A 109,255-nucleotide genomic window follows, 5' to 3' on the forward strand; every position below is an offset into this window, starting at 1 on the left:
TGCTTCCTAACATGTATCCAATTAGCATTAACTGAACACCTACTGTGTACAAGGCATTCTGCTAAGCACTGTCAGGGAGTCAGTATAAGGCACGGTCCCTGCTTCATGGCACCTGTAGTTGTGGAGGGAGATGGCATACGTGAAAATGACAACATGAGATGTGTCGACAACACAGCAGAAGAGGAAATATAGGAAAGCTGAAAAATTCAGAAATGTTTTTTCAATAAGTTCTGAAAATTCCATCTCTTCCAGGAAGCAATGAATGATTAAAGTCCTTTTTCTTTTTTTTGCTCCTATGTGAACTTCAGCCAACTGAGTCCCTACTCTGCCTGGACTCTCTCATTTTTCACTGTCCATGTTTTAAGAGAAAATATTCTTCAGCCTCTAAGTGAGATAGTAAGCAACGTTGTTTTTTTTGTTGTTGTTAGTTAACTGAACCATGTTTTTTCTATTCTTGGACCTATGAGGTGTCACCACCCAGCTATCCCACTGGCGTTTGGGGAGCAGCGGGCCACTGAAGGATCAGAGATCATTTAAAACAATACAAAGGATTTAAGTGGGGGAGGTGCCTATTGAGGGGCCTAAACCTACAAGCCAGACAATAATAGCCTTCAGCATGTTTCCACCCAGGAGTCAATTCTTCTGATCCTCTCTTTACAAAAACAGTTATTCTAATCCTGCTCTATGACCTTTTCTTTCAAAGATTTGGAAGAAATGTAATGGGTTTTCCTGCTCTAATGCACTGATTGCCAGTTAGTTTCCTATTTTGGAGCTAATTACCAAACTGCTTAAAAATGTATAGCACAGTCAAAAGTTACTGACAAGCTTTCCATTTATCACCACAGTGTCTGAGAAAGTGGCCCTTAGCTGAGAACAGAAGCTTCTCTTCTGTCCCAAGACAGCCTATTCCTTGTCAGTGTGGCCCTGCCAGATGGTTTCTTAGCCTTCATCAACCAAGTTGCTATCTCCAGCCTTTTAAGAGCTGGGAACAACTTCCAGGGTCAATGCTGCATAGAACAAAACTATAAACTGCTCATTCTTCTGTCTGAGGGTTTTTATGATGAAGAAAGCTTTAATTCATGATCATCTGGAGAGAGCCTTTTGCTCCAACATTGTTGGTGGCTTTCTCAGCTAATTGGTTCCTCATTTTGTTTTTTTCTCTCACATTTTTGTTTGGAAATAGTGCAGATGAATTTTTGTTTTGTTTTAGTGGCTAATGAACTTGGAAAATGGTTGTGTTGCTAAAAAGTATCTGTTAGCATAAGTGATGGAGTTAAGTCTTCCCAAAAGCAGTGGAGAATCCAGTTTTATTTATCAGCTTTGAAAAGTGAACAGTATTGCTTATAACAAGCATAGTAGGGGGTGGTATGTTAAATGACCTAACAAAATACATGCTATTTATCACAGTTGCTCAAGCTGAACCTGGAGCGTCTTCTCCCTTCACCCAGGCCTGCTATAGAACAGAATGTGAACAGTGCCCCCTGGAGTTGTGCAGCCAGCAAACCTACACCCCCCTCCCTGCTACTTTATATTAAAGAGCCTCTTTTTCTCATTTGGAATTTCTTATAATCCCAATTTTTACTGAAAACATGTATCATATATATGCATGAAAAAAGAACAGGAATAAACAAAAATATTAATAGCTGAATCTCCAAAAAGATGTGTATTCAACACTTTTCCTCATTTTCCAAATTTTCCACAATAAGCATATAGTATCTAATGAAGAAAAAGTCAGAAATATTGTTTCAGTAAGTTCTGAAAATTCCATCATCTCCAGGAAGCAATGAATGATTAAAGTCCTTTTTATTTGCTCCTATGTGAACTTCAGTCAACTGAGTCCCTATCTGTGCCTGGACTGAGAATTCTCTCTCATCTTTCACTTTCCATGTTTTAAGAGGCCTAGACAGAACAGATGATTCTTTGAGAGGGCACAGCAATGGCAAGTAGAGACAAAAGACGCTCACTGGAAAGGCTTGTGGAGAGAGTTATTTTAAGAGGAGACACAATGCCCAGGATGATAAGGGAGGAAGATCCCAAGAGAGCAGCAGTACCGCTGGCCTAGAGATCAACCAGGATAGCCTGGCACAGATCAAAGGACTCTCGGAGCGATTTCTTCCTTTCCTTCCTTTTTCTGGCTGCACCACATGGCTTGTGGGATCTTAGTTCTCAGAACAGGGATCAAACCCAGAACCCCAGCATTGAGAGCACTGAGTTCTAACCCTTGGACAGCCAGGGAATTCCCTAGGAGAGACTTCTTGAAGAAGATAAATTTAGCTAAACACCCAGTTGAATCTGATCACACTGAGATGAGAATTATGCACCTGGGCACCTGGGAAAGAATTTAGGAATAAATTAGTGATAAGCACCATGGAAGACAGATATAGTTATTAACTCCAGGGAAAACAAAAAAAGTTGTACAAGAAAGGAAAAGGCATCACAGTACATTACATGACTCAGTTACCAACAGCATTTAAATGATCATATTAAAATATACATGGAGCATCGATCTAATCAAAATGTTGATATAACTAGTCTGAAAGAGACAACACGAAAACAGAAAGCGTGTATATGTATGTGAACAGTAGGGAAAGGGAGGCAGATGAAACAGAGACAAATCCTCATCTTCTAACTGGGAAATCAACTGACAATGCCTAACAGGAAAAGTGAAAGTAGCATGTCATTTGGAAATAGGGAGCTGGATCTAGACAGTGAGTGAAAGTGCTTTTCTCTGGGGAGCATGAAATGAGGGTGAAAATCAGGAGACTGTCTCTTTTGCCTTGTTTTCTCTTTGTAATAAGTACTATTTTTAAATATTTATTTGGCTGTGCCAGGTCTTAGTTTCAGCATGCAGGATCTTTAGCTGTGGCACTCAGACTCTTGGCTGCAACATGTGGGATCTAGTTCCTGACCAGGGATCAAACTGGGGTCCCTGCATTGGGAGCAAAGAGTCTTGGACCACCAGAGACATTCCTGTAATAAGTACAGCTTGACGCAAATCGAGTTTATAATTTTGGTAAAAATACAGACATTTAATCAAGGAAGCAGCACCTCTATGTTTTCTCTCTCACTTGCTGCCTTGTCTGAGACAAGCCCAGGGCAAGACAGGACATATGGCAGTTTGTAATTGTGCGTTTACAGGATCACTGTTGCTTCACTAGCAGACTGTAAGCTCTTAAGGGCACCCAGCAGACTGCCTTGCTTATCACAGTCTCATCTGCACCAAGCACTCAGCAGGCACTGGGTGAGGCAGATTAAGAAGTTAGCACTCTCATCTTTATAAAAGATACGCATGACTCAAGTGTTCACAGGGGAAAGGGTCCAATGTCTGGGACTTGCCTTAAAATACTCCCAGAAAAGAAGCCATGTGGAAAAAAAGATGAAACAAGATTAACAAAATGTTTGTAAGAAGTGATGGAGACACAAGAGTTCATACTAATCTCTAGTTTTGTGGTTACTAAATTCCTTTAAAAAAAAATAACAACAAAGTTTGTACAGAAAGTGGATTATAAGGGGCAGACTCATGGCATAAATTTATTAAATTCAGAATTTGGTAGCTGGGAAGGTTTATGTAACGAGGAATATGTAAATAAAAATAGGGGTCAGAGAAGAAAAAAAAATGGTATCAAAGGCAAACCTTGTACCCAGCCCATTAGCTCAAGAAGCTAAATAAATGCTGAAAGAAGGGGTAGGAATACTTACTGAAGACATGGAAAGGGAAAGTTGCATTAAGTACAGGAGTTACTGAGAAATTTAGTATTTTATCCTCCAAATATATAGTACTTGTAGGAAGAGAACTGAATGTCCTCAGTTCAAAAGGCTCATACTACAGTAGTGAATAAGCCAGGCTCTGGAATCAGACAAGCCTGGATCTGAATCCCAGCCCCACATGGACTAGCTGTGTGATATGGACAAACTGCTTACCCTCTCTAAGCCTTAGTTTTCTAACTGTAAAACAGGGACAGTATTAGCACCAATGAGATACAGTTACGGGAAGTTTAAAAGAAATAAGTCTTTACCATGCCTGACTTAAATAAATGGTTACCCAGTGGTGGTCATTATATACTTTGCCAAGAGACTGCCTAAAGAACAAAGATCTTAGCAATTAAGTTAAAAAGGGACAATTTTACCAGGAAACCAACTGCACCCTCTACAGTCCTGCCCTGTTCCTCAGATCTAGGAAACCTCCCAGAGGCACTGACCCCTACACAAAGGTCAAGCCTTCCACAGGGACTGCCAGCAGGTCTGTGGGACCAGGCACCATGCTGGGTGATAGGGACCGCTGGTCTGGGAGCTCTGGCAGCTCTCAGTTGGGGAGAGATACAAGTCCCGGCCACCAAAGCAAAGAAGGACAACCCAAGATTCACATTTTCTCTATGAGAAAAGCAGGCCCATCTCTCAGGAGAAGTGACACTCTTCCTGACCCAGAGGTCTGAGGATTTTCATAAAGGTAGATAGAGACTTGGAGAAGGGAATGGCAACCCACTCCAGTACTCTTGCCTGGAAAATCCCATGGACAGAGGAGACTGGTAGGCTACAGTCCATGGGGTCTCAAAGAGTCCGACACAACTGAGCGACTTTACTTTCACTGCTGCTGCTGCTGCTGCTGCTAAGTCGCTTTAGTCATGTCCGACTCTGTGCGACCCCACAGACGGCAGCCCACCAGGCTCCCCTGTCCCTGGGATTCTCCAGGCAAGAACACTGGAGGGGTTGCCATTTCCTTCTACAGAGACTATAGCAAGGGGGCAGGGGCAGGGGCAGGTGGAGGGGGGAGCGCTTGGAAGAGAATAAGGAAAAAGTGAGTGACAGTTAGTATACATGTCTCACATGTACACACTACAGCCAGAGCGCAATGAGGGGCCACTGTGAAGGCTTTCTTTCCATCCAGGAGATGGGCTCTGCAGAAATGTGCTAAGTGGAGAGAGAGATGTCTGGAGAACAGGAAGACGAGTGAGTCATCCAGGCAGCAGGGAGCCAGGGCTCAATTTAAGGCATCAGATAAGAAGTTAGAGCCGAGATATGTGAAAAGGCAGGAAGGTTCAGCAAGACAAGGTAAAAAACGAGATACGTGAGGTGAGGAGGAAGTCAAGGTGACTCCCAGATGTTCAGCTTAACTCATAGCCAGGTAGAAGCAAGATGCTAACTCCCTCGATCTTCCCTTGCACTCAGGTGCATTCAGGTCAGAATCCCTGGCTTCCCCTTTGACTGACTCTTCTTTCTCTCACACTCCACGTTCCTGCCCAGGCAGCATTCTTTTGACAAACATTCACTGAATGCCAGGCAGTGTTTTAGGTACAGGGAAGACAACAGTGAGCAAACCAGACCAAAAACCTGCCCTTATGAAACTGTATCCTCTAAAGGGGAGAAACAGGCAATAAACAAGATTAATAAGCAAAACATATTGTACGTTAGATTATGTATGGTAAGTATTAGGAGTAAAAGCAGAGAAAAGTAACAGAACTATAAAGAGTAATAGAAGTATAGAGAGGAAAGAGTTGGGATTTCAGCAATTCCTATCTACTCTCTTCAAAACAAATCCAGAAATATAGCCTTCACACAACTTCCACTGCCATCAGCATGGTCCAGGCCACCATCATCTCTCAACAGCCTCCTGCTACTGAATAGCCTCCTAACTCTTCTGTTTACTTCCATCCTTGCTCCCCTACAATCGATTTTCAGCCAAGCAACCCATGATTCCATTAAAGCATAAGCCAGATGACATCACTCCTTAGTTCCAAACCCTCCAAAGGAGGAAGAGAAATGGACGAGAAATTCAGAACGCAGGGTCACAGAACACTGAGGGTCTAGCAGGGGTTGGAAACTCTAGGTTTACGGTGGAGCTAAGCAACATGGTGCTTGGGGGCTTAGGCGCAGCTACAGTGAACACTGCTGGTTCAGGTGACAGAGAATGAAAATGAACAGATCACACAAAACAGAAAGGGCCAAGGGGCTAGGGGAAATGGGACCGAGCTGGACTCACCCAGAGATCCCTGAGGCAGGATTCAAATACTTCCATTACTGTGAAGACTGGGCACAACGGCCAGTCTGTCTCTACAGCAGGCAGCCAAGAACAGGGGGCCAAGGAGTTGGCCTTTGTGCTGAGCACAGAGGGAAGCGGTGCTGAGCACTGAGGTGAAACAGAGTGCATTCTGGAGGGTGACTAGCAACTGCCCAGTGAAGAGGCTCAAAGGAGATGAAGCTGCAGGCAGGGAGGTGGGAAAGGAGAGGCTTCAGTCTGGGGATGTAGACATGGAGTGAAATGGGCATGTGTAGGAGACTCGGAGGAAAAGAGAAACTAAAGACTTGGGGAGGGAGGTGCTGGGAGAGACACCTCTGAAATGTACACTGAAATGACACAATGTTTATGAAATAAACCAATAGGAGCCTGAAAGGGCTTAGCAACCTTGCCTGAAGTATAGTTACAAGTACCTTGAGAGGTACTCAAAGCCTTAATAAAGGATTAACTGTACAATTATTCCAATTTGAAGGATTAGAAAGATTATATCTAAATCAACTGGGATTTGGTAATTCTGTGAAGCCTACTTTAGTACGTTTCAGTTTCCTTCATCAGATTCTCAGAAGACTGAAAGTTTGATATATGTATGAATTTATTGACATCAATTTCCTTAAGCTATTATTCCAACACAGAGAAGGTACTGAAGAGCCGAAGACAATGATAATAAACCACAAGATCTGGAGTTTTCAAGGCCCAGTCCCTCCAGAACAGAGAAAGAGAGACAGAGAGAATGAATAAGTCTTCAAAAGGAATTGGAGACTGTTTTCAATTATAGTGAGAAGTAATGACAGTTTGACAATGTAAGCATTTTATCCAGAAACATATATCTATTCCATAGATACCAAATTGATTACCATATCATAGAGTTTGAAAATATACAAAATATTTGTTGTTCTTACATACTGAAATTAAAACCTAATTTTAAAAAGTGCACAGTAAAAACAGCATAAGGAAACCTACAATATCCACGATATGTGTATTGTTTTCCATTTTACTGTCAACATCAAATTCTGTATTTGCCTTACTGATTACAAATATATTTTAAATATTTCAAGGCCATTTACAACACTGACTACTTCACTAGGCCCAACAACACTCCAGCTTCCTGAAGGCGGCCAGCACTGGACGTGGAGGGTCGGCCCCGCAGCTCCGCTCAGCAGTAGCAGCTCTGGAAAGAAGTCGCCAACCCGCTATCCGTAAACTATCGACTCTTGTTCTTTTTAGAATTTCCCTGTGCAAAGAAAAATATCAACAATAAGAATGCCAACTTCTAGAAAAATCATCCACACAGTTTAGAGACCAAGCTGTCTGGAAGCCATAGTTCACTGTGGACAACTTTAGCTTCCAAGAAGGAGAAGAGCTGATAACCTTCCATCGCTAACTTTTATTTAGGAATCACAGAGCAGTTTGTTACTTTTCACTCTCCCCACTTTTCTCCATCTACCTTATTTCCCTGGTGTCTGAGCACAGGTAATAAAGAAAAGAAAGCATATCTTGGATTTATCAAATCTCATATATTCATTTTGTTTCAAAGACAAGGTACTTTATGATTTCATAAAGCTGAATAAAATATTTTAGCCTAAACTTGTTCCTTTGCTGTTAAAATGAACACCTTTTAAAAGGTCTTAATAAGAACTTATTTTTAATATGTGCCAACTAACATCTCAGTGGCAAAGATAATCTCAGGATAAAAGGAAGCTCAGATACCAGCTGAGAGCAACTTGGAAAATGTCTTAACTTAATTCCCGATTCCCTCATATACAGAGATTTGGACTTTCCAGTTTTATGTAACTTTTCTTTTTTCTGGAGAAGTTCACTTTTAGGGAAAGCATTCTAATTTAATTCCTGCATTTAACTATTGCATATAAATGTGGGAAATGGTTACAAAACACAGACATTCAGAGCAAGATAACAGCAAACAAATGGCTTCAGGATGTTTACTTGGTATCCAATGGAGACCACGTCAACTCAGCTGTCTGATGCTATAGCAATTTAAATGACTAATAAATGGGGGGTGGTGTGGGGGGGACAAAATATAGGGACCACAGAAAGATCAAAGAAAGGTTAACAACAGAAACTAGAAAGTAAAGAAGGATCGCTAACTCTATGCTTTATTAATCACAGATATTCTAAGGACTAGATTAAAAATTTCCAAGAGGGCTTAAAAATTTCCTCACTTCCAAAGTGACTGCAATACAATTAATTACCTTTGGGACAATGAGCTTTGCTAGCTCACCAAGCTCCTCTGTCATTGGAATTCTCCAGACAAGAATACTGGAGTGGGTTGCCATTCACTTCTCCAGGGGATCTTCCAGACCCAGGGATCGAACCCAGGTCTCCTGATTGCCACCAGGGAAGCGCCTATCCCCAACATTAACCCTCCTCAATTCAGAACCAAATGCCCTCTGCAGCTCTGAGGTCTGAAAACTTTCCCTATAATGACTGCTACTTTTCTTCAAATGTTAGGTGCTAGAAGCAGGCTTTCTCCTGCTACTCCCACTAACGCATGTGCTTTCTACATGAGTCAGCTATTGCCCTGATGGAATACCAAGAGGCCAAAAGGGTTAAGGAGGCATTCTTCAAAAGGACCAATACCCTACCCTCTACCTACAAGCCCAAGTTTCCCCAAGCACCAGTAACCAGAGAACCCTAATCAGCACCACATAGGCCAGTCACAACCATCACAAAATGTCCCAGAAAAGCATCACATTCTCCGAAGCAGCCAGAGGCCAATCAATACCACCAAACTACACTGAGAAACAAAATTCTGTAAGGCAAATTCTAGTGCATTAACATGATACACTTCCAAGGAGACATCAACTGAGCGGGATGCAGCTCTGCACCACCACTGGCAGATGCGAAAATGAAGCTATGGTCTGTTCATCTCTATGTCCTTCCCAGGGCCAGCACGCAACAGGAACTCAGCACATGCCTGCAAGATCAGTGAGGGGCAGCGTGGACTGTAAAGAGCACAGGCTGGACACAGCAGATCCAAGCTGCTGGTGGCAGGGTGTTGTCTGAGTTATCAAAATATGCCAAGCATCTGAGATCATGCATGAAACCAGCTCTCTGGCCTCTTGAAGCCTACCTCTCATGGTAAGAGTGTGTGTGTGTGTGTGTGTATAATGATACAACAAAGATACATGATACATGGATATGCCCTTCAACACAAAAACACTACCCATATCTACTGACCCCAGCCTGGACAAGCAGAGGCTTTATTGGAAATGAAATTTAAGAAGTCTTTGGAATTAAAAGGACAAAATAGCCCTTGGTTATATGGATATGTTATGAGAATAAATTTGCTAAGAAGGTTACTTTTCAATGAGACCGTTTTAGATTCATATAAATAAAAGAGTAATCCCCATCATAAACCCTCTTAAGAGTGCTCCTAACTAACACAACAGTAGCAGAATTGCCCCAAATACCAAAAAGCAAGCAACACAGAGTTAGGACCTGGAGGTCAGACCTTCTCTCAACTTGTAACTCAATCAAACAATCTTCATTTTACTTTCGGATAAGAGGACAAGTGAAATGATTTATAAACACTTCAAATCTCTTAATCCTTTGCTCCTGAAACACTCAACAATGAAGTACCTTACATGAAACACATTAAATATTAACTATTACTCCTCAGAGAGGCCCGTCCCTCCCCTACCTTACTGGACATCTTTAGTGTGTCAATCTCCTCTCTTTGTTTAGATAGCGTCTCGTTCATGCTGCACAGGTGGTCGCTCATCATACTTAACTGATCCTCGTAACTCCTCTTGGTAGTTGTCAGCTCATCCTGAATGGCCAGGGAAAAAAGAAAAGAGAAAGCAAAACTCCACCAGTTATACCACTTGAAAGTTCTTTTAATTTAAGAAAAAAAAAAATGTTGGAAAAGCAACCTATCAAGATGACCTATCTGATCAATTAAGAAGCAGGTTAAGCCACAGGTCTAACAAGAGAACAAGTACAAATGGGGAAGAAGTTTTTCTCAACCTTCAAAATGGGTTCTGAATTTCTTTGCAGAAATGAGTTTCCTTCTATGCCAGGTATAAAAGTGTAACAACAACAACAAAAAAAAAACAAGAGGGCTTCATGCTCTTTCCCTCAGGTTTTCCTGAGCCTCTGGTGAGGCGGAGAAGGTGGTCTCTAGCACATTCCCACCATCCCACACTCGATGGGGATCCCACAGCCCTCTGGGCATGACTCTCCCTAGAAAAAGCACCTTCCTCTCTCCTCTCATCTCTCAGGCTCTCTTTGGCCTTTTAACATCTAATCTTGTGATTCTAGAAAATCTATATATGAATCTGAAACCAGAAGGAAGTGTGTATTGCTGTTAATGAGTTATTTCTTTGCCTGTAGCATGTTTATATTTACTAAAGGCTTCTGGAAACAAGGCTTTAAAACAAAGCAGTGAGTAAGAAGGAATATTATGAAGCCCTATCTTTCAGTTTATGTCAGTTTTATGAATCAATAAAGAGAAGGAATTGAGTCATATGAAGAAAATAAACTTCCGGCCAGCCATGACAGGGATTATCAACTGGGAGGAAGAGAAAAAGGAAGGACTATGGATAAATAAGTATTATTTAAAGAAATGCTGACTACAAAACTATTTATAATTAAAATCAAACTAGAGAAACAAATAATACAACCACTTCTTGCCTGCCATAAATGAGCTGTAACTTGAAAATGAGCTAGAAATAAAATGGTAAGAAAAGTATTATATCTAGAGGTCAAATGTCACCATTTTAGAAGGGAAATGCTGATTTTTCAGCCTAAGAACTTTCAATGAAAAAACACACTGAGTAGGTAACGTGAAACTCACCTGAAGTCGGCTAATGCTCTGACTGGCTACTTTCATCTCTTCTGTCAGTGCCTCTTTAGACTTTTCAGCCAAGGCCAGCCTTTTAGAGAGTGCTCGGCACTGCGAAATCAGAAAACACACCATAATCTCAGGAAGCATTTCCCCAGACCGAATTTACTTCAGGGAAGGTAACTAGAAAACAATCCCCAGGACCACACTTCCTCCCTTCATCCCACAAACATCTGCTGAATCTCCATCCATAGGCCCTCTGCCACACCCTGGAGCACACGTAAGAAATGTGAGTGGGCCTCACTCACGTCAGTTTAATGAGGGAAAAACATCTACTAACCCAAGTTCATCAGTATTTCTTTCCAAACTCTAGCCTGATGACCACAGGTTACAAAAAGTATAAGAAGTTTTCTACATTTACCCAAGATTCATGTTCACTGGATGAGAAAGGAAGTGGTTATTTCAAAAGCGATCAATGGCGTCAAGCAGTATGAATTCTAAGATACTTTTCTTCTTGTGTTTTAAGCCCTTTATTGGAGACCATATCATAGGAACAAAAAGATCTTTACAGCCTCACTCTGTCGATGAGGGGAAAAAAAAGTGAGAGCAGTTTAAAGACCCCAGTTGGCTTTTATTTTTTGGGGGGCGCGGGGGCGGGGGGGGCGGTCTACTAAACCGAGGCTATCTGGAGACAGTACATGAAGAAGAAAAAAGAAAAATTCTATTTCATGCTATTGTTAAAAGAAGGCGTGCCATTAAAAGGATCACTAAATTTTCTGATAAACCACGAGGTTGACACGGAGAATCTGTTGAGACACATTTGAATGCTGTGTCAACATCAAATGCTCAGACTGACCATTCCAGTAAAGTCATATTGAGGGTCACCACTTCCTGTTTACAGACAAGGAAAAACTAGAACAATTTTAAAATTCCTGTATCACAATTGTGCTAAAAGAATTTACTAAGATAAGCAAATCTCTTGGAAATCCTCAGAAATTCCCCAGTTACTTATTTCATTCCTCATAAGAGAATTTCAGGCAAGTTCAGCCAACCAAATCAACCACTCTCTATTAATTACACATTTATGTGCTCAGCCATTGAACCAGAGAAAGAGGGAGAGAGCTCTGCAAAACACAGGCCCTTGTGAGGAGGACAATCAACTCTGGGAGAGTAACTCAGAAGGTAGTTAGGGATCCAAAGCAGGACAAGATGATGTTCTGTGCCACATGGTTCAAACAGTAGGGTACTACAGCATCCAACTTGCTGTCCTCATTTTTCTACAATCCAACAGTTATCACTACTGATCATCTTCTCAAACAGGTATGCAACACTAAGCTATGCATATCATTTATTTCAGCAAGAAGAGAGAAGCAAAGCCTCTCTTAACTTCTAGCACCTGGCTTCCTATCAACCTCCCTGTCTCTGCAGAACAGGAGAAAATCACAAAGTCACATTCTAGTAAAGGGTTTGATCTTTCCTTTGTCAATTTCCTTAACAGTTTAAAGGATTATACATCTCTGTCTGACATCTACAACTAACCTTTTAAGAAAAAGTTTCTAATCAGAGACCTTACATGTATCCTTATATGTTGAGCAATTTCCATTCTATTTATAATTTGTTTCTCACTTCTTGGTATCTGTAATTTCTTCTTTCATTTTCTCCTCTTCATCAAGGAATTTGTATAATTTTATTATCTTGCATAACCTTTTTCTAATCCCCTTAAGAAAATGAATTATATGGTGATGGAAGAATAAAATGTAACAAAAAGCAACATTTTATATTTTTTAAAAGTTGAAAAAGGTTACATTTTGCATTTTATCATTTATAAAAACTCATTACCACAAGTTGTCATTTAGTAACTAAAGAGTATACTAAAGAGAAACAAAGACATACTTTGCTTTGAATTCCCCTAAACGAAAATTCCTTCACCTATGAATGTTACCAGCTTATAACTCTCTAAAACAAGGAATCTATAATAATAATGTTCAAAACATGTTATATAACCCTAAGAAAGTCTACCGATAAAGATTTTTGGTTGGTGTGTGGACCAACCTACATGAACTCTAACCAAATCCACACTGCAGACACACTGACTCTGATCTCTCTTTTGTGGTGAACAGCAGGAGGAAATGGCAACCCACTCCAGTGTTCTTGCCTGGAGAATCCCAGGGATGGGGGAGCCTGGTGGGCTGCCATCTCTGGGGTCGCACAGAGTCGGACACGACTGAAGCGACTTAGCAGCAGCAGCAGCAGGAGGCCAAGACAGTGACCTAATTGCTGAAGAGGTTAGGAAAATCCACCTGATCCGATTGACTCTCCACTCACCTCAGCATAAAAGTGCACTGACTTGCTGTCAGCTAGCTGCAGCTGAGACGTCAGTTCCACTATCCTTGTCATGTAGTGATTTCTGATTAAGTCTTCCCGAGACTCCACATCTGGAGCCTAAAGAGAGCACACGTAACTGAGTGAATAAATGCCAGTGGGATGAAGCCGTTCTGAGAGGGAAAAAAAAAAGATTACTATCACTTTAGCCAAATAAAAAGAAGACGACATTTCCTACATTTTCATTTGAAATTTGATGGGAAATCATAGTTTTCCCACCTTTTGGGAAAACTTTAAACAAGACAGAAGCTTTTATTCAGCTCCCTGCCCATCTCACAGTGAAGGTGTGGCTTCAAGAGAAGAAAGCAGAAGTGAAGTCTTGGGAGGCCCCCCAGCCATGAGGCCATGTCTCTCAGTTAGGTGCCACATATCTAACTTTCAAAATCTCTATCTGCCTGTCTCCTATGTCTTCCACTAACTAGAGAACAGGGAGAAGGGGAGCATTTATTGGCATTCCTAAAAATATGAACATTCTTTTCCCCCATATTATCTTAAGATAGCTCTAATGCTTCTAAACATACTAACGAATTAAACTATTTCTATAATGAACAATTTATGGCCCTTGTCCCAGACTAGTTTTCTAATTACACTAGCATTGGCACCTACTCAGTTGAGTTTAGAAATATATGCATAAGTTCAAGATTACCTGAAGTATAAGGCCAATAAGGAAACCAAAGAATCTACCAACCTACTTGAACTATGTTTGCCAGTTCACCATTCTGACTGTTAGGCTGAATGACTTCAGTGTTCTTTTAATGATTATTTGTAAGTTTACACTTGCAGTATTTCAAAACGAAAAGGTGCAAACCTATTTGACAGGCCAAATCTGACCTGGAGCCAGTCACTTGAGGGCTGGAAAGAACTACAAGCCCATTGATGGTCAAGCCCCTGAAAAGCCCTGCTCTGCCAGCTGGCCCACTGGAAGGTAATGGCTCGCAGCCTCCAGCCACATACCAGCAAGCTGATGGCCAAGCTCATGCCACACCCTGTCAAACTGCCAAGTCAAGTCATTCAAGAAGACAATTACAGAAACAGGCTGTGATTTGTTGGTGACAGTTAACACTGACCCAAGAGAAAAGCAACATGGATCCACATTGACTAGAATTGTCAGAAATGTATTAGATGAAGCTGACTTTTGCTGGACTTTGTCAACAAACATGTGGCCAGATATTTACTAACAAACAACTTGATGTTAAGCACATATTACCTCACTGTCAGATGTCCTGGTTAAAATTCCAATCTAGAACACAAGGGAGAAAAAGCTTTAGAACAGACTGTTTATACTTTAAACACAACAGCTTAAACCCTTGTAATATTTTTTTCTCTTCTCATTGTTCACATTGTTCACATTGTTTGAAAGCACACTAAGGAGAATTCCTTGGTGGGCCAGTGGTTAGGACTTGGTGTTTTCACTGCTGTGGGCCCAGTTTCAATCCCTGGTTGAGGAACTAACATCTCATAAGCCCTGTGGTGTTGCCAAAAAATAAAATGAAACAAGCAACATTGAAATAAATAAAACAAAAGCACACTAGCAGTGGAATTCTGGAAGATCACCCTCAAATCAATCATTTTTTGATACAAATCATCTTTCAACACAAGCTGGCCCTTCAGATATATAACCACATTCATGATTTCTGTCATACGGCAATAATGGATATGACCATCACTATCTCCTCTATCCAAACGCTGTTAGCCATTTTTACTGAAACCCAACAAATGGTCTGAGAAGAAAGACAGGGAGAACAGATTTTAACTCTGAGTCATTTCTACGCTTATTTCCAAAGCAGGCAAGAAGACCTAAAGATAGTTTCATGGTTTCATGGTGACCCTAATAACTAAACATTTTCTCACTGCTGTGGGCATTTTCTCATATGCTGCTGATAAAGAGTATAAACTAATACAGCCCTTTAGAAAATAATTTAGCAATAAAGATCATGAAAACATTCAGTCTGATCTGATCAATGAGACAGACTCTGAAGGGAAGTCCACAGATAAGTACTGGCAATGTTGCACTTCCCCAAACGGTACCTAAACTGATGCCAGAATTCTGTTCTGTTGGTGAAATGTCCTGCTAGGCAGCCACCCTCCCTGTCAGGGGCAGAGGGCAACACCTGCGGCTAGGATTCAACCTCGTCATCGGGCTTCTAGGATCCTCCAGTGAGCATACTGGCCGTTCAGCTCACTGCTCTGGGAAGTTTGGTGTGCTTTCCACTTTTCTAAGAATTTTAATTCTTTTTTCCTCTCCTATATTTTATGAAAATAGGTAAATACATAGTAAATTTGGGCAAAAAAGGATAATAAACACCTGTGCACCCACAATGTATTAATACATTTATACATTTATCGACGTATTATCAATACAATTATCAATACATTGATACATTTGATAATGAACAATGTTACATTTACTTTATTTACCTGTGTGTGTACATTTTCTGAAGTATCTGAAAGTAAGCTGCAAATATGATGATATCTTACTCTAAGTACTTTGGCATTTACCTCCAAAAAATAAAGATATTCTCCTAAATAATCAAAATATCATTATCACATCTAAGAAAACTAACAATAATTCCAGGTTTCTGACACTGTTAAGGTGCAGTGAGGTCTGTATACATCTTGAAAATAAAAGTTAACTTGTATATGTTACTATTAAGTATGCTCTGAATCAGACAGAAGGTAGATGTGAAAGGGACCATGACTTGCTCTTCAATAGCATCAGAAGCTATAAGGGGAATCGCAAGCCTTAGGACAGGGCCATCAGCAAGTACCACGGCTCCCCTCAAGTTTCTCAAGAAAAAATGCTTACAAAAATACATTTAATGAGTTCCTTCTAATTTGAGGGTCTTTTTTCCCTTCCTTTCCTGATTTCTCATTTTTCTAGATTTTTAGTTATTTGTTTACGGTGGGCAAAATACTATAATCAGAAATTTTTTCTCCATATAACTCTGAATTCTGTAATTCCAGTAGAGATGTTTCCTTACCTTCTAAATCACTGCAATTAAATATAAGAAATACAAAACTGCAAAATAACTTGTCACTATATTGCCTTAGGAAGTCTAACTGTATTAATATGTAAATCATAAAGCTTTATATTACCTAGGAATATACCATATTATTGGTTTTAAAACGTATTTATGGTCATTTCTATAAAAAGTTAGGCATTTACTCCTTTGTCAGAAACATAAGCCCCATATCACAAACATTTCAATGGAAAAACAGAATCATCGTAACTTGACTTAGTGTATCTTCACCAGAAACACAGCCCTTACCATGGGGAACTGTAGCAGGTAAAATCAAAGAGAATTGAATAAAGTTGTGTTTTGAAGGGAGCATCCTGCTCACCAACCTGAGTTTTCCAGAGCACATGGATTCCTGTTATAAATTCCTGTAATTTACATGGTAAACTCCGAACACTCAGGTGGATCCCCACTAGTTACCATTATAAAAAAAAAAGACACTTACCTCACTGGCGCTGTGGACGGGTTCTGGCACAGCCTTAGCGGACGCTTCTTCCTGGCCCGTAGCAGTCGCCACAGCAGCCTTTTCCTGGGCCACCCCTACCACCTGCCCACTACTTGTACTCTTCAGTTTATCTGCAATTCGCTGGTTTTCTTTCTCCAGCTTGATTTTAGCTAACTGTGCTTCCAACATCCAATGTTCCTTTTCCTGCTCCAGTTTAGAAATCTTCTCCAAACTCTGCTGAACCTTGAAAGCAACAGAGAATTCTGAACCTTAGAGGATGATGTGGACAAAAACTTAGTGGCCAAAAAAACACTTTATGAAATGCAAACCAAAACTACTTCACAGGTGTGAGAACAAAACCACTTGATACAGGAAAATTTTTATTTTTCAGTTTTAGAAGATGCAAAAGGCACAACCATAAATTGAGAAATTCAACAAGAATAAAATTTTTTAAAAATTTTATTCATCACAAGGTATAAATAAAGAGTAAAAAGAAGCATGTATCCAAAGGAGGACTAATATCCAGAAAATATAAAGAACTTCTGTAAATCAATGACAAAAAGACAGACAACCCAACAGAGAAACAGCAGAAAAAAAGACTTGAATATGCACTTGAATAATACCATAAACATAAAAAAGAAGGTATTCAATGTCACTATTTATCAAAGAAAAGCAATTTAAGACCACCCAAATGACTAAAATGAAAGACAGGAAATACAAAGACGGACATATTTATGGAGCAATTGGAACTATCACACAGTGCCAGGAGAGGTGGAATTCGGGATGAACACTTTGAAAACAGTTTGGCAGGATTTTTGAAAATTGAACTTATATCCTGTGCATCATGCTAAGTTGCCTCAGCTGTGTCCGACTCTTTTCAACCCTATGGACTGTAGACCACCAGGCTCCTCCATCCATGGGATTCTCCAGGCAAGAATACTGGAGTGGGTTGACATGCCCTCCTCTAGAGGATCTTCCTGACCCAGGCATCGAATCTGAGTCTCTTCTGTCTCCTGCAATGGCAGGTGGGTTCTTTACCAGTAGCACCATGTGGACTCAGCAATTCCACTTCTAAATATATGCCCAACAGAAAAATATGCATGTTTATCAAAAGACAGGTATATGATGCCCATAGCAGCCCTATGATAACTAAATACTTGAAAATACTCATAAGCTATTGTTGTTCAGTCACTCAGTCATGCTGCGACCCCATGGACTGCAGCATGCCAGGCTTCCTCGTCCATCACCATCTCCCAGAGCTTGCTCAAACTCATGTCCATTGAGTCAGTGATGCCATCCAACCATCTCATCCTCTGTTGTCCCCTTTTCCTCCTGCCTTCTATCTTTCCCAGCATTAGGGACTTAGTCTGCTCTTTGCATCAGGTAGCCAAAGTATTGGAGCTTCAGTTTCAATCAGTCCCTCCAATGAATATTCAGGACTGATTTCCTTTAGGATGGACTGGCTGGATCTCCTTACAGTCCAAGGGACTCTCAAGAGTCTCCCCTAACACCACAGTTCAAAAGCATCAATTCTTCGGCACTCAGCTTTCTTTATGGTCCAACTTTTACATCCATACATGACTACTGGAAAAACCAAAGCTTTGATGAGACAGACCTTTGTTGACAAAGAAATGTCTCTGCTTTTTAATATGCTGTCTAGGTTGGTCATACCTCTCTTTCCAAGGAGTAAGCATCTTTTAATTTCATGGCTGCAGTCACCATCTACAGTGATTTTGGAGCCCCCCAAAAAATAAAGTCTGACACTGTTTCCCCATCTATTTGCCACGAAGTGATGGGACCAGATGCCATGATCTTAGTTTTCTGAATGATGAGTTTTAAACCAACTTTTTCACTCTCCTCTTTCACTTTCATCAAGAGGCTCTTTAGTTCTTCGCCTTCTGCCGTAAGAGTGTTGTCATCTGCATATCTAAGGTTATTGATACTTCTCCCGGCAATCTTGATTCCAGCTTGTGCTACATCCAGCCCAGCATTTTTCATGATGTACTCTGCATAGAAGTTAAATAAGCAGGGTGACAATATACAATCTTGACACAGTCCTTTCCCAATTTGGTACTAGTCTGTTGTTCCATGTTCTAACTGCTGCTTCCTGTCCTGCATACAGGTTTCTCAGGAGGCAGGTAAGGTGGCTTCATATTCCTATCTCTTTAAATATTTTCCACAGTTTGCTGTGATCCACATTCAAAGGCTTTGGCATAGTCAATGAAGCAGAAGTAGATGCTTTTCTGGAATTCTCTTGCTTTTTCTATGACCTAATGTATGTTGGCAGTTTGATATCTGGTTCCTCTGCCTTTTCTAGAACCAACTTGAACATGTGGAAGTTCTCAGTTCACGTACCATTGAAGCCTGGCTTGGAGAATTTTGACCATTACTTTGCTAGCGTGTGAAATGAGTGCAATTGTACGGTAGTTTGAACATTCTCTGGCATTGTCTTTCTTTGGGACTGGAATAAAAACGGACCTTTTCCATAAGCTATAAGAATGGATAAATTATGTAATTCACACAGTAGAATACTCAACATGAATGAAAATGGACCAAACACAACAACATGTAACATGGATGGCATATCACATACATAATGTTGAACAAAAGAAGCCAGATCTGAAAGAGATGCAGCATAGTTCTCTTTTAATATAAAGTTCAGTATCATGTAACAAAACAAAGAATGCAGGATTATAGTTATCTTTGGAAAAGAGGAGAGCAGCAACTGGAGAGGGGCATGAGGGAGGTTTCTGGGGTCCCAGCAATATTTTTTTAAATACATTTCTTCATGTAAGATTATATCTTTTCCAAAACTTTCATCTAGCTACTGGTTAAAGTGTTTACTTGTGAAAATTCACTGGAATATATTAATAATTTATATACTTTTCTTTATGTTGTACTTAAATAAGGAGTTTTTAAAAAGCTAATTCTCAAGGCAAATGAAAGCTTGAGAATTAAATAAAAATAAAAGCGATCTTTCAGTGAATTCCAAATGCTTTACCAAATGATTGAGCAATTACCACGTAGCAGACACTGTTCATATATTTTCCTGCCAGTATCCCACGGAAGCCTCCTAACAGTCCTACAATTCTCACTTTTGAAAGAGGAGACCTGAAGTTCCAGGAGCTGAATCCTTGCTAAGCTAAAGGCTGAGCCAGGATTGGGGACCTCACATGTCTGGTTCATTTGTCTGATTCTTTTCACCATGTTACACTGCCTCCTACTGGCTCAATTCAATTAATCCTTATGAGACCCTACAAGGTAGATCAGATCAGATCAGATCAGTCCCTCAGTCGTGTCCGACTATTTGCGACCCCATGAATCAACCCCATGAATCGCAGCACGCCAGGCCTCCCTGTCCATCACCAACTCCCGGAGTTCACTCAGACTCACGTCCATCGAGTCAGTGATGCCATCCAGTCATCTCATCCTCTGTCGTCCCCTTCTCCTCTTGCCCCCAATCCCTCCCAGCATCAGAGTCTTTTCCAATGAGTCAATTCTTCGCATGAGGTGGCCAAAGTACTGGAGTTTCAGCTTTAGCATCATTCCTTCCAAAGAAATCCCAGGGCTGATCTCCTTCAGAATGGACTGGTTGGATCTCCTTGCAGTCTAAGGGACTCTCAAGAGTCTTCTCCAATACCACACTTCAAAAGCATCAATTCTTCGGCGCTCAGCCTTCTTCACAATCCAACTCTCACATCCATATATAACCACAGGAAAAACCATAGCCTTGACTAGACGAACCTTTGTTGGCAAAGGAATGTCTCTGCTTTTGAATATGCTATCTAGGTTGGTCATAACTTTCCTTCCAAGGAGTAAGCGTCTTTTAATTTCATGGCTGCAGTCACCATCCGCAGTGATTTTGGAGCCCAGAAAAATAAAGTCTGACACTGTTTCCACTGTTTCCCCATCTATTTCCCATGAAGTGATGGGACCGGATGCCATGATCTTCGTTTTCTGAATGTTGAGCTTTAAGCCAACTTTTTCACTCTCTACTTTCACTTTCATCAAGAGACTTTTTAGTTCCTCTTCACTTTCTGCCATGAGGGTGGTGTCATCTGCATATCTGAGATTATTGATATTTCTCCCAGCAATCTTGATTCCAGTTTGTGTTTCTTCCAGTCCAGCATTTCTCATGATGTACTCTGCATAGAAGTTAAATAAACAGGGTGACAATATACAGCCTTGACGTACTCCCTTTCCTATCTGGAACCAGCCTGTTGTTCCATGTCCAGTTCTAACTGTTGCTTCCTGACCTGCATACAAATTTCTCAAGAGGCAGATCAGGTGGTCTGGTATTCCCATCTCTTTCAGAATTTTCCACAGTTTATTGTGATCCACACAGTCAAAGGCTTTGGCATAGTCAATAAAGCAGAAATAGATGTTTTTCTGGAACTCTCTTGCTTTTTCCATGATCCAGCAGATGTTGGCAATTTGATCTCTGGTTCCTCTGCCTTTTCTAAAACCAGCTTGAACATCAGGAAGTTCATGGTTCACATATTGTTGAAGCCTGGCTTGGAGAATTTTAAGCGTTACCTTACTAGCGTGTGAGATGAGTGCAATTGTGTGGTAGTTTGAGCATTCTTTGGCATTGCCTTTCTTTGGGATTGGAATGAAAACTGATCTTTTCCAGTCCTGTGGCCACTGCTGAGTTTTCCAAATTTGCTGGCATATTGAGTGCAGCACTTTCACAGCATCATCTTTCAGGACCTGGAACAGCTCCACTGGAATTCCATCACCTCCACTAGCTTTGTTCGTAGTGATGCTTTCTAAGGCCCACTTGACTTCACGTTCCAGGATGTCTGGCTCTACGTCAGTGATCACACCATCGTGATTATCTGGGTCATGAAAATCTTTTTTGTACAGTTCTTCTGTGTATTCTTGCCACCTCTTCTTAATATCTTCTGCTTCTGTTAGGTCCATACCATTTCTGTCCTTTATCGAGCCCATCTTTGTATGAAATGTTCCTTTGGTATCTCTGGTTTTCTTGAAGAGATTCCCTAGTCTTTCCCATTCTGTTGCTTTCCTCTATTTCTTTGCATTGATCGCTGAAGAAGGCTTTCTTATCTCTTCTTGCTATTCTTTGGAACTCTGCATTCAGAACTCTGCATTCAGATGCTTGTATCTTTCCTTTTCTCCTCTGCTTTTCACTTCTCTTCTTTTCACAGCTATTTGTAAGGCCTCCCCAGACAGCCATTTGGCTTTTTTGCACTTCTTTTCCTCGGGGATGGTCTTGATCCCTGTCTCCTGTACAATGTCACAAACCTCATTCCATAGTTCATCAGGCACTCTATCTATCAGATCTAGGCCCTTAAATCTATTTCTCACTTCCACAGTATAATCATAAGGGATTTGATTTAGGTCATACCTGAATGGTCTAGTGGTTTTCCCTACTTTCTTCAATTTAAGTCTGAATTTGGCAATAAGGAGTTCATGGTCTGAGCCACAGTCAGCTCCTGGTCTTGTTTTTGCTGACTGTATAGAGCTTCTCCATCTTTGGCTGCAAAGAATATAATCAGTCTGATTTCGGTGTTGACCATCTGGTGATGTCCATGTATAGAGTCTTCTCTTGTGTTGTTCGAAGAGGGTGTTTATTATGACGAGTGCATTTTCTTGGCAAAACTCTATTAGTCTTTGCCCTGCTTCATTCTGTATTTCAAGGCCAAATTTGCCTGTTACCCCAGGTGTTTCTTGACTTCCTACTTTTGCATTCCAGTCCCCTATAATGAAAAGGACATCTTTTTTGGGTGTTAGTTCTAAAAGGTCTTGTAGGTCTTCATAGAACCGTTCAACTTCAGCTTCTTCAGCATTACTGGTTGGGGCATAGACTTGGATTACTGTGATATTGAATGGTTTGCCTTGGAAACGAACAGAGATCATTCTGTCGTTTTTGAGATTGCATCCAAGTACCGCATTTAGGACCCTTTTGTTCTCAATTTAGACAGGCAGGTGTGAGACTGGAGTTCTTATCAGATTAGCCTGCAGCTGGTCTGTGCCAGAGTGGGAAAAGCAATAGCTCTGATGTCAGACCATTCTGCCACTTATTAGTTATTAATCTTTTGGATAAAAACTTCTTAATTGCTTCAAGCCTTAACCTTCCTCACATAAAATAAGACAAAAATCCAAAATAAATTAAGATACTCCACATTTCACTGTCTCAGGAATTTTGTTTTTTAGGAATTATTATGTGGATTAAATTTTCAGTTTCAACATCCTCTCGGATTAATGTTGAAAAGATAAGTGATACATATCCAAAAATGAAAACAAGGTCAGCTTAGGCAAAACACTCTCACATAAATCTGTGCCCTCTTTAAAAGAAATATTTCTAAAACTAAAAGCAAGCCAGGTAAAGTAAATAAATTTAAAGTAAATAAACTGCTGGCAAATGCTAAACTGGTGTCAGATTGTACCAACTTCTGAAAAAACCAGTACTGCCTACCTCCACCTACCTCCAAATTCAACTGACCAATAGAGTACTGGAAATTTTTCATTCCTGCTCCTTTAAGAAATAAAAATAACTCACTGACTCTCTAGCCTTCTCCCCTTTTTGCCTTATTACTTCAGACATTTAAATCTAGCCTAAATTATTAATCAGCATGGCAAAAGTATGCTGATATTTCTTTATTGGCAATTTTAACACCAACTGAATCAAGATGACTTAGAGTATCAACAAGTGTTTTTCAATGAATTACGCTTATGGTACATGTTTTAATTTTAGATGTTTACTTACATAGCCTTTTAAATCTCTCAATGTATGTTAAAAACCTTCCACAGGGGATTTAACGTTCATCATCTTTAGCAAGCATCATGATTTTCCCAACGCCATACCTGTTGCGCAAGGCCTTCTCGACTTTCAGTAGAGCTGAGAAGGACCCGGCGGTTTGCCAGAGCTTCTTCATAAGGCACAGATTCCAAGAGGGGCTATGGAGAAAGCATCATAAGAATTAAAGAAAAAAGCTGCATGATTTCCCTGACCTTACAAATAAAAGTGCTAAATGAAGTTTAATAATAAAATTCAGGTGTGTGTCTATACAGACTAGTTCCTTTAATACATGTGAAAAAGAAACTTAAAAAAACAAAGAATGAAGGGGAACATGTCATACCAGTTATAAGCAACACTGTCTAAAATCATAGGACTTGCACCAAAATAGACAGATAAAAGAATGACACAGAAAATCTAGAAACAGATAAAAGCACATACAAAAATGTATTATGTGACAAATGTTGCATTTTTACATCAATTGAGAAAAGATAAACTGGATAAATCATGCAAGGACAACCAGCTAATAATTCAGAAAATTTAGACCCTGATTTCATACTGTACATCAAAATAAATAAATTCAAGATGGGTTGAAGATTTCAATCTAAAAAGTTTAGACCACAGAAATACTGGAAGAAAAAAACAGGTGCCCTGGAGTAGGAAATGACAACCCACCCCAGTATTCTAGCCTGGAAAATTCCATGGACAGAGAAGCCTGGCGGGCTACAGGGCACAGCGTCATAAAGAGCTGGACACGACTGAATCACTGAGCACACACACACGTGTGCATATAAAATATTCAAGAGTGATCAAAATGATTAATATAATTTATGTTTATGTCTAAAGAAAACTCTTTTGGTAATTATAAAATAAAAAATCTAAATATTAAAGAAAAAAAAAAAATACAGGTGAACACATCTATAATGTTGAAAAGTACCCTGACTTTCCAAGATTGCCCTGAGAATCATCACCATAAAGGAAAAAGAATGGCTTGATGATAAAAAAAATTGAAACTTCTAAACTTTGAAAAATTACTGCAGCAAACTGAGGGGAAAATATTTCCAACATAAACAAAGGACTAGAATCCTTAACACAAAGAGAGCTCTTTTCAAACCTAATTAGGAACATTTATTTAAAAATAGGTGAACAATTTAAGCAGGAATTGATAGAATAATATAAACAGTAATTTATGAAAGGACGTTCCATTTCAATAATAAGCAGAGAAATGCAAGTTAAAACAATAACAAGAAAGCTCTTATCTCTGAGATTGACAAATGAAATTTACGGGTTAGATTTATACCTCTATTGCTGGTAAATTATAAACAGGTAACCTTCTCGAAGTGTAGACAGGAAAAAAACATCAAAATGTGAAACATTTACACACTCTGAACAAACAATTCCATCTTTAGGAATTAATAATTAAAACATTTAGGTCACCTTATACGTTACTAGGAGTATACAACTGCCCTTAAAGGTAATCTGGCAGTAAATATTAAAATTTAAAATAGGCAAATCACATCATCAGAATGTTCCACCTCTCAGTATTCTACACATACGCCCAAGGAGGCTGTAAGTTATCCACTGAAGTATAATTCTAACAGTGAAAAACTGGAATCAATCTAAATGCCCTCCCAAAGGAGAATACCTAAATGAACCATGGAACGTTTACATTATAGAATTCCATGCTGTGTTTAAAATGAATATAGTAGCCATCATATGTATTGATATAGATCTCTAAAACTTACTTTAAATGAAGAAAGCTACACAATGAAACATGCATACAAGTTTTTTCTAAAAAAACAAATTTAGAAAAGTCTTTATATTATGTATAGTTCAAAATTTATACAGATGAGTATAAATATTCCAAAAGAGTCTGGAAAGTTACACATCAAACTGATAACTACAACTACCACTGAAAAGGAACTGGAATTAGGAATTGTAATTTACCTATAATGTTCTCATGTAATTTTATGCATTATGTGTAACTAAAAGTTAAAAAGAAATGAGAAGGTAAAAACAAATACACAAAGTTCCATGTGCAAGAATATGCCATGTAGTGTTGCATACAACAGTGAAAAATAGGAAGCAACCTAAAACTCCATGAGCAATGATGGCTTGGCTTAATTAAATTATTACACATTTACAGAGTGAAATACTATATATAAAATACTAGATGCATTAAAATGATAGCAATTTATAAGTATAGATACATATTTTTGATACATAAAAATATCCACAATGCATTAAAAGGAAAAAAAACAATTCTGAAACAGTGTATGTATCCAGAATTACTGCTTTTATAGTGTGTGTGCACATGCATGAATGTATATACTTTAAAATTTTAGGGAGCTAGAGATATACTGTAACAAAGTTAACAGTAGCTACCTTTGGATGGTGAAATTTGATGTACCATAATTTTCTTCTTGTACAGAAATATTTCTTCTGATTTCTTTTTGTAATGATCATGTATTTGCATTATATTGAGAAAAAATTATAAATGTACTTCAATTTTTTTGTTTTTTCTACAAACTTAAGATTTCCTGAAGTTTGACGCTTATTGGCTGCCTGGCTGTCTCACCCTAAACTCTGTCAGGCGCTGGAAACGGAAATCTAACACAGCCTAAGAGGTGAGGTTTGGGTCTCCGTCATATCCTACTTTCCAAAGTCCTCCCACCCTTGTAACACCCACCAAGCACCTGCTCCTCAAAATTGAATAAAGCATAAATATCAACTGTGGGGAAACTACTTCCATTCTCTGGAATTATTTCAGATTTTCCCTCTGATTCAAATGTTAACAGGAGCTCACAAACCTTTCTCAAAGCCTTCATATAGGCAGCAGCTTTTTTCTTATACTGCAGCATGCATTCGGCTGAAAGAGGACTGATGAATCCACTCCCTGTCTTGGGCCCATAGCTCAGGGAAGCAACGAAGTAGTCCACGTTGTTGCTGAAGAAAGATGCAATCTAAACCAAGCGTGACAAGAAGATCGATTTTGTTTTCCAATAATATATTTAAAATATATATCTAACAGTTTTCAGAGTAAAGTTAAGGATACTGAGAATGCAAATGAAAGTTCAACACATGCTCAAAAGCCCACATTTACTTATTTGAAAAGAATACTTAGGCAATGATTTATAATAAACACAACATCAGTTTAAATTTTCAGTCCAGACTGGTGACGTGTGTATTCTACTGTTTCTGAAAACCAAGGCTGATTCTGATTTATTCTGTAGACAATGTTTATGAGCTGTTTATCTCACCAAATCTGCGCCTGTGCTCCAAACATGTATGTTTGGGTTTATACATTCCATTTGCATCTTAACTTTGACTGTTTCATACTCCAACACAAGAAATGACACAAGCATCTTGAATATATAATTTCTACTTAAATTTCACTCTGTAAATCTCAATCTGTGCATTACAAATAAAATAGGAAAGAAATTGACTGAAAATTCAGTACACCCTTGTCATTTACAGATTTAACACTTGCTTACAACAACAAAGATCCATGACTGTATTTTTTCTGAGCCATGATTTTGAATCTACAGTCTATACAAAATGGTGTTATAAATTAAAATGTCTAAGAAAGTTATTAGCCAGAAAAATTAAAGTCTTGGATACATTCAAGAGTATTCAATTTCAATAAATAAGAATAAGTGACTTGTGAAACAAGAGTTATTTTACCTTGGCAAACACTGCTCAAAAAGTAAGCACTCACTAATGGTCTAAAAGGTTATCTTTTTCATCAATATTTTACTATATCAAATGAAATTCTATGTTAGGTAGTATTTAGAAAAATCAAAACTCTAAAAATCTTGAGTTGTATATTCCATTTACATGACATAGACGAGACATACCTAGAAGCTGCATTTAGGTCGTGGCAGTATATAGTAAAGTTTACTTTCTTTCCTCTCTAGTATTTCTGTATTCCCCAGGTGTTCTTTAATATGCATATGTTATACCTTCCTAGCGGGTTTTTTAAAAATTACAAATGATAAAATTTAGTTTAATCAAATCACATTAGCTAAGTATTCAGCTGCCACCAACTAATACTTAATTCAGATAATTATTTTAGTTAAAAACCATTTTAATAAAAATTTCTGAGTGAAGATCAAAACCTTTCCTTGAGACAACTGTTAAGGTTTCAGGCAAAGTAAATCTAAAATAAACTATGAAGTATTCAGGAATTTAACATTCCAGAGTTCTCATTAAAAAGTGACAAATACAAAGACTCCTGTAAAATGTCAATATTCTCTTTTTTTCAGAATTTTCCTTAATTGAATCAAAGTTAAAATCATCATCAGAAAGTTTCCAGAATGCGTGTAGATGAAAGTGTTACAGAGGAGGCAGTAAGGATAATCTGGCTAAGGAGTCCTGTAGGCACTGATATGAGTTGACAGAATCTCATAACACCCTTTAACTACAGCCCTAAACAAGAGCAAACTGTCACGAAGATCAGTCTGACTTTGGGAAAGATAACACTGAATATCTAATATAATCTATGATCATTTCTGATTAACTTAAACCACTTGAAAAAAGTATGCTCCCTCCTACTAAGGTCAACCTGTCAGAAAAATAATGGTATATAACACAGATAGAGATTAGCATTTTCTTGAGAAATTATGTTGGATCTGTTGAAATAAATGGGCTAAGATAGTCCTGAATACAGCCCTTTCAGTTTTATATGTATGGGTAGTTCTCATAGAAATCTTAGTCACTAAAGGCTTTGATGACAGGCACATGAACATGTCTTCCCTGAGAACTCAGTTGGTAAAGAATCTGCCTGCAATGCAGGAGGCCCCAGTATGATTCCTGGGTTGGGAAGATCCACTGGAGAAGGGATAGGCTACCCACTCCAGTATTCTTGGGCTTCTCTTATGGCTCAGCTGGTAAAGAATCCGCCTGCAACCCTCTTACACAGTTGGTGGGAATGCAAACTAGTAGAGCCACTACAGAGAACAGTATGGAGATTCCTTAAAAAACTGGAAATAGAACTGCCATATGACCCAGCAATCCCACTGCTGGGCACACACACCGAGGAAACCAGAATTGAAAGAGACACTTGTTACCCCAGTGTTCATTGCAGCACTGTTTATAATAGCCAGGACATGGAAGCAACCTAGATGTCCATCAGCAGATGAATAGATAAGAAAGCTGTGGTACATATACACAATGGAGTATTACTCGGCCATTAAAAAGAATACATTTGAATCAGTTCTAAGGAGGTGGATGAAACTGGAGCCTATTATACAGAGTGAAGTAAGCCAGAAAGAAAAACACCAATACAGTAATACTAAGGCATATATATGGAATTTAGAAAGATGGTAATGATAACCCTATATGCGAGACAGCAAAAGAGACACAGATGTATAGAACAGTCTTTTAGACTCTGTGGGAGAGGGTGAGGGTGGGATGATATGGGAGAATGGCATTGAAACATGTAAATTATCACATGTGAAATGAATCGCCAGTCCGGGTTCGATGCATGATACAGGGTGCTCGGGGCTGGTGCACTGGGATGACCCAGAGGAATGGGATGGGGAGGGAGGTGGGAGGGGGGTTCAGGAGGGGGAACACATGTACACCCATGGCAGATTCATGTCAATGTATGGCAAAACCAATACAATATTTAAAGTAAAAAAATAAATAAATTAAAAAAAAAAAAAAAAAAAGAATCAACACCAAAAAAAAAAAAAAAAGAATCCACCTGCAATGTGGGAGACTCGGGTTCGATCCCTGGGTTGGGAAGATCCCCTGGAGAAGGGAAAGGCTACCCCACTCTAGAATTCTGGCCTGGAGAATTCCATGGACTATATATAGTTCATGGGGTCACAAAGAGTCAGAAACAACTAAGCAACTTTGACTTACATTAACGTGCAATTAGAATATGACATCTACTGAAAGCAGTTAGCCCACATAGAACAATTTTTAACGAAACTGCACTCCGGTCAGTTTATGACAATAATTAAGTACTTAATGATCCAAATGATCATTATCTAATATTAAGAATTCAATGAGAAGACATGTGTTGAAGTCACCTTAAAAGTACGAATTAAGGTACAAAACCACAAAGGTACAAACAAAAATCTTGGTGGAGAAAAAACAAAATATAATAAAAGTCTTATAAATCTTTTTCTATACCCCAATTTCTGTACAGCAGACCTTGAATATACATCAGGATCTATAGTGAGACCACCTGGTATCTAAAACATCAACAGTGAGTGACCCACTTACTCATCACAAACATTTAACAGCATTCCGTATTGTGTCACATATTAGGTAGGAAGGAGGAAAAGGGAGACAACTTTATTTTACAAAAAAGGCTGATAATCTAAAATCGTTTTACAGATTAATTTTTCTACTATGTCAATCAAGAAAAAAAAAAAAAGAGATGCCAGTCCAGGATCGATGCACGATACTGGATGCTTGGGGCTAGAGCACTGGGACGACCCAGAGGGATGGTATGGGGAGGGAGGAGGGAGGAGGGTTCAGGATGGGGAACACATGTATACCTGTGGCGGATTCATTTTGATATTTGGCAAAACTAATACAATTATGTAAAGTTTAAAAATAAAATAAAATTTAAAAAAAATAAATAAAATCTAGAATTAAAAAAAAGAAAAGAATTTAATTTAACATCAATATAAACCAGAGAAAAATTACCTTTCCTGCTCCATTTGTCAATGCCACTACTGATGACAGGATGCAGTCATTAGTTGTTATGAGCTTCTGGGTTGTTGTTGGAAGTTCAAGCTCTATTGTAGCCTTTTGACTATAATGTTTGGAAATATCTATGAATCCAATTAAATGAAAACTCATCAGTATCTATATACAAGTTGGATACAGTCAACCAACCCGTTGACCTCTCATTTCTATGCTTACAAATTTACAAAACAAGTCTGACAAAAGACGGTCCCAAATATCATAATTGGACTGAATCTCAATTAGGTTTCAAGTCCACATGCAAAGAATAGAGAGTAGTGAGGGTCTCTTAACACCATCCTGGGGTCACTATTATAGCGTAGAGCATGTTGGTCTCAGTCTCTTTCATTTGAGAGTCAGTCCTTATTCTTGTGCTGTGTAAATGACCCTAACCAGTATTTACCAGTTAAAAACTTTGTTTTGACAGTCTAGTAGGCACAAATGAGAATTTTTATTGTGCTTATATAAACAAACCATGAGGCTGGAAAAGAACAGCCAACATAGGCATGGTGATCCACAGTCCTTATTGGATCTTAACCAGTTTGCCAGAACATACTTTAACAATAAGAAAGGTCTGCACAGCCAAATAAGGATTGAACACTGCAATGTCTGGCTTCACATTCTACTGCCTCCAGTCCAAGAAAATTACAACAAAGGCCTGTGGTTCTAAAAGCATAGAAGAGAGGCTTAGACAGAAACATGTAGAGAGAAACAGCAGTAGGTAAAACTCGCCAAACAGCTAAACTTGGGGTTTTCTGGGTCTCTGAGAAATAAAATAATTTCATCCTGAAAATAAGGGGGAACAGAATTAGCAAGACAACATTGATTTGTGAGGAAGGACAACTATATTTGTAAATAATAAAGAGCTTACAATACAGCCTCCTCTGAATTTTTATTTCTTTATTTTTTTGAATTTTTAGACTACTTCAGTTACAACAGCATTATCACTACCAACAAAGCGAAAAATAGATCACAAGACATGGAAATTAATTGTTATAGCAGGCATGTATACGAAGACCTTCATTTATTCAGAATCAAGAAATTTAGTTGATTTTAGACTATAGATAAATAAGAGGAAATAAGACTATTTAGAAATAAGAGATTTAACGTGGTATAACCATGATATTTCAGCACAATTTAAATTTATTTATTAAAGACTAGAAAGATTTAACGTGGTATGATCATAATATTTTTAGCATAAAATCACTGTTTTATGAAATTTCTTTTTCTAAAATTTAAAGCTAAGAAATTGTGTTATTTATATACATTGTATGTATATATACAAATATATGTAAACTGTTACATACAAAAGCTTTTAGGATAGGCTTAGATTTATAAAAAATTTACAGAGTTTCCAGATACCCTTAGCCAGTTTTCACTACGGTTAACATCCTATGTTAATATGGTACAGCTGTCACAGTGAAGAAACCAACTAATTGGTACATTACTATTATGTCTAATATATTTTAAAAAATAAATGATTATCTTCTATAAATTCATAAGACAGCCAAGTGAATAAAAATTCAGTTGGAATGCTGGACATTTTTGGTATACTGAACTTGCTAGCTCCCAAAGCAGACATCATCTTTCTACACACCACAGAAAGTTTTACTCAATATTTTACTGTCTGTATACAATGCTATAATACAACTGGGCTGGCAGGCAATCTTGGCTGACTGTATAGGTAATTAAAATACTTATAAAAGATGTATAATACTAAGAACCCTCCCATGGCTTCTAGTGGATCAAAGCTACTGTAGTTTGACTATAATAATTCTCCCCATTCAACTGTTTACTCTTTATTTATTGAATCTAAATATTTTAATTATTTAGGGTGTTCCTTGACGTTAAATTTTAACTTCAAAAAGAACAAGGAAATCATGTGACCTAGACTAGAGATTTATTTTTGTTTAATGTTTCCTATCAGTCTACCTGCTTTAGACTTGAGACTAAAGATCAAACAATTCTCACTTGTTAAAAGATTAATTCACTCCCATTTTAATTCCTTGTAGGACACACATTTTTATAAATCTCTCTCTCTCACTTTTTATATTAAGACCAGCCTGCCTGCTTGCTTGCCTGCCTTCCTTCCTTTTTCCCAACTTGGACCAAGCAATTATGCAAGGCAAAGGATCAAGGGAAAAGATTTGAAATAAGAGCTCTCTTAAAAACAAAGTTTATTCTGTTAATGCCAGTTAATGCTGACTCTGAGAGATATGAGAGATACACAACACTCTTCCAACTAGGTAAGAAGACAGATTTGAACTGTAAACCTATCAGCAAGAGCCCATAATCTGCTTGCCAACCATTCTTCATGTTTCCCAATATTTTAAATTTATATTATGTACACTTTCAAGAACAGAAACAAGCAGAGGCACAAAGAGGGCTTAGGGGGCCTCCGATCCTCCCAAAATCTCCACCAGCTCTTGACAAATGGTAACAGCAGCATCCTTTGATTTGGACCACTCAGCATCTAATGCCACATATGAACAAAAGCACCTTCAGAAAACTTAGAAACACATTATTATTATTTATAGAAATATAAATAAAATCAACATTTTTCAATGTAAATAAAGCTTTAAGATCCTTCTCAATGGATAGCCCCCCTCCATGGCTCTAGCCCCTCCTTTATCAAAATTCTAGAGAAAATACTAGTAGGAACAAATCATAATATTAGCACAGGAAAACTTAGGAAACAAAACCAAAGAATCTGTAGTCACAGAGCAGTTTGTGGTTTCAATGGCCTAGTTCTGGAATAGAAGACTGTGGTTAAGTCTGAGCTCCCCAAATCAAAAGCTGCACAGGAAAAAAGTTCTAGTCCCTTGGGCTTTCTATGGACCAGACTAGGTTCTGCAGCGTTGGGACTCATTATCGTTACCTGCCACCAAATCTGTCTATGCAAGCTGTGATTTCTGCAACCAGAGCTAGCTCCAGAAGTACAGCGACTTCTACAGTTCCTTATAATTGAAGACAAGCCTCAAAAAGGACCATTCTCAAGACTAAGGTGGTATTAGGTAATACTACTGGGACTAAGATAGATTCCCAGCAACACAGGTTATGTGTCAGTTTATAGAAGGGCCCCCAATATACACATTTTATACATGCAATCCGACAAAATCTTAAGTTTTTAAAATATATTTTCTGTGAAACCATTAATTGGTCACTAACCATACATTAAATACCACAGTGAAAAATCTAGGTACCTGGGCTACTTCCAAAGGTGGTGGTTTAGTCACTACGTCATGTCTGTCTCTTGCGACCCCATGGACTGTACCCTGCCAGGCTCCTCTGTCCATGGGATTCTCCAGGCAAGAATACTGGAGTGGGTTGCCATTTCCTTCTCCAGGGGATCTCCCCAAAACAGGAATCGAACCCAGGTCTCTTGCATTGCAAGTGGATTCTTTACGTACTGAGCTACAAGGGAAGCCCTACTTCCAATAGTCCTTAATAACTGCTCTGCCCTCTCTTTCTGCTCCTACTCCAATAGCCACCAAAAGGAAAAGAGAGAGGGGAAAGAAATCACAAGCCATGCAGAGATACAAATTAAAAAGTCAGGACTCAGAATCATATGCTAAGAAGCAAAAGAAATGCCTTTCGACAAGCGTATTCTTAGGAGCACACGGCAAGCGAAAACTGACGAAAGTTTAAAAACAGACCTTCAGTCTGTAAGTTTCTCCTGAACAAAACAGGATTTATTAATGGGTACTCTCAACAAAAAAATGCACAGGAGGGTGGAAAACCAGTACATTATTTCCAGGAACTTTACACCTTTGTTTCCTCAGTCCCTTCATGCTTGGGCTCTAACAAGTGCGGTATTTTGCTAAATGCCTCTGAATAGCATGTCTGACTTGATAAAATTCATACACCTCCCTTAAATCAGTATAATGTATTTTTGGCTAAAGTTCTGCACACAAGGGTTTCTCATCAGTACTTTGTTTACCTTCAGGAAAGAAGCAGATGGAAAAAGCAGAAGGCAGTAAGCTGTGTACTTTAACGTAAGCCAAATGCTACTAAGCCTTTATCTAGGGTCTATTAGCCTTGGCAGTATTTGTTTAAATCTCATTCAGGCAGATCTCAGAAAAGGGACGAAGCTTATTTATGTTCTTTTTCAAGTCTCACCTTTCATGACATCATGGAATCCATGCAGAGCAGCACCAACATTTGTTAACACACAACTGTAGTTTGTCCGAAGGAGTCCATCTGGCTCTGTACCTAGGAAACCAAGATCACAGACCTAAGCACTGTCCCAGAGGACTTCACCCAAAACACTGAGCCCACCATCTTCTCTCCACCCTTGGGAAGAGAATCAGTATCACTTGTGACATGTTGAACATAATGGCTCTCAAAATTCCTGCAGACACATGCAGACAGAATGGTGATGATTACAGACACCTAAACTGATCTGGAGCGACAGCGGTGCAGCACTGGAGCGACTGTGAGGAGATACTTCACGTCCAGGGGCAGAGATATAATGGCCATCGGAGGTAAATCCATCCATCCCAGTCCATTTTAGTTCGCTGATTCCTAAAATGTCGACGTTCACTCTTGCCATCTCCTACTTGACCACTTCCAATTTGCCTTGATTCACGGACCTCACAAAGAAGATCCCTATGCAATATTGCTCTTTACAGCATTGGACTTTGCTTCTACCACCAGTCACATCCACAACTGGGTGTTGCTGTGGTTCCGTCTCTTCATTCTTTCTGGAGTTATTTCTCCACTAATCTCCAGCAGCATATTGGGCACCTACTGACGTGGGGAGTTCATCTATCAGTGTCCTATCTTTTTGCCTTTTCATACTGTTTATGGGGTTCTCTAGGCAAGAATACTGGAGAAGGCGATGGCACCCCACTCCAGTACTCTTGCCTGGAAAATCCCATGGACGGAGGAGCCTGGTGGGCTGCAGTCCATGAGGTTGCTAAGAGTTGGACATGACTGAGGGGCTTCACTTTCACTTTTCACTTTCATGCATTGGAGAAGGAAATGGCAACCCACTCCAGTGTTCTTGCCTGGAGAATCCCAGGGATGGGGGAGCCTGGTGGGCTGCAGTCTGTGGGGTCGCACAGAGTTGGACATGACTGAAGCGACTTAGCAGCAGCAGGCAAGAATACTGGAGTGGTTTGCCATTCCCTTCTCCAGTGACCCACATTTTGTCAGAATTCTCCACCACGACCCATACATGGCATAGTTTCATAGTTTCATTGATTCAGACAAGACTGTGGTCCATGTGATCAGATTGGTTAGTTTTCTATGATTGTGGTTTTCAGTCTGTCTGCCCTCTGATAGAGAAGGATAAGAGGCTTATGGAAGCTTCCTGATAGGAGAGACTGACTGAGGGGGAAACTGGGTCCTGTTCTGATGGGCAGGGCCATGCTCAGTAAATCTTTAATCCAATCTTCTGTTGATGGGTGGGGCTGTGTTCCCTCCCTGTTATTTACCTGGGTACAAACTATGTTAGAGGTAATGAAGATAATGGTGACCTCTTTCAAAAGGTCCTTTGCAGGAACTGCTACACTCAGTGCCCCTAACCCTGCAGCAGGCACCGCCAACCACTGCCGACCCATGCCTTCACCAGAGACTCTTGGATTCTCCTGGGCAAGTCTGGGTCAGTCTCTTGTGGGGTCACTGCTCCTTTCTCGTTGGTCCTGGTGCACACAAGGTTTTGTTTGTGCCCTCCAAGAGTCTATTTCCCAGTCCTGTGTAAGTTCTGGCAGCTCTATGGTGGGGTTAATGGTGACATCCTCCAAGAGGGCTTATGCCATACCCAAGTCTGCTGCACCCAGAGCTCCTGCCCCTGTGGCAGTCCACTGCTGATCTGTACCTCCACAGGAGACGCAGCACAAACACAGTTCTGCCTCAGTCTCTGTGTGGTTTCTGGGTCCTGGTGCACACAAGGCTTGTTTGAGCCCTCTGAGCATCTCTGGCGGGAATGGGGTTTGATTGTAAATGTGAACTCACCCCTCCTACCGTCTTGCCGGGGCTTCCCCTTTGCTCTTGTACGTGGGGTATCTTCTCACAGCTGCTCCAATGCTGTGCAGCCGCAGCTCCAGCACCTACTGTCTTGCTGAGGCTTCTCTGACCTTGGACGTGGAGTATCTCATGAGTGAGAGTGAAAAAGTTGGCTTAAAGCTCAACATTCAGAAAACTAAGATCATGACATCTGGTCCCATCACTTCATGGCCAGTGGATGGGGAAACAATGCAAACAGTGACAGACTTTATTTTTTGGGCTCCCAAATTAATGCAAATGGTGACTGAAGTCATGAAATTAAAAGACACTTACTCCTTGGAAGAAAAGTTATGACCAAACTAGACAGAATATTAAAAAGCAGGGACATTACTTTGCCAACAGAAGTCCATCTAGTCAAAGCTATGGTTTTTCCAATAATCATGTATGGATGCAAGAGTTGGACTATAAAGAAAGCTGAGCTCCAACTGAACTCCAAAGAATTGATGCTTTTGAACTGTGGTGTTGGAGAAGACTCTTGAGAATCCCCTGGACTGCAAGGAGATCCAACCAGTCAATCCTAAAGGAAATCAGTCCTGAATATTCATTGGAAGGACTGATGCTGAAGCTGAAACTCCAATACTCTGGCCACCTGATGTGAAGAATTGACTCACTGGAAAAGACTCTGATGCTGGGAAAGATTGAAGGCGGGAGGAGAAGGGGACGACAGAGGAAGAGATGGATGAATGGCATCACCAACTCAATGGACGTGAGTTTAAGTAAACTCTGGGAGTTGTTGATAGACAGGAAGGCCTGGCATGCTGTGGTCCATGGGATCGCAAAGAGTTGGACACAACTGAGTGACTGAACTAAAGGGCAGAGAAGCCCCAGCAAGATGGTAGGAGGGGCGAAATCGTGTTTAGAATCAAACCCCATACCTGCCAGAGATGCTCAGAGGGTTCAAATAAGCCCTGTGCATACCAGGACACAGAGACCACACAGAGACTGAGACAGAACTGTGTTTGAATGTCCCCTGAGGAGGTACGGGGTCAGCACTGGACTGCTACAGGGGCAGAGGTTCTGGGTGCAGCAGACTTGGGTATGGCATAAGCCCTCTTGGAGGAGGTCGCCATTAACCATAGAGCTGCCAGAACTTACACAGGACTGGGAAATAGACTCTTGGAGGGCACAAACAGAACCTTGTGTGCACCAGGACCAAGGAGAAAGGAGCAGTGACCCCACAAGAGACTGACCCAGACTTCCCCGGGGATGTCCAGGGGTCTCCAGCGGAGGTGTGGATCAGTGGTGGCCTGCTGCAGGGTTAGGGGCACTGAGTGCAGCAGTGCCTGCATGGGACCTTTTGAAGGAGGTCACCATTATCTTCATTACCTCCACCAGAGTTTGGCATCAGGTTAAACAACAGGGAGGGAACACAGCCCCACTCATAAACAGAAAATTGGATTAAAGATTTACTGAGCGTGGCCCTGCCCATCAGAACAAGACCCAGTTTCTTCCTCAGTCTCTCCCATCAGGAAGATTCCACAAGCCTCATATCCCTTCTCTATCAGAGGGCAGACAGACTGAAAACCACAATCACAGAAAACTAACCAATCTGATAACATGGACCACAGTCTTGTCTAAATCAATGAAACTATGAGCCATGGTGTCTAGGGCCACCCAAGATGGACGGGTCATAGTGGAGAGTTCTGACAAAATGTGGGTCACTGGAGAAGAGAATGGCAAACTACTTCAGTATTCTTGCCTAGAGAACCCCATAAACAGTATGAAAAGGCAAAAAGACAGGACACTGAAAGATGAACTCCCCAGGTTGTTTGATGCCCAATATGCTACTGGAGATCAGTGGAGAAATAACTCCAGAAAGAAGAAAGAGACGGAGCCAAAGCAAAAACGACACCCAGTTGTGGATGTGACTGGTGGTAGAAGCAAAGTCCAATGCTGTAAAGAGCAATATTGCATAGGAATATAGAATGTTAGGTCCATAGAGTTAGTGTTAGTTGCTCAGTGGTGTCCGACTCATTGTGACCCCATGGACTATAGCCCACCAGTCTCCTCTGTCCATGGGATTTTCCAGGCAAGAATACTGGAGTGGATTGCCATCCCCTTCTCCAGAGGATCTTCCTGACCCAGGAATCAAACCATGGTCTCCTGCATTGCAGGAGAACTCTTAACCCTTTGAGCTACAGGGAAGATCTGTTAGGTCCATGAATCAAGGCAAATTGGAAGTGGTTAAAGAGGAGATGGCAAGAGTGAACATTAACATTTTAGGAAACAGCAAACTAAAATGGACTGGAATGGATGAATTTAATTCAGATGACCATTATATCTACTACTGTGGGCAAGAATCCCTCAGAGGAAATGGAGTAGCCATCATAGTCAACAAAAGAGTGTGAAATGCAGTTCTTGGATGCAATCTAAAAAATGACAGAATGATCTCTGTTCGTTTCTAAGGCAAACCATTCAATATCACAGTAATCCAAGTTTACACCCCAACCAGTAATGCTGAAGAAGTTGAAGTTGAACAGTTCTACAAAGACCAAGAAAACCTTCTAGAACTAACATCCAAAAAAGATGTCCTTTTCATAGGAACTGGAATTCAAAAGTAAGAGTGAAGAAATACCTGGAGTAACAGGCCAATTTGGCCTTGGAGTACAGAATGAAGCAGGGCAAAGTCTAATAGAGCTTTGTCAAGAGAATGCACTGGTCATAGTAAACACTTTTCCAACAACACAAGAGAAGACTCTACACATGGACATCACCAGATGGTCAATACCGAAATCAGACTGATTATATTCTTTGCAGCCAAAGATGGAGAAGCTCTATACGGTCAACAAAAACAAGACCAAGAGATGACTGTGGCTCAGATCATGAACTCCTTATTGCCAAATTCAAACTTAGATTGAAGAAAGTAGGGAAAACCACTAGACCATTCAGGTATAACCTAAATCAAATCCCTTACGATTATACAGTGGAAGTGACAAATAGATTCAAGGGATTAGATCTGATAGGCAGAGTGCCTGAAGAACTATGGATGGAGGTTCATGACATTGTGCAAGAGGCAGTGATCAAGACCATTACCAAGAAAAAGAAATGCAAAATGGCAAAATGGTCATCTGAGGACAACCAAATAGCTGTGAAAAGAAGAGAAGCCAAAGGCAAAGGAGAAAAGGAAAGATATACCCATTTGAATGCAGTTCCAAATAACAGCAAGGAGAGATAAGAAAGCCTTCCTCACTGATCAATGCAAAGAAATAGAGGAAAACAATAGAATGGGAAAGACTAGAAATCTCTTCAAGAAAATCAGAGATACCAAGAGAACATTTCATGCAAAGGTGTGCACAATAAAGGACAGAAATGGTATGGACCTAACAGAAGCAGAAGATATTAAGAACAGGTGGCAAGAATACACAGAACTCCTCGTACAAAAAAGATCTTCATGACCCAGATAATCACGATGGTGTGACCACTCACCTAGAGCCAGACACCCTGGAATGCAAAGTCAAGTGCGCAAAGCTAGTGGGGGTGATGGAATTCTAATTGAGCTATTTCAAATCCTAAAAGATGATGCTGTAAAAGTGCTGCAGTCAATATGTCAGCAAATTGGAAAACTCAGTAGTGGCCACAGGACTGGAAAAGGTCAGTTTTCATTCCAGTCCCAAAGAAAGGCAATGCCAAAGAATGCTCAAAGTACTGCACAACTGCACTCATCTTACATTCTAGCAAAGTAATGCTCAAAATCCTCCAAGCCAGGCTTCAACAGTACATGAACTGTGAACTTCCAGGGATTTAGAAAACGCAGAGGAACCAGAGATCAAATTGCCCACATCTGTTGGATCACTGAAAAAGCAAAAGAGTTCCAGAAAAACATCTGCTTTATTGACTACACCAAAGCCTTTGACTGTGTGGATCACAACAAACTGTGGAAAATTCTTAAAGAGATGGGAATCAGGCACCACCTGATGTGCCTCTTGAGAAATCTGTATGCAGGTCAAGAAGCAATGGTTAGAACTGGACATGGAACAACAGACTAGTTCCAAATCAGGAAAGGAGTATGTCCAGGCTGCATATTGTCATCCTACTTATTTAACTTCCATGCAGAGTACAGCATGAGAAATACTGGACTGTATAAAGCATGAGCTGGAATCAAGATTGCTGAGAGAAATATCAATAATCTCAGATATGCAGATGACACCACCCTTATGGCAGAAAGCAAAGAAGAACTAAGAGCCTCTTGATGAAAGTCAAAGAGGAGAGTAAAGTTGGCTTAAAACTCAACATTCAGAAAACTAAGATCATGGCATCTGATCCCATCACTTCATGGCAGATAGATGGGGAAACAATGGAAACAGTGACAAACTTTATTTTGGGGGCTCAAAAAGCACTGAATATCCTGATTGCAGCCATGAAATTAAAAGACGCTTGCTCCTTGGAAGAAAAGTTATGACCAACCTAGATAGCATATTAGAAAGCAGAGACATTATTTTGCCAACAAAGGTCTGTCTCGTCAAAGCTTTGGTTTTTCCAGTAGTCATGTATGGATGTGAGAGTTGGACTATATAGAAACCTGAATATCAAAGAACTGATGCTTCTGAACTGTAGTTTTGGAGAAGACTCTTGAGAGTCCCCTGGACAGCAAAGGGATCCAACCAGTCCATCTTAAAGGAAATCCATCCTGAATATTCACTGGAAGGACTGATGCTGAAGCTGAAACTCCAATACTCTGGCCACCTGATGTGAAGAACTGACTCATTTGAAAAGACCCTGATGCTGGGAAAGATTGAAGGTGGGAGGAGAAGGAGACAACAGAGGGCAAGATGGTTGCATGGCATCACCGACTCAATGGACAAAAGTTTGAGTAAGCTCCAGGAATTGGTGATGGACAGGAAGGCCTGGTGTGCTGTAGTCTACGGGGTCGCAAAGTGTCTGACACAACTGAGCGACTGAACTAAACTGAACTGAAATGGATTTGGATCCCCCATGTCCACAGTTAGTAATGGTTAAGAATCAAAATTAAACTGCAGGATTATGTCTTTCATGATCTCTATGAAATGAAAAGTCTTTGTGAATTTCACCTGTTACTACAGAACACATTTCTCATTTCGTTCTTTTCCCTACATATTACTGTTTGCTGAACATCACTAAAAACACTGTTATTCAAACATCATAATTCTAATTCCAGCATGACAGCATAAGCAAGCTCCTCATATCCACTCTCCAGCCCAACTGATGAAAATCATTTAAAAACAACCACTTAAAACTCTGGAAATTATCTTAAGGGCATCCAGTTAATGAAGAAACAGTTACTCAAGAAAATCTGTATCAATTCAGTGACAACAACAACAATCTGTGGTATCTGAACCAGAACCCACTCCCTACCCCTGGCCAGTCAGTGAGCTAGCAATCCCAGTACAGAGAGTGCAGCAAAGAACACCAGACTCTCTCGCCCCTAATTCAGTAGAGAGCCTCATTCCTAATCCTGCTCTCAGCTCCCTGTTGCTGAGGCTAAATTCTAGTTAAGTATGACTCAGGGGTGGGGGTTCTCTTCTTTCACCCAGCCCTGACTTGTGGGATGCTGAGAATCTGTGGCCATGAACACCCTGGCTCCAGCTCAGTAAAAGGAGTTCCTCGCTGAAAGAGGCAAGTAGAAGCGACTGGGGGCTGCTACCCTCTCCACGGAGTACTCCGCTATACCTACAGGGATGTCACTCTAAGAGAAGTATATCATTGTCCTCACCCCCAGCACAGAACTATGGCTCAGAGCTTTAACCCAAGGGAGAAAGAGTTATTTAAACAGAAAACTCTGAATCTCTTCCCAAAGGAATTGACTTTATTCACAACAGACTACGGAGAAGTTCAAGCCCAGGGGTACCCTCAAAAATAATGGCACCTGTGCTGAAGGTAATTAGGAGGAAATTGGTAGGTTCATTAGAGATATAGGGTAAACAGACAAGGATGATCAATCAATTCTTAACAAGGGTGCCGAGACCATTCAATATGGAAGAAACAGTCTTTTCAATAAATGGTACTGAGACAACTGGACAGTCATATGCAAAAGATGAAGCTGGACCTTTACCTCACACTATATACAAAAATTAACTCAAAATGGATCAAAGACCTAATGTAAGAACTAAAAGTATAAAACAAAAGAAAACCTAAGGGTGGGCAAGAATCCCTTAGAAGAAATGGAGTAGCCCTCATGGTCAACAAAAGAGTCCAAAATGCAGTACTTGCATGCAATCTCAAAAATGACAGAATGATCTCAGTTCATTTTCAAGACAAACTATTCAGCATCCCAGTAAACCCATGTCTATGCCCAAACCACTAATGCCAAAGAAGCTGAACGGTTCTATGAAGACCTACAAGACCTTCTAGAACTAACACCAAAAAAAGATGTTCTTTTCTTCATAGAGGACTGGAATGCAAAAGTAAGAAGTCAAGAGACATCTGGAGTAACAAGCCAAGTTTGGCCTTGGAGTACAAAATGATACCTGAAGTAAGAGGCAAACTTGGCCTTGGAATACGGAATGAAGCAGGGCAAAGGCTTAACAGAATTTTGCCAAGAGAATGCACTGGTCATAGCAAACACCCTCTTCCAACAATGCAAGAGAGGACTCTAAACAGGGACATCATCAGATGGTCAATACTAAAATCAGATTGATTATATTCTTTGCAGCCAAACATGGAGAAGATCTATACAGTCAGCAAAAGCAAGACCTAGAGCTGACTATGGCTCAGATCATCAGCTTCTTGTAGTAAAATTCAGGCTTAAATTGAAGAAAGCAGGAAAAACCACCAGGCCATTCAGGTATGACCTAAATCAATACACAGTAGAGATGATGAACAGATTCAAGGGATTAAATCTGGTCAACAGAGTGCCTGAAGAACTATGGAAGGAAGTTTGCAACATTGTACATGAGGTGGTGACCAAAAGGATCCCCAAGAAAAAGAACACAAGCAGGAAAAATGGTTGTCTGAGGAGGCCTTACAAATAGTTGAGAAAAGAAGAGCAAAAAGCAAAGTAGAAAGGGAAAGATATAACCAACTGAGTGCAGAGTTCCAAAGCATAGCAAGGAGATAGAAGAGCCTTCTAAGCAATGGCAAACGTATACACCATATTAAAAACCACAGCTATTACTTTGCCAACAAAGGTCTGTATAGTCAAAGCTATGGTTTTTCCAGTAGTCATGTACAGATGTGAGAGCTGAATCATAAAGAAGGTTCAGCACCAAAGCATTGATGCTTTCGAACCATAGTGCTGGAGAAGACTCTTGAGAGTTCTCTGGACAGCCAGGAGATCAAACCAGTCAATAATAAAGGAAATCAACACTGATTATTCACTGGAAGGACTGATGCTGAAGCTGAACCTCCAATCTGAACCTCCAATACTTTGGCCACCTGATGTGAAGAGCTGACCCCCTGAAAAAGACACTGATGCTGGGCAAGATTGAGGGCAAGAGGAGAAGGGGGAGACCGAGGATAAGACAGTTGGATGGCATCATCGACTCAATGGACATGAGTTTGAGCAACCTCTGGGAGATAGGATAGGGAAGCCTGGCGTGCTGCAGTCCATGGGGTCACAATACGACTGAGTGACTGAACAACAAGTCTTAGTCACTAGACCATCAGGGAAGTCCCTGTACATTCTTAATTTAACTCATTTACCTTCATTTTATAAGTGGGAAAACAGAAGCAGAAAAGTAAAGCGATTTGCCCAAGGCCATAAATGTATAAAGGGCTGCAGGATATGAATCCAAGTTTTTCTGGTCCCAGATCCTAGGTTCTTCTCACTCAAACATGCCAAACCGCCTCCCTTCTCCAACTTCTTGTACTCTAAGTTCTTCACACTGAACCATGAGTAACAAAGACACTTACTTGGCAAGGCAAGAAGGGCAATGTAAGTCTGCAGCTTCTCAAACACAGCTGTCATCTTTTTCATGTCCTGGGACAGCTCTAGATTCCTGGCTCGTAATGCAGACGTGCAAAGGGAAGCTTCACATTCTTCTTCTAGGCTAGGAATGGGCAGAGTTTATAAAAGTGAGCATCCCGAATGATTTTCAATCAGCTATAAGAAACTACCTAAATTGTCAAACATCTATATCCAAAGAGAGAATGAACCAAAAAAAGAAACTTGAGCTCACTGACAAGGTTCCATTTTGTTATATCATCATGTACACACTGGCTTCCTCCAATGCCAATGATGCAAAAGACGACTAAATGGAAGAAAAGCTGCCCACTGTCTTCCATCCTGAGAGCAGCACAAAAATGCTTCCTTCAAAATATTTTCAGGAGAAAAATACTTCATAGGCTGAATTTCTAAAGAGAATTAAATAGGAACTGGGAGAGAGAATCAGTAAGAAACCTTTTTCAGTGAGTTGTTTAGTCACTAACTCATGTCCGACTCTTTGTGACCCCATAAACTGTAGCTCGCTAGGTTCCTCTGTAGTGGGATTTCCCAGGCAAGAATACTGTTGTGGGTTGTCATTTCCTTCTCCAGGGGATCTTCCTGACCCACGGATTGAACCCGTCTCCTGTATTAGCAGGCGGATTCTTTATCACTGAGCCACCAGGGAAGTGTATGTAATTTCAAAAGTCAGACAGATTGGAAAAACCAATCTATAAGCGCAATATAAAAGTAATTCCTTAACATTCATAAAAATATAACCATTTTCCATTTTAAATGGTGCTTGGGAAAACTTAATTATAAGGTTAAAAACTATGTAGACTCTTAAGAGTACTTATTAAAATGTCCAATAATCAAGTAAAATGCTTTTTACACAAAGCTAGAAAAGTTATTAGCACAAGAATGATATGCTTGTGATGTGATATCAAGAATCACATCCATTCCCTTGACCTTGACACTTCTGCTCTATTTATTTATAGCAGACAGCTTCATTCAATACTAAACCCATTTATTACTAATGAACATGTTATCTTGCCAACTAGAGTGGTATTTAAACCAATGGCAAAAAAATTGCCTAAAATACATGAAAATCTGATAAGGTAGGGCTGAAAGCGTATGTGACAGAACATTCCCAAGAATAGGAATCTTAGATCAAGAAAGGACTTACCCAGCGTTTCCAAAAATGTAATAGTGAAAAAATAAATTAAGATAAAATAAAAATGCATTAACTCTTTCAAGTAGTAAACACCACTTTTACAATGGTTCTTACAATCTTTTAAACATAAGCCGAATCAATAAGGTATATTCAATTCAGTGTTAAACTTTCAGAGTCAATTTTCAGAAAAACTTCAATTATACTGAACTAAAACATTTAAGGATCTGAAGGAAACTATAATTCACAATTATGAGCTCATAATTCCCTGAGCCCTAAAATTCTGTCATGTGCACAAATCATAGAATTCAGTTACTAAAATACCTTGTTAGGTTAGAATTAGGAAATAAGATGGTTCTTAACATACATAAATTTTTTAATAACAAAATTTCATATTTTTGAAAACCTAAACCTACTACTTTAGTTTATAAGGACTAAAAAACTACAATTACTTGTATATTTTCAGTATCTATAAGCTTTTCATCTATGTTTTTCCTAAACCTTGTTTTGCAATCTACTATAATACCTATGGGCTTCCCAGGTAGCTCAGCAGTAAAGAATCTGCCTGGCAATGCAGGAGACAGGTTCAATCCCTGGGTCGGGAAGATGCCCTAGAGAAGGAATGGCAACATACTCCAGCATTCTTGCCTAGAGAATCCCCAAGGACTGAGGAGCCTGTCCGGCTACAGTCCACAGGGTTGCAAAAAGTCAGCCATGATTTAGGGAATAAACAACAACAATAATAATACATATCAATAATAGTACATATATGTTCTTATTTCTCTTATTTCCAGTTGCATTATTCTTCGCCTTTTTTAAAGACTAGATCTCAGGATTAAAAGATTTAGATGAATTAGGAGTCTTTGTAGTTTTACATCAAAAGTATCAAAATATACAATCAGTAGTCTCAAATTTCCAGTTATATAAATTATTTTCTCTTGCCTTTTCAGGAATGTTTAAGATGCAATATTTAAGGTTACTAAATGACTCATCCTATGAGAGCTGGAGGATGTACAGTTTTTATTTTATAACTTAAATCACCAATAGTAAAAACAGCATACTATTTAAAAGAAACCTAAGGATTACAGATTCAAATACAGAGGTTAACTATTATTACCCCCATCTAGACATTTTCAGTAAAAGGGTAACAATACCCAAAACTATTTCCTTTAATAAATGTGTCATTCACAATCACTAAAAATACTGGTTCATGTTGCATTACATGGTTATTGCACTGATCACAGTTCAAAACTATTGAAGAAACTCTAGCTGAGAAACTACAATTCAGTTTTCTTAAATATAAGTTTGTGCTGCTCAAGCCATGATTTTCCTTTTTCACAAACATCCAAATCGGTTGTAGTGCAAAAAGGTCAGGCAGAGCTCAAGAGGCACAAGTTGTTACTTTATTAACTCCAGCACAGCTCAGATGACACCTCACAATTCCCCAAGCTCCCTGGCCCAGAACAATAAGTACCTTTTTAATTGATAAGGAAGAATCTTCCTAAGAAAACATATGTAAGAGGTTAAATGCTCTGAAAAAGTTTTCAATTTCACAGTTGTCTCCTGGAAAAGAAAAACAATTTCAAGATTAATAATTTTGTTTGATAAAGAAGCACTCCCACTTCCAGAAGTAAAGCAGTAAATTACCAGGACGGTTACAGTATCCTCAGTAATACTTTCAAATAAATGAAGCATTCCTTCCTCAAGAGGGCGGACGTAAGATGCATTTTCATGAAGATACTGTGAGAACTAAATAGGAGAAGAATTCTGAGTTAAGTCACTGGAAAATAAAGGATATCAAAACATCTGTAAATGGACCCACTGAGTTATAAACCTTAATACTTTTGCAAACTTTTTTTGGGGAAATTTGACTTTTACACAAAGTTCCCTCTAACAATCTCAGATACTAAACCCAAGTGCCCATTCCATGGCAAAGTGACAAACCAGCAGACAGATGATATAATTAACAACTGGGCATGAGGCAAGTGGGGAGGGGATACTATTAACAACACACCACCAATAGGCCTTCTTTCCGAAACAACCACTTCTTCATTAGGGATGCAAGTTAATATTAAAAAAAAAAAGATTTGATATTTGAGTCAAAACTGTAGGACAGATTTTTGCATTTACATAAATCGCTGTAGATGGTGATTGCAGCCGTGAAATTAAAAGACGCTTACTCCTTGGAAGGAAAGTTATGACCAACCTAGATAGCATATTTAAAAGCAGAGACATTACTTTACCAACAAAGGTCCGTCTAGTCAAGGCTATGGTTTTTCCAGTGGTCATGTATGGATGCGAGAGTTGAACTGTAAAGAAAGCTGAGCGCTGAAGAATTGATGCTTTTGAACTGTGGTGTTGGAGAAGACTCTTGAGAGTCCCTTGGACTGCAAGGAGATCCAACCAGTCCATTCTAAAGCAGATCAGTCCTGGGTATTCTTTGGAAGGACTGATGTTAAAGCTGAAACTCCAGTACTTTGGCCACCTCATGAGAAGAGTTGACTCATTGGAAAAGACTCTGATGCTGGGAGGGATTGGGGGCAAGAGGAGAAGGGGACGACAGAGGATGAGATGGCTTGATGGCATCACCGACTCGATGGGCGTGAGTTTGAGTGAACTCCGGGAGTTGGTGATGGACAGGGAGGCCTGGCGTGCTGCAATTCATGGGGTTGCAAAGAGTTGGACACGACTGAGCAACTGAACTGAACTGACCTCATTTTTTAAAAACAAGACTTTTGAGTACAGCTTATATTCATTGCATAAAATGTTCAAGGTTAACACATTCTAGGAATGTAGCTATCATCAAAATGAGACTATAAAAACTTTTATAACTGTCATGGATACTGTAATACTTATGAAGAACTAATTCAGTATGAAGAACAGATTCAGAAAAAGATCCCCCAAGCTTTGAGACAATTGAGAAACAAGAAGTTAATTTTTCACATGTGAAATATCTCAGCTTTTTAAATATTGTATAATGGCTCAAATTTTGAGTTCTGTGTATACAAATGTAAAGTCTCATTTTGCAGAAATGTGATTCAACTAGTCCAACTGCAAGCTACACAGACATATGGCCCTGGGAAACTCAGTCTCTCTGGGCTATAAAATAAGTTGAACTCTAAGCTCAGGTATAAAAGTCTACTTTATGATTTTATGAACAAGTCTAAATGCTTTGGTCATCTTTTAACAAATGGTTACTGAATCTTCAATAATAGAGGCTTAACGGAAAAGTCACAGAGGGTCTCTCAGAGATAAAAGTACCAAAGGTAAAATACTGAGAAAAATATGAATTCTTCAGAGTAATGAAATATTTCCATTATGATTAACATATTTGATTCTCACCATGTGAGCATAACATGGTAACAAGCTAAGTAAAATAATGGTGGGAATTCCCTGGCAGTCCAGTGGTTAAAACGCAATGCTTTCACTGCTGGGGCCCAGGTTCAATTCCTAGTTGGGAAACTAAGATCCCACATGCTGCATGGTATGGCCAAAAAAGGCCCCAAAAACAAAAAAATAAAAATAAAATAATGGACAAAGAACCAGGGCGGGGAAAATGCTTTTATATTATAGGAAGCGTAAAAGAAAATATAACTGCCTTAAAATGCTACAGGTCCATTTTCCTTACCCAAGTCATCTGAAAGCTTTTTCCCATGGTGATATTAAAGAGCATTTCAAACTTTAATTTTTATGAACTTCAAAAGGTTTGTGGTGAAAAGTTTTATAGGGAAAAAACACCTACCCCACTTCTCTCCTCCTATGCAAACCATGCTCATTTTTCAAAGCCCAGTCAAATCACCAGAGTCTTCCAGACACTACCACCAACAGCAGTCTCCCCTCCTTGATGACGTCATATTCACTTACTGCCCTGACCACTTATTCACACTTAGGTCTTCTAACATATCCCTCACTATTCCATTTCATAAGAATCTCCATGTTTACCCTGTTTCTTGACGATAAAGACTATGACTTAGAGTTTCTCCCCACGTCCTCTATAGTACTTGGCTGAAATACAGAACTAGTCTAATAAGTAGCAAGTCTCCAGATTTGTTCAGGGCAGACAAAAGGTATCCTGAGTTAAACGTACCTTCTGATTCAATGGAGATATTGTGTCAATGGCAGAATCAATAGGAAAAATCTGAATCCTCTGTTCTGTATAGGTGTGAAAGTTCAGAAGAGCCTTGACAAGATCTTGAACAAAAGCCAGGGCCTGCCCAGCGATATCCCGCATCTTCAGCTTTAAAATGAAAAAGATACAGTTAAAGTCAACTATCAGGTTATTACGCCCAAACAACTTTATTAAGTCTGCTTTTGGAGAAAACATTTGAACTCTAAAATAATTATGCCTTAAATTCATTTGTTCCCACTTATATTTTAATACTACCATCTAAGTAAAGTAGAAAGCCATCCATATTGGCTAATATACCTCTTCTACTTAACCTTAAGTGCAAAGCCCACCAACCTAAAAGAAACATATGACAAAAATCAGTGCATCCCACAATTCAGTTTTAATGTTATAAGACAAGAGACAGCAAAAATCTGTATTATTTACAAATTCAAAAAATAGCGTGTTCCACAATTCTTTCAAATGTATGAGAAAAGAAAGTAAGAGTTAAATGCAATGATTTGGTGCACTAAACAGAGACCCAAACAACTAACTGGTGTTTCTGAAAAGTTTGACATATACATTACTGAAAATAAAAACTTCATCTTTACCTGATGTCTCCTATTGTGGACTGGAACATTCAGAGCATTATACTGGCTATATTCTACAAAACAAAAATGGATGTACATTAAGTCACTTTTACATTTACAGAAAAAGAGCTTAACTAAGAAATAATAAATGCTCACCCATTTGCCAGCTCGTCTCCACTCAGCCCCTTCCCTTCCTGACCACTGGGGTGCACTCTGCACAGGCCTCTTTGTACTCTATAACCCTCATTCCCAACAGAGGGGCTCATCCATCCCAACTGGGTCAACATCAGCTTCTCTCCCCAGCTCTAGACTTTTATTTACAAATGTGCACACCAGCAGGTAAAGAGATGCACACCAATCGGTTAGACTATTAAGCCACATCCAAGTTAACCTCCTCCTCTCTCCCATAAACCTGCTCCCCATCTGCCTCTCTGATCTCTGTCAACCGCACCACGTCTTTTCCCCACACTGCCTGCTCTCTCTGCCTTGCCTCCTTGCGTCTCCTGACATCTCAGGCTCCAGCCCCCATCCCAGCACACCAGGACTATCACCACAACAGCATCAGTCTCCTTCTCCCATTCCAGTGTAGTCTATACTCTGTTGCCAGATTAACCAAGTGAGTGCACAAATCTCATCAAGACATTTCCAGGGCTTCCCTGGTGGCTCAGTGGTAAAGAATCCGCCTGCCAATGCAGGAGACACAGGTTCGATCCCTAATCCGGAAGAATCCCACGTGCCTTGGAGCTACTGAGCCTGTGCTCTACAGCCTGGGAGAAGCAACTAAGCCCGTGTGCCGCAGCTACTGCAGCCTGTGCACCCTAGAGCCTGTGGTCTGCAACAAGAGAAGCCCCTGCAATGAGAAGCCCTCATAGCGCAACTAGAGAGTAGCCCCCACTTGCCACAACTAGAGAAAAGCACACGCAGCAGTAAAGACCGAGCACAGCCAAATATAAATAAATAATTTTGTTTAAAAAGGGACGTTTCTAAAATCTTCTCCAACAACCTACTGCCTTGTGAATGAAATCCCAAGTCCTCTGCCCAGAACTTGAGGGTCCAGTCCCACCCACCCTTTCAAAACTTACCTATCATTGGCTTCCACATCCCATCCACTCTAGCCTCCAGTCATACTTAACTAATTACTACCGCCAGGCCCTGACAGCACCTTTATCCTACATACCACACTCAATACAATTCCCTGGCTGGTTCTCCCTCACCTCTCTGACCAATAAAACCTACTTTCACATCCTGGCCCAGCCCAAAGCACACTTCTTCCAGAAGGTTTCCCCAAACAATCCCACCAGCAATAATCACCCTTCCTCTGAAACCCCAAGAAGTTCTTCATGGAATAACTTAGCTTATATTTCATATATTTCTCTATCTTATTCTCCCCCTACTGGACTATAAATTCCTTGAGGGTAGAGATTTTTGTCTTATACATTTTTGCATATCCTATGCAAAATTTAGATCTTCAGCAAATAATCTCTAAATATTTCAGAACTAAAAGTAGTAACTCTACTTGTGAAATGATAAAGACCTAAAATAGGGTGACAACTAGTACTGGAAAAGAAAGGATAAACCCAAAGAGATTCAGACGGAAATGATTAGAATGTGATGACTAAGGATTAAGGAGCAAATGAAACGTCAAGGATTCAAGTCTAGTGGATCAAAGTATGCTGATACTATTTACATTAATGTAGAAAGCAGTAACAGGTGTTGTTTTCAGAGGAATTTAGGTTTTTCATATGATAATGACATATGCTGATTTCAGTTTTAGAACAAACTGCTATTTTTGTCTTTTCTTCCCTCTTTTTTTAGGTCTTTCCTAAGAAAAATTGAGAAGTCAAAAATTAATTTCAATCATATAATTGTAAAAAAGAAAATGTATACCACATTGAATTTAAGTTTCAAACCGTTTTCTTTGTCTTTAAGATTTTGACTTAATACTTGGGCTTCCCTGGTAGTTCAGAAAGTAAGAATCTGCTTGTAGTGCAGGAGACCTGGGTTTGATCCCTGGGTCAGGAAGATTACCCTGGAGAAGGGAATGGCTACCCTCTCCAGTATTCTTGCCTGGTGAGTTCAATGGACAGAGGAGCCTGGTGGGCTACAGTCCATGGGGTTGAAAAGAGTCGAACACGACAAAGTGACTAACACTTTCAAACACATACACAGAAGTCAATTTTCTTTTAAAGTTCTCTTTGGTGCTCTTGGTTATGTAAATTACCAGAGCCTTCCCAGGATGAGGGGGAAGCAGGCATACCCAAGTCAGCTCTGGAACTAGCGCTGCGCATTGTCCAAAGGGCAGGAGATATCTGACAGAGAAGATTCACCTCCCACCCATCCCCTTACTCCTCTTCCACCTTGCCGTCCATTGTGATCAGCATTTCTTGTACAAGTATTCAGGTACTTTATGTGCACAGGCTGGTTTTCACGTTGGGATATGTTAAATACATGCAATTGAAAAATGTAGCTTTGGGCTTTTTCCAAGAAGACTAGCTTCAGAATAGTTATGTGACAACTTAAAATCTCCCTATGAGACATGAGGGTGAAAGCTGATCAAAAGGACAAAAAGAAAGCAACCCTCTGTTGGGCGAGAGAGGTTTTCAGCCAAGTACATTAGAAACTATTTTAATAAGATGGCTATCCTAAAGAAGTTCAGAGTTGCAAATAATGGAAAACTATACATAATACCTACTTGTATCATTAAAAGGTACTTTCTCACTGATGATTGATAAAGATTCTTCTAATCTACTTGACAAATCTTCATGAAGATTCTTTAACTGTAACTGACTGAAAGAAAAAATACAAAACCATATGATCAACATTTGCATGTTACCTCAATAGCTGGTATCAGGCTTTCAGACTGACAGGCTTATCTGACATCTGTATACCCTTGGTAGTAGAGAGTTGTTTAAAAAAAAAATGAAGATAAGAAAAATACTAAGTCTTGATTTTAAAGCCCTTGAGACTCCTGCTGAATAACTGGAAGTTGCAAAGAATTTATCACAGTCCCACTATCTTATACAATTTTAAGTTTATTTCCCCAAGCTCAAAATCATCTTAGAGCCATTTCAAACTTATAGATTTTTCTCTTTATAACACAAGTATTTGTTCAAGTATAACAGTAAAATTTTTTAAAGTATTATAGCAGATTTTTACCTTGAGCTCAAAATCTGATCATTTTTGGTTTTGATTCAATTAAGAGTATAGGTACATCATGCATTTTCAGTACAACTAAATTGAAGAAGTTCACTTGATTGATCCTATCAAAACCTAAAATATGTCATTTATCAAATAAATGTTGGCACATGCTCTTACCATCCAGAGATAAGTAATATTTTAACAAGTAAATATCTCCACATTAGATTACACAACCTCATTTTATTTAAAAGGTACCATTTTATTAAAATGTTGGGCTTCCCTGGTGGCTCAGCAGTAAAGAATCTGCCTACATGCAGGAGACATAGGACATGTGAGTTCAATCCCTGAGTCAGGAAGATCCCCTGGAGAAGGAAATGGCAAACCACTCCAGTATTCTCACCTGGGAAATCCCATGGATGGAGGAGCCTGGCGAGCTACAGTCCCTGGGGTCTCTAAGAGTCAGACACCACTTAGCAACTAAACATTAAAAGGCTGACACCACGATCAACAGTCAGTTTTCCTGCCTTGGACTATGAGAAGACCGTCTCTTTAGAGCAGTCTGCCCCAGAAAGCACCCAGTCCTCGGTGCAGGCGCCCCAGAATGGTATCTGCCACGCCAGAACATCTGCAGGCTGAGGACTGCTGCACAAGCCACTCTGCCAAGAATTTTTAAGGTCCCAGAGATAAAAGAACTGAAAAGGCCCCTAGAAATGACCTACTTCTGTCTCACTGCAAATGTGAGAAAATTGAGACAGAGAAGCTGCTAAACCAAAATTCAGGTCTTCTGATTCTCACTTCAGGGCCCCTTGGAATTCACATTTCCACATACCATTCTTCTGTCCGAAGTCGACATTCCTTGGCCTCCTTTTCTAGAGTCTGAGATTTTACCTAAATTTTAGAAGGAAAAGAAAAGCATAGCACAGGGAACTCTACTCAATGGTCTGTAATAACTTATATGGGGAAAAAAATCTGAAAAAGAATGACTATATGTATATGTATAACTGAATCACTTTGCTGAACACTTGAAACTAAGACAACATTGTATATCAACTATATTCCAATAAAATTTTTAAAAATAAAAAATAAACTATGCCAAACTATATTCCTTGGCTTTCCATTTTGAAATCCTGGAAGTGGTGAAAAATTTTTTCTACTCTTTTTTCTTTTTGGTTTTCCCCTATAAATTTTATATAGCTATTCATTTGAAACTGTGTTCTGTTTGCTAGAAATGTGGTATGACAACCACTATTAGCCAAAATTATATGCATATCTGTCCGTGAGAAAAAAAGAAAAGCAGATGAATCAGGCCACAGATGACAACACGCTGAGTAGACACTGTAGGCTGCAGTCCTGCCTTGAGTGCCTAACTTCTGTTCTCCAAAGCAGGCAGACGATTTACAAAAGCCCAGACTATTTCTGAACAAGCTCTCACCAACAGCGGGGCTTACCTCTAGTTTAGCCTTGTCGTTCTGCAGTTTCTCGATGGTCTCCATGTACTTCCGCGTCAGGCCATCGACCACGGCCTGGTGCTGAGCCGCCTCCATTTCCAGAGTGGACAGCCGACTCCTCAGCTCCGCTTCCACGTGCTTGTGCTGCTCATCAGCTTCAAAAAACTGAAAAGAAAAGATCACGTCTTCTTCTCAGAACCTCCTCATACACACAAATGAAGAGCAAACAATGGCAGTGACTGATCATTGAGTGACTTCCATAAGGTTCCATATGCTCAGTGTGCGAAACTGCACAGGCAAGAGCTCACTGGATCCTCACAGTAGGTCAGATGCAGTGTTACTTGCAGACCCTCCTTTACAGACGGGGAACCTGAAGCTTCAAGGGGCTACCTAACTATCAACTGTTTCACAGGCACAAACAGACTTCAAAGCCTACATTTCTTCCCCAACCTATCTCATGGACTTCTATTTCAACCTACCTCTGGCACACGGAGAACTAACTCAACTGACCAGTTGAGCACAACTCTTGCTATACTGTTATGCGAACTTCTACAATTAAATAATCAAAATTCAAACAGATGTTACTCCTGTATAACATACTCCTGTGTAATGTAAAGCTCCTTTCCTTAATGAGAATCCTAGCCTATCCCTTCTCCAACAGATCTTCCTGACTCAGGAAATGAACCAGGATCTCCTGCATTGCAGGTGGATTCTTTACCAACCGAGCTATCAGGGAAGCCCAATGAGAATTCAACAGTAATTAAGAATTATGACTACTTCACACAAAATTCATGAGGTCAAAAGTTCATTTTGTAAACATTTTCAAACACTAAGAATGAAAATTTATTTTCCACTGTTTGATTATGCTCACCATTTCACACAAGAAAAAACAGGAGGCAGAGTTGAATACACTATACTATGACTCTTAAAATATGCTGACTGTTTTGGAGTAGACATTGATTACTCAACATTCCATAAATATCTGAAGGCGTGCCATGAGTGAGGCCGTTCTGAGGCTGGGCAGAAAAAGTGACATGGTCTGTACCCTAGTGAGACCTTACAGACTAAAAGGGAAACAGACAAAAACCAACTGTCACAAATTAAAATGATAAGCCCCATCTAAATAATCCATCTAAACATGTCCTATATAAAAGGAAGAGTCCCCATTATACTTCTGTATCACTAACATATAAAGCTATTCAGCTGTTCTCTGAACAAGTGCATATTCAAAGCACACATCCGTATTAAAATGTGAGATCTTAGAAACGAATGAACGACAGTGACGTACATACCCACCAACCACAAGAAACGTTAAAACACCTACCCATATACAAAATACTCTATCCTGGGTTGTTTTTTCCACATTCCAGATCATACAACCCATTTTTTAACTCATACGGAAAAATAGAAGATTTTCTCACTTGTATATGCAACCGTTCATTCTCTTCTATCTTCTTTTGCAGGTCTTCATCAAAGACACTCTTCTGCTCTTGACTCAACTGAGAAGAAGATTCTCCACTTTTCTGATGGAAAGAATAAGTTATGTCCACATAACTGTCACCCTTTAGAGAAACATTCTAAGGTACACAGATTTTCTATCACCTTAGTAGCTTGTCTCTTCTATGTGTTCACGGCTGTCAAACAATCCTGCAAAAGGTATACAGTCCATCATTTAACTTTTCCTATGTGATATAAGTTGGAAATGCAAATACTGCAATGAGCAGAAAAGCTTAAAAGAGAGAGGAAAAAAAGAACAGATAAGGCTCACTATTCTTTGCAGATGAATTTGGGAGTAGTTGTGCTGGAAGACAGAGTAGATCCAGAAAGTCAGCAACATAAATATGTTAATAAATATCATTTTAACAATTGATCTCCTGGTTTAAAAAATGACAGTTTTAGCAATTCCATGAGTCTGAGTTGTTAAACTCCTTTAAGGAATTAACAGCATTCACAAAACTACATTTATACAAAAGTTCACATACATTTCTAATTTTAAAAAATACAGCCTATTATTACAGAGTGAAGTAAGCCAGAAAGAAAAACACCAATACAGTATACTAACGCATATATATGGAATTTAGAAAGATGCTAACAATAAGCCTGTGTACGAGACAGCAAAAGAAACACTGATGTATAGAACAGTCTTATGGACTCTGCTGCAGAGGGAGAGGGTGGGAAGATTTGGGAGAATGGCATTGAAACATGTACAATATCATGTATGAAATGAGTTCCCAGTCCAGGTTCGATACATGATACTGGATGCTTGGGGCTAGTGCACTGGGACGACCCAGAGGGATGGTATGGGGAGGGAGGAAGGAGGAGGGTTCAGGATGGGGAACACATGTATACCTGTGGCGGATTCATTTTGATATTTGGCAAAACTAATACATTTGTAAAGTTTAAAAATAAAATAAAATAAAAATACAAGATAAAGCTATTACAAATAAATAGAAGGAAAAAAGCACAAAACTACCAAAAATACATTCCTTTTGCCCTTATATCAATATTAACTTTTTCTACATAGAAGAATAGCACTATTTAAGAGCCAATAATGAACATTTGTTTTCATGGAATACACACAGAAATGACACTATTCAAGGGACAGCCTAACAATGAAACTGTTCAGACATCAGTCACCACCCTCCTCTGCCTTTCTTGTACTTCACTCCTCACTTAAAATGAAGTCACTTACTGATCCAACGTGAACCCACGATTAGAAGGCCCTCTGAAAATGGAGCAGCTATGTAATAAACAAATACATAAACACCAAATGTGAACACAAGACATACATTCACACAAGGAACACTGCTGAATGACATATTCTGGTTGTTCAGTAATTCCAAATTTGGAAAGTTTTTATTAAAACTAATTCAGAAGTAATTACACCTAAATCTACTGAAACAGCCCTGAGAGAGGATCTCATTAACCTGGGGATGAAATACAGATGGCTATTTCCCCTCCCCAAGCGTCTTCCAGAATTTCCACAGCATGTGTATTTTGACAAAGTTTTCCAAGTGATTCTGATACATATCTGTTTTGTACTCTCTGTTCCAATTTCAAGATAAAAAGGAAGTAGTCAAACAGGAGATGGCAAGAGTGAACATTGACATTTTAGTAGTCAGTGAACTAAAATGGACTGGAATGGGTGAATTTAACTCAGACGACCATTATATCTACTACTGTGGGCAAGAATCCCTTAAAAGAAATGGAGTAGCCATAGTTAACAAGAGTCCGAATCAAAAACGACAGAATGATCTCTGTTCGTTTCCAAGGCAAACCATTCAGTATCAGGGTAATCCAAGTCTAGGCCCCAACCACTAATGCTGAAGAAGCTGAAAGTTGAACGGTTCTATGAAAACCTTCAAGACCTTCTAGAACTAACACCCAAAAAAGATGTCCTTTTCATTATAGGGGACTGGAATGCAAAAGTAGGAAGTCAAGAGATACCTAGAGTAAGAGGCAAATTTGGTCTTGGAGTACAGAATGAAGCAGGGTAAAGGCTAACAGAGTTTTGCCAAGAGAACACGCTGGTCATAGCAAACAGCCTCTGCCAATGACACTCCCATTCAACACATGGACATTGCCAGATGGTCAATACTGAAATCAGACTGATTATATTCTTTGCAGTCAAAGATGGAGAAACTCTATATAGTCAGCAAAAACAAGACTGGGAGATGACTGTGGCTCAGATGATGAACTCCTTATTGCCAATATCAGACTTAAATTGAATAAAGTAGGGAAAACCACTAGACCATTCAGTTCAGTTCAGTTCAGTCGTTCAGTCGTATCCGACTCTTTGCAATCCCCATGAATTGCAGCACACCAGGCCTCCCTGTCCATCACCAACTCCCGGAGTTCACTCAAACTCATGTCCATCGAGTCAGTGATGCCATCCAGCCATCACATCTTCTGTTGTCCCCTTCTCCTCAATCCCTTGACCCCAATCCTTCCCAGCATCAGAGTCTTTTCCAATGAGTCAACTCTTCGCATGAGGTAGCCTAAGTATTGAAGTTTCAGCTTTAACATCAGGCCTTCCAAAGAACACCCAGGACTAATCTCCTTTAGAATGGACTGGTTGGATCTCCTTGCAGTCCAAGGGACTCTCAAGAGTCTTCTCCAACACCACAGTTCAAAAGCATCAATTCTTCGGCGCTCAGCTTTTATCACAGTCCAATTCTCACATCCATACATGACCACTGGAAAAACCATAGCTTTGACCAGACGGACCTTTGTTGGCAAAGTAATGTCTCCGCTTTTTAATATGCTATCTAGGTTGGTCATAACTTTCCTTCCAAGGAGTATGCGTCCTTTAATTTCATGGCTGCAATCACCATCTGCAGTGATTTTGGAGCCCAAAAAAATAAAGTCTGACACTGTTTCCATTGTTTCCGCATCTACTTCCCATGAAGTGATGGGACCAGATGCCATGATCTTAGTTTTCTGAATGTTGAGCTTTATAACCTAAATCAAATCCCTTACGATTATAGAGTGGAAGTGACAAATAGATACAAGGAATTAGATCTGATAGACAGAGTGCCTGAAAAACTACGGACAGATGTTCGTGACACTGTATAGGAGGCAATGATCAAGATCATGCCCAAGAAAAAGAAATGCAAAAAGGCAAAATAGTTGTCTGAGGAGGCCTTACAAATAGCTGAGAAGAGAAGCTAAAGGCAAAGAAAAAAGGAAAGATATACCCATTTGAATGCACAGTTCCAAAGAACAGCAAGGAGAGATAAGAAAGCCTTCCTCACTGATCAATGCAAAGACATAGAGGAAAACAATAGAATGGGAAAGACTAGAGACCTTTTCAAGTAAATTAGAGACACCAAGGGCACATTTCATGCAAAGATGGGCACAGTAAAGGACAGAAATGGTATGGACCTAACAGAAGCAGAAGATATTAAGAAGAGGTGGCAGGAATACACAGAAGAACTATACAAAAAAGATCTTCACAACCCAGATAACAATGATGGTGTGACCACTTATCTAGAGCCAGACATCCTGGAATGTGAACTCAAGTGGGCCTTAGAAAGCATCACCACAAACAAAGCTAGTGGAGGTGATGGAATTCCAGTCGAGCAATTTCAAATCCTAAAAGATGATGCTGTTAAAGTGCTGCCCTCAACATGTCAGCAAATTTAGAAAACATGTGACAAAATTAGCAACATGTCAGTGGCCACAGGACTGGAAAAGGTCAGTTTTCATTCCAATCCCAAAGAAAGGCAATGCCAAAGAATGCTCAAACTACTGCACAACTGCACTCATCTCACACGCTAGTAAAGTAATGCTCAGAATTCTCCAATCCAGGCTTCAGCAATACGTGAACTGTGAACTTCCTGATGTTCAAGCTGGTTTTAGAAAAGGCAGAGGAACCACAGATCAAAGTGCCAACATCTGCTGGATCATTGAAAAAGCAAGAGAGTTCCAGAAAAACATCTATTTCTGCTTTATTAACTATGCCAAAGCCTTTGACTGTGTGGATCATAATAAACTGTGGAAAATTCTGAAGGAGATGGGAATACCAGAACACGTGACCTGTCTCTTGAGAAATCTGTATGCAGGTCAGGAATCAATAATTAGAACTGGACATGGAACAACAGACTAGTTCCAAATCAGGAAAGGAGTATGTCAAGGCTGCATACTGTCACCCTGCTTATTTAACTTCTATGCAGAGTACATTGTGAGAAATGCAGGACTGGATAAAGCACAAGCTGGAATCAAGATTGCCGGGAGAAATATCAATAAATTCAGATATGCAGATGACACCACCCTTGTGGCAGAACGCAAAGAACTAAAGAGCCTCTTGAGGAAAGTGAAAGAGGAGAGTGAAGTTGGCTTAAAACTCAACATTCAGAAAACTAAGATCATGGCATCTGGTCTCATCACTTCATGGCAGATAGATGGGGAAACAATAGAAACAGTGAGAGACTTTATTTTCTTGGGCTCCAAAATCACTGCAGATGGTAACTGCAGCCATGAAATTAAAAGATGCTTACTTCTTGGAAGAAAAGCTATGACCAACCTAGATAGCATATTAAAAAGCAGAGACATTACTTTGCCAGCAAAGGTCTGTCTAGTCACAGCTATGGTTTTTCTAGTAGTCATGTATGGATGTGAGAGTTGGACTATAAAGAAAGCTGAATGCTGAAGAATTGATGCTTTTCAACTGTCGTGTTGGAGAAGATTCTCAAGCGTCTATTGCACTGCAAGGCGATCCAACCAGTCCATCCTGAAGGAAATCCGTCCTGAATATTCATTGGAAGGACTGATGCTGAAGCTGAAACTGCAATACTTTGGCTTCCTGATATGAAAAACTGACTCACTTGAAAAGACCCTGATGCTGGGAAAGATTGAAGGCAGGCAGAGAAGGGTATGACAGAGAATGCGATGGTTGGATGGCATCACCAACTCAATGGACATGAGTTTGAGTTAGCTTCAGGAGTTGGTGATGGACAGGGAAGCCTGGCGTGCAGTAGTTCATGGGGTCACAAAGAGTCAGACACAACTGAGTGACTAAACTGAACTGTTCCCCACTTACCTGAAAAATTACCACTCTGGAGAATTCTTCCATGGAGGGGAAATGAGACGTAATTATGTCACCATGTCCATCATATCCACATACAGTCCCGGGTACTTTACATGATCTCATTTAATCCTGACAACAAACCTGAAAGTCTTTCCCACAACTGAGGCTGCAAGGCTAAAAACTTGCCTAAGGTCATAGACCTACAAATGGAAGACAAAGAGTCCAAATCTGGGCTCAGCTCCAAAGCCTGCACTCTTTCCTCCCCACACACTGCTTCAGAGTTACTGTGAACCTTCTTCCCTCCAACCATTTGTCATCATTGCCTCAGTCCACACATTTTTGGGGTGCTGTCCAAGACTTTTAAAGACTCAGTCCCTAGCTTCTGCCCTTGAAAAAAGAAGCAACTTCTTAACCACAGTATGATCAAAAGTATCAGATCATCCATCTTAGATCAATCAGAATCTCACCTCACTATATAAAACCAGAAGGGAAAGAAGTTTATATTTACACCTGGGGACTTAAAGAGAAACACTGTGTTTAAAGGTAAAGCTTAGCACACTCCAGTATCGGGCATGACCTGAAGTCGAAGCAGGAGGGGTGGGTAGGTGACCTCCATGGAGCTTCATGTAGTGAAGAGAATGAGTAAGACGAGCATCAGACAGAAGAGTAAAAGCCAAGAGACTGAAAAAACACAGACCACCAGGGCACTACTCATTCCTCCTGCTCTGATCCACTCTTCGACCAGGGTCCCATCAGGCCTTTGCCTCCTTCCTGAGTAGGCCAGAGATATCAACTGAACAGCCTTCCCACAGCAGTGTCCCACTCCAGGTGGCCAGGCAGGAGTACCAGACCAGTGTTTTCTCCTGGGATATTGACACAGCAGCCAAGTTTATTGGCTTTGGGGCTGCCACGGTTGGTGTGGCTGGCTCAGGGCTGGCACTGGAGCACTGTTTGGCAGCTTGATCATTGGCTATGCCAGGAACCCATCTCTGAAGCAGCAGCTCTTCTCCTAGGCTCTTTTGGGCTTTGCCTTGTCTGAGGCTGTGGAGCTCCTCTGTTTAACGGTTGCCTTTCTCATCATCTTTGCCATGTGAACCTCCACGGAGGTCACCTACCTATCCCTGCTGCTCCAGGCCATGCCTGGTGGTGGAATGTGCTAAGCTTTACCATTAAACACAATGTTTCTCTAAAATAACAAACAAACAAACAAACAAAACACACACAAACTGAACTCCTAACAATAAAAACAAAGAAAATACATCTGCAGCAAACTTATAAGCCTCATGTATGAGTACTTCAACTGCCACTTCCATAGAGAGTGCTTCATGTGGACAGCGCTTCTCATTCTATCTGCCCTACCTTGAGTTAAATGGCAGCTTAGTATAACTAAAAAAAAACAGTAATTTTGACCAATGTGAGATATACTATTCATTTTTCTTAGCCACTAAATCAACTATGTGCATGCTGGTTTCTCATAAACTCTTGAAAACTCATTTCCATGTGAAAATGGCTCTAATGCTCCGCGGTCCATGGGATTTTCCAGGCAAGAATACTGGAGTGGGCTGCCATTTCCTTCTCCAGGGGATCTTCCCAACCCAGGGATCGAACCCGGGTCTCCTGCATTGCAGACAGACGCTTTACCATCTGAACCACTAGGGAAGCCCAATAAATACTTAGTATACATTAATAATAAATGTTTGCTTTCTGGACCCAATAACCAGGTGTAATAAACAGACCTTTAGAGTATTTGGAGGCGAGGTCTTCTGCTAAAACCAGGGTGGCCTGGAGATGTCGGCACCTAATGGCAAGGTCCCCCTACCTTGTTTTGACTTGACCTACCTTGTTTTTCTTGCCTCGGGGTTCACTTAGAGCCAGTTCATCTTGAAGGAGCTCGACCCTTTTGGCAAGCTGCAGATTTCGGAATGTCAAACTGTCCATTTCCTGCTGCAGTTTCCTCAGTGATTGATCCTTCATTTTCAGCTGTTCCTACATCAATGTGAAAACAGACCATTACTTGTAATTTAGTCTTAACATTTAAAAATAATGAAAAAAAATTTTTTTGTTTCACCAAAATATAATCAAAACCTCTTTCTTTAAGGAATTAAAGTTATATGTTTATCATTCTAGTTCCTATGTTTTTTTAGCTCTGTTTGGTGACAATTTCACTTTCTGGTCCAATCAAGCAAATTTAAAAATAAAGCTAAAGAGTATACTACTGAAGTAACATTGATCAACTTAAATATCCACAACAACACGCTTTTATATAATGTTGTTATTCATGTGTTTGGTGGTGAGGAGTCACAAAGTCTGAGGCTACAATTTTATAAATTTGAAATTTTAATGAGAACCTCAGACTCACTGATGATGCCCTTCAGGTAAGCAAGAATGGAAGAAATATATTTGTATTCACTTTTTCCTATAAATCCTCCTTGAATTTAAGTCAGTCAAAATGAAGTCTTTTCAATACTCTTTAACTTTAAATTATTCTGATCTGTCAAAGACAAAAATCAAATCAAACAAAAAATCTTTGTTATTATCCTAACAAAGAATATTCTCAGTTCACTTTAAAGTGAAAATAGGAACAAAATCTAAAATGTAAACAACACGTCTTCTACTGACCACGCTGTACTGTGTATATCACAACAAGCTAAGAAAATGGGAAACGAGAAATATTTAGTTTCACTCTATTTTTAAAAATAATATTATTCTAACTATATTTTCCTTACGACATTCTGGTAACTTTGTGTTCACTCGTAATCAAACACAAACGGCTATACACTACCATAAACTGAAAGATCTGTACATTTACTTTACCTTCATTGAGAAACCACTATAAAGCTAAGAGAGGTCAAGTTTTAATGAACAGGGGATTTTTTTAATTGGAGGATAATTGCTTTACAATGTTGTGGTGGTCTCTGCCATACATCAACTGAATCAGTCATAAGTGCATATATATCCCGTCCCCCTTAAGCCCCCCTCTCCCACTCCATTCCCCGCTCCCGGTTGTCAGTAGAGCACCAGGCTGGGCTCCCTGTGTTTTAGAGCAGCTTCCTGCTAGTTACCTATTCTACACGTGATAGTGCATATATATGTCAATGCTACTTTCCCAATTTTGAATAGTGGATTTTGAAACAGCAACCTAAAAACGAGAGCCTAGTTCTGCGATCTGCTGACATTATTTGCATGTTGAGGGCATAGCTAGAGGGGTAGAATATGTTTCCATTAAAGAGAAAAAAAATTTCCTTTTTTATTTTTTGTTTACTAAGTCCTTAATGTTTGCTTGAAGTTCAATGGTAAACATAGGCCCAGCCCATGTCCAAATTATTTTATATTTCAATTTAAGGAAACTCAAATCAATAAATGCTCATTGCATCTAATAACTCACTGAAGATACAAATCTAATATAATCAAAATGCTGACTGCAATGCACAGTTCAATTAAAAGTAATCTCTTTACATCCTTATAATTAATTAATCACTAGGTGACTAATATTCCCCATTAACCAATCATTGATTTCGGAAGACATCCATCCCAATCTCTCTATAAATCCTAGTTCCTGCAATGACAGTGATGACAGTGGCATGTGCCCGCACAGGGTCGTTGTGAAAACTGAGAACACGGGTGCAAGGTGCTGAGTGCAACGCCTGCCTGACACACGGCGAGCACTCAGTGAGAGGGTCTGCTGTCACCATCACCACCACAGCTGCTACCAGCATTAATCAGACACAATCAGCCACAGGAGGGTGTGAAACACCAGTGCGGGCGACTAAGATGAGTTCGGAAATACTTTCTCCAGGGGTAGGTTTTAGACATCATAAGGAAATAGATAATGATCAATTTCTTCAGTGATTTAAACAAAACAGTAACTTAGCTAACAAATTCTGACTATTTATCATCTCAGCTTAAGTGCAGAGAGCGTAGGGTAAGGTACTCTGACCCATCTCAGCCCCGAGTCTGTGCAACAGCACCCAAGGAGGGAGCTCTCCTCAAGAGACAGAGGGGACTAGAGAAGGGTCCAACACTAGCCAAGTGAAAGGACGCATCTCACGATCCTGGTGACTGTTCGTGTGTCACTGGTCGCGGGCTACTCCAGAAAGACAGAAAAGTAAAGGGACTCCTAAGCCCTTTTTTCGGAAGAGGGAGCAAGGGAGGCAGTGAAAGAATGAGGCAGGCAGTGTATTTTACTGAAACTTGGCCAAGAAGGAATCCATATCCTAGAATCAATTTATCCAATTAAGAATATCACTAAGCAGTATCTGTGCCTCCCTGGTGGCTCAGATGGTAAAGAATTTCCCTGTAATGTGGGAGATCTAGGTTTGATCCCTGGGTCAGAAAGATTCCCCTGGAGAAGGGAACTGTAACCCACTCCAGTATTCTTGCCTGGAGAATCCCATGGACAGAGGAGTGTGGCAGGCTATATAGTCCCTGGGGTCACAAAGAGTTGGCCATGACTGAACAACTAACACTTTCAAGCAGTATTTATTACATGTCTGCTACAATGAGGTAGAAACAAATTCTTCTTCTCCCATCATATTTCTCCTCTCAGTTAAAGGTGCTGATGGATCACTCAGTCATCATTAACACAGGTTATTACTATTAAACAGCTCAACCCAAAGCAAGATTAATGCACTAAATGATTCACACTTTCAGACCCATTTATCAGGGGACAATCTGCTGAATGCTAGGGATATAAACATGAATATGACCCAGTCCCTGCAGAGTGCTATCAGATCAAGCCAGATAAGAAGCCCCATTTGTCCTGATGAGTTTAGCTATGAAAGAAGCTGGGTATGAGAGAAATGCATTAGATGCAGTCCCATAAGACATTTTTGTAATCTCCAGCTAAGAAGTCAAAGCACATCACATTCATACCTAAATAAGTAAGAAAGTTAAACACACACAAAAAAATTCGATTACCCTCCCCTATCCCTAGTGAATCAGTGTCAGAGTTGGGAATTTAACCCACAAAATGGGCTAAATCCCCTGCTGTAAGCTTCACTAAACACTAATCTAACTCTCACAACACAAACAGTAGCCTACCTTCAAAGCAGCAGAATTCGCTTGTTCATCCACGACACCTTTCTTCAAGACCTGATTCTGAGCCCGAAGCTGAAAACAGAGGAAGTAATAATTAATTTTTAATATAAAGCAACCACTTACAGCAAGGAAATCACTTACCATCACTTTATAGGAATCTGTACACTGAGTAACTATCAGCTCACATACAAATGAGCCCTCAAGAGGAAAGCAGAGACAACCAGCGTGCCATTCTACAAATAAAGACATAGAGGCTGAGCTGCCCAATGACATAAAACTAAACAATGCAAAATTAAGACTAAAATCCAGGTCTCTTGACCTCCCATGTACATGGTTCTTTCCATGAAACCAATCACCTCCCTAAATAAAAACTATACAATAAAAAATATATATATATACAATATACAATAGGGTATTAAGTATGCCATTTTCCTTATAACTCTGACATACCATTCACCTGTAAAATACATACAACTGGACTAAGTATGGAATAAGAATTCTACAGAGAACCAAACTATAGGGCATCAACACACCCAGCAGGATACTGTGCCTAATATTAGCCATGCAACTATCACTCACTTCAGCCTCAGGAAGGGAGGACTTACAATCAGGCATCAGCAGAAGCAGTGTACAAAAGCAACTGAGAAGCAAGTTTAATTCAGAAATTAATAACAATAGCAGCTAGCATTTGAATGCTCATTCCTAAATACTTTACATGTACTACCTCATCAATCCTCACAACCCGATGAAACAGGTGCTATAATTACCACCACTTCACACGTGAGCAAACTAAGGTACAGAGAAGGTAAGTGGCAATGCTGAGAATCAGACTCCAGTAGTTCTGACTCCAGGCGTAATGCCGTTTAGACAATACTGGCTATTGTTTTATAAAGCTAAATATAAATGAGAACAGTAGTAGGCTGGTGAGATGGAAGAAGTTTTGGGGGAGGCAGGACTTGGGTTTCTTTTGTAGTTAACTTTTTTAAGTTGGGGTCGATCTTTATCTTAAAATATACAAAGCAAAATTATACAGCTTGATGAATTTTTATTCATGGTTACATCTGTATCACCATCACCAGCAGGGATTTGAAAGATAAATCTTCTGCAGCAATCCCCTTCTGCAATTATCAACAAGCACAACACAGAGCACGTGCGTACAAATACACCAGCGCAGCGTAGCTGACACCAAAGGGTTACACACACACAGTCTCAGGACTCAGTATAAAGACCATGAAAGACCAGGTTCTTCTCTGAGAAACTAAATGAATGGGGTGATTTTATCCATGAGCTTAAAAAAAATATATCTATTTCTAATTCTGTGCAGCTCACATCTGTGTCTTGAAAACAGAAATGACCCTTTTCTGTGCCAAAAGAATAGGAATATTTGAATGCTAAACTTTAAACTGAGCATTTGACACTCAAGGGAAAACTGAGCTAAGATTCTAAGAAAAACAGGAACACTGCAGGATATACAGTTTGAGCAAGACAGACTAAAAAGATGAGCTGCTTCTGTTTTTAGAAAGTTAGAGATCAGGGTTCACTACCACAAAAGAAGATCCAAATTTTGCTCTGTCTCGTCCTAGACAATATAAACTAGAGATACTCACTTAATCTTTTGTTATATGGATTACAAAGTGGGGCAATACACCTACCCTATCTTCATTCTTCTGAGGTTGTTGTGAGAATCAGATAAGAAAAGATATGTCAAAGCACTTTCTAAATGATAACATGCTCCACAAATAGTAGCAGAGCTCTTATTAAGAGAGTAGAATCAAAGGGACAACAGATACACTTCTAGTTTGCCATATGACCAGGAGCTAACTGTGGTTCAGATCATCAGATCCTGAAAGAAGATGTTGTTAAAGTGCTGCACTCAATATGCCAGCAAATTTGGAAAACTCAGCAGTGGCCACAGGACTGGAAAAGGTCTGTTTTCATTCCAATCTCAAAGAAAGGCAATGCCAAAGAATGTTCAAACTACTGCACAATTGTACTCATTTCACATGCTAGCCAGGTAATGCTCAAAATCTTTCAAGCTAGGCTTCAATAGTACATGAACCAATAACTTCTAGATGTACAACATGGATTTAGACAATGCAGAGGAACCAGAGATCAAATTGCCAACAACTGTTGCACCATAGAAAAAGCAAGAGAATTTTAAAAAAAAATCTACTTCTGCTTCATTGACTATGCTAAAACCTTTGACTGTGTGGATTACAATGAACTGTGGAAAATTCTTAGAGATGAAATTAACAGACCATGTTACCTGCCTCCTGAGAAACCTGTATTGCAGGTCAAGAAGCAACAGCTAGAACCAGACATGGAACAACAGACTGGTTCAAAACTGGGAAAGGAGTACGTCAAGGCTATATATATTTAACTTATATGCAGAGTACATCATCATAGGCCTTGCCTTGTAGATCAGTCTGTAAAGAATCTGCCTGCAATGCAGGAGACCAAGGTTTGATTCCTGGGTCAGGAAGATTCCTCTGGAGAAGGAACTGGCAACCTACTCCAGCATTCTTGCCTGGAGAATCCCCTTGGACAGAGGAGCATGGCAGGCTACAGTCCATGGGGTTGCAAGAGTTGTACAAGATTTAGTGATTAAACCTCCACATCATGCAAAATGCCAGGCTGGATGAAGCCCAAGCTGCAATCAAGATTGCCAGAAATATCAATAACCTCAGATATGAAGATGATACCGCCCTAATGGCAGAAAGCAAAAAGAAACTAAAGAGCCTCTTGATAAAGGTGAAAGAGGAGAGTGAAAATGCTGGCTTAAAACTCAACATTCCAAAAACTAAGATCATGACATCCAGTTCCATCACTTCAAGGCATATTGATGGGGAAAAAGTGGAAACAGTAACAGACTTCATTTTCTTGGGCTCCAAAATCACTGTGGACAGTAACTCCAGCCATGAAATTAAAAGACCCACATGCTCTTTAGAAGAGAAGCTATGACAAACCTAGACAGTGGACTAAAAAGCAGAGAAATCACTTTGCCTACAAAAGTCCATATAGTCATAGCTATGGTTTTTCCAGTAGTCACATATGGATGTGACAGCTGGACCATAAAGAAGGCTGAGTGCTGAAGAATTGATGCTTTCAAACTGTGGTGTTGGAGAAGACTTTTGACGGTCCCTTGGACAATAAAGAGATCAAACCAGTCCATCCTAAAGGAAATCAACCCTGCATATTCATTGGAAGGACTGATACTGAAGCTGAAGCTCTAATACTTTGGCCACCTGATGTGAAGAGCCAACTCACTGGAAAAGACTCTGATGCTGGGAAAGACTGAAGGCAGGAGAAGAGGGTGACAGAGAATGAGACGGTTGGTTGACATCATCAACTCAATGGACAAAGGTTTGAGCAAACTCTGGGAGATAGTGAAGGAAAGGGAAGTCTGGCGTGCTGCAGTCCGTGGAGTCACAAAGAACTAGACATGACTGAGTGACTAAACAAAACAAAGGGACTATGCTAATGATATAGGGGAGAAAGAAGTAAAAGAAATGGTCCCTATTTCAAAAAGTTTACAATTTAAAGGGAAGAGAAAAGATAATCATACAAGCATTTCCTGCTTAAAAAAATGTGGACATTAAATTTTCTAGAACAGGAGTTATCAAACTAAGGTCGTCGTGAAGTCACTCAGTCATGTCCGACTCTTTGTGACCCCATGGACTGTAGCCCACCAGGCTCCTCCATCCAAGGAATTTTCTAGGCAAGAGTACTGGAGTGGGTTGCCATTTCCTTCTCCAATCAAACTAAAGTACCTGGGCCAAACTGGATAGCTACCTATTTTAAAGTTTTGCAGGAACACAGCCAAACTCATTACTGATGAATTGTCTATGATTGCTTTTGAGTTATAGTGACAGAAATGAGTAGATACAATGGAAACCATATGGCCTCAAGCCTAAAATATTTACCATTAATATTAGGTTCTTTACACTCTGCTCTAGAAGTACAGAGAGATTAAACCACTACTTTAGTACTGACTTCCAACACATGGTATACTACCCTTTAAGCAATCTCAATATATTTTTTGGATAACGTGTTACCTAGGTAACAGAATTCAATAAATATTTTCAAACTCATATAGCCAAAGGACAGCAGTATTACTTGAGGGTTTAGGTTTCATTTCGTACCCCCATTCTAACTTTGATCTATGATCATCTTCTTTGTGCGGTCTTTAGAACCTCTGACTGACTGCCTCAAAGACTAGGGATGAAGTCTGAAATTTGCTGAACTGATAATTTTCTGTAGGACCAGAACTGCAAACATTTTTAAAACAAGCAAACAGGAAAACCTCACCTGTAATTCCTAAGGCACACTTAGAAGCTATTTAAAGCAAACTGAACAGCCTACTTTGTCAAAAAAAGCAAAATTAAATTTTTCAAATCACTACTGTTTGAAAGTTAATCTGATCATAAAGAAAAATGATTTTGATTTTCCTTTGGAAAATACTGTTGGCTGAATTGATAACAATTCAAACACAGTGTTCCAATGGTACCACTCAACAGAAAAATGCAGCTTTTAGAAATATTTATCTAAAATCCCCTTCTACTATTTGGTAGGTAGAAAAGGATGAGTTCGGCCGAGCTCTCCACTGCCTTGTTAATTACACTTGGCATTTAGCATCTTCCTGCATTTCAGCCACTGTCACATCTCTGCATTACTGACCAGCATCTTGTCAAATGCAGATACTGCTATAACCAGTCTGGTCTTTCAGAATCTTATCTTTCTCCTCACCAGCATTCACCACAGTGGGAAGGCAAATGCAGTGTTTGTCTTAGAAACAGTTACAGGTGGTCACTAATGCCTCTAGGAGACGAGTGTGGAGACTCCAGTGGACGTGGACGTAACTGAGAAACAACTGCCCTGAAGTCTCCATTAGGACAAGGAAATTCTCCAGGAGATGATACAGCCTATTTCCAGCAGCTGTGCCATGCACTACTGTTCCATTCAGTAGAGAAACAGTCCTCTGAATCCCAACTCAGAAACCCTCCTGGTCTTTTCAAACTCATTTTTCATGGTCTTGTGATCTTCTGACTAGCTTTACCTTGACTCAAAAACACAGCATTTTCTCATGTTGACCAACCAAACCCCAACTGTTCTTCTAGAACCTACTTTCTACTCTGATCCTACTTCCAAAAATTTTTCCCAATCATTCTCTATAGTGCCCCTATAGAGACAGAGACAATGCCCTCAGAGACAATGCCCTCAGTTTCCTGGGCACTTACTAGTAACAGGACATCACTTATAAAAGTATTCAGTCTTTATAGTACATTTTACATTCACTAATTTATGTATGATTTCTACACTCATGTCCCATCTGCCAATTAAACTATCCTTCACAGTAGAAACTACAGTATAATCCCTTATATCTCCTGCCTACAATGAAAGATCAATAATATGGACAGAGAAAGCATTTGATAAATGTTTAATTATCACATTAAATGCTATAAAGCAGGGGTCCCCAACCCCCAGGCCACCTTCCACAACTGATAACTGGCCTGTTAGGAACCAGGCCTGAAGAAGGCAATGGCACCCCACTCCAGTACTCTTGCCTGGAAAATCCCATGGACACAGGAGCCTGGTAGGCTGCAGTCCATGGGGTCGCTAAGAGTCGGACACAACTGAGCGACTTTACTTTCACTTTTCACTTTCACGCATTGGAGAAGGAAATGGCAACCCACTCCAGTGTTCTTGCCTGGAGAATCCCAGGGACAGGGGAGCCTGATGGGCTGCCGTCTCTGGGGTCGCACAGAGTCGAACACGACTGAAGCGATTTAGCAGCAGCAGCAGCAGCAGGAACCAGGCCACACAGCAGGGAGTGAGCTGCATGCGAGGGAGTGAAGTTGTGGGTATATTTACAGCTGTTGCCCATTGCCCTCCCAACACCCCCAGATGGGACCATCTAGTTGTAAGAAAACAAGTTCTGGGCTCCCACTGATTCTGCATTACGGTGAGCTATATAATTACTTCATTATATATCACAATGTAATAATAATAGAAACAAAGTGCACAATAGATGTAATATGCTTGAATCATCCTGAGACCACCCCTCCCCTCTGCCAGTCTGTGGAAAACCTGTCTTCCACAAAATCGATCCCTGGTACCAAAAAGGTTGAGGACCACTAATGTAACTATAAGGTGTCTAAATGTAACCCTTCGTAGGGACTTTCCTGGTGGCTCAGTGGTCAAGAACCTACCCACTAGTGCAGGAGACACAGGTTCAAACCCTGGTCAAGGAACTAAGATCCCGCATGCCGTGGGGGCAACTAAGCCATGGGTGCTGCAATTAGAGAGAAGCCCTCATGCTGCAAGAAGAGCCTGCATGCTGCAACTGAGACCCAACACAGCCAAAAATAAACAATAAATGCAATGCATTCTGCAAGAGACCATCATTACTTCAACAGTCCCTCTTTAAAGCCCTTCTCCAAATGATTTGAACCTCATGGTCCTATTGGACACCCAGCACCTTCAAAAGTCCTGCGCCTACCTCTCTGACAACCAGTGCACGGACTACTCTGTGTGACTCTGCTTCTGGATCAGCCCGGCTTCAGTCAGACTTACCACAAAGCTGTTTCTCCAGGGACACAGAGAGTGGGGTGAGTCACCTACGATCTCTCTCATGCCGCTCTGCCAATGTGTGGTAGAATAACTGGCCCAAGATTAGAGATTTACTATGTTCTATCACAAACTACTAGAAGAGTTTGTGGGGAAAGAGGTGAATAGCTTATATGCTATTTCTCATCTAATCCTCAGCAAGACTGTGTTCACTTTTACATAACTGCTTCCATACGATGGGCCTTCTGACGTTTATACATGTTTTCGTGCGTGCTCAGTCCAGCTCTTTGTGACCCCATAGACTATAGCCTGCCAGGCCTCTCTGTCCATGGAATTTTTCAGGCAAGAATACCGGAGTGGGTTGCCATTTCCTCCTCCGGGGGATCTCCCTGACCTAGGCATCAAACCTGCATTTCCTGCATTGGCAGGCAGGTTCTTTATCACAGTGCCATCTGGGAAGCCCTTATACATGTTTTACAACCCTATAAAACACATCTTTAGACATCTAGCTTTTCTCTATTACAAAATAATGTATGCAGCAGACAACCTGAAGCCCATTCCTAAGCCTCACCAAAAACCCTGATTTCAGAATACTTAAGTCACCAGCAGACCAGTTTCAGTGTCTCTAGCCTGGATGAGCCTTTAAAAAACTCCCAGTTGTAACATTTTAGGTATTCTACAGCTATGGGAATACCACTCAGTCTTTCTCTCCACCTACTAATTGGCTCCTCGCCCTGGAAAAGCATAAAGTAACTGTGGGCTACAAACTGTGTACTAAAGGTTGAGATCCTTTTGTCACTGAGTTGGGAAGAAAACCTCCTTTCAGACCTGCCTTCAAACAAAACTCTTTCTCTTGTCCCTACTGAATTTCCCTGCGTGTAGGGAAATTCAGTAGGACAAAACCCCCACCCCAACTCTGCAGTCTGCCTCATCAGTGACTGCTTGGCAATTCAGCTGAATTAAGAGTAGGATACCCCTTGACTCTCTAAGGCCTTGCTATTCAAAGTGTGGTCTAGGGATAGCTGTAGCAGGATCACCTGGGAGCAGAATCTAGGCCCCACCCCAGACCTACTGAACCAGAATCTGCAGTTTAACAAGGTGCTTCCCTGATGGCTCAGATGGTAAAGAATCTGCCTGCAATGCAAGAGACCCAGGTTCAATCCCTGGGTCAGAAAGATCCCCTGGAGAAGGGCATGGCAACCCACAGCAGTATTCTTACCTGGAGGATTTCATGGACAGAGGAGCCTAGCGAGCTACAGTCCATGGAATGGCAAAGAATCAGACATGACTGAGTGACTACCCCTTTCACCTCTCAGGTGAGTCACACGGATATTTACGTTTGCGATGCCCTGATCTAGGGGCTAACCTAGCACAGTTCAGCAAGGTGGTCCATAGCCACATGTTCCTATTAAAACTTAAATTACTGGGACTTCCCTGGTGATCCAGTGGATGGAAATCCACCTTCCAGTGCAAGGGACATGGGTTCAATCCCTGGTTGGGGAACTGGGATCCCCCATGCCACAATTAGAGAAAAGCCTATGAGGTGCAAAGAGGAGCCTGCGTGCTGCACCTAAGATCTGATGCAATCAAAAATAAAATAAAAAATAAACTTAAATGACTTAAATAAAATCCAAAATTCAGTTCCTCAGCTGAGCTAGCCACGTCTCAAGTACTCAACAGCCCCACGTGCTAGTGGATGCCCTACCAGACAGCAAACATGCAGAACATTTTCATTCTCCTGGAAAGCTCCAGTGCACAGCACCTTTAGTAGTGAACCCAATACACTAGGGTAGAAAAAAACTGATACTCCATTTTACTTTAGTCCAGCTCCTGAGTCTTACTTCTTTTACAAGAGGAAGCAATCAGATTCAGCCAAGCTCTGCTGTCCGGTAAGCAAAACCGATCCATTCCTAAAATGAGCACATCTAAGAGTACCAATCTAAAAAGTTTCCAAAGGCAATCTCCTTCATAACTACAAGAAGCATCAATTGCAAGGTAAACCGTTAGAGAAATAGGATCCAGCTTTCCCACTGGTTTTTACAGCTTTGAAAAGAGCTTTAAAAAGATTACCTTTATCTGAGCAAAAGCTACTAAACTGACACCATTTCTTGGTGGTTCTCAAACTCTGGTGTGCACGCAAATCACTGGAGAGGTTTGTTACAACACAGATTCCCAGGTCTGACCACCAGTTTCAGATTCAGTAAATCCAGGGTAGATGCACCCCATTCCCAACACTGATGCTGCTGATCCCAGGGCTACGCTTTGAACCACTGACCCAGGATACCACAAACAATGGAAAGATGGTTAGATTTGACACTTGTTTCCACACGGACATTGTGCCAGGCAAGAATGCAGAAGCCTGTGCAGAGAAAGCAGACTGAAATCAAATGGGTCAGGACTGTGTGCCCTCAGCCTCTTTTCCAGAAAGATACACACCAAGTAAGAAATGGTCTCTGGTTCTTAAGTCAACAGTGTAGTCAAAATGAGGCCCTGATTAACTCTCCCTCACATCTCAAAGAGGCAGCCTCCAACTATTACCTATTAACTTCATAAATCTCTGAAAACCAGCTTCTAACCCCTTCCCCGCCCCCAAACTGTTAAACCAGAAATTTTAAAAGCCTACAATGATTGCCTAATTGCCCAAACCACTAATGTCTTAACCTCCACTTTAACTGGCCTTTCCATACACTTTATGTTTTAGCAACCTGTCTGCCTCAGAAATTGTCATCTGCTTCAGCCTCCATGGTTCATCTTTTATCTAACGAAACTCTCAGTGTCTTTTAATGGAAGCTCCTCAGACTGATTTTGCTCTTTCTCAGGGGCAAAAGATTATGACATTTGACATAAAAGATTATGACAGAAGTTATAAAGGGAGAAATGGGCCCCTTCCTGGCACACAGACTGAGATCTGCATTAAATAAGAACAAGAAGATTCTGCAAGTGTCATTGGTTGAGGGATCATGCTTGCTGCTCTCTTGATATTTAGGCCTCCTTCTATAGCTTAAAAGGACATCATTTTTCTTTGTATCCTAAATAAGGAAAAACGGAGACAAAACTGAAATTCAACATCAGCCCACAAACAAAGCTAACAAAAAGGTAAAATACCCCCTTCCATAGGCACAGGGCTGAAGGTAGCATGCATACTGCTTGCTGGGTCACTCACTTGAGTCTGACTCTTGTAACCCCATTGACTGCAGCTCACCAGGCTCCTCTGTCCATGGGATTCTCCAGGAAAGAATACTGGAGTGGGTAGCCATTCCCTTCTCCAGGGGAATCTTCCTGATGCAAGGATCAAACTGCGTCTCCTGCATTGCAGGTGGATTCTTTACCCCTAAGTTAGTAGGCTTAGCTGGTAGCACAAATCTTATCTAGAAATTGCTTGGCACTAGAATCAACAGGGAACAAAAATCACATGAAATCTTTTGACCAATCCCTGTTCTCACATTCTGAAATTTCCATCACATGCAGTTAAAAGGATGAAAAATGGTCTGGCCCAACAGGGAGACAACTTCAAGGCTGGCAGACCCCCTACAGTACCCTTAGCATCTCCTACTGTCCCAGCCTTCCCACAGGTGTTCCCCAAAGAATCTACCTAAAGTGATTAACTCTCCAAGTTCAACTATCATCTTTAGGGGAATTATTTTAAAAGTTCTGGCCTTTGTCCTGACTTTCAGCCAGTCTGCCTCCACTAGAAATTTTCGACAATGACCCCAACATTACTTCAACCTACTATGTGAATCAGATGGCCTCAGCATGCCTTCCAACCATAATACTATGATTACATCTAACCTTCACTGCAAACTGGCGTGCCTTCTGACCCACCCTCCTCTGCCAGTCGGCAGCGGTGTTCTGTCAGAGCAGTCCATGCGTTAATTTCAGGGTCAACTCTCAGTCTTCCCTCATTCATCACGTCCCACAGAATGAATGAGACACAAGGATGAGTGCCCTGACACTTCCATCCATATTCTTCATAAGTTTGCAGCTGCCTGCAAAGCAGGCACTCAAAAAACAGATAAGCTAAACCATACTTGTCAACCATAATTCCTAAATTTAAGCCTTTTCCATCTAAACAGTCACAAATTTTATTTAATCCTATGTAACTCTCCCTGATACTATTCAAAAAGCCTGCAGTCTGGTCTCCTTTTCTCCAGTCTTTCCCCATTTCAGTCCATCTTCCTCATAGCTACCAGTTATCTTTCTAAAAGCAATGTCACTCTCCCATTTGAAAACCTTTAGTGTCTATTCCATTTATTCAAAATTCAAATTTCTTACTTGACATCCACAACTCTTCATGATCGGGTCCAAATTATCCCTCCAACCATACTTCACCACTCTCTGTCATGTATCTGACCGTGTCTTCATGTCAGCAGAGACTGTCTCCTTTGCCTGGAATACTACCATCCATCATTTCCTCCCTATCCGCTACTCCCCAATCTGAGTAACTTCTACTCTTACCTGCCATTTCTTCTGTGCGCCCACTGGTCTAACACTTGTCGTCTTGTATTAATTTTATGTACAACATTTGAATATTCTATTAAAGGGTTCTCCTTAAGGTGGAACTCTGCCTCACTCAATGGGGCCTGGGACTGTTCACAGGTGGCATATAACTGTTTGCTAAACAAAAGAGCTTACATAGCCAAAAGAATAAAATCTTTTCAAAGTTTCCACTACTTTTGGGAGGCTGTTATTTCAGCAGTGTGGTCACTGCTCAAAATATTTCTGGAACTCTCTTCTGCCACTTGGAATTGCCTTCTGAGCTTGTTTACTATCTGGAAAAGAAAATCAATCCCCTTACTTTATACTCATGAAACATTTTCACCCCAAAATAGGAAAGCCAAGTGTCTGGACTGCCATCCTCTACCCACCACACTTCATCACATGGATTTGTTCCAAATAATTTCTGGACCTTTCAAACAAACAAAAAATGCCTTCAGAGAATAAAAACTTGCCATCGCTAACATCTTGCCAGAGGCTCTTAGAGACAAATTCAAATGGAAATGCAGAAGTTTTGCCAATGGTCGTGCTTAGATGCTCAGTCTGTCCTACTCTTTGCGACCCCTTGGGCTGTAGCCCACCAGGCTCCTCTGTCCATGGGGATTCTCCAGGGAAGAATACTGGAGTGGTTTGCCATGCCCTCCTCCAGGGGATCTTCCCAACCCAGGCCTCCCACTTTGCAGGTGGATTCTTTACCTTCTGAGCTACTGGGGAAGCTCTTGCCAATAGTAGCACCACTGGAATAACAGTATCTCAAAAGGCTTCCATGTGATTGTGAGGACTTAAGTGTGTATGTTTAGGCACAGGTTTTATTTTTCACAAAACAATGCATTTCACCTTGGTGCATATCCGTTATATGAAATTTTTTAAAGCGTGTCTCAGTTTCTCCAAAGTAAAAAAGAGTCTAAGCTTCCCCATGCTCCCTTGAATGCCAAGATCACCGAAAACCAAGTTTAATGACTACTGAATCTATTTCCAAAGATGCAAGATTCTGCTTTTAGAACTTCATTAGAATATTCTTGAGGCAGAACCACACTACACAGAAAAGCAGCACCGCCCTTTTCCAAGAAAAGGGTCCCATCAGTTAAAAGACTGATGCCATAAATATGACAAAGGGAAAGGTCACTATTTTGCTTAATTCAACATGTTCTGAGCATCTTCTGGGTGCTCTGCCCCACTCCAGGTGACCCAAGAAAAAGAGAAAAGGACACAGCCCTAGCACTCCAGCTTTCAAAATCATTTTCAGACAACGTCTTTCCAAAGCACTGAATCCATTCGTAACCACCTATCTCTGGTGAAGTAGTTTACACGCATGACTCTATTCACACTTCAGATTTAATTGTGGGGGGTGGGGGGGAGGCAGATAAATCTGTTTATCCTCACATCATTCCTGTGGGAAAGGAGAAAGCTTGATCCTTCCCATCGCCGGGCTGGGAAAATTGAGGAAGCAGCAGGAAAGCGATGGTCCTCACCTTTCCCTGCCCCTCCCGACCAGCACCAGAGGCGGAAGCCAGGATTTCTGACATCCCTGTCCATGCCCGCTAGTTCAGTGAGAAGGAAGAATCAAACTCCTGCTCCTTCCCGCAGAAACGCACACCGACCAGACACCGCCCGGCCCCATCTCCTGGGAACTGCAGGTGGAAGCGCGGTAATGGTGGATACAGAAGGCGGAGGAGACAGGAGGGGCGCGCTCGCATGCCCCCTCCGCCTTCTCCCTCTGTCCCGACAAGTCGCTGCCAAGGCAACCCGAGGCCGCAGGACCGGGGACCCCCTACTCCCCGCATACGACGGGTACCTTAGAGTACTCCTGAGCCAGCTTCTGGTACTTCCCCTGCAACTCTGCCGAGGCCATGGCCTCCCCCGCCCTGTCCAGGCCAGACTGCTCAGGCCACTCAGCCCCACCCCCCGCCCCCAACCCCAGACACGCTGCCGGGTATGGCTCCACCAGCTCCTGCCCGCTCTGCCACCGCCGCCGCGCCTCCTCCTCCACTTCCGGGTTCTCCGGGTGAGAGGAAGGAGGAGTGGGGCCAGGGGTGGAGCGACCACCGTGGGCGGGGCGACGTCTGACATCACCGCCCCACCCTCCCGCGCCCGAGCACGTACGCGCGCAGAATCTCTGGCGCTCGTGGGCTCTGCCTCTGGAGGGGGCAAGGGGCGCCATCTTGACGCATGGTCCAAGATGGCGACCCAGAACAGGGAAGGAGAGCATTAAAAGGGGAAGAAAATGATAAGAGCCCACAGAATGGGCGGGGGACGGCGGAGAGGGGCGGTGGTGCGAAGAATCGAGGACCGGAAGAAGAAACATTCTAAGCGCATCAAGAATTCTGGTCGAACACACTGTCCTCCCCCACTGGTTCCCATGGCAACTGTCTGTCGTTTGATGGTTACATCTTTCAGAAGGTGCTCGGAGAGAAAGACCTCTGTATTGCGCTACCTGCTATCCGGATATGGTAGCACCGGACATGGCCTGCATTATAAACTTTCCCCCAATTTTATAACGCGCGCTACTTCACCCTGTTCTGCTCCAGACAAACCTTTGTCTTATATTTTGACGTTGAGATGTCTTTGTGTCCATTCTCTACCCATTCCACCCGCCCAGCCCTGCCCCCACACTGGCACTGCATCAGAGCGTTTTCTCAGAGAATTGGGTAAAAAGCGTTTAGGAAATTTCAGGGAATGATCCCTGCCACGCAAGCAGATAGGGTGGACGTTAACGACATGTAACTGGACAATTGAAGCAAATAGTAGTCTGCCTGAAATACTTTATGCCGCTTTGCTCATTAAATATGTTTTGAGGACGTATTATATGTTAGATATTCTAAGCATTGCATTTATTGCAACATTGAAATGTTCATAGAGGAATAAATAATTTAGGATACTTGGTTGCCATAAATTACAGCACTGCAGTTTAACAAAACTAATAACCTAGATCTGTATATATCTGCATGAATCTCTATCAACATGACAAAACACTGTTTGTAAAAAGCAAATTGCAGTATACTACAGCATGAAAAGATACATTTGAAGAATATAAAGCAACATTTGTGCTGCTCATGGACACATGAACATGTACTAAAAATAGAGAAACAAGAACTGGAAGGATACACATCTAATTCTGGCTTGTGATTGCCTCTAGTGAGAAAACGAAGAAAGGGGAATGAAAAAGAACAAAGAAGCATAAATTTTATTTTTATTTAATTTTTTCAAGTGAATGTGACTGGAAGTTAACATTTATTATCCAGGTAATAGGAAAAGGGATGTTAGTTATATTGTTATTTTAGAACGTTTGATATTTTCCATGATTAAAAAAACACCTCCTATTTTCCTGTTTGACATTCGACTCTGAGTATGCCTGGAATTTTAAAGTGAAAGCATGAGCTGGTATATGCACTTTTCAGCCACTGTAATGTAAGGAAAGGATTACAAACTTTTAAAAATGTTGTTTATACTTTTCAGTTGACAGCCAAGCCCTACTATCCAGCAAACTTGCAGAATTTTTTAAATTATTATTATTAGTTTTCCATGGCACCACCAAGCGGCAGAATTAAATATTGTTAAGTGTATTTCTGTAGTTTGTACTGTAATGGAAGTTTCAATTATTTAAAAATAAAATGCTATTTCAGAACTAACATTCCAAAGAAAGAATATGCAACTTTGGTTAGAGAGCCTATGTACTGACCTGAGAAATTTATATTTCCACTGCTTAATCTAGCCGTTCTGTCAGTTGCAAAAAAATTGTTTTCAAATCCCGACTGCTAAATCGAGCACATTGCAGAATCTCTTCCTCAAAAGACACCATTAAGTGACTGAAAAGGCATTTGCAATATATATATCCAACAAAGGTGTCCCTTATCCAGATATATAAAGAGCTCTTACAAATCAATAAGAAAAAAGACCAGCAACCAGATAGAAAAATGAGCAAGGGACTTCCAACAGGCAATTCACAAAGGAAAATACACAAATGGGCCATTAAACGTGCAAAGGGGTGTTAAGTTTCATTAGCAACCAGGAGGAAGTGAAATTAAAACCACAGTGAAATGCCATACACACCCACACAAACGGCTAATATTTAAAAGATTGAGAAGAGTGAATGAGAATATAAAATGAGAAACTGTCATAACATATTGATGAGAGCCTTCCCTAGTGGTGCAATGGGTAGGAATCCACCTGCCAGTGCAGGGGACATGGGTTAGATCCCTTGTCTGGGAAGATCCCATATGCCATGAAGCAACTAATCCCATGTGCCAACTACTGAAGCCCATGGTCTAGGGCCTGTAAGCTGCAGCTACTGAGCCCACATGCTGCAGCTACTGCAGCTTTGGGCCTGTGCTGTACACTATGAGAAGCCACCACCATGACAAGATTACCCACCTCAACTAGAGGGCAGCCCCCACTCTCCACAACCAGGGAAAGCCCATGCGCAGCAATGAAGACCCAGCACCCCCCAAAAATAAAATAAAAATTTAAATGTTGGTAGGAATATAACCTGGAAGAGACACTTAGGAAAGAGCTTGGTATTATCCACTCACCTGAAAAGATACATATTCAGGATCCAACAATTCTTCTCATGTATATACTCAAAACGTGTGCATGTATTCACCAAGAATATTCATAGCAGTATTATTCATAATAGCCAAAAAAGCTTATCAATGAATAGTTACTAGAAATAATTGTATATTGGTATCATGGAATACTAAATAGCAATGAAAAAAAGCTGAACTACAACTACAATTAACTACTGGATGAATCTCAAAAAATAATACACAACAAGAGAAACCAAATTTCCCCCAAAATATACTATATAACTTCATTTATATATCATTCAAAAATGGCAGAATTCAACTATAAGATTCAGGATGCATGCCTAAGTATTAAAACTAGAAAGAAAATTAAGAGTGATAGCCATAAAAGTCGGGAGCTTTACTGTTTTCGGGTGGAAGAGGATGATAAGTACTGAAAGAGGCCGTGAGATGGGCTTCAGGTAGTATTGGCAATGTTCTATTTATGTGTGATAGTTACAAAGGTGTTAACTTTGTGTTAATTCCTCATGAGGTACATTTTTTGTGTGTGCACCTTTTTTGTATGGGTGTTACATTTCACAATAACAAAATTTTAGAATTTTTCTGTTAACTCATATGCTTGCCAGTGATGGTTCTCAACTTCTAACCATGATATACTTGTAGGGAGTGGCATAAATGAAGATCACTTGGAATTACTACAAATATGCAAACACTGTGATGATTGTTAAAACATTTAACAGCATACTGTTTTAGAAATTTTTTTCAGTTGCAGGTGTCAGGAACTGACTCAAACTATCTTGGCTCCAAAGGAGTACTTTCCTAGAAGTATGTGTGGGTAGCTCAGAGAACAGCAGGAAGAAAACAGGAGCTGCAGAGCTCAAGTTCAGAGTTGTTGGCCATTAGTTCAGTGTTAGTGAATCAACAATATATATAAAGTAAGGTGCCTTTAAATAGAAACACACCGAAAACTAGGTTATATGTTGTTTGGTTGACAAAAGTGTGACCAGAGGCTGTCATGATCCTATCCCTGTGTTTTCCCTAGGAGCCATGCTCTTCGCTAATTCAGTGGATGTGATGATTTTATAGAGTACTACTCTGCAAATAAAGGGAATCAGTTATGTATACATTGAGAGCAGTGTGGAACTTCCTTTGGTCATATGGACAATGACCAGACTTGACACTGGGTTAGTTAGATGATATTGTCAGTCTCTGAGTAAACATCATTTCATGGTACAGTAGAGTCATGCGTTCTCTGTCCTTGCATACATCTGAAAATCAAGAACTTCCTTCAAGCTTCAAAGCTCCACCCATTCTGCTTCAAAACCTGCTTTGCGCAGCAGCTCTTAGAGTGACATTGGGAGCTCAGCTACCCCCACTAGCACCTCCCCATACAGTCATTCCAAAAGCTAAGTAAAGCTTTTCTCTGGCCTGGTTTCACATTCCTGCGGCCAGTCACCACACATAATTATTGAGGTAATGGACAACAAAGAGTGTTTATATGAGTGGACATAAGGAAAGGATTAAAGAAAGCAATTTATTAATCTTTTATGATGACGTATTGTCTTTGTTAATATTTATTATGTTAATCCAGTCAGAAAATGTATGTCATGCTACACAGGGAAATTTTAAAAAGTGGGGAGGGAATAAGAGAAAGAAAAGAACTTTCCTTCTCATGAGTCTTCCTGAGCAGTTAGCACCAAAGTTTGTATTTTGTAAAGAGTAATCAGTGAGGTGAAATCTGAAGATTTGTAACTTTGAGGAGCTCTACTAAAAATCAGAATTCTGGGCTTGAAATTTTGTAACTTTTTCATTTGACCAAACTCTTACGCTTTGCCTATTTCCGTCACAGCAAGAAAGAAGAATACCCGAATTAGCGCAGAGCCCTGACGCATCTTGCCCAAGTCACATGAAACACACTGACAGAGCAAAACTGGAACCAAGTCCTTCAACCTTCACTGCAGAATGTATTTTTGTCCCTTAGGTTAAGTGTCCACATGTAGGAAACCCTTAATATTTAGTTCAAATAAAGTGAATGAGTCCTAGATTAGGTGTCAGGATGCCAAAGGGTACGTCGTGTTCCTTGGTATTTATCTGGACTTGTACCTTCATAAAACAGATACCTTTAGAGCTGTCTAAAGGGAAGGGGTGGGGCTGGTCTACCCAGAGGTCTCTCACTTAACCCAAGGGCAAGGTCCAGGAGGTAGGGGATGTGCAGGTGGGAAGTAGTAACATTTTACTGCTCAGACCTCATGTCTCACACCCCTGTTCCACTCTGTGCTTTTGCTTCATAATTGTTTTTTTCCCTCTGGTTTTCTCTGTCGCCAGTCTTACTGGAGGAAATGGTCACATACAACATCCAGATTTATATACATTAACCTGTTAGGTTTTCTAAAGTTTATAACTTTATTCTATATGTATTTATGTAGCCTTGCATTTGTAGAAAGAAGACTGTTATTCACTATTTTCTTCCCAAGCCAATTCATTGTCCACTGTTTCTTACCTCCATTGCTACCATCTCTTGTCTAGATGCCTTAAAAAACCTTCCAACTGGTCACCCTTCTTCCATCCTTGCCCTGCTGAAATCTTTCCTCCACAGAGCATGCAGTGTGATATTCTGAAGCATAACATTCTTATTAAAACCTTCAAGAACCCACAGAGCACTGGGAACAAAGTCCATATTCCTTACCATGCTACTAAGGCTTTACATACTCTAGTTGCTGTGACCTCCCCACTTCATGTTCCAAAAGGGCAAAGAGCCGAGTCTTGAGCCTTCCTAAGGTCTAGGTTCTAGAATTTGTACCTCACCGCTGCCACATCCTATTGATCAAAGCAAATCACATGGCCAGATCATCAGTCTGGTTGACTAGATTGAAGGGACTGGAGAAATACACACTGCCTCTTGATAGAAGGAAGAGGAAGGTCAATTGTAAAGAGTATGAACAAAGAGAAGCCTGATTCACTGAGGGCCTTATATTAGAACAATCTATGAAGGGATGGTGCTAAAGCTGAAACTCTAGTACTTTGGCCACCTCATGCGAAGAGTTGACTCATCGGAAAAGACTCTGATGCTGGGAGGGATTGGGGGGAGGAGGAGAAGGCAACGACAGAGGATGAGATGGCTGGATGGCATCACCAACTCGATGGACGTGAGTCTGAGTGAACTCCGGGAGTTGGTGATAGACAGGGAGGCCTGGTGTGCTGCAATTCATGGGGTTGCAAAGAGTCAGACACAACTGAGCGACTAAACTGACTGACTGACCACCCCTCACCTCGTATACTTTCTGTTCCTCAAAAACTTTATACCTGTTTTTTTTTTTCCAGTGGCACTCCAGAATTTCTCTGTAGGGAGAATTTAGAAGGCTAAATCTAGTTGGAATAGGAGACACGTAGAAATGAGTTTGGATAGTGAACCCACTGTACTTATTTAGGATGGTTCAAGGGAGCTAAACCCCAGATACCGCCAGCCCTTCCTTAGTGCTGTTGCTCATTATATTTAGCCTGGCCTTTCCCAGAACTGAGTACAGTTGCATCCTTCTCAACATTCAGGTGCTAGCCCACACACTGCCAATTAAGAGAGACATTTCTTGAGCACCTACTTAGATATTTCCCTTTCCCATCTCTCTCTGCTCTGTTTTATTGTCACCATAAAACTTATTGCCATTTGAAATTACCGGAGGCAAATTAGCAGCTTTCATGAAATCCTCCATGTATCTCACCTTTTAGGACTCTAAGCAACTTCTCCAGAAGGGTTTGGGGGCCCTGTCTATGCAGAACTAGTTGCAGACATAACATTCTAGGTTAGACAGAAAAGTGGCCTCTCAAAGATATCCATGTTCTAGTCTTTCGCATTTATATTGTATGTATACATAAATTATACAGACAATTACATAAATTATATAAATTCAGTTACATAAATTAAGGTTACACATGAAATTAAGTTTGCTAATCAGCTTTCCAAAGAGAGAACCAAAGAGATGGGAGCATGAAAAGGAATCAGCCCAACGTTGCTGGCTTTGAGGATGGAGAAGGAGTCCACAAAGCCAAGGAATGCAGGTGGTCTCTAGAAGCTGGTGAAAGCAAGAAAAAGGATTCTCCCCTAGAGATCACAGCCTCCAAAAGGACCACAGCCCTGCCAAGAGATTGATTTTAGCTCAGTGAGACCCCTTTCTGACTAATAACCTCCAAAACTGTGAGATGACAAATTTCTGTTATTTTCAACCACTAAGTTTGGAGACGGAGAAGGCAATGGCATCCCACTCCAGTACTCTTGCCTAGAAAATCCCATGGACGGAGCAGCCTGGTAGGCTGCAGTCCATGGGGTTGCTAGGAGTCAGACACGACTGAGCGACTTCACTTTCACTTTTCACTTTCATGCATTGGAGAAGGAAATGGCAACCCACTCCAGTGTTCTTGCCTGGAGAATCCCAGGGACGGGGGAACCTGCTGTACTGCCGTCTCTGGGGTCACACAGAGTCGGACACTACTGAAGCGACTTAGCAGCAGCAGCAGCAAGTTTGGAGAAATGTAATACACCATTAACAGGAAACTAAATAACCTGCATAATTGAAGTAACTCATAGTGCTACTCCCAGCTCCTTCCTTCTACTGTGACCCAAGGTCATTGATCATCCATGGGTCAGAGTCATCCCACCCACCTTGTTTCCAGTTCCCAGCCACATGCTGTGTATGACCATGGCTACCCTGCAGTATTGTGACAGGTAAATCTGTGGTGCATGGAAGCAGGCTCCTACTAGCTTGAGAGAGCCATTTGTTAAATTTTCAGGAGTTGTGCAAATAAGTTATTGAACACAGCCATCACTGAAGATTAAACTATATGAGTGTTAAATAAGTTATATTACAAACATAAATACTCTAAATTCATCACTTTCTTATTTCACTATATTTGCTATATGTAACTATTATCTAAGCTCTTGGAATTATTTACTTTTACTGTATCTATACAATACTATACAGTGATGTGCTATGCCTGTCTTTGCAACTCTGCATTCAGTGACATCATGTTGGTAGCTTGAAACTGGCCATGATGGAGGATTTACACTGTGGAAATAGGCAGATGCTACAAATAGGGGCTCCCTCCACTCCACAGTTGGTTACAATTTGCCACCTGTGTATAGGACAGAGGATACCTAACTTTGGAGTGTTCCCTACAGCTTCGGGGTGCTCTTTTTATTTTTCACAACAAAGACTATAAACATCTGTGTGAGGCAAGACCCAGGAACTACTGAAGGAAAACTCAACTGTTAGGCTGCTGAGGTCTCACAGAGTCTGGGTCTAATTCATCTTTATTTTCCTAATGCAGTGAGCACTCAAGAAAAGACTCCTGGGGACTTCCCTGGTGGTCCAGCAGTTAAGAATCTGCCTTGCAATGCAGGGGACGTGGGTTCAGGAAACTAAGATCCTATATGCCACAGAGCAACAAGTCCCGCACGCTACAACTATTGAAGCCCATGCTCAGAATAACTAGCACTCTTATTTTTCCATAATTAATAGATTATCATTGTTAGATAATTAACTTAAATCAATAGGAAATGTTTCATAAACATTAATAGCTACTATCATTACAATGTTAGTAGCTACTATTATTAAGCAAGAGACTTCCCTGGTGGCTCAGACAGTAAAGCGTATGCCTACAATGCAGGAGACCCGGGTTCAATCCCTGGGTCTGGAAGAGCTCCTGGACAAGGAAATGGCAACCCACTCCAGTATTCTTGCCTGGAAAATCCAACGGATGGTGTTACTTTTAGCTCACAATCTATCCAAGTCCACTGATACATCAATGTTCTTCTATATTAGGGACATGTTTTCTTAAAGCCAGGTGAGCAAATTCTTACATTTGCATTTTGAATAGTACTTAATTATAAGAGCTTTTCTTGCCTTAGCCTTTTAAAAAGTTTCTAACAATTGGAGCTGAGAAAGCTGAACAGCTACATGTAAAATGAAATGAGAACATTCCCTCATACCATACATAAAAATAAATTAAAATGGTTTAAAGATCTAAATGTAAGACATGACACCATGAAACTCCTAGAAGAGAACATAACTGAAACAGTCTAACATAAATCATGGCAATATTTTCTTAGGTCAGTATATATAAAACTATAACGCATCCATAAAAACAGAATGAAATCCTACCTTTTTCAGTAATGTGGATAGACCTAAATAATATTCTGCTTAGTGATATATGTTAGTGAAAGACAAATATAAGCAATATCACTCATATGTGAAATCTAAAAACTAATACAAATGAATACACATACAAAATAGAAGCAGAGTAACAGATATAGAAAACAAATTTATGGTTACCAATAAGGAGAGGGAAAGGTGGAGGGAGAAATCACGGGTATGGAATTAACAGATGCAAACTACTATACATAAAATAGATAAGCAATAAAAATTTATAGCACAGAGAATCTAAGATCATGGCATCCTGTCTCATCTGTATACCACAGCAAATCTAAGATCATGGCATCCGATCCCATCACTTCAGGGCAAATAGATGGGGAAACAATGGAAACAGTGAAAGACTTTATTTTGGGGGGCTTCAAAATCACTACAGATGGTGACTGCAGCCATGAAATTAAAAGACGCATGCTCCTTGGAAGAAAAGCTATGACCGACCTAGACAGCATAGTAAAAAGCAGAGACATTACTTTGCCAGCAAAGGTCCATCTAGTCAAAGCTTTGGTTTTTCCAGTAGTCATGTATGGATGTGAGAGTTAGACTATAAAGAAAGCTGAGCGCTGAAGAAATGATGCTTTTGAACTGTGGTGTTGGAGAAGACTCTTGACAGTCCCTTGGACTGCAAGGAAATCCAACCAGTCAATCTTAAAGGAAATTAGTCCTGAATATTCATTGGAAGGACTGATGCTGAAGCTGAAACTCCAATACTTTGGCCACCTGATGCAAAGAACTGACTCATTTGAAAAGACCTTGATGCTGGGAAACATTGAAGGCGGGAGAAGAAGGGGAAAACAGAGGATGAGATAGTTGGATGGCATCACCGACTCGATGGACATGAGTTTGAGTAAGCTCTTGGAGTTGGTGATGGACAGGGAAGTCTGGCGTGCTGCAGTCCATGCGGTCTCAAAGAGTGGACACGACTGAGCGACTGAACTGAACTGAACTGACGCCCAATTAATTATTCTAGCATAGGTTTCTGCCTGGTATAATCTCATGTTGCCAGCAGGGGGCGCGCCCTCACCGAATTTGTCTAGAAAAGATAAAAATCAGATGACAGTCCGAGTGGCTGGTTGTGTCTTTGCGCACGAACTACGTATGGCCAGTGTTTGTAGTTGTTTAGGCACGTCTCTAGTGACCTCATCCCACTATACCTGATTCTTTTTGAGGAAACAAGTGGCCTGTTTGAACAGAACAGGCAAGGCAAATTAGTAACTGGAAAATTACTAAGTCATACTGCAGAATGCGTTGGGACATCCGGTATTCCCTTGAGGCTTAGAGTTAGGGCGTGGACCCTTCCTCCTCACCTGATGGCTGGGAAAGGAGACAAGCCATCCCTCTCCACAAGGCGCAGACCCTCCTTTGTTCTGGGTAGGCTGGCCTTTGTGGACAGGGCTTCCGTGAGAAGACGGGGGGCCTCTCTGGCAGCCTCCTGAGCCAGGAGATACAGCCTTAGGAAGCCTCTGTGCTGGAGAAGAGCCCGGAGAGGTGGTGCCGTGTGTTCTACAAACCCCGGAAGCAGATTCTCCAGCACATCCTAGGCCCTCCCGTTCCTTTCAGCCACGTTCCAAGAGACCACGGGATTCAAGGCCACATTCCTGCCCCTTGTGCAAGGCCCCAGAAGACAAGGGGCTTGAGGGAGAGGATGAGAAAAGGAGGGCCGACTCTCTCTCAACTGCAGGCCTTCCCAACACAGCCATCAGCAGAGAGGTGCTCCTGATGAGAAGAGGAATCCGTGTCGGAATTACATTCTGGTCACCACTCACTTATACCTTCATGGGTTCATTGAGGGGGTTCCCCAAGTGGCACTAGTGGCAAAGAATCCGCCTGCCAATGCAGGAAACGCAAGAGATACAGGTTCAATTCCTGGGTCAGGAAGAGTCCCTGGAACAGGAAATGGCAACCCACTCTAGTTCACTGATATTAGTGGGAGTGGTGTGTGCCAGGCACTGGGATAGGTGTTGGAAGTACCTCAAAGAGCCCACCAACAGCCATCTGCTGGGGGAAGCAGATCATAAAATCATAAGGAAACAGCATAAGCTCTTCAGTTCAGTTCAGTTGTTCAGTTGTGTCTGACTCTTTGTGACCCCGTGGACTGCAGCGTGCCAGGCATCTCTGTCCATCACCAACTCCTGGAGTTTACTCAAACTTATGCCCATTGAGTCGATGATGCCATCCAATCATCTCATGTTCTGTTGTCCCCTTCTCCTCCCACCTTCAATCTTTCCCAGCATCAGGGTCTTTTCGAGTGAGTCAGTTCTTCACATCAGGTGGCCAAAGTATTGGAGTTTCAGCTTCAGCATCAGTCCTTCCAATGAATATTCAGGACTGATTTCCTTTAAGATTGACTGATTGGATTTCCTTGCAGTCCAAGGGACTCTCAAGAGTCTTCTCCAACACCACATTTCAAAAGCATCAATTCTTTAGCGCTCAGCTTACTTTATAGTCCAACTCTTACATGACCACTAGAAAAACCATAGCTTTGATTAGACGGATCTTTGTTGTCTCTGCTTTTGAATATGCTATCTAGGTTGGTCATAACTTTTCTTCCAAGGAGTAAGAGTCTTTTAATTTCATAGTTACAGTCACCATCTGCAGTGATTTTGGAGCCCCCCAAAATAAAGTCTGTCACTGTTTCCACTGTTCCCCCATTTATTTGCCATGAAGTGATGGGACCAGATGCCATGATCTTAGTTTTCTGAATGTTGAGTTTTAAGCCACACATATTATACAATGAGGCTCTGAACTAACACAGAGAGAAAAAATTTGGACCTTTTGTGAATGGAGATGAGGAAAGTACTGAGATTAGGGAAGGTTTACAGAGGAGGTGGGCAATTGGAGATTCAGTCAGCCGGTCAGCCAGAAAATGCTTACTGAGGGTCTCGTGTGTCGGACACTGTTTTGGATACTGGGATGCACGAGGAAAAAAATAGTCCCCAACCCATACTCTTGTGGAGGTGGCATTGTGGTGGGAGACGCAGAGCATGTGTAAATATTAGTAAACATAATCAGTACCTCCAGGTTAGAACGGAAGGAACACAGGGCAGCTCGGTGGAGTTTATGGTGAGAGGGTCAGGTGAGCTTCACCAAGAAAGCGAGATTTGAGCAAGGACTTCCAGAAGAGCAGGAATAAGCCCCCCTTCCCCTGGGTCTCTGCGGGGAGTGTTTCAAGCACGGGGAGCAGGCAGGGCCAGTCCCTGGAAGTGAGAATGTCTTGGAAGGCTAGGAGGCCCATGTGCCTGGAGCAAAGCGGAGGAACTTGGAGAAGGAATCGGTTTCCAGGGGGACTTGCAGGCAGTTGTGACAAGTTCGACTTTTACTCTGAGAGAAATGGGTCACCATTGGAGCAATTGTGTGCTGGTAAATTGAGTCTCAAAAAAAGAAATTTTTTTTTTTTTAAGCATCTGCCAACTTCTGTGGTATAAATACTCCCACCGTGGCTTATTCTAAGCTACCAATGTGACACCACTGAACACAGTACAGAAGGTATATCAGGGTGCCTTCTCACCAGCTGGGACCAGCTCCTCCAGCCCACCATTGCCTTGGAGGGTTTTGAGAAAAGTGTGACACGATCTGACTTGTGTCTTAAGAAGGTCACTCTGGCTGCTGTATTGAGAGCACCCATGGGTGGGCGGGAGCGCAAAGGCCAAAGCAGGGGGCCACGTTGGAAGCTGGTGCCAAGATCAAGCTGAGAGAGGACAGCAGAGACCATGAGTCCTGGACAGATTGTGGGTGTATTCCGAAGGAGGTATATTGAAATCCACCTGGTTTCTTGGTGGACTGGATGTGGGATGTGAGAGAAAGAAAGCAACACAGGATGGCGCTGAGGTTTAGTGGAAGGTTTGGGGGTGATGAGAGGAAAAGCATTCCAGGCACAGGGAACAGACTGTGAGAGTCCTGTTGTGAGCACATGTTGCATTTGGGGAAACAAAAAACAAGGAAGGGGTGTGGTTAGTGAGCCAGTTATATGCGCAGAGGCTGTGGTCGGGGCTGAACAGAAGACTGCCCCCCACCAGAGAGAGCAGGACTCAGACTGTAGCCAGGGCAGAGCCCCTAATGGGATTTTAGCAGAGAAGCATGTGCCTAGGTTCATAATAAGAAGAAATAACTAAAGAGTCCAGAGGTAGTGAGATCGGTTAGGAGGCTGTAGCATTGATCAGCACAGCACAGAGCTGGCATTTCACCTGGACGGTAGTGGTGAGGCTGGAGGGAGGAGGAGGAAGAGGAGGGAGGGCCTGGTACGAGTCCCAAAGCCATCCTTGCATGTGGACCACAGAGCACCGTGGGCATGTCGTACCTGCTTGTTCAGTAAGTTAACTGATCAGCTGATTGACGTGAGTCTTACCTTTACAAACCTCCTCCCCTTCCCCCACTTATCTCCCAACCAAAGATATCTTTTCCAGAGGACAAATGAATTTATTATATTAGAAATGTAGCTTAAATGCACACGCCTCTCTGAGGGGGCTGGGAAATTCTCAGTGTCAATCCAAGGGGTGACTGCGTGGGTATTCCTTAGGCCGTACAAGGCAGGTTGCACACTCAACTGGGTATGAATATATACCTATTGGTTGGCCATGATTCACTCTACCACATCATTGACAGAACACAGAGCCCTTCCTTAGACCAAGCCCTTGTTTCCAGAAGGGACAAGAGGCCAGGAGTATTGGGTGAGGACAGAATGTGTAGACAGAACAAGAGACTGTAACTTTACCTGCTTGTTTGCTGTTGAAAATTCACATGGCCAGGGTTATCTGTAACACCCACATCTTCACCTGACGTCACACCTTAGATAAGGTGTGTGTGATGGGAGGAGAAAGAACAGGTCAGGACTCGGTGGCTGACTCAACAACACAAGACAAACTGGCCTGAAAGTTCTGAAAGTTGCGCCTTAACAAGGCTGTGTAGGATCATCCCAAGGCGTCATTTTTTTATAGCACTGTAAAAGCCTCGTCATCAGCAATCTGGTCTATCTATCTGGGAGGAAGCTGACTTTTCCCACCCCACAGATAGCTTCTCCTCCATGCACAGGGCACATGAGTATCCCTTCCACAAGGCATGTACCCCTTCCACAACATGTGCAGCTACAGGCCTGTAGACTGTTCTGGACAGATCAGCAGCCCAAAGCCTGCCTGCTCCACAAAACCAGTGATTACTTCCTCAGTGACAGTCGGGGTTGTTTTTCAGTAAGCTTCATTTTCGTAGTTAGCCTGCAAGTATGAATTCAGCACTAGACTCCCAGAGGCTCTCAGGGGTACTTACTCTTCTCAGACAATGACCTGCACCCGAGAAAGGAAAGAGTGGATGCCACCTTTCATGCTCAGACTGTGAGGAGTGTATCTATTGTCTCTGCTAGAGCTGGGTTCTCTGAGGAGGACTGGAAGAGTGTGCGTGTGTGTGTGTATGTTTCTGGATGCACACATGCCCGAATGCAGGTGTGTGTCTATTTTTGAGAGAATAAACATATTGTTGTTTTTGTTGTCATTTAGTCGCTAAGTTTTGTCTGACTCTTTGTGACTCCATGGACTGTAGCCCGCCAGGCTCCTCTGTCCATGGGATTTCCCAGGCAAGGATACTGAAGTGAGTTGCCATTTCCTACTCCAGCGGATCTTCCCAACCCAGGGATCGAATCTGTGTCCCCTGTTTGGCAGGTGGATTCTGCACCACTGAGCCACCTCAGAAGCCCATAAACATGTTAATAACTATATTATCAATTATTATCAACTATGTTATTAACTATTAATAACTATGTTACTCTATGTTATATTCCCATTGGGCACCAATAACTTAATACTCTCATTGAATCTTCACAACCCCGTGAGGAAAATGTTAATAGAACCTCTGATGAATAAATCTGTTACAAGCTAGTCTTGGGAATGACATAAGACTTTCTGATACATTTTCTCTTTGGAGATGTTTGAAGATTTTTACAGCAAGGTCAATTTTTTTCCCACTTAACCACTTTTATAGGACTACACTGCCTGTAATTCAGGTTAAGTTATACACGATAACCAAGTTTAATAAGAAAAACAATAATGTATTTCAGGATTTCAACATTTTTAATGAGTGGTACTTTATTCGTGAACAGTTCTAAGTCAAGTGATTTTATTAAATGAAAATGCTCACTTAAGTAACTGTTAGATCATGAAGAATAAATCTTGAGCCAAAATAATAATAATATTCATGACAAATGTGTATTCAGTGTGCTTTGATAACTTGCTCTAAACATTTCCTTAAGGACACAAGTTGTTAAGTGCCTCAGTTGCTATAGTGATACTCCAAAAAGTAAAGAGACTTGCTCGAGGTCACACAAGCTCAGTCTCTGGCTGCCCTTTGTCTGCCTCTGGCTGGACAGAGAAAGCCACGAGTGAAATACAGGTGTCTCTGCTCTCCATGTGGGCACAAGTTGGGGGCTGGGATCCTTTCCATTCAGGTTGGAAATCCCCAGGAAACAGTCATCATAAACCAATCGTAGGCCAAAAGCAAAAGAGGATACATCTTTCAAAAGAAGATGTTATTCCAGAGCTCACACTGGTGACATCACTGACTGATCCTTACTTCCTTTCTGGACCTGAGAGCATTTCAAAACAAAGGGTTTTCTAAGGATGAAGATTCTAAAATGTACCTGGAAAAGAGCCCCGGACAGTCCTGGGGTGGTCATCAGGCAAACATCACTCATCCCATCCTTAGAAATGATAACACCTTTGCCTGCATTTGGGTTCTGTCGTCCTGGCAATGTCATCTCTGAACAGTTCCTCTTCCAGACACCCCCAAAGAAGATGGCCGAAGGGTGGAGTCAGGAGTTTTGATCAAGATATAGCCTAGCCTGAAGTGCAAGGTGGTTAGGATGTATCTGGGGAAAAGGTAAAGATTTTCACTGCCCTGAAAAAAATGCTTAAATTTGTTGGTTTTATATCCATTTTTACTCCTATAAGGTTCGAAGAAGCAGGCATAGCCCCTGGCATGGCCCTACCCACAGAGGAGGCAATCAAGCCACAGTTGTGATTAGATGGAATGAAGTGACATGACTTTAAGGATATCATAACATTTTTTTCCTCAATTGTTTTCACAGGTGAGGAAACAGACCCAGAAAGGTTAAGCTACTTGCCCAAAGCAGCTTAACCCCCTAGCCCAGTCCCAGAGCTTCTGAGCATCATCTGCTGCAGGAAGATTCCACTGACCTGCAGTATACACAGGGGTCTCCCCACCTCGCCTTGCCCGGGCCAGGCTGCATAGGAGACACCGCCACTCTGTGTCTCCCTCCTTGGCACGAGATGAAATCAGGTGGTCCCATTCTTCCTGTTCCACTCTGCCAAGTTTATCTGAACACATTTCCTCTCCACAAAGCCAACTCGCCAATTATCTGCTCCAATTAAGGCGTGTGAGATGTGGTTAATTCAGTCACTCCAGTAGGGTGACCAGGGTGAACAGGGGGCTGGCCATGCTGGCTGCAAGTCCCCCGATGCCCCTGGCTGTGCTGCTTCCCCTGGCATTCTTCCTACCCCCAGATGGCCTCTGTGGTTTCTTCCCCTCCCCGCTCCTTCCTTTCTGAGTCCCTGGAGTTCCAGAACTGTGCCTTGCCCTGGCTCCTCCCCTATCAATGGACAGTTCTGTCCTAATTTTGTGTCCTCTGATAAACTAACATGTATAGAGTTGTCAGTGGTAAATGGCATGGTAATACTTAAAGAATTACCATAAAAAACGGTAATACTTAGAGTCTCTCACAAATAAGTAACTCTCTAATGACATTGCACACGAGGCATCTTCCGTATTTATGTCCAAAGCCAGCCTTGTGACCAATGAATGTAAAAATCATGCCTGTTTTGCTTTGGCATACAAACCCCAAACACTCAGCTCTCTAAGGCCAGTCCTTCCTGCCTCTTAGCATGAAAACAAAGAAGGCAGACAAAGGCTGAATGTGTATTAGTCTGATCAGTTAGGACAATGGACACAAGGTCAAGTTCAATACCTTCCTCCCTTTTATGAAATAAATACTATGACCCTGAGATGAAATGTATAAAATAATATAACCTACGTATACACGTGCAGTGCTGGGCTCAGTCACTCAGTCGTGTACAATGCTTTGTGACTCCATGGACTGTAGCCCATCAGGCTCCTCTGTCTATGGTATTTTCTCTGCAAGAATACTGGAGTGGGTTACCATTTCCTCCTCCAGGGAATCTCCTCCAGGGTTCTTCTGGGGATCGAACCCTCATCTCCTGCATTGGCAGACGGATTCTGCACCACTGAGCTACCTGGGAAGCCCCTATCTACATAAGCCCCTACCTTCTCAAAAATAAAACCAACATATTGCCTTGACTGGAAAGATTCAAAGGAGAAATAAGACAGAGATAATTTCTAATAAAGTAATACATATTTCAATATGGAAATGCTTGGGCCCAACTATCTTAGAAGATAAGATGAAGGAGTCAAATGTAATTATTCATACATTCACCATGAATGGGACAACTATAAATGTAGATCAATTCAATAATTGTATCATGTTGCATACAGCTAGTGCTGTAAACAAATCCTAGTAAACTTCCAAAAACCAAAGAACCAGATTACTTTGCTTCATGTGGCAGCTGCATTCTTGGAAAATTAAGTGTCTCTGAAACCATGCAAATATACATTTTATTTATGTGTAAAATGTAGTTAAGTTTGAGGCACAGGTAGTTATAAATACTATCGTTGTTGTCATTTTAAAGCTACATGAGCATCTGAGACAGGACATCCCTTGGCTCTTATCCACCATTTTATTGTATTACAAGTAGTGTGATTTATTGTGACAACAAAAAAAATACAACCACCTCCCCAAAATTCCCAAATGCTCCTGGGGTAGTACTGTGCCCTTCACTCAATAGCAAGTCATTCTATTAGCAATTACAATTAGCCTCTACTAACAGACTCGAGAGACAATATTTTTCTCTCAGGTAAAACAAATCTGGAAGCAGCAGTCTTGGGCTGATTTTTTCCAAGTCTCCTATCTTTTCTTTTCCAACATTCCTAGTACTGATTTCCATCCTTAAGTTCATGGTCACAGAATGGCTGCTGGAACCCCAGCTACTGTATCTATGATTTAGTTAAGATGAAGAAAGAAGGGGAAAAGTCAGGAAGAGCAAAACCATGTAGTAAATGAATAAGTCTCCTTTAGAAATGTTTCTAGAAGTCTCTCCCAACAACTACCTTTATATCTCATTAGCTACCCCTGTCCTCAAATAAGCCTACAAATGTAATTAGGCACTTTGCTGTCTCTAATAATAATCAGTTCCATAGTGAAGAAGCTGGAGTGAATGGACATTGGGTAGGCAGCCAGTCGTCTCTACCATATTACTTCACCCACTGATAATGTTCAGAGATTCTGCCAAAACCCCAAAAGCAGATGTAAGACACAGGTGCTAAGAAGGGCATGCAGTCTTTTGGGTTGCTTAGCTCAGGACCTCAAGCTTATGTGGGCTTCAATATTTGTATGCTATTCCCTGCACAGGAGCAATGTGACACTTCATCACAGTGATCGATTCTGACTAGATCCTGGCACTGAACAAATCTGGGTCAGCAGACGGATCTGAGAAGGCGTTCAAAACTCAAAATCTGCCTGAGTGTCTACTGTGAGAATCCAAGATGACAATGGTTGAGCTTCTCACATCTGGCATTAGCCATTCAAACGCACATGTGTGTTTCCAGACTTTGGGCCAGCCCCTCCAAATTTTCCTAGGGGAGTTCTGTTCAGGCTCACAAACATGCACTGCATCTACTCATTTTTCCTGCTATGTGACAGGGATGCAAGATAAAACCAACAAAATTGCTTCCCTGAAAAGCTTATACTCTGGGTGTGGAGGGAGAAGGCAGGGAAGGAAGGTTAGGGGGAGCAGAGAGGGTTGAAGTGGTCCGTGCTGTGGAAAGGCATGTCTTGGGTATTGTGTGTCCGAAGCAGCCAGCACCACGCCATTCCTAGTGGGTGCTCAATAAATAGTTGTCGGTACTTCCCAGGTGGTCCAGTGGCTAAGACTCCACGCTCCCAATGCCGGGTACCCTGGTTCGATCCCTGGTCAGGGAACTAGATCCCACTTGCTACAGTTAAAAAGATCCTGCTCCAGGGCAGCCAAATAAATAATAAAAGAAAATAAATAGTTAGCTGTATTTTTTATTTCAAATTCTTCTCCGTGATACTTGGAGAGGAATCTGTTCTCTTCGGAGACTTCCTGGGCTGAGGAGTTATTCATCACAGCTGAATTGCTTTGTTTTCCCTTCCACTTCATTCAGTCAGCTATGTCCTAGAAAAAGTTCCCAAAATATAGCTTAAATTTTCAAACTTGCAGAAAGCCTTCTTGGTTGAAACCATGCCAAAGCTTTTCGAACTGGGAAATATCAGTGATATGCAAAGATAATAAAAATAATCTCGTGCTTGGAAATTTCTAATTCTTCCATAGCCTCAGAATCCCTCCAGAGGGCAATTTGGCAACAGTTTTCAAAGTTTTAGTAAAACATTCATATCTTTTGACTCAGCAATTTTAAGAACTTAAACCAAGAAAGTAATGAAGGATATAGAGGAAGATCCAAAAATAAGGATGTTTATTAGAGTTTGGTCTATTGTTGTGAAAGATGATAGATGTGGTTGTTTCCAATGTTTTCTAACCAATAATAGATCAATGAATAAATATAGTGCATTTCATGCAACACAGTATAGCCACTTGAAATGATTCATTTAACAATTGTGTATCGATTACCTGTTGTGTGCCAGTCACTATTGTAGATAGAAGGACGTAAGTGAATAAAACAGACGATGTGGATCTCAACATTCTGGTAATGTGCCATGATTGTGTTTATTAACATGAAAATAGATTGCTAAATTTAAAAGGCAATATAGCACATGGAACTCTACTCAATATTATGTGTCAGCCTGGATGCAAGGGGGTGTGGGGGAGAATGGATACATGTATATATATGGCTGAGTCCCTTCACTGTTCACAGAAACTGTCACAACATTATTAACCCAATAGAAAATAAAAAGTTTTAGGTTTGGAAAAAAATTTTTTTTAAAGCGGGTTAGAATGTAAGTATTCTTATTATTAAGAAAAATAATAGTTAACACTTATATAGTTTTTATTATGTGCCAAAATTATGCTATTATGTGCCAAACATCAAACATTTAATTTACATAAGAACCCAGTATGATCCAATACTTGTTTGAAAGTATTTTTTTTTTTTTACTGTTTGTTATTATTTTGTTGTTAAGATGGCCACAAATGTGATAATACAGTAACTGTTTTCTTTCCCCCACATTTACTTCAAACCTATTTTCTGGATTTGTCCTTTTCCTGCCTGTGGATGAAGTCTCAGGCAGGTTGCAAAGCTTTTTTGGTGCCTTTCAGTCAGATGGGCAGTCTTAATTCAGTAACTTGAATGTGCAGTTCAATCTGAACTTTTCCTCTTAAAGGGAATCTTCTCTTCCAGGTCAGCCTGCTGTGAGCTTGGATGCCTGAGAGGCTGCATGCTGCCATTTTCTCTCTCATAGCTCCCTGGCCTCCCTTCAGCTCCCGCCCCTCCAAGGCTGGGGCCTTGGGATGCGACTGGGGGAAGGGCAGTCTCCTCTGGCATGCTTGTCTAGGTCCATCATTGATTTCTGTAAGTGTGGCACAAGCACCTTTGCAGCCTCTTTCTCTGGCAGATGCCTTTGCAGGTTGCTCCCAGGATTCATTGTTGAGGAGGCAGCCTCTTGTCCAGGTGGAAGCTTTCAGTTCTTCCTTCCACCCACGGAGTGTTCAGTCATCTCCTTCCACTAACCCTCTCTCTTGGACTCTCTGCCCTCCCACTCAGGCTTCCTCTTATGTAGTTGTCCCTTTTTCATCTTTTTGACTGAGACACCGGGCAGGCAGGATCTTAGTTCCCTGAACAGGGATCTCCCGTGTCCCCTGCAGGGGAAGCTTGGAGTCTTAACCACTGGGCTATCAGGGAACTCCTCGTGGTCTCCTTTTGAAAAAAGGCAGGCTAGATCCCTCCTCAGATCCACACAGCACTGGCAAAGCTCACACATCTTGGCTTGCCAGCATGAAGCACAGTCCTTCCCTCTCCTTGCTGTTGTTTCAGTCTTAAGTCCAGCCAGCCGCTCATCTGTGGGCTTCTCTTGTCGAAAGGCAGACACCAGTCCCCAAGCTCTAGAAGGATGTGTCTAGCTCTCTAAGTGGGTCTTAGAAGGCCCTCTCACTTGGCTTTGAAGGAGGAAATGTACTTCTCTTCCTGCTGGGGGAGGCTTTCCATGAAATTTTCCCTCACTACTCCAATTCTTACTTTTTAGGCTGATGGGGTGATTGCTCAGTCCTGGCAGAACCTGTTTCATAATCTCTCAGTTTACCCTTGCATAGAAGTCATAGCACCTTAACTTGAATATTTAGGATGTGGGATCTTTGGACACCTATTGTATTTTTATCAACCTTTAGGGCATCAGCCGAAAGTGAACAGAAAGAGTCACATTTTAACCTTCTGCTAATATATGTGTGTATATATGTATATATATATGTATATATATATATATATACACACACACATATCTGAAGGTTTCATTTTAAAATGCTTTCAGTTCTCTTCGGGTCACAGAATTATTTTTCTCTTTTTGTTTATCTGTACTTTATACTTTGAACATGAGAAGAAAATGACATTTTAAAAGTTTTTATTAAAGTATAGTTGATTTACAATGCGGCGAACTGACATGCCCCAGACATGGCTGCTGCCGGCGGGCAGCCCGCTGGGGCAACGAGCCGCTGCGGCCAGTGAGGAGCCCAGCGTCGAGGGCATCGCCCACCTTTCTCATCCCCCTCACTTGCCCACCCCGCCCGAGAGACTGAGAGGAAACGTGGAGACCCCACTGCACAGATGGTCCTGATCCCTGGAGTGACGGTGGCTGCTGCCCAACCTGAAAAATGGCGGAGTAGAAGGACGTGTTTAAAATTCTCCAAGTCAGGGTTCAACAGTCCGTGAACGATGAACTTCCAGATATTCAAGCTGGATTTAGAAAAGGCAGAGGAACCAGAGATCAAATTGCCAACATCCATTGGATCATCAAAAAAGCAAGAGAGTTCCAGAAAAAAATCTACTTCTGCTTTATTGACTACAGCAAAGCCTTTGACTGTGTGGATCACAACAAACTGTGGAAAATTCTGAAAGAGATGGGAATACCAGACCACCTGACCTGCCTCCTGAGAATTCTGTATGCAGGTCAAGAAGCAACCGTTAGAATTGGACATGGAAAAACAGATTGGTTCTGAATAGGGAAAGGAGTCTGTGAAGGCTGTATATTGTCACCCTGCTTATATATGTTGGAGAAGGCAATGGCACCCCACTCCGGTACTCTTGCCTGGAAAATCCCATGGGCGAGGAGCCTGGTGGGCTGCAGTCCATGGGGTCGCTAAGAGTCGGACACGACTGAGCGACTTCACTTTCACTTTTCACTTTCACCCATTGGAGAAGGAAATGGCAACCCACTCCAGTGTTCTTGCCTGGAGAATCCCAGGGATGGGGGAGCCTGGTGGGCTGCCGTCTCTGGGGTCGCACAGAGTTGGACACGACTGAAGCGACTTAGCAGCAGCAGCAGCAGCTTATATACGTAGAGTACATCATGCGAAATGCTGGGCTGGATGAAGCTCAAGCTGGAATCACGATTTCCGGGAGAAATATCCAGAACCTCAGATATCCAGATGGCACCACCTTTATAGCAGAAAGTGAAGAAGAACTGAAGAGCCTCTTGATGAAAGTGAAAGAGGAGAGTGAAAAAGTTGGCTTAAAGCTCAACATTCAGAAAACGAAGATCATAGCATCTGGTCCCATCACTTCATGGCAAATAAATGGGGAAACAGTGGAAACAGTGAAAGACTTTATTTTGGGGGGCTCCAAAATCACTGCAGATGGTAACTGCAACCATGAAATTAAAAGACACTTACTCCTTGGAAGAAAAGCTATGACCAACCTAGACAGCATATTCAAAAGCAGAGACATTACTTTGCCAACAAAGGTCCGTCTAGTCAAAGCTATGGTTTTTCCAGTAGTCATGTATGGATATGGGAGCTGGACTATAAAGAAAGCTGAGCACAGAAGAATTGATGCTTTTGAACTATGGTGCTTGGAGAAGACTCTTGAGAGTCCCTTGGACTATAAGGAGATCAAACCAGTCCATCTTAAAGGAAATCAGTCCTGAATATTTATTGGAAGGACTGGTGCTGAAGGTGAAACTCCAATAGTTTGGCCCCTGATTCGAAGAATTGACTCATTGGAAAAGATCCTGATGCTGGGAAAGATTGAAGCTGGGAGAAGAAGGGGACGACTGAGCATGAGATGGTTGGATGGCATCATCACCTTGATGGACATGAGTTTGAGTAAGCTCTGGGAGTTGGTGATGGACAGGGAAGCCTGGCGTGCTGTAGTCCATGGGGTCACAAAGAGTCGGACACAACTGAGCAATTGAACTGAACTGATTTACAATGTGTTAATTTCTTCTGTGCCACAAAATGACTGTTATATTTTTTCATATTATTTTTCATATTCTTTTCCATTATGGTTGTCACAGGATATTGAATAGATTCCCTGTGCTATACAGTACGATCTAATTGTTTATCCATTCTATATATAATAGTTCACCTCTGCTAATTCCAGACTCCTGTTCCTTCTCCCCTCTGCCCTCTCTTTTCCCTGGCAACCACAAGTCTGTTCTCTACATCTGTGAATTTGCATCCCATCAGTTTTAGTACTTTGGATTTCATTTTATGCATTTATTTTTCTATTTTTCTTACAAATTTCACTTTTTTTTTTCAAATTTCCCTTTTAAGAGTGTTTAGTTGACCAGACTCAAATTAATGAAACTGGAAAATATTCTATATTTGATCCACCCAGTAATACCCTTTAGACAGTGTTCCACACTCCCTTGGGATTGGTTTGCACAATAAGTGCTACTTTAGATATCCATTTGCTGCTTTAAATTGCTCTCAGGGTTTCAAAGGCCCTTGTGTTCACTGGTTCACATGGCTATAGTCTGCTACTCTTTACTAAAATACAGGCAAATCTCCCATGAATAAGAGCTTTAAAAATTTAAAAGCACTTTTTAATTTATATTCTTTTATTTTACCCTTTTATTCTTGCAACAATAGAGCACCTGCACATGTGATAGTCACTTCAGTTGTATCCAACTGTAGCCTACCACGCTCTTGTGTCCATGGGGATTCTCGAGGCAAGAATACTGAAGTGGGTTGCCATGCCCTCCTCCAGGGGATCTTCCCAACCCAGGAATCAAACCCACATCTCTTACATCTCCTGCATTGGCAGGCAGATTCTTTTCCACTGGCACCACCTGGGAAGCCCTGTAGAGCACCTGCCATAAGCCAGATAGTGCACCAATCCCTAGAGACACAGAACTCTCAAGACAGTTTTGGTATTTGTGGCCTTGATGAGCCTGTTTACTTCTGAATTGGACCTGAGTTTATTTTCTTAACCTCTGTGTAGTCTTCAAATATATGAGCACCAACACATTGAGGACAGATTTAACAATACTACGTAAGGCATAGAACAAGTCAGTAGAAAATGAACTTTGCCTCCTGCATGATTACAATCTAAATTCGTCTCCACACTGACCTAGTCATAAGGAAACCCGGTCACTTTTAATTAGATATATGAATTGGTTAGTTATTTGAGTCTCAATTTCCTGAATTAAAAAATGCATATTATACTAGTTAACTTCTAAGTTTTCTTACAATGCTAATGAATTACATATAATTGTATTGGGTCCCCCAAGTGAATACCATTAATTAATTATGCAAAGATATATGTTCATTCACTAAGTGCCAGGCACTGCAAGAGAAAACATGGTACCAACTGTCCTCATGAAACACATTAAGTGTCTGCTAATTCATTTACTATCTGACTAAAACAATAACAATAAAGATTTCTGTTCTTTAAACCCTCACATATGGTCAATTAATCTTCCACAAAGGAAGCAAGAATATACAATGGGGAAAAGACAGTCTCTTCAGCAAGGGGTGTTGGGCGAGTTGGACAGCTGCATGTAAATCAATGAAGTTAGAACACACCCTCAGAGCATACACAAAAATAAATTCCAAATGGCTTAAAAGTTTAAATGTAAGACATGACACCATAATGCTCCTAGAAGAGAACGCAGGCAAAAAATTCTCTGATATAAATTATATCAAGGTTTTCTTAGTTCAAGACAATAGAAATAAAAGCAAAAATAAACAAATGGGACCTAATCAAACCTATAAGCATTTGTATTTTTGTTTTGTTTATGGTTTCCTTTGCTACCATAAACAAAACAAAAATACAGCATATGGACTAGGAGAAAATACTTGCAAATGATGCGACTGACAAGGGATCAATTTACAAAATATACAAACAGCTCATATAACTCAATAACAAAAACCACAAACAACCCAATCGAAAAATGGACAGAAGACCTAAATAGACATTTCTCCAGAGAAGACAGGAGACAGGTGGCCCATAGGCCCATGAAAAGATGCATAGAATCACTAATTATTAGAGAAATGCAAATCAAGACTACAATGAAGTACCACCTCATACCAATCAGAATGGCCAACGTGAAAAAGTCTGCAAATGACAAATACAGGAGAAAATATGGAGAAAAGGGAATCCTCCGACACTGTTGGTGGGAATGCAAATTGGTGCAGCCACTATGGAAAACAGTATGGAGGTTTCTCAAAAAACTAGAAAATAGAGCTACCATATGATCCAGCAATCCCACTCCTGGGCATATATCTGGACAAAACTATAATTCAAAATATGTTCACAGAAACACCATTTGCAATAGCCAAGACACGGGAACGTCTCAAACAACCTAAACGTCCATCGACAGATAAAGAAGATGGGTGTGTGTGTGTGTGTGTGTGTGTATACACACACAATGGAATATATTTACTAAGCCATAAAAAAGAATGGAAAAAATGCCATTTGCAGCTACATGGATGAACCCAAAGATTATCATACTAAGTGAAGTAAGTCAGAAAGAAAAAGAGAAAGGCCATGTGATGTCACTTATCTGTGGAATCTAAAAGACAATACAAATGAACTTATCTATGAAACAAAAATAGACTCAGAGATATAGAGAACAGCCCAGGGGGAAGCGGGTAGGGGAGGGTTGGATTGGGAGTTTGGGATTAGCAGATGCAAACTATTACATATAGAATGAATAAACAACAAAGTCCTATTGCACAGTGCAGGAAACTATTAATGTATTCAATATCCTGTAATAAACCATAATGAAAAAGTATATATATATATGTATAACTGAATCACTTTACTGTGTAGCAGAAATGATAACACTGTAAATCATACAACACTGTAAATCAACTCTGCTGCTGCTGCTGCTAAGTCGCTTCAGTCGTGTTCGACTCTGTGCGACCCCACAGACGGCAGGCCACCAGGCTCTCCTGTCCCTGGGATTCTCCAGGCAAGAACACTGGAGTGGGTTGCCATTTCCTTCTCCAAAAAGATTTCTCTTCCTAAGGAAATCATTATACTGTATAAAGGGGGCGGGGGCGGGGGGGGCAGAAAAAATGTTAAACAACTAGAGCTCTCAAATTAACAAAAGATTAGTTTCATGAGAGAAATTAAAAAAGAATTTGCTTGTCTGGGAAGCAGTCTGAACAAGATGATTCTGGAAATCTAGTTTGGAAGCAATACCACCAGTTCACATGTGGGTCTGTCAAGCCCTATGCTGAATTCTCTAGCAGAGTCAAGTGCAAAAGAGGAGCGACAGTCTTGAAGAACTTTCTGTTTGGAGAAATAAGATATACTTGCAAAGTCCCCCACCCAAGAACTCAGAGAGCAACTCTGTGCACATCAGGAAAAAGTACCACTCCAGGCAGACAAATTACAAAATGGCTCCCCCACATTTCTTGAGAATACTTCAACAAGAGTGTGTGCGGACACATGGAGGCTAGGCTGATTTTAGCTCCACTCATTCCCTGGGTTTTGTGTTGGGCACTGACCACACACCTGTGTGACAGCCTGGCTTACAGTGAGCAAGAGAGTATAAAGTCTGAAGACACCAAGGAGATAATCATATGAGTTAAATCATGACCCCTGGGGAAAAAATTCCAAATTTACCAGTCTTTTTAAACCAAGTAAGGTCCTTAGTCTAAATAGGAAGTTTCCTCTCATTGCCCTTAGAGACACAGCTTTAAAAAAAAAGCTGTCATATTCTTATTAGGCCTTTTGTCCAGAGATCATTGCCATATCAGCAACAAGAAGCCCTGACAGCGTGAGGGTTAAGTGTTTGAAAATTCTCTTCCACTGAAGGCTGATCTTGTTGCCTAGTGACTGCTGCGTTGCTTGCTGCTGTCACTCACCTTGTCTCCAGAGAATTATCCCCCACTCTCATAAGGAAGGTTATGATTGGACAAAGCTGACATCATAGCCCAGAGAGGAACGGCGTCTCTTTGTCAAGACAGCACCAATGAGATGACTCAAGAGTTGGTGGCCAAGGGTTTTGGTTCCTTTGTTTTGTTTCTTTAATATAGAGCCAACAAATTGGATGAAACATTTTCCTCTTTTCTTGCTGAGCCAATTTTGCAGGTGTTAGTAGTGAATTTTTACCCATAAAGATATTCCTTGATAGTGTATAGATTATCTTCCCATCCATTTAACCAACACTGTCCCCCCATGAAGTCTTTTCTCCCCCATGCACTTGGTCAGCACTTGAAAAGCTGAACAGATTACAGGCAGAAAATGAGTACCCGGGAGCTCATTATCACACCATTGGTTGCAGTGTGGAATTTCACACAAGGCAGAGTCTTCTGGGTGCTTATCTGAAAAGTACCTGAAGAAGTTTCAAAGCATCAGTTTCAAGGACAGCCCTGTAATACTCCTTCAGCGCACATACACCAGATACCAAAAAAGTTTTTTGAAAGTCGATTAAACTTGAAAGCACACCTACTTTTAAAATCAAGCAGTTGGAAAACTCTCACACATTTTAGATAATAAACAAACATAAGTTCTTTGATCACTTTTAAAAATTTACATCACGCATTTGCACTGCTTTGAAAATCAAGCTTGATAAGTCTTTGTTTTTTGCACTGACTTGAGCTATGTGTGTACTCCTGAATATTTCAGCCATTGAAGACATTAGCTATATGACTGGAGTGTCGGTTGCAGATTCATTATGCCAGACTGCTATATTAAATCATCTGTTAAATGTGTTCTTTTCTTGGTAAATATTTGGTATATAGCATAGTCACAGCTGTTATAATTGGATAATTACTTCCAATTAATGCTCTATTTCGAAAGTTGCAATTCCATATAAAGCTTAGAGTTAAGCTGTAACAAAGGCAAGCCTCTCCTGGGGAAACAGAGAGTGAGAATTCCTTTCTGTAATTCTCCTGGAAAGCAATTAGAGAGAGAGTACTAATAAATTATATATGGTCCTGCTTTTACCTGCGCTGATAAAGAATCTGTAGTGTGTCAGCTAAAATGTGTAAATACACCACTGCCTCTCCCAAGAGCTGTCTGCAAGTATTTGAAGATTGCAATTTCTTATTTGAATAATCAACATTTTTCTTAGAGTGAATTAAAGCTGACCATACATTCCTGGGGAGAATTTATTTAAAAGAAGGAAAAGAGAGTATTTACACAGAATCAGGTTACAAGGAAACACTTCATCTCAGAATTATCATCAAACAATATAAATTCAGGAAAAACCAATTTCATTTGTAATATAATTTTATCTAAGAATTCAGATTGGTGTGTAAGTGCAAGCAGAAAGTGGGTGGGAGTTCTTGTAAGTGAAATCTTAACAGATCTGAGGAGCAGAGTCTGCTGCAACACAGTTCTTGCTCATTTGACCAGAAAGATACCAAATGTCTGGGTTCTTAGAGTGTTAATTAATGTCTTAGTTCTTAGAGTTTCTTTGCTTGGAAACAATAGTGAGTTAGGTGTTGCAAAAACCCCTCAGACAGGCTGATTCTAAGATTATTCTTCTCTATTCCCTTAATGCCATAAAAAATGTGGATGGTTTAGAACCAATTACACTTAAATCTAGTAAATATATATTTTAATAGACTTTGCAGTAATGTAGCCTGACCTTTATACTAATGAGAAGAAGTAATATTTTTACCCATGAAACTTATTCATAAGATACTGTAATATATGTAGCAGTTTAGAGAAATACCACTTCTTTCTTAACTGCGTAGATTTTATACCCCCTGAATATTCATTGGAAGGACTGATGCTGAAGCTGAAGCTCCTATACTTTGGCCACTTGATGCAAACAGCCAACTCACTGGAAAAGACCCTGATGCTGGGCAAGACTGAAGGCAGGAGGAGAAGGGGATGACAGAGAATGAAATGGTTGGATGGCATCACTGACTCAATGGACATGAATTTGAGCAAACCTGGCCCCTGGGACCTAAATACTTTGCAGGCCTCACCTCCTACCAGTCTTTCCTTTGTAAGGGACGCTCCAGGCAAATAGCTATTCTTCTTGCTAATGCTGTAAAAACATCAAAGAGCTGCAGCCTCTAATTTAGCCTTCACTGTTCCTTTCCTCCGGAGACTTGTGTGTGTCACTCCTGCACAGCGTTCTAATCTCTGCTTAGAGCCACCTAGGTAAGAGGTCCTCCCCATCTAAAAGGTGGCCTGCAAGTCCTGGACTTGCCTAGCTTCAAGACTGAAGAGCTCTGAGTCAGCAACAGATACCACTGGTTTAATAGATGGGGAGGTTACCTGTCTGAAACAAGGTCCTGGAGCGACTTCCCACTGTGTGCGGCAGGTGACTAGCTGGACATGGTGGAATTCTTCGCTCCCGGTGGAAGGGTGAGGTTACCAGTTACGGGGTAACTGACATCATGTTGACGCACTGGTTACCAGGGAAACTAGCCAAGGGGCATGCTCCTCTTGCCCCTTTGATAAGCTATCCTAGTGGAGATAATCTGATCTGATGGTTAGAACAATCACTAGCCGTGATTGCACGGGCCGGGGGCAAGTATGTAGGAAGGTCAGTCATGTGACTGGGGCAGGTGAAGCAGGCACTAGTCAAGCAGCAGGATGTACAAGGGAGCAGGAGAATAGCCATCTTAAGGGGCCTGATCATACAGCAATTGTCACCTTGCCCCTTCCTTACCTGTTTTTCTTCATAGCACTTATCACTTTCAGTATTTTATTTCAAGTTTTTATTTTGCTAGTCTCCTCCCACTAGAATGTAAGCTCCATGAGGGCAGAGAGACTTTCATCTGTTTTGCTTACTGCCAAACCATGAGGCCTAGGCAAAGGTTTGTTGAATAAATGAAGAAAAGGCCAAGCATTCTTCTTGTGTGTGATTAGTTCTGTAAACTGGAGGCGGTAAAACTTGCCAGTTAAAGCACAAGTTTAGGAACTACTGCTGCTACTAAGTTGCTTCAGTTGTGTCCGACTCTGTGTGACGCCATAGACGGCAGCCCACCAGGCTCCCCCGTCCCTGGGATTCTCCAGATTCAGTCGTGAATCCCCG

The 109,255-nt window shown here is 41.0% G+C and overlaps 1 protein-coding gene and 1 pseudogene across 6 annotated transcripts; one reads left to right on the plus strand and one right to left on the minus strand.

Annotated features, from left to right (window-relative positions):
• Positions 1-1,288: 1,288 nt before the first annotated feature.
• Positions 1,289-80,668, minus strand: PPP1R21 (protein phosphatase 1 regulatory subunit 21). 6 transcript variants are annotated; one of them, XM_086326978.1, is made up of 22 exons: positions 78,841-80,668; positions 65,988-66,056; positions 62,787-62,933; positions 55,840-55,941; positions 54,419-54,583; positions 53,800-53,858; positions 52,525-52,619; positions 49,854-49,906; positions 49,225-49,374; positions 46,785-46,886; positions 46,612-46,700; positions 43,957-44,093; positions 34,240-34,332; positions 30,082-30,209; positions 26,229-26,381; positions 23,487-23,579; positions 16,659-16,901; positions 14,404-14,436; positions 13,140-13,256; positions 10,827-10,925; positions 9,672-9,800; positions 1,289-7,244 (listed from the first exon to the last, which is right to left on the minus strand). In XM_086326978.1, exons 1-22 carry the CDS (start codon positions 79,348-79,350, stop codon positions 7,215-7,217), a joined length of 2,796 nt encoding a protein of 931 aa, XP_086183104.1. In that variant the 5' UTR covers positions 79,351-80,668; the 3' UTR covers positions 1,289-7,214. The 6 variants fall into 6 exon arrangements, 5 of the variants coding, with proteins under 5 accessions (XP_086183104.1, XP_086183105.1, XP_086183107.1 ...); XM_086326979.1 differs by lacking the exon at positions 78,841-80,668 and adding an exon at positions 78,518-78,784; XR_015136975.1 differs by lacking the exon at positions 30,082-30,209.
• On the plus strand, positions 61,562-62,041 carry LOC147363339 (ATP synthase F(0) complex subunit C1, mitochondrial pseudogene; annotated as a pseudogene).
• Positions 80,669-109,255: the final 28,587 nt, after the last annotated feature.

The sequence above is a fragment of the Bos grunniens genome, chromosome 11 (genome assembly GCF_055505025.1).
Source record: "Bos grunniens cultivar Pamir isolate PY7600 chromosome 11, Bosgru_T2T1.0, whole genome shotgun sequence".
Lineage (NCBI taxonomy): Eukaryota > Metazoa > Chordata > Mammalia > Artiodactyla > Bovidae > Bos > Bos grunniens.

Excerpts from the sequence above, each read along its gene's own strand:
- PPP1R21 (XM_086326978.1), bottom strand. The coding sequence starts at position 79,350 with ATGTTTCTTCTTCCGGTCCTCGATTCTTCGCACCACCGCCCCTCTCCG. Across the intron at positions 62,934-65,987 it reads CGAATTCTGCTGCTTTGAAG|GAACAGCTGAAAATGAAGGA; the intron begins GTAGGCTACTGT and ends ACATTGATGTAG. Across the intron at positions 10,926-13,139 it reads CAGTGCACTTTTATGCTGAG|TGCCGAGCACTCTCTAAAAG; the intron begins GTGAGTGGAGAG and ends CTGATTTCGCAG.